The 110,688-nt window shown below is 42.7% G+C and overlaps 2 protein-coding genes across 2 annotated transcripts; one reads left to right on the top strand and one right to left on the bottom strand.

Annotated features, from left to right (window-relative positions):
• Positions 1-11,966: 11,966 nt before the first annotated feature.
• On the top strand, positions 11,967-54,589 carry sorcs3b (sortilin related VPS10 domain containing receptor 3b). Its single transcript, XM_062401685.1, has 27 exons — positions 11,967-12,720; positions 26,704-26,771; positions 30,666-30,765; positions 30,886-31,044; positions 31,215-31,288; positions 32,149-32,213; positions 33,312-33,430; positions 35,862-35,951; positions 36,174-36,353; positions 37,129-37,275; positions 38,223-38,325; positions 39,227-39,303; positions 39,408-39,499; positions 40,329-40,436; positions 40,680-40,797; positions 41,378-41,511; positions 42,100-42,213; positions 42,822-42,993; positions 44,307-44,493; positions 44,778-44,911; positions 45,257-45,380; positions 45,673-45,785; positions 46,109-46,234; positions 47,294-47,393; positions 48,311-48,416; positions 48,676-48,836; positions 53,138-54,589. Exons 1-27 carry the CDS (start codon positions 12,046-12,048, stop codon positions 53,200-53,202), a joined length of 3,711 nt encoding a protein of 1,236 aa, XP_062257669.1. The 5' UTR covers positions 11,967-12,045; the 3' UTR covers positions 53,203-54,589.
• Positions 54,590-56,138: 1,549 nt separating this feature from the next.
• LOC133966742 (VPS10 domain-containing receptor SorCS1-like) lies at positions 56,139-102,604 on the bottom strand. The gene is made up of 27 exons (XM_062401783.1): positions 101,924-102,604; positions 86,931-86,998; positions 85,334-85,433; positions 84,897-85,055; positions 83,493-83,566; positions 79,291-79,355; positions 78,643-78,761; positions 78,236-78,325; positions 77,477-77,656; positions 75,809-75,955; positions 74,581-74,683; positions 74,211-74,287; positions 73,676-73,767; positions 73,408-73,515; positions 73,043-73,160; positions 72,776-72,909; positions 71,599-71,712; positions 71,118-71,289; positions 70,699-70,882; positions 69,711-69,844; positions 69,447-69,570; positions 68,561-68,673; positions 66,200-66,334; positions 62,513-62,612; positions 61,382-61,490; positions 60,084-60,238; positions 56,139-58,147 (listed from the first exon to the last, which is right to left on the bottom strand). The coding sequence occupies exons 1-27, from the start codon at positions 102,602-102,604 to the stop codon at positions 58,089-58,091; spliced, it is 3,714 nt and encodes a 1,237-aa protein (XP_062257767.1). The 3' UTR covers positions 56,139-58,088.
• Positions 102,605-110,688: the final 8,084 nt, after the last annotated feature.

Here is a 110,688-nt window from a genome sequence, read left to right as displayed (position 1 = left end):
GTTCAAACATTACATTTTCTCGCATCATTTGTCAAGTTGTTTGCACTTTGATTTATTCAGTCAATTACAGTGGCTTGTCAGTTTTATAGATTATAGGTAATGAATTGAAGAGTAATTACTAAAGTCATTATGTTGGGAATTTGTCAAACAAAGGAAATGTTTCATCCTCGGACAAAGACTATGAGGCCGTAAACTGTGTGTTGAGTGCAAGGAGGATAAAAGGAGAGAAGGAGGGATGAGGGGAGAGAGGGGGAGAGAGGGGGAGAGACAGAGACCAAGTTGGGTCGCCCAGTGGTTCTCAAACTTGCACTTCAAGGAAGCCTTCACTGACATACCCTGGACCACTGGGCTTATTTTGAGGTAGTTAAAATGTGTATGGAATTCGGGCCCAAAATGGTTATTCATTCTGAAAGTGTATTAGTCATAGATGAAATTATGGTTAAAATAAATATACCCCTTTTCGCTGGGGCCCCCCTGGACCCCAGCAAGGAAAATATAACATATATCTTGTGTTTTTTAAATGAACATCAGCTGTTTATATGCAAGAGGAAGACGCTGACTCTTATATCTCCATTCAGGGAATTAAAGCCGTTGAAGGACGCGGCTCATGAAGCTGTCCACCCAGAGAGGGAACCTGCAGTTTCAGCCCAAATGAGGTGGTCTAATCTCGCAGAGACAAAACTAATGGTGTGTGGCTAAAAGCTAAACACTGGGGGGTTGTCTTCAAATGGTCAATACCGGTAGTTAACTGGTAAGTTTCGTGACACACAAGTTTCCAGGGTAAGTTCTGAACGACTCTGGTAATTGATGCTGGTTATAAAAATTTGTATAATTTTCTATATTTCACCAACAGGTTGAAGCCGATCAGTGAGGTTTGTCCTGTGCTTAGGAGACAGTGTTTCCATACGTTATAATTTTTTTTTACGTTTTTGCGCAGACATGCCAACGGAATAACAAACAAAATAATGTGAAACGCATACATATTCAAATATTAAAGTTGTTTCCAAAAACAGTGCAAACAGTTATGTTTCCAGGATATTGATGTGGTGTAGCATTGAGGTTTCCATTAATTGGAACTAAGGAGGCTAAACTAATCCATGTAAACAGCCCCAGAACAAAAACTGCTGGAAAAAAAGCCACCTGATAATCCCTCAAATAGCATTTGGGTATTCTATTACGCTGTACATCCATACAGGAAAAGCAATATATGATCCAAAATATTAGTGTGAACCTTTTGTGTAATGTAATGCTTGTGAATTAAAGTGTTTATGATTCAGAGTGTTACTGTGTGTATGGTTGCACATGAATAATCCCTCAGGGCGCTCTTCATCCTTCATCCATTTCTTTGTCTGCGTTTTCCGGCTGGAATTGACCCAGGCTTTATAATGAGCTGTGTGCTGAGCTCTCTGTTCTGATCTGGTCTTCTAGGTACCGTATGCATTTTTTACTGTGGGAACCGCTGCGAGAACTGTGGAGAAAAAGAATTAATACATCTTTCTCACTTTTTTTTTTATCCGCCCGGTTTTATCGTGAGATCCACAGTGGAGCCTGTAAATGTGACAGCCTGGTATTCCAACTGAATAGTAATAAAAAAAAAAGAGGCAACAGTGGCTTTTATGAGGAGGGTCTCATCGCACTGGAGTCGAAATAACCATCAGTCGACTCCAGTGCATGATTATGAAAGGCAGTGGGACTAAGCCAGATGGGATAATGATGCAGAAGCAAAATGTAGCAGCGGCTGCCAGAGAGGATGACTGCTGACATCTTTACTTTAGAATCTAGATTCATCCCAGTGACAGTCCAATAAGAGTAGTAATAGGGTGGAGTAGGGTAGCAGGTCGAGGTTTACCACCATGTCTTGATGACTCCTGCTTCATGTTCAGTTCTCCTCTTAAAAAGATGCCTGAGATCCTGGAAGTCTCTGCTTGGTACCGGGTACCGTCACCTCTGCTCACGACGTACAGGAGGCAAAAAGTTGCACACATTGACAAGCTAGCAATTTGTCTGGAGAACAGCTCCACTTTAGAATCTGTGATTATTATTTTTTCATCAGCAGGTAGACTCACGGCAGGTGGCCACTCAGGTCTTGTGAATTTTGTCATCAATAGACGCACTTTCAGATTCCTGCTGCTGAAAATTATCCACTTAATTCGTGATAAACTCAGTTCCTTTCATGAGAAGAAAAACATCCGGCAAGTTTGAGCAAGTGGCATCAACAGCATTTGGCTGAAAGTCAATAAAATTTGCATCGGGGCATCAAATCGGCCGCCCCTACCTGGTGCCCATTTTAGGCTTTGTGCGTCTATATTGTTTATTTACCATACTAGAACTGATACCGATCTAAAATAACGAAAGAATGATGAATAACAGCAACTACCATTTGAATGTCATACATTCTTTCACATATACATTTGTTTCTTAGTTACTAGCTTTGATCGCTTTAATACTACTAATACTGCTGGTTACTTGGATGTTGGCGGCTGCAGTGCATGAGGTTAAGTGGGTCAACCACTAACTAGCAGGTGTTTGATCCCAGCCGGCTCATCCAGTCTTGGGCAAGACGCTGTGCAGGCAGAGAGGGTGTTGATGTGAGAGAGAGGACGACTGAGATAAGGGAACACGGAAACTCAGCTCCTGCCAACAGGACAAACCCACAGATTGTAAACAAGTCATCAGTTCACCAGATCATCTCAACCAAACCTCTCTATTTAAAGTTGAGAATGAAAGGTGGTTGATGATGTGGATAACAATCCTCCATTGTGAAGAACATCCGCGTGAGTGTTGAGACAATTATGAAACTGGGAAAGAAATGAGAAACTCAGGGCAGCATTGAAACCTGTTGAGCTCTCATACTTTACTAATGTCACTAATTCCTCATTTCATTATAAACACTGTACTGTTAATCACTCTATTCTGTGAATCTTACCCAAGACACCAATTTATTGTCTTCTTACTGATCTTCCATTGTCCTCCTCAGGTCCGGTGAGGACATGTGAGTTTTCATCAGTGTCTCTGATTGACTTCCTCCTCCACCAGCGTCCGATCAGCAGAAGCTAGGGGTGAAGCCTCTCAGGTCTGTTCTGCTCAGGCATCAAGGTGGTGAGTGTTCAGGCACAGAGTCACAGAGGGCAGGTCGATCCTTACACGTGTTGATGGGATTTCTCTGATGACTGTTGAGCTGCTGGTGGAAAGAAAGAAAACGGTCTTTTCTCTGGGGTTTTTCTTTTCTGCAGGTATCTCTAATGAGGACCCTGGGTTACACAGTCGTCACCTGAATCATTTTCTGAGTTGTCATTCATGTAGCATTGTTTTTTAGGGTCTGCCGCTCTTTCTTGTTTCTGTCTGTGATGTGACCCTCGTGGTGTTTTGATTTTGTCTTATCTCAGTAGGATCTTATTGCCTCGTTGTAGTTCACTGATGTTTCGGTCCAGAATTGTCTCCTGGTTGTAGCGTGAGTTGTTTTGTCTTCTTCTCATATGTTACTCTTCTCTTTGCACTGGACTTTTTCTCTACTTCAAAAAAATCCTTTCTTCGCACTACATGTGTTAATCTGATCGGGAGTCCTTTCACAATCATACCCGCGATGGGACGCTGCCCTCCCATGGAGAGTCCTCTGTGGAATATGTCGCTGTGTGAATGGAAAACCACACAGCATGCGGTGACCGTCAGGTAACGTTCTTACAGACAACAAACAATCTGCAGCAAGAAGTTACTGCGTCCTCAGAGGGCTGGGAAACGTCTAAACTCTGTGTCTCCTTCCAGATGAGACACCAACCAATGGCTGAACTGGCCCGGGCTCGAATCCACAGAGGACACGTCTGATCCGGTCATGGTCTGGGTAAACCTGCCAGGTCGTATTTGTTCCAGCTCTACTTCTGTAAACCTGAGCTCTGTGTTTGTGTAGCTCCGTTTCTCCTGTTAAACCAATCAGCATCAAACCGGCATTGGATCAGTTCTGCATCAATACTGGACACGACTTATACAACATCAGCTGTTATAGAAAAACTGAGGATACTTGATGGATAATTATAATTTTATGGGACTGGCTCCTTTTTCACAATCTGAGTTTATTTTTTTAATACCTGTAGTCGACTTATTGTTCATGGCATTTCATTTTTACTAAATTTGTATTCTTTTTTAAAATTTTGCATTCACTCTCACTGAATTTGTTCCCTATACTGTTTTCAGGTTGGCCGTCTCTTGATCTCTGACCTTTGTTATAAGCACTAGAGGCAAACTTGGACCAGAATATCTGTTAAATGTGTCCATAGTAATAAAGACAGGAGCAGAGGAGGGAATCAGGTGATCTGGTTTAAACATAATAAAAAGCATGACTATTTATGTGTCTGTGTTTCTGTCTGTCTTAGCAGCATTACTCAAAAAGGACTGAACTCTTTTCCCTAAAGCTTCATGGATGGGAGGGACATGACCGAAAAAAGAAGCCCTTTAATTTTGGAGCAAATCTGCATTAATAGCAAGCATGAATTATTTTTCTCGTTCTTTATCATGGTGAGACAGTGAGACAGGGCATTGGATGTGGTGGAAATGCCCTGAGCACACTTTTCGCTCAGTGCAGCATATTTCAGGAGACGCTCCTATACATAGGTCACATCACAGTGTAGAGACAAACGACCTGTATTGTTGCTGAGGACTTGTTGAACCTCGGGGGTTTGATTGCTTGTATTTATTGAGACTTAAGACTTCCTCTGAGTGACGTCTCTGAATTTTAACGTTTTCAATGCCGCTATACATATGTCGTGCATTTCTTTGCGTTATTACCATTTGCCAGCCTTCTTTCAGGAATCCGATTCTACAACCTCATTCACACGCAGAGATCTTAACACCCAGAGGCTGCAAATCCCATTGGGAGCGAATGTTCCATAAGATTGAACAAGACAATCCAGGGTTTGCACACGACTGTTAAATGTGTGTGGTGAACGAGATGATACAATAGCTCCAGCGTGGACATTTCGTGGCGTATTTGTTCTGTTTTCACTTTCATTTGTCCTCTCTTGCATATCTTCACGAGTGTGTTTGTAAAGCGAAGGGAACTTTCAATTTGCAATCCTGCCCAGAGAGTAGAGGTGTGCGCAGATGCACGATATTCTTCATACAAGCGCTTCTGTGCATGTAACACATAGTGGCCGCGACAGATTGAAACCAAAAATCATTTCTCACATCACGCCGGGCAGTGTAGATGTTTTGATTAACAGTCGTAACCGAACTTGAGCCCCACTTTCGGAGCCATTTCCCTTCGGTTTCCCCAAAAAATAAAGAGAACCATGGCAGGATCTGGAGCTGTCTCAGACTTCAAAAGGGCTGAGATGGGAGAGGGGCGAGGAAGTGCAAGGGGAGGCACATAGACAGCGGGGATGGGGTGGGGTAGCGGGTGGGAAAATACTTGAAAGGAAGAGAGAAGGAGACAAAAAGGAGAAACGTGTGTGTGTGTGTGTGTGTGTGTGTGTGTGTGTGTGTGTGTGTGTGTGTGTGTGTGTGTGTGTGTGTGTGTGTGTGTGTGTGTGTGTGTGTGTGTGTGTGTGTGTGTGTGTGTGTGTGTGTGTGTGTGTGTGTGTGTGTGTGTGTGTGTGTGTGTGTGTGTGTGTATGTGTGTGTGTGTGTGTGTGGGCCTGTGTGTGTGTGTGTGGGCCTGTGTGGGCCTGTGTGGTGGGAGGCAAAGGGCTGTTGGGGCTAAGCAATTGCCGGCCAATGGACTCAAAAGAGTACGGGAGCAGAGGACACATCTCCTTTGGCCAAGTTCTCGAGTGCTCGTTTAAAAAATCTCGGGAAAAAGTTGCTGAGGGTTTTAAACAGTATCGACTTTACTTTGAGTCTGCAAGGGGAAGCCTGGAGGAAGCCCCGTGAAAGTCCGAGTTAAATCCATAATGGGGGAGACATTTTTCCTTTTCCTCTGACTTCTCTCTAGTCACCATAAAATATAACACGACAGCAAACTGATGCAAGCATTTCTTGTTCATCGTGTCGGAGCAGGGAAGATGGAGGGGATATGCTTTGCTTAGTTTTTGTAAATCAGTTGTTCACCTGGTATGAATCTCACCAAACATCATTCTAATACAAACAAGGGTTAAGGTGATTTTTAAACTGATCTATTGCTGCTGTTGTTTGCCTCTAGCTTAAATTAGAATAGCAGTTGTTTTCTTTGTTTCTGTGCATGCATATATTACACCCACAGTAGGGCCTGGACTTCCAGTAAACATATAGATGTCCTGAAGCTAGAAACCAGACATTGTGTCCATAAATTATATGACGGCATCTCACTGATGCTGTTCCAGTGAAAACAGAGGTCACTTTGTAGAATCCGGCCGTGTTTGCCTCAACTTTAACATAAGATTTATGTAGAAATCAAAAAAGCTGCAGCCGCACTGTACCCATTGTTCTCTGGTAGAAAAATCTTCCATTTTCACTGAAGCAACTGGGAGCAGATGAGCTACAGTTACTTTGTGTCTCCTCACTGATTCCTTCTTAATTTCACTCTTTGACATACTGTAATGCAATTATGCATAAGTGTGGTGCCACTGTCTGTGGAAGGGTTGATTATACATGAGAGTGGCTTCACAAGTTTGACTATTCCCTCTTCCTTTGTCGCTCTTCCCGAGAATAAGTTCCTTTTCTGTGGAGATGTGCACACGACTGTCTTCAGCATGGACATCTCCCATAGCTGCAGTTTTGCTAACATATGGATTCAGGTTCACACGCGATGGAATCTTCTTTTGTGCAAGTGGAACTTCCCTTCTGCATTCGTCTGCCGGCGTTTCCCTTTCAGCGACATATCTGGTATTTTCAAAGTGGGTCAAGGAATTTGCTTTTGACGACAGATGGTATTCTCTCTCAGTGGCGATAAACAAACATGTTTATTAGACATGAACAGAGCAGCTGCTTAATTGTGCTAATATATCTGTTGGTAATAATTGCCTGGGCCAGAGGGGGGGGACGGGACATATTCGAGCAAAAAGGAATCAAAAGCATTCAGATTCATGCTCGTAAACGTCGTCTCTCGGAAGTTGGTTTAATAGAGAAACATATTCGTTCATTGGATTCTCGTATTAAATCACCTCAAGGTCTGTTGCTTTTGCTGCGAGACAGGAAACCAGCCTGCGAAGGTTGTCAGTCCGTCAAGAAGTCGACAGCGACCGACCGTCACACACATTCCTGGATATGTCATTTTCAGGCATAAATATCCCCTGACTGGCTTGCTGGGGTGGAATTGAGAGAACAGGCAAACTCACAGCTGTATAGAAAGAAATGCCCAGCCATGTAAAGCAGAGAGGACATCGGTCTCCATCAAGGCACAGCACCAAACCTTGATAATGGATTGTACTCTCTGTAGTTGTGTGATGCTAACATCTGTCGTCTTACTATAATTGTTGAAATCCGGTTGTGCTGTGACATCAAGCCAGACGAGGGAAGAAATGTGCACTTTCCTTTTCAAACAAACCACGTTTACTTGGAAAGGAAAATGAAGGCTAAATTATTTCTCAAATTGTTCTTTGAAACACTCAGGGCCAGAGTTTTCCTGTTCAATGAGCAACCCCTGTCTCCCGGAAATTGTGTGCACATATTAACAATTTGCACTTTGCAAATTAGATTTTTGAGAGGAAAGAAACAGATTTGTGTGTATTTTTCTGCCCTGGGAACTTGGAAGTCGTAGAGAGAGTTCAGGGTGGATGGCATGCTGTACAAAACCAAGGACTTTGACAGGGTCGACTGGGGTCTGCATGACATGAGTTGTGTGTGTGTTTAAGTGCGTGTTTGTGTGTTTTGTTTAGGCTTTGGCATAAATAATGGTTTTGGTTAAAGGTTCAGTGTGTAGAATTTAACATCTAGTGGTGAAGTTCCACATTGCAGCAGAATAACCCTCACCCCACCCTCCCTTTCCACACATGAAGGAGAACCTGTTGTAGCCTTCAGTTGTCATAACACTCAAAAGGTGTTTAGTTTGTCCAGTTTGGACAACTTTAAAAAACATGGCGGCCTCCGTAGAGAGGACCCACAACCAATGTAAATATAAAGATTATAGATAAGTGAAATCATCATTATTATTATATATTCAATTTCTGCCAATAGTTCCTTTTACCTAAATCGTACACACTGAACCTTTAAGTTAGTTAAGGATTTCAATATGTTTTTGTAAGCATTTTACTCATAACATGTCAAGACATGGCAGGTATATTCATTTACATTGTTTTCACTTTATGTAGTGTTTAATTCAAGCAGCAGACCTTTGTTGAAGATGATGTTTAAGGAAGGAATCTGCGGACCCAGCACATGCAGTATAACAGAGTTTATAACAAGAAGTTACAGGGAAGGACCTGTTAAAGAACATTCCTTCATTAACCATCCAGTCGCAGGTCAAAGATCATTCCAAGAAGGGAGAAAACTATCAGAAACATCTGAGAATTAGGCGCCATACATGCAAACATGTCATTCTGGTTTATAGCCATGTTAAAAAGATCTATTAGCTGAATATACGACAGTAGAAAATGTCATTCAGTTGGATTCCAATTCTTACAACACTTGATTCATTGAATAACGATGTTAATTCCAGGAGACAGGATTGTAATGACAGATTATTTAATTCCAGGTATGTTGCACTTACAGTAAATGGTTTTAGATGAAGGTTAATAGCCTCGACACTGAAGCTAAACTGTAACTGTCTCTATTAATATCGAGTTTTTCTAGTCTTGATGACCACTTAACCATTCAACCCTTCACACACACACACGCACACACACACAGTGCTTCTTTGTGCAGCACACGTTTTTTTTTATCACACATGCCGAGACAGCTGGGAACAGTATCTTGCCCAAGGACACTTCGGAACGCAGGATGGAGACAGGAATAAAATCGCTGACCTTCTGGTTAAAGGACGACCTGCTCCATCTCCTGAGCCACAGCTGCCGCTCACGGATCACACCGGTTTTTATGAACAGCAGTAAAAAAAAAAACAGCTCAAACTATATCACGTATCTTTAATACGTTAGCATATATGGATGAAGGAACAGAAATTATAATTCTAGAACTGCAGCGCGACCGAGAGAATTCCTCGATCTGAATCATCCCAACTGTGTGTGTGACGGCTGTGCTGCAGTGGAGGGAGGTCAGGTAGACTGCACTGATGTCTTGACAGGTTCATCCCCGTGTTCATCGTTGTACAGGCAGAGGCTCGAGAACAAAGACATCAAAGAGGTAATATACATGCAGCGACTCACCTATATGAGGAGAGGTGCATTTGCTATGACAGGGCCAGTTTATTACAGCGGCAAACTGTCCTAAACTGCTCCTCCCACTGCGATTTTAAAATGCCTCTCTTTCATCCAGACAATGAAGGAGGTGCAAAATAAGTGTTTTGCCATCTGCAATAAAAGAAAGTTTCTCTCTTTAATGGCAGGGGCACAGCCGAGCGGGGGGAGTGCACCTTGCTGTTCATCTCCTGCATGCGAGTGTGAGCTGTCTGGGTGATGGCCATTATGGTTCCTGCTACTGCCTGTGCGTCCGCTCCGCCGGGATCACTGAAGTGTTGGAACTAACAAGCTCGGGATGCAGACAGCGGATGCACAAATGGGATTTTGTCCTGAAAGCTTCGGAGTTTTGCTCCCTGTCTTCAGAAGGAAGCAGGAGGGAGAAACGGTGCCGTTTGCCGGGGACTGTCTGAGTTGTGTGCCACCAGAATGAGCTGATTACATCTGATAATCTTGCTAATGATCTACACCGGGGAGGCGCGCACATTAAATTGAATGAGCTACACCGATTTGCACAGTTCTCAGGCTTGTCCTCTCATCTCGCTTTCTCTCTTATTCTCTTTCACTGTGGCTCAGATTGATGCGGAATCGGAGATGTCCTCCTCCCAGGAAGATATTCAATATTCCTTGTCATGGTTAAAGCACACGTAGGATACGGGGCATGGCCACACACACGAATCACACACTCAGATATTCCTCCACCTGTTATCGCAAACGCTCTCCCACACACAAGTGCACAAAAGACAGAGACACAGACATCTTCACAGAGCTCCCCCGGCCCAAGGTTAGTGCAGATTAAAAGATGTGTCGTTGATGGAGGAGGTTTCTCCTCCCTCCCCGGCCTGCCACACTGTGTTTGGGAACAACCCACTTCATTTTAGCAGCATAATGGGTAAACAGAGTGTGATCAGTCCAATTACCCCCTCATCGCGGAGGCGTTCTGGCGGGAATGGGCTGCGGAGAGAGTGAGCTGTCTGGTGTGAGGCGGAGTTGCACCGGTAGCACCTGCTGCCCGGAGCCCCTCAGTCGTATGAATCTCAATTTGTTTGTACAGCCGTGCCAGAAACCCGGTGACCAAGAAGTGAGGTCAGCGAGGAGGCTGATGGCACTTCGGGGCTATGCTTCCGATTGCTGTTTTCACTGCTCTGTCTGAGGACTTGTGAGCGTTCAGAAGGTACAATGAACTCGTGTCAATGTCAGTCCTTCCGGTGGATGGTGTTGTGCTCGGATCTTGCCGCGCAGCTCAAGGGCGGTAAATTATCCTATTCCCCAACTACACTGAGTTTTACAGCTCAGCAGATGCGTGAATTTTGCAGCGGAGGATTCAATTCACGGAACAGAAACAAACTGCGATCCTAAATATGAATTCTGAAAGTGCGCGTGAGGTGGATTCGCTTGTTTTCACACATTGTGTTCACCAAATTGAAGCACAAGACAGGGAAGTTTCCAGCTCAGCCTTTTCACGTTTACAGTTTTTCTCAACCGTCAGCACTACTTGTCATGTTCATGCAAGTGTGGAAGAGTGCATGAGCATCCTCAGGTGCTCGATTGGTTTAACCTTGACAGGCTGGAGTAATTGCTGTCTCCTTATCCCACAATATGTCTGACGTCTTTCCACACAGCATCTGGTTACACTCTTATGATGCAACCATGTGCTTGTTGTCCTTAAAGAAGATGGAGATCCGTGTTTTTATAGCTCTCCCTTGCGATATAAACCCGGCAAATGTGCCTTTTTTCAGCTCCTCATCACCAGGTATCGTAATACATGTTCAGAATAAAGTCCTTTCAACAAGATTCCGATTGACAGGCAGCTCTGTCAGCGGGAAATAAGGATTGCCATTCAGGATCCATTCGGCTTCACTAATTGAAACTAATACCTTTCAAACAGCATATTGATCTGGAGGAAGCTCCATTTTTCAAATCTGCACTGTAAAAATGCAAGAATAACAAGAAACTTGAAGGTGCTAAGATTAAAATGGAGTTGTTGTTGTTGTGTGTGTGTGTATGTGTGTGTGTCATGAGGATGACAGCAAACACATCATAGTATGACTTCAAAGCTGTTCTTGTTTCCTGGGCTGTTATGTAGCAGAAGGCCTGGGGCGCTCCGTGTTACTGGCATAATTAAAAAAAGCCTTATATCAGATGTACAGGTGGAAAATCCTGACACCTTTGCAGATCTGCACATTCAAAAAAGCACGTTAACGTGTCAGAAGTCCATCTGAGTTTCCCCAAAAATGTCCTCGAACACATGCGCACGCGCTTGCACGCAGTTGACAGGTGAATCCGGTGTTGACTGATGCAAACAAATGATGTTTTCTGTATTTTGCATCGTTTCAGAGGCAGAACAATGGAGCCACAGCGTGAACACGTCTGCAAAGCACAAATCACTTTTGCCGTCAACCGCGCCGAGTCAATCAAAGAGCTGCTCAGGAACAACTTCTATGTGTTTACAAAAGCAGACGAGGCGTTATTGAATCAATACAAATATATGTACAGACGGAAACAAGAGCGTGAAATGATTTCAGGATGATTTCAATATTTTAAAGCTGCCTCCCCACGAACAATGAGCTCTCACCTCTCCCGCAGCCACTCTCCGTCGGCGCGCTCGCCTGACGCGCAGCGCCTCCCCAACTGGTTCCTCACTTTGACAAAGTCCTGGACGCGAGCAGGTCTGCTGAGCGGCTGCGTGCGCGTAAAGATGAAGCCTTGACTGGTTTGATCTTGAGAAGTTGATCAGCTCTGTCACACGCGTCCCTCTCTCTGATAGACTCAGTTTTGGAGGAACACAATGGAGCCGTGGTCATTTTGGAGTTTTTCCCTCTTGGCTTTCGCGCTGCTCTGCCCCCTTCACCTCAACTTTGTGGCTCAAGCGGAAATAAGTTCACCCCGAGCTAACGACAGATTTGGTCGGCTGGAGGTCGTGCAGCTGGAAGCACGTGGAACCCGACAACCAGCCGAAGTCTTACGCAAAGTCGACAATTACGCAGAAGTTTTTGGAACGGAACCAGACGGTGATTTGAAACCGGGTCGTGGCAAGAAAACTAGGGATGAACCACAGAAGGGACAGAAACAGGAGGCACCGATCGGCGTCGAAACGGCACCAAACTGCGTGAATCGTCTCAAATTACCCGGTAAAAAGTCAGACAGCGTGTCCGAGGACAACCTGAGGCGAAGCACAGCGAATATGTCCCAAAGAAAGACGAAGGTGAAGAGGAGTGTGACTCCAGGAATCAGCGAGAATGTGGATATGAGTATAAGTGGAGGAGCGCAGTCGAGGGAGAGGTTTGTGGAGACGGTCCAAGGTGTCTCCAGCTCCAGAGGCGAGCACCGGCGCACCGGGGAGGACACCCGGGGGTCCAACCCCAGACAAAGTGAGCCTTACGTGGACACGTCCACTTTCGCCCTGTCGGGAGACTCTGCGCACAACCAGGCGATGGTGCACTGGTCTGGACACAACAGCAGCGTGAGTTTCAATCCAGCAGCAACACACTCCCTCTCATCATAAAGGGTTTAAGAAAACACGAAAATACTCCACACACTGGTTGTAATGCTAATGAACGTTTTCTCCATTACATGTAAATTATAAAACACATTTACATGAATCTGTCACATTTTTACGCACAGCTGTTTCAGTGCGCACGAGGGGAATTCGTCTCCCACAAATGAATAATTTCAATCTGCCTGGAGTCTTGAATTCAACAATGCATTTGCTGATTTCCTTGTATTCATGATTATGTATTTTGTTGCTGTATAAATGGAGATTATGATTACGCGCACTGCGCTCCTGTCCGCGTGCTCGCCTGCTGGATGAGCCTGTGCACCTGCAGGATTTCAAACCTCGAGCAGAAGCATTGATTTCAACAAACTGTGTTGCCACCTGAACTTTTAAATGAACAGTTAACCCCCAGGTAAATGAGGATGACACGGCGCTATGGGAAGGCGCAGGCATTTTGGCAGCAATCACAACACATTCATTATTTATGATACAATCAAGTAATGTCTGTCATCAAGGTGCAATAGCGACAATTAAAGGGGGATTTTGTCCAACCTGGTCCTGAACGTGACGCTGATGAGACACAGTTCGACCTTTTGGCAAATGAGCCATGCCTCGGTCGTTGACATTTGGCTCACATAGTTCATAGACGTCTAATAACCTGGCTGCAGACAGCTCTGCAACATGTTTATTGTTGAGAAGCTGCCAGGCTTTGCACTTTGAAACGGGCTGGTGTGAATGTGCACAAATGAAATGGACAGCAAGACTTTGCAGCAGCCACCCAGATCCCCCCCCCCCCCCCCCTCTCTCTCACATCACAGCTGCACACACCCATTTGGGTTTCCACAGTGGAGATTGTATCTCTTACTTTAGGTGTACACTGTGCCAAACCGTCTGCAAGCACCGGCATTAATCAGGCACACAGATCTTGAAAACTACACAAACTGCCTCGTACAAATGAAGGGAGTTACGGTTTTTCCCCCTCAGGTAATTCAGATCACCTTCATTTGTTTGGCAAGAGAGTGTGCGGCACTGGCAGCCACATTAATCTGGGACCACATCTGCAGATTTGTCGTGTCCCAGAAACAGTGAGAATATTCATGTGGTCCAGAATAAGGCACATATAACTCACTTGGTGGATTTTTATCATTCGACATTTTCTCTCTCTTATCTGGTGCATTTTTCTGTTTGCAACATATCCTGATGTTTGAGGCAAACACAGATGTGTCGACGTGGACAGAGACGCTCCAGTAATTCACCTGATCAAATCTGATTTGTGGGACTTATTGTGAAATATGTCGTTGGCTCGAGACGTCGTCTTCGCCAACGATGGCCTTTTGCACCGCAGAACCCTCTTCACTGGGTCGTCACTGATGGGCTTGTCACTGCAGCCAGTCAACAGCTTTGATTTATACAGCCTGACTCTCTGTCTGTGGTCCCAAAACTGCGACCGAAGCTGCAGTTTAAATTGATGGCGTTTTACGACTATATGTTAGAGCTCAGGCTATATTAGATCCAAATGACCGATAATAAATCCAATCTAAAAGGGACATTTGAAGGAAAATTACTTCATTTCTGTGCTGGAGGGAGGTTCTATCAGATATTCACTTCGAGACTTTGCCTGTGATCTGGCCGAGGTGTCAAATCCCACAGGGAGCGAAATGAGAAAGATGCAGTGGGTGATGGAGAAAGCGCCAGCGGGGGATCTCGAGAGTTCAGATATGATAAAGGATTTTCATCGCCTAAAAAAAACTCAAATCTGTCCACAAAACAGCAGCCGACTATTATTTGATTTCTGTGATTGTCTGAGACATCAAAGCCCGGAGTCATATTCCTCTGGTCTCTGACTTTAAGAGAGATAACATTGATTGGACGCAACCATGGGTATACTGCATACTGCATACTGCACGAAGAACCCTTTTAAAATTCATGGTTCTTAACTACATGTAGTATTGATTGACTGGGCATGTTCCTGCTTCTGCCTGTCCTGAATGTGAATGGGGATGGAGATTTAAAGAGTGGTGATTTATAATGGTGTGCACCATCGATATAGACACAAATAGAAGGTGAACTAATAAAAAATGCTCATAAAGACTCTTGGCTGTGGTGTGTCCTGTCTGGAAATCAGATTTGTTTCAGCCTTGTGCCACATATGGGGGTTCAAGCTGTGATAGGACTAGGTTGATGATCATTTAAAACAGCCATTGCAGCAGATCCTATACACAAAGGATGCAGAGCCGCCCCCCCCCCCCCCCCCCCCCCCCCCCCCCCCCCCCCAAGAAGGCAAAAGTCTTAGTGTGCGAGCCAGCTGGTGATCAGGGACGTATTGGCAGCCAAAAGATTTTTTAGGCTCCTTGTTGACCACTTTTGCAGGGTCCCCTCAGACAGCTGACCAAACTAGGACACGGTGTTGAAGGTACTGACAGTTAATGAGCGGCTTTATTGACAACACATCCCCCGATGCTGGATGGTGCTGTGGTGGTGACGTGGGGATTAGGGTGTGGTCTCCCTCGTTGGCCTCTGGAGGAGCAGGACATTGGTGACACCAGATTTTCCTTCTCGCCCGGGGTGTACATCTCTTTGGATTCTGGTTTCTTCTCATGGTGACAAGAAACATATCCATCTGACAGTTCTGTTATATGTTTTATTTTATGGTGGCTGCCACTCGGGCCACATTGTCCTCGTGCTTAATCGGGACCAGGCAGTTATTGTTGCACGTAATCCCATCGGTATAAATATACAATAAAAAAGAGGAAATCACACTGCCCCGGGGGACACGCGTTTAAAACCAGTTCATTAGATAGACACCCATTCCATTTAGCATGCCAGAGTTGGTTGCATAGAAACTCCTTGATCCATAAAATCAAATGGAATGGGTTCCCAATCCACAGAGGCATTTTACCAGAGTTTGTTGGGGTGTTACAGGATGATGAAAAGTGCATTAAAAAAGCCGCCACTGTTGAGGTGTTCAGATGCAACAAAGGGAAAAGTTTAGCGGATTTTGTTTTTCTTCTCCTCCCGATAACTTCCATGCACGTCTCGTCCGTATTCTCCCCAGCCACCGCAACGTATTTTTTATGCATGTATAATTTTAGGTCAGACCCTTTTAATAGAGAAGTCACATGAGGGAAAGGGTCTAATGTCTGACCTTGTAAAACCTTCTTATTCATGCACTTTAATCATCCTCCGGCCCCCTGGTTGCTGCCTGAGGGGATCGTGATCCATGCCCCGTTTGAAGAAAATCAAAGGTGCTTGAAGTTTTCAACATTTGGGATTGTTTTCCCCTTGTGTTACACTTTGCATTTATTGTAGCACCTCGACATTTGGAAATGTTTCATTCCAGAACTCCCATAAGCGCTTCTCTTGATTTGTACATTACTATTAATGCACCCTTAGTATTATTCAGTTGCTTGCGATTGAAGTTTCAGGCTTGTTTGATATGGATTTTTGAAAGTCGCAACCGGTGGAAATAAAACAACTCCAAAGATAATTCCTTTCACACCAGCCATTTTGGTCTTCTACCTCCCTGTCCCCCGGGGTGTCAGCACCATACGTCTGTTCATTAATCCCGCCTGTCTCAAGCCTTTAGGGATGCACTGTCCGCTGATGTGATTGTGAGATGCTGAGAGAAACGCCAGCAATCCTGTGTGCTATGAGTGAAAGTGTGCACGCTGGTAACTACAAGAAAAACAATCGCTCAGAAGCCTGAATGGGGGAAATTCTTTTTAAACATTTTATGGAAAAAAGAACCCAGGGAAGCATTTCCTGTTGTGTTCGTTTTTTTTCTTCCTCTCTTTTATTTCATGCTGCACAGGATTCAATTTTCACCGTCTCTCTTGTAATAATTCAGTGAATCCCAGTTTTTACTCCTCAGATGACATGCATGTGTGCCCTTTTTTTTTTCATGAATCATTTGTGCTCAGGGACCATAATGCATCACATCAACACAGGCTCCCAGCACTTCTTTGGCACTTGTAATTCCTCAGACTGTAGTTTTGCTCCACAAAGTGCATTTTAAGCAGCAAATAAAGTCCCTGCCTTCGATGTATGTTCAGGCACTGTCATTGCTTGATTCCTCTCTACCTCCCCCACACTCTCTCTCTCTCTCTCTCTCTCTCTCTCTCTCTCTCTCTCACGTTTGCGTTTTCAAATTTAATCAAACTGACAAAGGGGGTGCGGGATCATATTTGACAAGTTTGCATGTGATTAATTAGTTTAATAACTGTCGCAGTGTGGTAGACGCGTACTGTGTCTGTGATTGGGTAATGAAAACAAATTTATGCATTTTCTGATTGGGGAAAATCATACAATTGGAATTCAAATGGCGAGATGTTGTGTTTTCTTCTTTACTTTCATTATCGCCAATAACAAGCAAACTAAGTGACCCTGGCTTGGTGACATTATACCTCCAAGCAGCACGTTGCCTGAAGCGCGCCACCGCCGCAGCTGCTATCATGTTTAAAGATGACTGGGGCTTCTCCGGTGGCAGTCAGCTTAAGTAATGGCTGGACTTGGCAGTTTACAGTGACAGGAATGCATTAGTTCTTGGGGAATTTATTTTTTTTCCCCCATCCAGTGAGATTCAAAAGACCTAAAACAACACACACAAACACACACGGACACACACTCTGCGTAATCGATGGAGATGATGGAAAACGTCCAAAGCACAAAATGACACGTAGAGAAAACAGAATACCCACTGGGTGTCGTGGAGTTAATCCTTTAAAATGATTGGTTGCTATTGCTTTCAACCAAATAGAAGCAGAAAAAGGAAAACGAGTCATAGTTAAAAGTTATGACAAAATATTCATCACACTTCTTCTTTTTTTTTTGCAGAGGTAAGACCTGACGGAGGCTGCACATCATTTACATGAGTTAATGATCGTATTGAAGTGGAAGTGAACTGTCATCAATAAGATTGTCAGGAAGCTGTAAATTAATCATAACAACTTAAGCGTTGAATTTGAAATAACAGCTAATTGTGTCCCAGCCGGCGTTTCCCGCAGCGTCTCAACCGGGAGCCGGGAGATTTTAATTCCTGATTTCATGCTGTGCTTTGCTACTCCGACAGTTAAATTGTGCTGTTCACAATGTTTAAATAACCATCTTTGATTATAATCCCCTCCCTGTATGTCTTTCTCCACTGCGTATGCCTGCTCTTTTATTCGGTGGCTCAGTATTCCACACAGGTAGCGGGAATTTCATCTCATCAGACGCTGTGCTTTAGTTGCGCCGCTGTTGTCTTGCTTCAACCACAACGTGTCTCTTTCTGATATGGAGATTTAAACGTAGCCTGGAGACGCGACTGCAGCCGGGCTCTGACATTAATATGCTCTAAAAAGTGGTCTCCCGCACTTTTTCGTCAAGCGTGAACATTTCTGTGTTGTCGTGGCCAAACAAGCGAGTAAACAAAGACGACGGCGAACAAACCATCAAAGGCTGAAGGTGTCACATTATACACACGTTAAAAAGGCTTGTACCATGAATTTTTCAATGAATATGTAATCAGATAAACCCGGCAACCGAGATGATATTTTCTCTCTACAAAGCGAGGGAATGTTAATTAACGTATCTGACACACACAAAAAATGGACACTGAACACACTTGTCATTTGCTTTCATACAATATTCATCCAACAAGAAATTCTCTTGTTGGGCAATGGGCGTATACAGTATGGCAGGTTCATCCCTCCGGCAGTGGCCACAGGTCTGGTTCTGATCCGACTCTCCTTCGACTTCCCTGCTCTCCCCCCCCCCCCCCCCCCCCCCCCTTTCACGTTTAATCATGTCCTATTGAATAAAGGCCAAACATGCAGGATTGTCTTTTTTGCAAAAATTCATGAGACACTACAGGTTTAGTCTTCCTTGATAGTTAACCAAACTGTTTTTGTTGCCTTAACACACGTGAGACTACAGGATGAAAACTTCCTGCACGTGTTGCCAGATTTGCTCGGTGGTAATTAGAAGATTTCATTGTTTTCCCTGAGGTGGAAAAGACTTTGTCCCACAAGACTCATGTTATGTTCTGTAGCTGGATACAAGTGATAGTTGGTGGTCTGCTTTATTGGTAAGCATAATCAAATACTAGTACAAAAGATATTACTAATATTTCAGATGATGTTAGTCCCACTAAAACTGCTTCCAGTCATGTATTTGTGATAAAAACTGAGTGAGATTATGGCCGGTTGTTGTCCAGGTGATTCACCACGAGCAGGTGATGCCATTTGTAACAGTCGACAAACACAAAACTGAAACAAAACAAATTTCATGCAATTTCCACAGGTGCATTTATACGTCATGTCTCCTTAATGTTTAACCTCTAACCTGAATGTTACAGAGATTTTACTGCTGTTGTGAAAACATGTGACCCGAACTATCTCCTGCTGCGTCCTTCATGCGAAAGGCAAAGTCGGGGGGGGAAATGTCTCGACAATTGGGTCAGAACATTTTCATGCCTCCCAACGGCTTAAGTCTCACTGAAATGACATTCGGTTTCGCTGGCCATCGGTTATTGGTTGCTGCTTGTTGAACTTGGGGCCCTGCTAGAGGAGGAAGGGCTGATACACTGCATGTTACCTTTTAACTTTTTTGTCAGGGTGGAAACGAGATGTAACCAAAGTAAAACTCAGCTTTGCCCAACTAGACCATCTCTTATCACTTAAGTCTATCACAAGAATTTTGTATTTCCCTCTTAACATAACTGGAAAAACAAACAGGTTCCATATCAATACAATCTCTCTGGAAGAAATAGACATTTCAAAAGTGAATGCTAAACGGATCGGCCATTTTCTGCCTCTCCACATTATGAAAAATGTAAATAAGCGGCACAGGAAGAGATTTGGTTCTCAGCCCTTTTGGAAGAGAGGAGGGTCATTTTAGGTGGAGGCTTTCTCTCTTCCAAAATCTTAATTTGGACCCACTCCTGCCTTTGGCTCCACTTCAGATGTCCCCCCCTCGGGCAGAAGCCGAGCCATTACGCGCCAAAGGAGAAACAGAAGAGACTGGAAGAAATGTCTAAATCTGTGGAGAACTCCTAAGATTTTATAGAAACATTCTTCATGCTGGTTAATTTCCAATTCTCTGCCGTCATCCACGGCTTCATGAATAACATGATTACACACACACAAAAGAATAAATGTAGTCATGCCATTGTACCTTCAACCTCTGAACACTAAATATGGGTAAACAAGGGGGGGGGGGGGGGTAAACAGAATATGAAAAAACCTGTAAAAGTGAAGTGCTAATGTTGTATTTTTTGGCTCTCCACACCACTTACAATGCATCAAATACATTTTAAATTGCACGGGATGTGACTAAAACTTTGTCAAATGTGTCAAGTCATTTAAATTACATCTAAAATTGCTGTTTAATTTGTACTTGACTGTGCTTTTCGGTTTTCACTTCTTTGTTCAAGAGCAGAGTCAACATGGCGTCACAGGAGGTGCAGAGTGTATTTCTTTACCTTCTTTACCTCCAGCTTTCTTTAGAGAAAAAAAGGAAAGTGCCGTTTGTGCACCAATCGCAATCTTTCTTACCACTAATGGCAGGCAGTAGAATTTATTGTATTGTTGCAAGCAGCCGAGAGACACAACATACCCGTAAAATACCCTCACAATAGAGCTGTATTTGAAGTGAAACCCCTTTTATATTGAGCCCATTTCATTAATTTCCCCTACCATAATGGACCAAATTGATTGCTGAAACCTCTCTAGCTCAAAGCATCAGGGTTATATGGCCAGGGCTCCGGAGTCGGCGAGGAAAAGCAAACACACAGACGGCCGGCTAATGCACCGGGGACCTTTTGCTGGGGTTTACTTGATGAAAGCAGCATCCTTCTCCCCCCCCCCCCGGAGTACGTTTTCACCCACAAAAGTACAAACAATCAATTTGGGTCCTCAGACAAGATGAGGACGGAGTTAGGCCTCACTTCGACCGCACCGTTACTCTTAAAAGACGTTCGTCTCTCCCACTAAGTGCTCTACTTTGGAGACATCCTCACACAGCCACAATCAACGTGTCGTGTTCCTGCTCCTCCGCCCACTTGTGTTTTGTGCATCTTGATTTTTGGCCTCGCTCCTGTTCTAGCCTTAAAAGAAATTTATGCAAATTTCTCAACCCAATACTGTGTTTCTTTTCTCCGCAGGTGTTTGCGTCAGATAATTTCCAAATGGATGCATGAATATATTCATTCCTGAATCCTGTGAGAGACAGAGGAAGAAAAGTTAGAAGTTCCATCTCCAGCGTTGAGCGTGTTATGACACACATCGCTCTCCACGTCTACACTGCTAGATTTCCACCGAGTGTCTTTGGCTTTGCGAAGATTTCCTCGTGCTTGGCTGTGGATCTTTTCACTTCTCGCTCAAGAAATGGAATTTTAAAAGTCCACAGCCGCAGTGAATCGTTTCTGGATGAGATCTAGGACATTAATTAGCTGCTTGCCTTTAAGAAAACAGTATTTGTCAAATCACTCAGATGACTCCTCTCACGCCCTTGGCTCCTGTCTCCCTTCCCTTAATGAAGTTGAGAATGTAATGAGCGTAACAACAAATGAAACAGGTTTTATTTTTGCCTCTGCGTGCTCAGACTGGTGAGATGCAGCGTAGGGAGGTGAGCGGCGTCGTCCCAGCTCGCTCCCCTCACAGCGATATGGCAGCTTTTGGTGTCTGATAACGGCCACGATGCGCTAGGGCTCCCCCCACGGATCTGCATGGTCTTGGCTCTTCTCACTATGTCCATTTTTCTTTTCTCTCAGCCTGTTTCCTCCCTCTCCTCCTCCTCTGCTCCTCATTGGAACAGTAACGGCGAAGAGTACAGGCATGTCACGCTGTGGGATTTTTTTCCCACAGGGTAATAAATTCTCGACAACACCGGTGTCACCGATTACTTGTGACATTCTACAGGAAAAGACACGTGACAAGCTCAATATCTGCAGAGCGATTACTTTGCTCTTTAACGTTAGATTTCACTGAGGCGGACTCTTCCTCGTGTGTGTGTGTGTTTGTGTGTGGCCTTTAGATGCTGCCACCTTCTTCACAAGCAGTTTTATATGAAGCTTCATTGATATGATCAAGTTCTCTCTTATCATTGGGTTTTAATCTAAACATCAAATCCTCCCCCATGTCTTCATGTGACTGCAGAGCTGACACACTGAGTATATAACCGCAGCATCTGATTGATAGCAAGTATTAATAGTTGGTATTTAATGAGTTTTTTTTTTATTTTGGATGAATGTGGGCAGTACCACTCATCTGGAAAATCAATTAATGAGTTCACTTCTCAATAAACAGTTGAGTAAAATTTGTTGTGGGTGGATATTGTGTACCTGAACACCATGAAACTCAAAGCAGCAACCTTTGTGGAGATTTAATGTATCATATGACACAGGTATAAACATCCAGAATATATTTCAATTATGTAAAAGTTAGGCTTAATGTGGCCACTCCAAAAACTTATATCAGAAATTTGGGATTAACTGTTCTCACCTGTGTTTTCCTTATTATTTCTTGAGAATTGTAATATATTTGCTGATTCTCTCCACACGCACACACACACACACACACACACACACACACACACACACACACACACACACACACACACACACACACACACACACAAACAAACACACACACATAGCTGATATTATTTAAGGACATTTACAGATCTGTGTTGAATAATTTTCATATTCAATATATTTTACCTACTTCACTATATGTCCATCATAGCTCGATCGATGCTCATTGCCTCTTGAGGCTCATTGAGACAATCATTGATATAGATTTAGATTGGATATAATATTGACATTTCATCACTGACTTGTGCTACTTTTTTCAGATCTAACATGTGTCTATGTCACCGTCCTGCTTGTGTTTATGTGATCATAAATATGTGATGTCACCCTTTTATAGCTCATGTTCTTGGTCCCAACCAACTCTTGAGGGAAACATCTGCGTCTGAGGCTGCTAGATGCTCCTCTATCTTCACCAAGTGGTCACTAACTGTCTGCTGCTATCCGCTGCTGCCACACACTGCACAGTTACAGCTGTGGGAGTGAACCAAAACAGTGCATTTGCAGTTCAGACAACTAATCGATGAGCTGATTCATTGGTCTGTAAAAACCAGGGGAGCTTGAATATTGTATGTTCAGTGTGCAGCTGCTGTTGTGGCCCAATCACTCCTGAACCAGAGATATAATAAGTATGTATTTATGATATAATGATTTTGTCGTGCGGGACATCTTCATGACCTGACTCTCAAGTATTAGAAATAGCACCCCCAAAAAAACACACAAATATTCACACGTGCACTGTGCATGTGAACCTGCACAAAGTAAAAAGAAGAACAGCTGCTCCATAGGACGGTTTGAAACTCAGTCACTCGACGGATTCCAAACCCGCTTTGACTCTGTTTATCAAATCGGATAAGGTCTTGAAACTGACCTCCAGACAGCTGACAGGAGAGAAGAGGCACATTTCAGTAAAAGCCGGTTTATTATGAACCAAATTTTAAATAACGAAGGAATGATTTAATTAGTGTTGACACATTTCAGCCAGCCGTCCGACATTTTGAATTTGTGGTTATAGTCTCAGAGGGGGGAAACTGACGGGGGGGGGGGTTCTCTCAGGAGACGTCCCTGCGAATGTGGATGTCTTTACCCTTGCGCTGCACTGTACTGAAGCTTATGTGTATTCATGAGAATGTAAATGTGTGTCATTTGAGCAGGGAGGAGGCTAAAGGTAAATAAAATAGAGACGCATGTCAATGCCTTCTCTGAGCACCAGCCGTTAGCACAGTTATTACAAAGAGCCTTTACATCACTCACTGTTTTTCAACTTTGTGGGTCCCTTGGAAATTAATTTAGATCCCCTCGGTGAGGTTCAAAAACAGAAGCGGATCCACATGAAAGTGGCAGCAGTTCTCATATTTCTAAGGGATTGTTCCTGCCGCACATGATGCGTTTCTCCTGAGCAGAGAAGAAACAGCCATCCAGAGGTGTGATGTGCGGAGTTCTGGTCCCTTTTAGTCTGCCCAATTAGACAGAGATAATATTTGACGGGTGCTGCCTTAATGATGTTTTACCGCGGGGGCTGAATATGCAACAGGTTCCCATTTGAAGTGTGCCATTACAGAGCCCAGTAGAACTGTGCAGGATAGGCAGCAACAGTCTATCTGGGTTTATTAATAGCCATATTACTGTACAGACGCTGAGATGATTCACACCTAAATTGCTAAATGAAAAAAAAAAAATCCCTCTGTTCAGCAGCGTGGTGTTGAGATGCCTCTCATGTCACGGCCCACTGAAGCACTTGAAAAATGTCAGTATTTCACAATAAAAGATAGATAAAGAAATGAAAATGCAGAGTAAAAAGGCAATTTGTGAAGATTTCATTTGGTCTGTGTCTGTTGCAGTACATGCAAAGGCCGCACGCTTGAGCGCTCGTGGTGCACGTGCACTGTTCAGGTGTGAGCGGATCCACTAAATCACTATGACATGTCCGTAACAGCTGTGTTGCCATGGCGGCTGTTTATACAGCCGTCTGAACGGGTCCGACTCTTTCTGTGGTCAAACATCACCTGATTGGGATTTTTTATTGTTTTTTTTTAATCGTCTCTACTCTCCTTGTGAAATCATCAGAGCCACACACTAAAAAAAAAAGGAGCAATAAAGAGAGAGGGAAGTAAACCCGAGAAAAAAGGAAAGAAAAAGGGAAAAGGAACGAAAGGAGGGAAAGAAAGCGACGAGAATAGAGTGTTGGGATAAAAGGATGACTAAACCCAACTCCTCTGAGGGGGAGAGCCAATCTGGAAAATGATTGGTTGACTTTCCTGGGGCAAAGCTCTCTTTGCTCACATCAATAAAACATAAACATGAATAAATGCACTGCATTTGGCCTTCCAGGGTCCTTAATTTCATGTATGCAAGTGAGCGATGATATGCATGGAGGATTGTTTTTACCTGGGAGGCTCAAAATAATTCTGGAAGCCATTTTGTGTTTGTTTTTTAAGTATTTACATAAATGCAAGACTTCACCATAAACTCTGGGAATTGTGTGTTGTTGATGGCGCCTCATTTGTCGGGTGTTCACGGTGTCGCTGCGTCTCTGCTGTGCACGTCTCCCCATCGGCCTCGGCGCTGCTCCCTATTGACGCACAGCCTATCAATAATGGTGAAGACGTGGCTACAGTGATGTACTCTTGATGTATCCACTTAGGGACAAATCATCCAAACAGTCATCTGCCTAAATTGTCTGTTGGTCCCCGGGGGAGATTGTCACTGACCCGTTTCCACTGGGTCAGCTTTTGATAATGAGCCAACCACACAAACACATTGACAACCGTAAAGACGAAGCTCCCGGAGGCTCCCGGCGGCGAGGGGGGCTTTCTGCCGTTTGGGGCTATTTTTAAAGGTTATTTTACATCCTTGTCTAAATTTGTGAGCGTCTGATTAAATCGAATCCGTGTGCGATGATATGGCGCAAGTGATTGAAACCCATAAAAGTGAGAACATCCTATTTGTTGTTTACTCCGTTAATTTGCCGTGCGATTTGAGTCCCTTTGCTGGGGTACCAAAGCGCCTCTGGTTCGACGCCGATAAAATCAATCCCACATTCAATTTACCTCGTAGTATTTATAATGTCCCATGACACAGAGTCATTGTTGTTAGTGAAAGAGAAGTGAGGAGACGAACGATCAACAGTTTGGCAGAGTCTTTCTCTTGGATCTATTTTTTCAGAGCAGGCAATTAGGGCCGACATCACAGCCATTTAACTAAGTCTGCACTCCAAATTGATTCAGACTCCGGCGCTGGACCTCGCAGACATGGTGCATTTCGCTATGCAAATGCTTATCTCTCTGTGTGATTGGTTAATTAACCTGTAACGCAGATAGTCCCAGGCGTGCACAGTGGCCGTTTGATGGCTAAATTGTGGGTCAATTGGGTTTTTAACATTTTCAAAGCAGACTTAGAGGCATGTCTTTGTTCCTCCGAGTCTTGCGTGGCTTTTTCTCGATTTAATGACTCGTTCCGCGGGTCCCATGAGGTTAATGTGCTTAAACTCACTGTAATTGAGCTTCTGACCTATCTTTCAGGCTTTGAAAAAAAATTGTCATATTATGCCATGTTTCCGCTCCTTGATTGTTATTGTCTGCCATTCCTCCTCGCTCCTTCCATGCCCTGCCCCAAACTACCCTACCCCCACCCCCCCTTCCTTTTCTATGCAGAGTTATGAGCGTCCCCATGGGAAGTCATTTATAATGCCATTGGAGTGACAATAATGCGTTTGCACACCATTTCACTCTGCCCTCTGTGCCTTGGCAGGCTTTTATGGGCCACATTTTTTTCTTCCCCAGAAACACATTGTCCAACCATCCTCAGATAACATGCAAAAGCATTTAGCCCAACTGGAGCTGGAAGTGGATGTCTTTATAGTGAGATAACACAGCATCCTTCACCATCTGCCGTGGGAAATCAACATTTGTTGGTGCTTTTGAAAGCTTTAAACTACTATAACACTATATTCAGAAGGTAAAAGTAGCACATTTGTTTGTTTTTTTTTAAATATGGGAATGAGATGAGACAGGGTGGTGTGGTGCAGCCGCCGACTGCATTTCTTTTCATTGTTCACTGCACAATTACGTTTGGATTTTGCTGTCATGTAGGTATCATTCCACATGAGATACGGACACAACTCTTGACAGCCCACGCAGATTTTTTTTCAGATCCTGCCACCAGCAGACTGACGTCTCCTGACAACACGACGATCTCTTGTCGTCGGGATAACGTACTGTACCAGCCTGATATGTGTTAGTATAAGGGTGTAGCGGACATGTTGTACTCATTCCACGTCATTAGGTGTAGACAGGTAATGTATGCAGGGAGAGGTGCTTGTGCAAAGGCTTTTTAGTGCAGACCTCGGCATGTGATTAAATGTGTCTGTTGCTGTTGTGTTGTAGGTGATCCTGATTTTGACTAAGCTGCATGACTTCAACCTGGGGGCTGTAACCGAGAGCTCACTCTGGAGGTGAGTTTGCTTTTATACTCGTTACTATTTTTCCTTTTCTGTCTAAACGGCCTCAGCGCAAGAAAGATTTTATAAAAATGCAAAAGCGCATCTCCCCCCCCCCCAAAAAAACAATAAGAATAATATATTCATAGAGGTTGCAGTGTACTCTAAGTATGATTTATTATGTTCCTCCTTGCTGGGATATGAACAATCAAGTCAGAACTGGGAGACAGTATGAAGTATGTTTTAATAAAGCAATCTGAAGCGGTGCCGAATGAAGCATCGTCCTCGCAGGCCCATAAACGACACAGTGCAGACACCTTTATAAAGACACCCAAACTATTTTATGTCCACTCTCTTCAGTGTAACTTCCTGAAAGAGTATTTGACGGATCAAACTGGGAGACCAACCTGTGGGGTCCCCTGTTTGGATCCGCGGCTCCGTTTCCTCTGACCTAGAAACTTCCTGATGGAGTTTTTTGATTGATTGTCATCCGTAACCTTTTGTTTCAGAGGCAATTGGCATGCAATTGCTACTGTATGGCTGTAGTAATTCCATTCAGTAGGTATTGAGAGGTGAGTTAGAGTGCCCTGTCAGGTCATAAATAAGAATGGAATTCATCAAGGATTATACCATCGAGCCCAATCCAGAGGCTGATGTGCCTCTTTTTCTCACCTCTCCTGTAGCCTGCAGAGAACTCATTTCATTCTGAAATACACCCGAAACCGAGACCATAAGTCCGCCAAGCGCAGACTCTCAAATTAATATCTGTTTCACCGGAGGCGCCACCAAAGATTTACACCCGACCTGACATGTTTTGAAAATCCCATATTGTGTACACGAGGTCTTCCATCATCAAGGTGGCTGCCGAACATTGGCACCATGAGTGAATTAGAGTGCCCCTCAGGGGGTGCGCCGAGTCTCTCCGTGTGGGTATTAGAAATGCAGAAATCTGAATGTGATGAAAAGAAACGGGAGTCAATGATTTCTGTGATGGCGCAATAAATGATTTATGGCGACAGCTCCGGGCCGCTGTCGGTGGCAATGTGCGGATCAATGGGGTGACTGTGGCAGAAGCCATCGAATCATGCATCAAGTCCCTCTGTGTTCCGAGGTGGTCGCCTTCTCCTCCCGAAGAAACTTTCCGACGAAATAGCATCGTTTAGGAGGCCGCCGCCCACTACCACGGACAGACACGCCAAGTGAAGGGAGTACTTAAGCACAAATACAAATGTGTTTAGGGGTAGGTCAATGTCAACAATGGAACAATTCAGATTAATGCATAGACAACGATAGCAGACTCGGGGATATCTATCCAATTATGCAGCGAAATTACATTTGGAGGCACTCAGGTAGAGCCGAGGGCGTGGATTGGCTTTTTGCGGCGAGGAGGAATGTGAAGACTCAGAGCGACAAGCACATCTACCCTTGTCTTGGGAGATGCACGAACTTGAAAACCCAGTTCTGTGACCAACCAGCGTTTTTACATTGTGTAACAAATCTAAATGATTTTATTCAAATACATGACGTTTAATTCATATTTAATCATTAATTTCCCTCTTAATTTATCTTTCTGATAATAATTTTTACCTTTAATGATTGTCACTTAATTGTTTTGCCCGATTGCAAGAGGATAAAACTTTCCCGGTCGAAAGAACATTGAGCACAAACAGGATGAAACTAGATTTAAAAATTCCAGCATTAATTTGAAATAAAATATAAACAGGTTTTCATCAGTGCTCTGGAAAAGACCTCTTTACATTCATTCTGCAACATACAGCATCTAGTTTCAGAAAAAGGTAACAATGTTTGTCACAGTGTTAATATATAGTCAAGGACCGTGGCCGTGTCGGATGTTTCAGCCCTTTAATTACAAATTCCTGCGACTTACTTTAGCGCTGAGCATTTTCCAAAGCTTACCTGAGATATACAAATGTATTTCTCAACTCGCAGGGTTTCATTACATGTCAGTGTAGCATGAAGGGGCTTGACGTGTGCAAGGCGGCGAGCGTTTAGTTTGCATACTGTGGTTGTCACAGCGGTGTTATTGCTGAATGCTATAGTGGTTTCCAGTTGAAAATTGCCTAATGAATATGTCAACCATTTTAATGCAGAATGCCACTTGCTTGAGGCTTCTTTTGAAATCTATGTGTTTACTTGTTGGTTATAAAAGAGCATTAGATGAGTGAGATTCTGCAGAAAGAAGAATCTTCCTCTGACCCTGTGCAGTAATACATCACCACACAATGACAATATCTAAACCGTTGCAATATGTTATATGTACCCTGTGGAGTTATTTGGAAAAATACTTGTTCACTCACCAAAATTCATCATGTGCATCCTTGAAGCCCAGCAAATCTGTTGAATGCTTTTTTTTCTCCTCATAAAACATTTGCAAGGTCAATTTTGGGAAATATTGTGAAACCTGGCTTGTTTGCATCGCTGCAGACGTTCTCCTTCATTCTGTCTGTCTGGCTCATTGCTGTATTTCATCGTGGGGTCACTGTCACCAATTAATGATCAGTGGTAAAGCGTGGCCCCGCCCCATTTGAGAGACAATTTAGCTTTAACTGCTTCACCTTCACCAGCCCACATCCTTCCCTGCACCTTCATGTGGTTCACCTTGGTCTCGCTCTTCTTAGTATTTTCTTTACATCTGCACTTCAGCAGTCGGCAGTGACGTGTGTCTTGTCCCTTGTGTGCACGTGCATGTACATGCGCATCCTCAATCTAGCTGATTAGCGTCTTTCCCAATAGATTTGGAAACTTAAGCCAATTTTTGTTCTTCCCCCAAAAAAACTGCTAGTGTCGAATCTAACAATTTAAAAAAACAACCATAAATCCTCTAATTAAAAAAGAGAACTCTGTCTATGTTTTGAGATTTACTTGACTAGTTAAATGTCCCTTTTGTCTCGATAAAGGCCTACACAGATTTTACAATTTGAGTTTACTCTAGTGTCTGGATCTTCTTCAGCTCCATAGTCTAATCAATATTCTTCATATAAGGTTTTTTGAATAATAACTAGATTTAGATGCACATTGATGTCACAGCAGTGGCTTGAAACATCATAACAGTGAATGTAATTGAGGTCAGGTTGCGGTTAATTAACTTTAAACATGTTTTGCTAATGGGCGATGTTCCTAATGATTCAAACAGAAATTTGAATTTAGACTAGTCAACTATACTATAGAATGAAAATAGTAAACAATTTAATCATCCGCACGGCATCTGCGGGTAAACAATGTCTATGTTAGCATTAGCATCAGCAGCCTTCTTACCCTAATGGTGGCTGTGCATTGCTCTGAACAGGAGGTTACAAACCTTCTTCTTCTGCAGAATCCTTCCTACAACCTTCTCATTTTCTAAATCAAAAATCTCAAACTGTAGTGGTTCTACAAGATGTCGTTTGTCCAGGTGCAGGTGACCGGAGGGGGGCTGCGGCGCCAGCTAGTGGTGGGATGCTGTGTACCTTCTTAGAACTAATTGTTAGCCAGCATTGCACACTGATGAAAAATCTATAATTTGTTGAATAGACTAGTATTTCTGGTGCTGACTTGCAAGTGTAAAAAATGTGTGTACTTTGCTAATGTAATGCATTAAGACATATAGCACATTTCTTGCAGCATAGCAAAAAATAGTTGTTTACTTGAGCAAGACCAACAAAAATACATAAGCATGAAGCTAGTTTCTGCAGGTTGATTTCCCCCTTGAAAGCAGAAACGCTGCCTGAATGGGAGAAAATCAATCCGAGCACATGTGGTATAAATGCTTTGGAGGTGCAGTCACGTAAAGAATAACTGATTTGCAGTTAATGGGCTAAAACATCCCGAACCTGCTGCTGCAATAAGGGTTTGAAGCAGCTCTCTAATGGATGTTTTTCATCAAACATGGAACATTTTCTCTGTAACCAGATCCACCGATTACGGCAGCACCTACACCAAACTCAACCACAAAGTGGGTTCAAGGACAGTCCTGAGTTACCTGTACGTCTGCCCGACCAACAAACAGAAGGTCAGTTGTTTGCCATCGCTTCATGTCTCTCGTATTCCTGACATCAAATTATCATCAAATGACTCTAACTCTCTCCCTCTTCTGCTGCTCTATCCCCTGTGTGGCCCCTCTGTACCCCAGATAATGATGCTCAGCGATCCAGAGGTAGAGAGCGCCGTTCTCATCAGCTCAGACGAAGGGGCGAGCTATGAGAAGTATCCCATTAACTTCAACATCTTGAGCCTGCTCTTCCACCCGTCGCAGGAGAACTGGATGCTGGCGTACAGTCACGACAGCAAGGTGCGAATCCACAGTAAACCCTAGAGCGGTGATAAGACGACACATGATGCTGAACAATCATCTCCAGATTCAGTTTTCACTGCCGTGGCTGTGCATGGGGCTCATTAACAGTATTTCTCCTCCTGGAACTTCTAAGGGTGACTAAGATCGGGCTCATTTCTCTCTTGCAGCTGTACAGTTCAATGGACTTCGGGAGGAAGTGGCAGCTGGTTCACGACCACGTGATGCCGGGCCGATTCTACTGGTATGATTATGTAGATCCTATTTTTGAGCGGTGATTGATTGTATTTTGCATAATGATCGGGTGTGTGTGACCCTGGGCTGTCGGGAGCATCCAGTGACCTCATGTCAAAAACAGATCTGCAGCCCCCCCCACCCCTCCTCACGACAGTCAAGCACACAACCGCTCACATCCACGTCACGTACACCCGAAGGAATATTGTACTTGTTTTTCCATAGCACTGCCACGACATGCTGTTTTTTTGGTTGCCGCTGTCATTTAGTAATCTTGACTTGCTCGCGCACAAGGCGGTGAATATCGATGTGAGCCTGTTTATCCCTCTTTGTCGCGGTATGTGTCAAACCCCAGAGTGTCTCTAGCTGTGGAAGAAAGGACATCGGTTGGAGGACGTCCTCTCCACATGCATGAATAGCGAGACATTTGATAGAGGAGAAGAGCGCAGCGGGTGGAGCGCCGCCCGAAACAATGCATTACTCCTGCTCCTGAGAACCGCTCCTTCACGCACATTACATCAAATAGTTATTTTTCCAACTGTTGTTGCAACCACCTACGTTTTAATAACACATATTTGCTATGGTGGATATTTACGGTAATAGCTGATGTTTTGCTACCCCCAGCCCTTCCTCTGTTGTCTCCTCTGTTGACGCTTTGCTGGATTGAGATTGTTTGCTGCTGGTGCCGCGGCTCCTCCACTGACTCATTTACAGGAAATAAAAAAACATCTTGTGTCCATTTTACAGAATGGGGATGTCCGTTCCACAGCTGTGATACACAATCTAGCCTCTTCCATGCTTTTCGTCTCGTTCTCATTCTCCTTCTTTTTCCCCCAACAACCTCTCTTTGCTCCTCTCGCTCTTTTCCAGGGCGGTAATGGGGCTGGACAAAGAGGCGGACGTGGTCCACATCGAGACGCGCATCGCAAAAGGCCGTGAGTGCAGCGCTGCCGTCCGCCACAGTAGCAGGACCCTCAGGACCCCTCGCCTCTCATTGAGAGCGAGGTCACGGGGAAGATGAGACTCTTTCTGATCTTCAGATTGGTCCCTGCAGCCCAGTAAAGCAGAATAGGTGTCTCTTGACAAAAATGGAGAGTTTTTTGCGGGCTGATAGATGTTTCTCTTCCTTAATCCATCCCCAGTGTCTCATACAGAAACCTCAGCTTTCCTCCTCTTAACAGCATGGGATATCCTGTCATGCCAATTAAAGTGTTTTTGTGAATTGGAAAAGATGCTCATCTTCCTCCTGTTGTAGGAAGATGAGAATCTGAATAAGTGTACAAACTCATGTGGTCTCACGCGATAAGATCCTGAACGTTTTTAGTCATGTGACATGCAGCAAAAGCTTCTGTATCAGAATGTACAGGGCCAGTATTGTAGTAATATTAATTGTGCGTGTGTGTGTGTGTGGAGAGTTGTGAATATTCATCTGTGTGTAGTCAGATTTTTGTAAAAGAACGTTGAAATTTGTGTTGTGGAATCTGCAAATGTGTATTCAGAATCTAAGTGTGCGAAATCAGATGTGTAAATCTTCAACAAATCTGTAAATGTGTAATGAAGTTTGTCGTGTTGTATGTTACTGTGTTGAGATTCGTAGATTCGTATTTCACTTTTAATGGCCTTTTCAGCAATTATATCTATTTTTGTATTTAAAGATTTGTCTGAATGTGTACAAATCCCATTACACATAAACAGACTTCTTTTTACACATGTAGAAGATTACGCACACATAGATTGACTTAAAGTTACACAACTTTCCACCGCAAACACACACAAATAATATTGCTTAGCGAATTTGAATCTTAGTACATTTTGATTAAAAAGAGCAAATTGTCCTGTAGTCGTGGCCCAAGATTCTCTCTGTATTTCTCATAAACTAAGTGAAGCTCAGGGTTGTTTCAGAGCAGTGGACCACAAGTGTTTTTATCATGAACGTATTGCACAGCAGACCCCGGTATTTACAAACCGCTGTCTGAAAGTAAATGATTCTAATTTACTCCTGATTGATTTCCTTTTGCTCTTTTCTTTCACAGGCGCCCAGTACGTGAAGTGCAGAGCCCAGCGGTGCACTGAGGGCAACAGACAGTACCCCTTCCCCGGAGACGTAGACACCAACTCGCTGGTGGTGCAGGATGAATATGTTTTCACACAGGTCTGCTCGGTGATGGATTACTTTTTTCTGAATTTAAGTTAACCAGTTGCCTCCATCTTTTTCTCTCCGTGTGAACTTTGATTTTTGATGGGAGTGGGATTCGTGCTGTTTTTATTTTGGTCTCTCGTTCATTCGATTCATTCTTTTCCATCAAAACCCTCATAATGGGTTTCCCCCCCAACACACCTGTTCCCCACCGGCCCGATGTGTGTTTTGATTATGTTCTGCTTGGTTCATGTCACTCACTCGGTGCCTGAGTTTCGGCACAGACGTAACTGCGTGCCTGAAAAGCGTGTTTGCTTACTGCGAGCGTCCACACGGCGGAGATACCATGAATAGTCAGGTTTGTGTCCTTATTACCGCTCACTCTGACTTTGACCCAATTAGACAGCGGCCGTCAGGGTCATTATCAGAAATTCAATTTTCAAATGCCCTCAACCGTCATTGATTTCCATCCACAGCCGAGTACCTTTCTCTGTCTTCGTCGGGCTCGTTGGATTTGCAAAAATAGAGTTTTCTTGGAAAATAAATAACAAATCAGGCAAAGACGAATCAAACGGTAGCAGTTGAAGGTTGTGTGTTTGTAGTGAATCATTCTGCGCTCGTTCAGGGAGAATAAACGCCTCTGAAATGTTTGCTGTTCGATTTTAATTTATTTATCCAGCGATTTAATGATGTTGCAGAAGCAATACTTTAGCGATGACCCACTTTCACTCGCAGCGCACTTAATCTACAGACTTGATTGAAATGGCTGCAGAGTTAGAATGAAAATGTATGAAAGTATATATATATATATATATATATATATTTATATTTATACATACGTCACAGCGTGATTCAGAAATGGTGATTCAATAAAGAGTCCAAATTGCATTTAGCCGAGATGAGATTGACTGCGGAGGCCGACATGAGGAGGATGCTGGTGAAAATAACAGGACAGAGGGAGGGAGAGAGTCCATGTGCGGAGCTGCGGTGGCACAGATGACTTTCTGGTGACTTTCATTGCTCGGGGCAGTTGGATTTAACTTGACAAAGAGTAATGAGGTTATCGATCGGGCTACAACGAAATAAGCAGTCTTCAACACCTCCAAAGTCTCTCGGGAGAGAAAGAACAGCCAAGTGCAACATCCTCAAAAATGTGGCCTGGGAAAATGCAGCTCATTGATTTTCGATAGATTATTCCATTAGAGCTCTAATGTAGTGTGTGGGGGGACAAACACCATCCTTCTACTTGATTAGAAAATAAGCAATCAAGTAGTGTTGCCCTGAGTGTAAGTTGATGGAAAAGTGGTAGTGCATTAAGATCTTCAAGCCACACCGTAGATAAAGGCAGAACAACCGTCAGTGTCTCTCAGCCTCAGTCTAATTGAGATCATGCTAATTACTTCTGTTGTCTTAGCAGATTTACTCTGTTGAAAACATCACATTAGGCATTTTTATCAAGTCGGTCATGCGTTGGGAATTAATATACTTCCTTCAGGAAATGGTGAAGCTTCGTGTCCTCGGGTCACAGCAGAGTCACATTCGGTCGCACGTTCTCTCACATTCTCTATCACTGGACTCACACGATGTTTAGCGTTAATGCTCGATGGTGGTCGTGCACGGCGCTTGTTCACGCCATTGTCACCATAACATCAATCTCATGCCCGAGACTAGGCGCAGATTCAGGGGCAGGGCAAGAGGGCACTGGTCCCAACTGAGATCTGATTGGGATTGAAGTTTTTTGTTTGAATAAGAAAATGTTTCAAAATATATTCACTGATGTTTAGCTCTGCTCAAAGCTGTAGAGCTATCGGTGACCAAGGAATAACTCAAATGTGCACCTTACTGAATCAGGAGCTGTGGATGGCTGTTGGACATATAACTGAACCCCTCTGTGTAAATTCTGGCCCCTGCATTGCCCTCGATTTATAAATAATCCTAGACCCACAAATGCTTGGAACACAATATGGCACAATATAGCATTTGGTAACATGCCATTTAATCAATGCTCCGGAGAAGTATAGAGGAAATGAAATCCCCAACTAGAGGCACACCGGGCTCACTAGCTGCCTCGGCCTCCTCTTTTGTAATAACTTGAATCGATTTGCTAGCTAGCACCTGCGTTTGTTCAAACATTATGGGATTGGCTGGTGCCTCTGACGCCAAATGAAAAGTTGAACTCTTCTCAGCTCCTGTCGTAACACAATGCAGCAGGTCTACGCTGTTCCCCCGATCAAAAGGAATCAGCAGAATTTTTGTTTAATCCTTCGTGCACGTGTGAGTCCTGCAAATCGTTTAAATACCACCCCCCCCCCATCCTTTTTCTTTTATCTTCGTAGTCTTCTCATGTAGGATAGAAAAAAACAGGTGTTGGGTGAAGTGACATTTCAAATGTAGATGTGTGATCTGTGAAAAAATGTATCACAGCGTCTTTGACTTCATTACAAAGGTAACCAAGTCAGGAAGAGCCAGCTACTTTGTCTCCTACATGAGGGAATCCTTCAAGCGGATGAAACTACCTAAATATTGTCTTCCAAAGGTAAGACACCGAATAGCTGTCGAGTGATTATCCAGAAACGTGACGGTTGTATTTGTGTTTTGCAGAATTCACAGCACACAGCAAACGGCTCTCTATGCAAATGCGTGTCACACTGAATTAAAAAGCTCCACCGTGTCTTCTAAGTCTCTTCGTCCACGCGTCCTCTCTCTCTCTCTCTCTCCACCCCTCTGTCCCTCCGTCTCTCCACCGCACACCCTCCAGGACATGCATATCATCAGCACCGACGAGAAGCAGGTTTTCGCTGCAGTCCAGGAGTGGAATCAGAACAACACCTACAGCCTGTACATCTCCGACTCGCCCGGGGTCTACTTCACCCTTTCGTTAGAGGATCTGAGAACCAGTCGAGGACCCGCCGGTAACCTACTGGTCGACTTCTACAAGGTGTGTAGCTGGTCTATTTTAATTAGCTGTCTCCATCCAATGTCCAATACCCTTAAGTCTGTTAAGTCTATTACATCAAGCAGCTACATCGTGTTAAGGAACCTGGGCGAGAACTATACCAAGTACAGCATTTCTGTATCTAAGAAATACTGTGAAATTTGTACTTAAACTTGTAGGTCTGAGGCTCTAAGTACTAAATCGATTATAAAAACAGTTGTAGGTGGATTTTCTTCAAATAATCAAGGAATAATTTAGTCTCTAAACAAGAATGGCTCTCAGTAGAGTGTCAAGTTTTACACACTAACAGATGTCAGTCCCCTAATTATGACATGTTTCCTTGGAAATCCATGGAAATGTCCAAAAATAGCCTGTCTGGGTATGTTAAAGGAAGTGAAAAGAAAAATGGAATATACCAGCCCATGTCTCATCCGTTCACCAACTTTTGTGGGAATCCATTCAGTAGAGTTTGCGTAATCCTGATGACAAACAGACAGACAGACGGGTGAAAACATAATTACTCTCTGATACATCTGTAAAGTCTCAGAAACGATATTCAGCCACGGCAATAAACCAGAGCCGAGGCCAAACAATCGCAGCGCACGTCTGTCTGGCTCTCACAAATTAATAGATCTCGACCATGAGTTTGGAAGAAAAGCCATGGAACTGCTGGGTTCTTAATAAATTCCTTTTCAGAGGTTGCTATACATTGTATATCTCATAAAATAAAGGACATTAATTTGTGAAATGATCATCCTAATTCAGTTTGGCTCCACAGGTCGAGGGGATCAATGGCATGTATCTCACCAACAAGCTGGTGGATAATCACATCAAGACTTTCATCACCTACAACAAGGGACAGAAGTGGGCCCTGCTGCCGGCTCCTGCCAGCGATGTGGCCGGAAATAACATCCACTGCGTTCTGGTGAGCTCCAGCCTCCGGGCCTCCGAGAGCCGACGCTCCTATTCATGCGAGATGAAGCTCGTGACATATGTCGTTCGTCAAATGTTTCAAGCTCATGTGCCGTGCTTTGGATGGTCCTTCTTTTTTCTTTTTTTTTTATTCAAGGTCACTTTTGCACAGGGCCCAGGTGCAGATTGGCTTTATTGCCTCCTAACTGACAGAGGAGATGCTCGGCGGGAATATTCTGATTATCGGTATAAGGCAGCGAGTGTCATCATGTTTAGTTTTAGGGGTCCAGGCTTTCCATTAACCTCTGTGATTCCATTAACTACCTGTAGTCACTTTGGACTAATGAATGTTTGGTTACACTGAATTTCATTACGCTGACGTGTTGTCATTGGAGCAGGTTTGATGATCACCTGATCCAGTCACTGTGTTCTTTTGAAATCACGTATATTGTTCGGTTAATAGCGGGTTACAATCTTCCACCGCGTCATTCAGTTGACCATTGTGCGTTCTCCTGCTCTACCGACGCCCCCCCCCCCCCCCCCCCGGCCCAGCAGCCTCAGCTGTTTGAAAAGCCTTATTGATGTTTTTCAGTGTGCTTTAGTTCTGAGAGATGAGTGAAATGATTTGAATCAATTTTGCCAGTTTTATCTGTGCATCTTGGGGAATTTTAATTACATGCCTTGTTTGCTTTAGAACGAACCGATTCAGATGCCCTCTGCGTCCTCTCAGCCTCGTGTCTTTCTTTCTTTCCGTCTTTCTTCTCTTTTTTTTTTCTCGGCGCAAATGAGGGGAAGTGAGAATCTTTGTTTCATAAATGGTCTGAAAATACTCACACTTTTGTGTCAATGGGAAGAATGGTTAGAAAGCAGAGCCAATTATAATTGCTGCCGTTAAGATCTGTGTGACGCTGCTCGTTTCAACCTGTGTTGTATCGGAATCTGTTTTTCTCTCGTTGACAGCCATTTTGCTCGCTGCATCTTCATCTGGAGATGATGGAGAATCCCTACACGTCTGGACCCATCACCAGCAAGAAGTCTGTACCTGGGATCATTGTGGCTACAGGTGGGGTCACATGAATGAATGTCTGTCTGTATGTGACTCTGGAGAACCGTTCATCTTAGCTGGGGTTGCAAAATTCCGGGAATATTCCAAGTTTGAAACTTTCCATGGGAATTAACGGGAATAAACGTGACATTTTGTGGGTAATTTATACTAACTGCATTTACCTTGTCATATACAGACATAAATATAAACATTTTGTTTTGTTATCGGCTGATTTGAGCCCTGAGGAAACTTTGGGCACTTGACTATATGCTTCTGCATTTTTTTGTCATTCTCAACATAGGTCTTTGCACAGTATTTGCAAATGTACACAGCCTTGCCTTCTACATTGGCTGGCTTTATATGTCTCCACACATGAGATGCATGTGGAAGTGTTCTGTAGAATAAGATGAGAAAAAAGCTTGTAAAAAAAACACTAATGCAATGCCAGAGATATAAATAGTTTTAAAATTGATGGATAAATGAATAGAAAGAGGCTAGATGGACAGATGAACAATCCACAATCAGCATGTTAATATATTTTCCCCAGTTATATCATCGCAACTTACCTGACTTGTCCTGCACACTACAGCGGGCCTCAATAGCCCTTCACTCATAGTATTAGAACACCAGATGTACCTTTATTTGCTCAGGTAAATGCGTTGTAGCAAAACACAGCACACCAATCACACACTTCCCTCTTTCTGTCATCGACACTGAACCTGCAACTCCCAAACGTCACATTTAAACCGAGCCGATCAGGTGGCAGGAAGTCATAACATCGTCCTCCGCTGGAGAATGAGGACACGCTCAGAGAATAGCTCTTCTCGTTCTATCGGGTGTTTGTGCACATGGGTTTGTTGTGGAGTCTTTTCTATGTAAATACACAGTGGCTGAAAATTATTCATGTTTCTGTACTTAGGGAATATTGGAACAGAGCTGTCCTCCACCAACCTTGGGATGTTTATAACATCTGATGCAGGAAATAGCTGGAGACAGGTGAGAGCCATCTGGGTCTACGTGCGGATGATGTATTCATATTAGAAGTTTGTTGTCATAAGTGGAGCAAATGTGTATTTTTTTTTCGCCGTGCATCAATGCAGATTTTCGATGAAGAGCACAACATTTGGTTTCTGGACAACGGCGGGGCTCTGCTGGCGGTCCTGCACGCACCGACGCCGATCCAACACTTGTGGTAGGTGGAGCGACCCTTCCTCAGTCCCTGATGTCCTAATTGCTGTGAGTAGGATACGGACACTGGAGCAATAGCGGGGGAAATTACTTCGGTGTAATCTCACTTTTCTGGGGAGGGGGCGTCGATGGTGCAGTGTATGATTACCCTTTATGTTTTGAAATGCTGATGGGCCAAGTTTGCATGATTATTTTATTGCCTCTGCAGCTTCAAAACCAGAGTCAGGATTCATTTCCAACAGAGGAGAGCCTGTCACAGCTTTGTTCTCTGTGTTGGATATGTGGTTGGAGTGCTTTTATGTAAATGCAAAGTAGTGCCGGGTGGAAATATGAGACTGAGGATGCCCTTATAACTCCCTCATATTGTGGGAGCGCTGTAACACTACCTACTTTGATGTCCCCGCACACCACAGCCCTGTCAAAAGTGATTAAGCTCCAGGAAAGGTGATTTGAAACCCCCTCAAAAGTCTAATGTTACAATCTGAGTCATATCTCTTTTTTTTTTTCTGTTTTGTCACCTTCAAAACGTTTCCCGGGCCGAGTAACATTTGTTCCGGTGTTCAGCCTGTTGTCGAGATGATTCTTCACATCGAAGAGAATCCAAGGTGTTTCATTCTTCAACGGCAGCTGAAGCGAAATGACCTGTAATATTTTATCATGTTCCCTTTTACCTTGTTTTTCACAACTCAACTTGTGAGGCACGGGTGTTTGATGCTCTGTTCATCGGGAAGAAATATATTTATCCACCGCAGATAGATAAGAGCTGATAAATGGAACAGAAGCGCGGGCGTTAACAACTGTTGTTTTTTTTGTTTTTTTCATTTTGAATCCAGGATCAGTCTCGATGAAGGAAAGAAGTGGGACAGGCACAGTTTCTCTGCGGCACCTCTGTTTGTGGATGGGGTCCTGATGGAGCCGGAATCTGACAATCACATTATCACGTATGCAGACACACAAATGTACAGCGGAGGAGGAAATAAAACAAATATCAGGCTTTGGAATAAGCTTCTCCTGTGATTCTCCCCGATGACGTTTCACGAAAAGGGAATTTTATCTCATCTGTCAAGATAAATGCCAGACTTCAGATTCAGCAGCTGCTCTTTGTTTCATATCTAAAATGTGTATATCTGTATCTCGGGGACGGTCTTATCTAATATTTGCGTTTCTGTAAATCATTTTCCCAGCTTCTTCGGGCACTTCAGCCATCGGTCAGAGTGGCAGCTGATCAAGATCGACTACATGGGCCTCTTTAGCAGGAGATGCATGGGTGGGGATTATCAGAAATGGCAACTGCACAACAAGGTAACAGCAATATTTAACGTCATTGATTTAATTGTCAACACCAGGAGATGCATGTTTGTCCGCTGTCAGTGTAAACACAGTACACTTGCTTAATGCATGAGCAAGAAGTTTTACCTCCACCAAGGATGTTTTGACCCTGATGTGTTTGTTTGCTAATTTGTGAGCACAAAATAACAGATCGGATTTCCACGAAACTTAGTGGAAGGATGTAGGTCAAGGAAGATGTCATAACAAATTTGTGTGGGTCCGGATCTTTCCTTCGTTTATTTTACATTCCGAGATTTGCAGTTTTTTAACATTTTCCCCATTCTCTCTGGAAATAATGGATGGATCTTGATTTGAAAAACATGTACATTTAGAGAACTGATATCTATGAAATGAGATGTGGTGCAGATCCAAATAAAAATCTGGCTGTAGTGAATTTAAATCTGTTTTTTAAAGGGGCTGTCGGGCCTTGGCGGAGGTCTGCGCTATGCCGAGTGCCGTTCTTCTTTCTGCTTCCTCTCTCCTGTCTCTCTCTCTCTCTCGACCCTGTTTCACACATGTGAAAAACCGGAGCATGTTTTTCCCTGTCTGACAGGGGGAGCTGTGTGTGATGGGCGAGAAGCAGATCTTCATGAAGCGCAGGCCAGGCAACCGGTGCATGCTGGCCCAGGACTATTCCAGGATCTATTCCTCGGAGCCGTGCCTCTGCACAGCCTTTGATTTTGAATGGTAATGACTTCGTCTCTCGGCTTTCCCCCGACTGGGACCCAACTGTAACTCACACTTCTATCCCCAGTGGTCTTTAATTTCTTTCATTACATGTTTACAAAACAAACGCTCTCCTTTTGAACGTCTAATTCAATTGTACCGAGCTAACAGGGGCTTGTGGACATTTCTAATCAATAGCAGATGAATCAGCCTGCTGCATTTCGTACCTCTTGATATCCATCTCCCATTGCATATTATTCACTGGATAACCAATATGACTCTATTCGTCCAACCTAATTACAATCTGAACATTTTTAGACGGAAGTTAGGAACCTTCATTGCGCTGCTGTAATTTGCATAATGTCAAGTGACTTATTAGAATTCAATTAATAATGAATTACTAAATGAATTTTAAATATCTTTTATCCATCTGTGTTAAAATTCCCTTTGATCCTGCTTGTCTGACAATCATGTCTCTAGTTAAGGTCTTAAAATATGCCACAAATCCAACTGCGGAGCATTTGCCCCGCTGCAGAAGCTTGTAGGAGCTAGACTATTTGAGTAGCCGTGTTTGTCATTTCATGAAGTGTCATCTTTTTTTTTTGGCAGTGATTATGGGTGGGAGCGCCAGGCGGACGGGAAGTGCTCCCCTGCCTTTTGGTTTAATCCAAATGGTGCGGCTAAAAGCTGCAGCAGCAGCCAAAGCTTCCTTAACAGCACCGGGTAAGTGCCTCCCAATACTCAACCCATCACCGAACAATATTATTCCATTCGAGCTCGTTTGTCATGTTGTCAAGAGAACAAACAGAAAAAGGAAGGTTTGCTTCCTCATTGGTTCAGAGTGAAGCTGGAAAAGTGAGACACTCTGTCTAAACTCCACCAAATCATGCAAAACAGGTGTTGAGTATGCAGCGTGTTCACACTCGACAGAATTAAGAATACGCGGGAGAGGCAAGTGTGCACATTAAGTCTGTGCGCTGCTGAAGGACACTATTGTTCCACAAATAATAGCGGAAAGGGAAATTGTGGAGTCGCTCAGATGTGGAATAAATTCAAATAAATTTAAGATGGTGTTGAAAAAGCTCCAAGAATATCAAATAACAAAAGAAAGCTTGAAATGTTCGAGACACAGGGTCACAAGTAAAAGCAGCAGTAGAAAACCTGCCTTTAGGAGTCTTTCATGGCACTCAAGGTCACCTTACAAGGCAGAGATACAACAAATATGTATCAAAACAGATCATAACAATGAACAGTGAATATTTAAATATATGTTATGCTATGGAAATGCAACAGGACATGTAACTCTGATGTTTTGAACTCAATCCTTAAAGGTATCGGAAGGTTTTGTCCAATAACTGTAAGGAGGCGGTGAAGAACGTGTTCTCCCCCAGGAGGCAGGCGTGTCGTCCCAGGGCGCCACGAGGCCTCCGGCTCTCCACCAATCAGGGCGAGCTCAGTGCCACCGTCGGGAGCAACGTCACCTTCAACGTCTACCTCGACGACGTGAGTCAAAGTTTCATTTCCGGGTTTTAGGAAGTGGTAGCTGTAGTATGAGGGAAACCTTAACCCAACAGTATGAGTCTGAAGGCTGGTGGTGTGAAAACTGCAGCTCCTGAACTCACAGACAAAAGTCACATGTAAAAACAAAAACAGCCAATGAGAGGCAGCCTGAGTAGAAACTGATGACTTGACAAAAAACTTTTCAGCTGTTATTCTCCATGTGTGTGTTTACAGATTTGTCCACACATTTACAGATATCAATACAGTTTCAAATCTGAATACATATCTGAAGTTTTCTCTGTAAACATATAAATATCTAATAACACACACTCACGGATTCTGAATACGTGTTTGCAGATTTTTGAAAAAACAAATATTGCAAATCCGATCATGCACAGAGATTATAAATACGGATTTGAAGATTTTCCTTTATAGACATTTTGAAATCTGCTTGCACACACACACACAAACACACACACACACACACGTTCCACAGGGAGATTTGCAGATCCATGAAGACATTCACATATCTGATCAGACATTGTTGAGACATTGTTGAGACATTTCAGTTCGAATAGAATGACATTGCCATATCCCTGGATCCACATCACAAGCAAAACCTATTTTTCATATAGTTTTGTTTTTATTTGCCCAGTTTGTGAGATATCATGAAGATTTCTGCCTCCAGCTCAATGCCATGGGGATGAATAGAATTTAGTTTGAATTAAAAACAAATCAAACAATGTCCTCGTTAACTCTGGATAATCATCAGATGGCACTGTGAACACTTTCCCTACTGAAAAATAGACTAAATACACACAGTGTGTTCTGTGATGCTGAATCTGAAAAACAAGTTGTTGTTGAGCCCTTAAAGATTTTTTCATCGCTGCCAGCACTACAAATGAATGCCCCCCCCTTAACCAGATATCTGAAAGCATGAGTAAATAAAACCAAAGATATCTGCATGGCTAGATGCCCCCGAGGGTTTGCAAGAAAATGTGTTTTATTTTCTTGTTTTGGTTTAAATTAAAAAAAGGGGGTTATAGATAGATTATTTTATCATTTGGGAAGAGGGTACCAAAGGAAACCCATGATGACCTCGGCAACTCTCTTTACTTTTCCTCTTCTTTCCTGGGTTGAATTTGTCTCCTTCCATCCGATATCACCTTCAAAGTGTTTGTGACACGGCTTACACAACCTCTCAGCCCGAGCACTCTGGTAGTGGACTGTTCTTACCTCGCTTGTATGTGGCCCAACTTGAAGCATCCCGACCTAAGCCGTGGTGACAGATGCCGTGTCCTACCGTGCGTCCACAGGGAGACTCGCCGGGGACCAGCATCCAGCTCGACTTCGGGGACGGCATCAGGATCATCTACTCCAACCTGAGCCGGACCGATGACGGCATCAGGCACATTTACAGAACGACCGGGATCTACCGGGTGGCGGCGGCGGCAGAGAACAGCCAGGGATCTGACAGCAGCACCCTGTTTCTGCACATCACCAGTATGTGACACCATTACTCATTCCCAGCGGCAGTGCATGCAGCTTGAACAACGTCTCCTCTTTCATGGACAGTCACGTTCCAACACGGCTGGAATTCATTTCAGTCACGGTCGCATTACGTTTATGCATTTTTAGCGTTGGGAAAATACAGAAAGCACACACCTGGAGCCACATATACATCAGCGGTGATTGCGGTAATATTTCAGAGTTTGCTGAATCTGTGTGGGTTTATTTGTGTGCGCACGTGTGTATGCATTCACGGTCGGTTGTGTGCGTTGCCTCAGGTCCAGTGGAGCGTGTATACCTCTCCGCTCCGATTGTAGCCATCAGGGGGAAGGAGGCTAACCTTACTGCGGTGGTTTGGCCGACTCACACCAGAACATTGACCTTCTTCTGGTGGTTTGACAACAGCTCAGAGGTGAGAAGCTTCTCCTCCTACTCCTGTTGTTCCACACAATCACGCTCCTTAAGTCCTGTTTCCATTCTCCTGCTCCTCTGCACATGCCCTCGTGTCGCGGTAAATCTATCCGGCTTTAGCACAAACCATATGTGATGTAACTGCACGTGACATTCCTGTGTCTTTCTGGAAGGGCTAAGATGGCTGGTCATATTTATTTATCACGTTGATTGTGCTCACTGCAGCACCGCCTCATTATACAGTGTGTCAAGGGCAGCATGTGCATTCATTTCTACATCTGACTCAGAGGAAAAGGGTTTTTCTGTGCAACTCGCTCTGTTCTTTTTTCCCCCCTTTGCAATCCAGCCCATTATAACCTTGGAGGGAAGCATCTCACACACATTTCAGAGGGAGGGACTAAACAAGGTCACCGTCCAGGTTGCTTCTGGAAGCACCGTAATGCAGGATTCCAAAGTTATAACAGTTAAAGGTGAGTGGTAGCGATACGCGTCACATGAATATGCGATGCACTATCTCGGGTAAAGTATGATGCCTGCCGGTCCATGCTGCGAGCGCCGCCATGTTGATGTCAACACGGAACCTATTTAATGAATAAAGCGTCACGGTAAACGAACACGAAATCTTGAGGAGCAATTAACTTCAAGGGATCTGTTGCCAAATGAAAAAAGACAAAACCGCACATCAGATTAATGGAAAAACCAAACCAGACGCAGCATTCATATTCTAACGGACATGGCCGCACCTCTTCTTTTTTTCCCCAGAGTTCTTCAGGTCGCTGCTGTTGTCGTTCTCGCCGGCGCTTGACGAGCACAATCCTGACATCTCTGAGTGGAGGGAGGACATAGGCCGTGTGGTGAGGACAGCTCTGTCACAGGTACATCTCGTCCCCCCTCCCTCGGAGATCTGTACTGGAGCCACAGTGGCTTTCAGGGTCATTACTATTTCATACCTGTTTGCAGTATTGATACAGCGGACATGATGTTTTATGGGTCCATGTGAGAAATGTGTTCTTCTTATGGTTTACCTGTGACGACAGTGTGCAGACTCGTGTTAATCTCAATTGAAGCTGAAGTGGAAATGTTAGCCATGGGACAGAGTCGGGAGGCAACAGCCCAAACTTGTAACTCTGGGCTAAATCAACTTCACAAACTCTTCTGTGGAGTTAAACCTGAGACTGGTTTTGTCCCCTTGCTGCAGGTGACGGGGGTTCATGAGGATCAGCTGCTGGTGTCTCTGTACCCGGGACTTCCGACCACAGCGGAGCTCTTCATCCTGCCCGATGCACACCCCTCCAGTGAATTCAAAGGGGAGCCTCTGGAAATGGTGAGAACCGTGAAATCTGGAAATATTGAGTTTAGTTTTCATGTGAACTTTGATTTAGAAGCTGTCTCCACTTCAACTGGTCTGACACCTTCAATAACAAGATGTGATTAGATAGAAAAAAGGACTTGAAGTCTCTGGCCAAAACATGTCAAAGTAAACACGGAAATTAATTAGTTTCGGCTCAGTTTTTTTTTTTAAGATGTCAAGTTTAGAATTCAACAAACCAAAATGTGTTTAAAAGAATTGTTTCACATCCTTGAAGCACTTTCCTTTGCAGAGTTATATGAGTTAGATTTAAGATCACTGAAGACAGAAAGACACATCTTATCGGGAGGCTGTTTAAAAAAGACATGAGTTTCTTTGTATCAGAGTTTATTTATACAATGATGCACCAGAATGAAAACTTTTATATTACAGAATGCAGAAAACACTATTTATGTTTTCCACTTAAGATAGCCATGAAAAAAAATTGGTTAACTTCAGTGTCCCTGTAAATGCTAAAGGGAGTAAGAACATTGCTTCTACTGAAGCCACTTATTCATTATGTATGATCCAATAATTGTGTATAAGTAATATTATCTTACGTCAGGTTCTATTTAGTTGGTTGTATTCGTATTTCTCAATCATAATCACAAATCTTTGAAATTCTTCACTCCCCAATATCAGAATCAGCATCGTCTCCCGAAAATACATTTCTGTCAGTCTCTCTATTTATCTCAGTTGTTTATACTGAACATACAATGAAAAGTAAATATGACAGTTTAATATTCTGTTAAATAAATAAATATTTGGAAGTTAATGGTTGAATTTCTTAACTGCGAAGAGAGCCGGGCTCTTTCTCCCTGCTCCCCGTCGTTATGCTAAGTTAAGCTAATCACCTCCCGGCTCAAGCTCAGATATTAGTTTTGCGATCTTGTTAAAAAGCAATTTTGAACTAAACAATGTTGTTGACATGTTGAATGTAAAAGAGACGTGGCTGTAAATCAACAATTAATTGGTGATTAATCTCAGAGAAATCGTTTTTTCACATCTCAGAATGTTTTTGTTTGTCTTTTGCAGATATCGGATATTTTTGTCACTGCCCTGAATCAAGAGCTGATCCACTTTGAGCTGAAAACTGACGTTCGCATTATTGTCTACATGACTCAGCAAACTCTGGGTAAGATTGATTGTTATCTCGGCTCCTGATCCCTGCACAGCTGGACCAGTGTACTATTCCGATTTGAAAACCTTTGCAGCTCCATAAAAAAATCTTTCTAAAAAAAGGCCTGCGGCTTAATTTATGCCAGTTAAGTACAGTCTGTCCACACATCCATTTATTCTGTTCAAGGATATGAAAAACATAAGCCACATATCTTCTCTCGGGAGGCTTTGACAGAGAGTTCCAAAAAATGAAACAAGGCAAGGACGACAGCATTCCCTGAGTGAGATTCATATCACACTCCATGTCACAGGATTTTAATATCCTTCGCCGTCTATCACTCCTGCACCTGACGCTCTAAGATGGCAGCTCACTTCGAAGTCAGCCGATCAATGGCGTGATTGACAAAGAAGGCGTTTGGTATGCACCGTGGAAATCAAGCGGGTCATCGTGTCTTTAGCATATCGCCAAAACGTGTCGATCAACCCCGCGTGGCTTTACCCTTTCCCTCCTCCGACGGATCTGTCTTCATTTGTGTCTGCATACAAAGGTCCGGGTTGCCTTTAAAATGATCCAGAAAGGTCACAGACTTCACAAGCTTCTCTGGGAAGGAGGGAGAGATGGCCGGGGGGGGGGGGGGAATATTGCGTCTCAGCGTTTAAAAAAGCCATGACTATGCATAAGCTCACCTGCACGATGAGCCCCAGGGAGAGGCGGGCGGACCTCCTAAAGGTTCCTTTTAATACCCAGAGGGGATGACGTGCAGAGAGCCGCTCTTCAAACTGTGCGAGCAGTTGTTACATGACATGGGATAATAAACCAAATCTCCCTGAAATAAGACATAGCTTAGGGGAAGAAAAAAAATAGAAAAGGGGTTTTAACACATTTGTCTTTGTTTGTAAATGTGACTTGTGTGTGACGTGTTTGCCTTTCAGCGCCCCTTGTGGATTCAAACGCCATCCACAGTGGGTCGGCCATGCTGATGCTGCTCTCCGTGGTATTTGTCGGCGTCGCCGCGTTCTTCATCTACAAGTTCAAAAGGTCTGTGTGTTTTTTTAGTTTTTTTTTTAATACTTTATTTACAATTTTCAGATACATAACAAAGTGTTGACAAGACATAATACAAATTCACAAACAAAAACAAAACATAGGGTAAAAACACACACCAGAAATAAAAACAAGCTGCCAGACAGATTACTCAATTACATATATGGTCTTTCAGGGTTTTTCTGAGGTCTATGTGTTTTGATCGGAAAGCGAACGGTACTGAATACAACTTTATATCTCAATTTGATCTCAGGAAAATCCCTTGGATCCACGTCGAGACGGAGGACAGCCACGAGAAGGAGCCGGAGGTGATCAGCACGGTCGGTCAGAACGACAACATGTCCAAAGTGAAGCTCAGTGATTTTTCGGCTCCGAAAGAGCTCATGGCAAAAGATCTGGAGGCCAGAAGCAGAGGTACTTCACGACACACTTTTTACCTCTAATACTACAACTATTTCTATATATTATATCAAAGGATCATTATTATTGATACAGTTAGTGATGTTCTGACACCGATATCCCTTCATGATTCCAATACCTGCAAATTGTTTATTGGTTTATACCGACTACTTATCTGATAACAGTGCATTTACAAAAAATAGGAACTTGTATAACATATCTATTCATCCGTAGGCTCCTCCCCCTGTGTGGAGTGATGATTGCCATCCTTGTTGTTTCATCTATTGCTGAAGTTGTAATTAGCATCACTTGTGCCAACCCTGGAAACTGAGGACGTTTATACAGTTCATGTCGCCGTTTTACTTACACGGCTGTGAACCGCATTCTAATGTAGTGCCCAATTAAATCTAGAGCTATTTTAGAAATGTAACTATTAAACTACTGTAGCAATGCATTGTTTTCAGTGGAGTTAAAAGAAATCACAAAAAACATGTGCAAGTTTTATTGTGGAAAAGTGTCAAATTAAATAATAGTAAAAATACAAATGAATCCTAAGAGTTCCCTTTAGAATTCACAAATAGTAAAGCTATATAACAGCTAAATACTCAAGTACAGTACGTGTACTTCATGAGTACATTTACTGTTACGTTTGAAGTCAAAGTACAGAATTTGAAGAAAATACAACAGCAGCTGTGCAGCAGGCTTAACGCCAAGTGTAAATTATACACAGAGCGTTTATACCAGCGTGCTCCTCAGACACACTAATACGGGATTTAAGGGATGACTGTCACTGGAGGAGAATGATGCTGATTAAGGTTTTATTGCCCCAAAACACATCACATCAAAACAGCATCTGTTTTGAATACAATTTAACTGTACTTTGGTTTAGTCATAAAAACACAAATACGTCTCGGTCTTATTTAGAGGATGCAAAGGGCTCCTCTGTGACTGATGTTGCCGTACATTGAAATATAAATCACAGCTGCGATTCTGGAACGGCTGCAGCATGTCACTTCTTCTTTTTGGGGCAAATTGCACGGCTCGCCCACAACGGCAGCATCTGCACAGTCACCAGGCGTCACGGTGACAAGTGAACTTTCTGATCGTTATGCCTGACGTCCGCCGTGATGTCTTTCAGATGAGAAGCGCTCGGTCCCTGCAGACGCCGGGGGACATTTGACAAAAGTAGCATTGCAGTGCTCCTGACACAGATGTGTGGGCTACAGGCCTTCTTTTTTTTTTCCTGGTCACTCAGCACTTTGGCCGTTCCTCATCCCTCAGCTGTTTCCACCTTCCCGAGTCCTTGCTGAGCTGAAATAAAAATTAACTCGGTTTCGGCGGCTTTCAGAAGTGTTTATTTGCAAAAAGGGCAAGAGCAGCAAGAGGTCTTTGATTTGGAGCCTTGGTAGATTAAATGAATTTACTACCTGCTGTTTAAAGATTTCATTAATATTCTGAAGCCTGGCTTGATGCTCGTGCTGTCTGACTTTGGCTGCGATACAAAGGCTCCCTTAAAACTTCCATCCCTTTTTAGAAGTGTACAATTAAGCTAACTGCTTTCAAATGAGCTCACTAGTGCAGGTCACTGTCCACTCACAGCACAATTACCAGTAATCATTATATCTCACTAGTGAATTGGGAGTAGATTGACATGTGGATTTAAAACACACACCTGGTCAAAGCACAATATTCCTCTGAATTGCAGTTTATTTTATGAAGTGTAACATCTTCCTCAGGTCTTGCTCCAGCCTCTGGAAACATGCCCCCTACCAGAAGAAAAAAACATTAACCAGTTTTAATTTAATCAATGTCCGGGTTCAGTGGTTTAATGTGTTCTCATTTTAGTCCAAATGGCTTCACAAGCACTAAGAAGAAGGAGAAAAACCTGTTAGCCGTCGATAGTTGACACGACTCAGCTTCAGGCTGTGAAGTCAAGTCCAAATAGTTCAAATTCATGAAGGTTAAAAGGAAGATTTGGAGATTAAATACAGGGTTTGAAAGATTGAAATAAAAAATGTATGTAAGGTAGATTAAGTTTATGATCTTAATTTGTGTTTATACCAGATGGTTGTGATGATTCACACATCGGCTCATATTAGCTCTTGTTTCGTGACAAAGTCGACGTTTGCAGGTCAGAAGAAGTGGGAAATAAATAATCTGTGAAAAAGACAGTCAGGATTCTTCAGTATGATGAATTGCACCAGACAGGAGGTCGTCAGAACAGGTCTACCCAGAAATAGAAGTGTTTAAATGAAGTCCCTGAAATCAAATCTTCAGCTATTTCTATCAGTCTCTCGTTACACTACCCACAATGCTCTTGTGCTGAGAGGAAGTCAACTTTTTTTGGAATTCATCCACTGGATAAGAATTACTCCTAAGATATAAAGAGAAGACGTTGGATGTAAAAAGTGTAAGATGTAAAATAAATTGATCAAGTTACTTCTACTTACCAGCTCATAAATGACGAGTCTTACTTAGTGATACTTATTCTCCTAAAAAACTTTGTAATCAACACTTTTATTTGTGGGAGAAGCTTAGAGCAGTTGTTCTAACTATGTTTAGGTATTTTTATAGTACTAAGTATTTTAATGGCCTAATCATAATCTATCGAATGACGATGGGACGCTCGTGAAGAAGAGAATGAATCTGCGGCTCCCTTCCGGTTTTATGGATCCTAATAATGAGTTTCAGTCAAAAGAAAATCTCTAACAACCCACTGTGCATCATGATCTCATCCCCGAACAGCAGAGAGTCACAGTCAGGAGACATCTGCTGAACAGAGTGGAGCATTTAACGGCCAAATATCAAGGTATTTCCCTCAGGAACCCAAAACCGTACATAAAATATATATGACTTAAATTCATCGTCCAGAAACGCAACTGAATTAATGTTTTACTGCAGTGAAATGAAAACTGTTTCCACGAAATAATCAGTTCTTGCATTTTCAATATATCCAGCCTCGATTAACATATGAAATATATAGATTGGTATGAAATGGATAAAAAAATAAAGGCAAACTGGAGTGAGATAGAAATTCATCTGCTGGTAGATGAGGAAAACCAGAGAAAAGTTTGAAAGGTGCCAACCATGAGTCAGTGGCTCCGCGCTGTAGCATCTAAATTTACTTTGACGTTTTCGAGCAAACAGTAATAATAAGAATTTGGATGAGGAGCCTGTATGCCCTATTTCAAAGTCTATCTTACCTTTTGCCTTTTCACACTGTGATTGTGATACCAACTGCATAGATTGAAATCGTTAATTATGCTCCATATTCTCACTAATCATATTTTCTTTAACAAATCTGAACCGATCTTTACTTTGTTGTTGATAATGAGTTGTAGCCACAAACACAAAGCTACAGTTTGTGACGTCACTGTGGAGTCACCCCAATTTTTATAGATGTTACAGTGCAGTTAAAAATAAGTGGGGTTAGCAGGGGCGGATCCAGATGGGGCCCAGCTGAACTCTGATTGGCCCTTGAAGTGCCCCTGTCCTGTCAGTCATAGAAAAAGTCACATACTAATGATACTAACAATCAAATTTTACTGTGTAAGCTTTTTACAAGTACACAATTTTCAATGATGTGTGGCTTTGCTCAAAGCCTTAGAGCTGACCCCCCTGAACCAGGAATAAACATATAAAGGACTCTGTGTAAACTGTGGCCCCTTTACGTCCCACAAAAACCACAGATCCGCCTCGGGAGGTTAGTGTTCTGGTCTCGGCGAAACATTTCATAGACGACATTACACTTCATTAACAATACTGCCAAGTTAGAAGTTGACAGGATGAGCGGTTGTTGAGAAGGACAGACAAAGATCTCCTGATTTATGAGTATGCTGCAGCTCTGTACAAATCACTCCATTTAAACATTCTGACACAATCGAAAGATGAAAATGTCACCTTTTGAAAAAGCCAGTGTCTGCACAATCTGAACGACCCCTCTTGTCACAGCGGCTCCATCTTATCGGGGGCCTCCATCAGCAGCTCCCACATGCTCGGCTCGGCCATGTTCCTTTGTTGAAACAACAGGGGGCTTTTCAACCGAGAGGCCCTGGTGATGAATTTATAATTTGGTGTAAAAAACACAAGCGCACAAACCATTTGATCTTCAAGTGAAACGATAAGAGAAATCTAGATTGAGTTTTTCCGCTTGTTTGATTGATGTTTAAAAGCAGTTATTACTTCACTCCGAATTCTGTGTCACGCAGATGAAGCCGAAGTATCTCAGAGGCTGGAAACGTGTCACGTGCATGTGGAGGCGAAGGAGTCTGTCCCTGTATTCAGTGTTTTTCTAATTCTGTTTGCATGTTTTTCAGGAGGAATTGGAAGAAACATGGAGAGAATTGTAACGAGGGAGTTTCCAAACTGTACTAATGTCTAAAGTAAGGACAGATTGCTGTTGTGGCACGATCGTGCAGAGATAGTTTGCTTTTGTCTGCATTGTTTTTTGATTTATTTATCTCACGATGATAGCTGCTATCGTTCAAAGTCATGTTGTTAACGCACATGGATAGAATAAGTAAGTATGTAGTTTAAAAAAACCTGAAGAAGATAAACACGTCAAACCAGAGACCTCTAGTTCGAGGGCGGTGAATTTGCTGAAATTGGCCAATAAGAGCCACATCGCCCGGCACCAAACGTCCAATTAACATCAGGGATCCCTCGTTCTCTGCCACCGCCATGGATGTGACATTACTAATTTGAGTGTTTTATAAATATTCAGCCGATACTGACAATTTACTTGGCTCCCTGTGACATCAATGTGGTTCTTTTATTAGGATAATATGTGGGTAGGAGGCTGAGTCACTGAAATGAAATTGACAACGGGTCGGGTGGGAATATTGATGCAATGTAAATGAGAAAAGGTTTGGAGAGAAAGAATGTGAAGGATAATCAGTATTCAATCGAAATTTCATGAGGGTCTTGTCAATATTTATAATCAACTTTACTATAATGATAAAATTAGGCCTTTATATTACTACACAGGGCTTATACCGATAAAAATGTCAAAGTAAAAGTTGTCACTGAAGAGAGGACATGTTGTGTCAAATCCATATGACAGAAATATAATTAATAGGCCATTTGTGGCTCAGTCATTATCTGGATATGACACTTTTAAATCACTCAGAATAAATTCTGAATGAACATTAACATTAACTGCCTGATAACTAGAGGTCTTTGAGTTGTAAATATAATGAATATATGTAAAAAATTTTGAAATCTGATTAATGTGAATGTGAAAGAAAGCAATGTGTAGTTTGGTTTTTGATGGATGGCACATGACAGGAAGTGTCATGTGTGGACATGTGAGTCTCTGGCAACTTGTATATAGAAAGAGATGGGATGTAAATGTAAACAGTAGCTCCATTCTACTTTATTGTAAAGTCAAACCACCGAACACAGACAGACGGATGTGTCCACGACCTTCAGCTGTATGTCCTTTTTTATTTTGTATTTTTTACAGTAGCATGCCCTAATTATCTGTGATAAAAGACTTTCCATTAACTTAGGGTGACAGAGTACTGTATATATATATATATATGAATATATATACCATGGTGATTTTAAAGTTTACACATTACACACGTTATTAACACACCCTGTCTAATAGTGCAGTCGTGCAATTGCCTAAAGAGTTGTGCATGATCTATGATATTGTTCCTTTTTTGTCAATGATAACAAACATCTTGTTGTTTTGAATCATATTTCTTACTGTGAACAAATGGCCATTTTGAAATTGTTCAAAATAAATGTATTTTTATATGGAACCCTGTTTTTTTCTCATCTTTTCCATCACATGCAACCACAAGTGACACTTTGCAGACTTTCAGATTTCAATATGGTTCTGGCTTTTGTTTCCTGAGCAGAGTGATGCAGAAGCAGCTTCTTTCTTTTTTTCTCCGGGCTGTCAGTGGATGAGAAATGGCCGTGTCGCCGTGACCATAAACCTGGAAACAAATGGGCTCATGAAGCTTTGTTTTTACAACACAGCGGCGGCCTTATTGGAAACGCAGGTGCCTGGTAGCCGACAGTGTATCATCGCTGCAAACCACTTTTAATGATCCCAAAGAGGCTCTGCGGCAGGATTTAATGGACAGAAGTGTGATAACACCCATGTGAAGATTCCCATCTGACACCTCTTCCGAGCCGCGTTCTAGCCCCATCGCTCCGTCACTCAAGTCTACCGTTTACAGGCAGTTGCTATTTAATGGGAACAATTACCGCGGCTGTAGTCGAGTGATGAGATACCGGATTTTGCAAAAAGAAGAATTTCTGGCTTTAGAACTTTTAAAGTGCTGCACATAAACGTGGCAAAGTGACACTGAGGTTGGAGAACAGGATTGAGCAGTTGATTGGCTGAAACAAGTCCTCGCGCACACACACACACACACACACACAAGCGCGGGAGCGACCAGGCCCTTCCTTCTACCTGTTTTGCATTTTGTTTGCCACTTCAGCAGCTTCATATCACACACACCAATCTTCATCACTCCAGCAGCCATTGGCGCCCCGAGAGTCTTACTCCTGCTCCTGCTCTCAGTCTGAATTAACACCAAGGCCTCTCTCTAACTGCCCTGGGATGTTCGGCAGTGGCACAATCAAATTGAACGGTGACAATCACTAATGGATGATTCGCTGCAGCCCGACACTGTAATGTAGCACTCAATGAAAGGAAACATGCTCATCAATTTCACACTGTGGCTAACACAATATTGCTGTGGGTTATTGTTGTGGAACATTTTTCATTCAAGGTGTGACCCAGCCTGGGAAAATCTTCCTTGATTCTGTGTGTGTGTGTGTGTGTGTGTGTGTGTGTGTGTGTGTGTGTGTGTGTGTGTGTGTGTGTGTGTGTGTGTGTGTGTGTGTGTGTGTGTGTGTGTGTGTGTGTGTGTGTGTGTGTGTGTGTGTGTGTGTGTGTGTGTGTGTGTTCCCGGGTTGGAGATAATTAATTTGAAGCACAGTGGGAGAGTTGAGCAACGAGCCCATTAGAATCACTCCAGGCTACTCGGTGCTTTTCAGTGTCCTCCCGCTCGTCCCACAGCCATGAAAACGGCTCCACTGAAACTTTGAACCTTGATAACTTGTTAGAGACCGAGCGGAAAAAACACAAGTACCACAAAGTGAGAGCGTCGGCCTGACAAAGCTTCAGTTGAGCCGGAGTCGAACCGTTCTGCCCTTCATGAAGTCGAGTGACGGACTAAATCAAAAGTCAAACGCAACTGAAAGCCGCAGCCAACGGAATCGAACATGAGCTGTTCATGCTGTTAGGAATGAGTGAGTTCAACCAGCCACGCAGCGTCACTGCTGTGTTTCTGCTTTATTCCGCAAACCAATGTTACTTTTTTGCAAGATCAGATGAAAACCACAGTAACAAGCCACTGATTAAACACGTCACTTGTAATGAATGACTCGTCTGGCCTCTTGAGAAAAATGGAGAATACTGCAGTTCACATTTCTAACATTTCATTTTTCTGCTAGTAAAGACATAGTTTCAAGTAACTTGAAATAGACAAAAAAAAAAAAGAAAAAGCATCATGCAAATATGTTCACAGTCATATTCACAGGTCGATTAGTGGGACAACAGAAAGTATTGAGTTAAATAAATGTCGAGAGCCGAGTAGAAACTCCTCTGATGTATCGGTGGTGGGGAGACAGAGTTCATGTGATCGTGAGCACAAGTTTATTTATGCTCCGGGCTCAAATGGAGGATCGGAGAGGGGAAGAAGTATGGAGCGGCCTCTTGTCAATTTGTCTTCCTGACATATGATGCTGACAACACTTAAAAAGAAAAGTTTGATGAAGAAAAACTTCAGTACTTATCCCAAAGAGACAGTGGCTCTGTGTGTAGGCCGAGGCTTATTGACAGGAGATACGTCTCTCTCTATCTGCGCGTCCCTCGGCACCCTCTTTGTCCAGCACGTCCTCGGGGGGGGCTCCTTGTGCTTTCACTGTAAACTGAGAGGAGAAGCCATGTGGAGCCGCCCGTCTCCTCGTGGTTAAATACGAACAGGCGAGAATAAATAAAACATCGCAGCCAACCTGGGGTGGTTACACATGTGAGGGCGCCACAACCTTCACAGTGAGATCAGTTCAAAGAAACAACAACAAAAAAACACACATCAGACATTTTGGATCTGAGCCCAAGCTGCAGTCTCTGAATCTAGCAGTTAATAAACCTTGAACTAATGACTAATTAAAACTGTGGCACTTTTTTATTTAATTTCTTTTCTTGCTGCATCCCCACAGATGAGTTTGAGTCTTGTTGTTCAACGCAGAGGAAATAAACATCATATCAAACATTGTTCTCCTAGAAACCAGAATGTACAAGAAGAAAAGGCTCCCGGGCAACAAACGACTACGAAGCGCAAGTTTAAAAAGTCACGGCTTTTGTTTGTCTGTAAATCAAATCAAATGTACGGCTGGTGCCGCGACTCTAATCCATATGCATGATTTAGATTAGAAGATTTGCTCATAATCTGTTTTAAAGTGGGTTTAACGTTTTGTTGCAGTGCCACTAAAACAACTTCAGTCTCCTAAACAAGAGGGATGGCTCCGTTTCTCATCTACTCTCCACACCTATATCCACTTTCATCCTGTGTTGGTGTGTTGTTGTTCCTGACGTGTGTAACATTCGGAGCGGCAGAGAGACAGACTTGATGGAATACACAGATCTGGGACTGGAGGCCCTCCTCCTTCATCTCCTGGATATTGCAAGCTTTCATTTGATGGGAATGTGCAGATAAGATTAACTGATTGTAAAGAGCTTAATGAATCTGCCTCCCTCACTGTCTTAGCTCCGATAAGCTGCTTCCACATAGTTAAACAAAGTAAACTTCACAAACACAAGCCCAAAAGAGCGGTAATACAAAGCATAGATATTATTACACATCACTTCTGCTCCCCCCGGTTGATATTTTTTCATATTTGAGCAAACGCAGCCGTAACACAGCTGAGACCAATAACTTGTACCTCCTCCATTATGGATGTTATTATTTACATAAAAAGATCAATGTCCTTGCAAAAAATACAAGTATTTCCAGTCAAAAAGTGTCCCCCCCCCCTTTTTTTCTTTTTTTCTTCCAAGAAGCGAGTATAAATCTGTACAGTCTCCTCGGAGGGATTAGGCAGCACAGTGTGAACTGGTCCATCCATGCATGGGCAGCAAAAACACTCGAGACTATTCATTGTGACCGTGGTTTCATAGCTTGCTGGAAGTAACTGCCAAAGAAGATGTATTGCTTTTGAGTCGGTCATAGACTCTCAACATTAAAACACATGGGGCGCTTCATCAGAGAGCGTGATGTCTGTGTGAGATGGCAGGTAGCCTGGCGAGGGAGAAGAAAGGGGAGAGAAAAAAAGACAGGAGGAATTTTATGTAGCCATTTGCATGCGGGTGTATTTATTTATTTTTATTTTTTTTTGCAGGCAAACACATTTATCTTGGATGGGTCGATTGTTTAGCTGCGGGTCGGAGGTAAATCAGCTGGAACCTCGTAGATATTTCTTGATGAAAATGCTTTCACCACTCCGCTACTTTCCTGATGCACTAATTATTTTATTGGGTCAAATAATTCACCCTGACATTTCATCACTTTAGCCTCGCACTTGATTCTGCTTCACTTACCTGTGAATACTAATACCTCACTATGTCAAACCCAGGCGGGTGAATAAGTACAGCGCGCAGTAATGACTGTATCTTGGCAACTTGGACGATAACGCGAGGGGAAAACCTGCTTTAGATTTGCAAAATTTATAGAAAACTGATTTTTCCCTGTAGTGTCTGTCGAATCACAGAGTTTTATTTGTGTTCGCTGCCACAAATCCAACACAAAGGAGATAGAGGAAATGTTTGTGACGATCGGAGCATTCAAACGATTTGGAACTTCCAGTGGTTAATAGCAGTGATGCTGCACTTCCCAGTCTGGTGGATGATGAATCGCTGATTTGTTTTTTCCTTCTCATTTGTTTGTGTAAGAATCAAATATTTGTGTTCAGTTGTACCCACACACTGTTTATAAAGATTGATGACACGTCCCTGTAAGTGAAGCCAAAAGAGTCTCAATTGCCCCCTGGTGGCTGTGCTGCGGTAAAGGTCATAAATCCCTCCTCTATGTCAAATAACTAATCTCAATTGTCACACTGAGGTATGTCCAAGTGCTCCTTATTCCTGTAAGCCTTGTTTTGGTTATTTATTACATGCTTTAAAAACAGGATGAAGCTTCATGAGTGACAGCTGAGACCGACTCGTAATTGGTCGAGAGCGTGCTGACATGGCTCCATCCACCCCCCCCCCCGATTCCAACTCTGCATATTCTGGCCCTGATTGTGAAAGATGGTTGGTGTTTGTATCCGGGATATTTAGGCTTAATTTTTGTATAATGAGAGGAAGTGGAGACGTGTCGTCCGTCTGTATACACAGTCTGTGGGTGTACCTAATAATCTGGCAGCAGAGTTTATGTTGATGAACAAAAGGTGGAAAAGTACAGGAGAAAAGAAGCTTTAATTTTATTCTTGTGAACAGTTTCCACTGCTTCCTCACGGTAAGTGGTTAAGTCTTTTCAAGATGAAAAGCCGAATCAGTGCTCAGAATGAGGACGACAACATTAACACACAGACACACACACAGACACACACACACAGCATCAGTGCTTCTGCAACTTCGGAGGAAAATGTCCAAACGAAATCAACTTCAATTTAGTCGAATGGAAAATGGAATGAAAATTCAAATTGCTTTTGTGTTTTCACCCTGAATGTTTTTTGTTTTATTTTTACAATAACAACAACAAACAGTTCACATTGCGTTCTACGGATGATCAAGAGAAATGGGTAAATTGTTCCAGGGAGGACGTGCCCTTGTTGAATTTTCAAAAAAATGCAATTTTCATTTCCCCAAAAACTCTGTCGCTACACGTAATGAAATTTCACGCGACTCCACTGTGATGGTGCGGCAGCAGATATCACATAGATATCTCTTTATCTCAAAACCTAAGGGAAGTAAAACCTCCATCGCCAGACTCCACAAACATTTAATTACAATGGTTCTGAACATTTGAGGGGTTTTTTTGCGTTTATGACCAGTTGCCAAGATACTGGTCGGTTGGGATACTACAGTCTTTCTGTTAATTGTCCGTTACAGGTTTTAAAACCACAGCCTGACTGATAGAACACGAAAGACAACCTTCACTTTCCAACAATCCGAATAAAGCCTGTGTATTCCTGAGGTGTGCCTGTAGCTTTAAAAGGAGAAATAAATGAATATACCTCTGCTTTTTGAGTCCAGCTGTACGTCCACATGATCCAGTGGAGTCAGCTTGTCCCCCTCAGGGTCCGGGACGGCGATGGAGGTCACTGTGGGGATGACCTCTTGTTCTTTGTCAGGCTGCTCCGCTGTGTATGTGTTGATGCCGGGAAACTTCCTGCAGGCCGTGCAGGGGAGGAAGAAAAAAAGAAAAAAGAAAGCTGATTTTTTTATTTAAAAAAGGCAACTTAATGGGAACCTGCCATCAGGTCTGTTTCACTAATGTTTTCACTAAGCATAATGTGTCATGTGCTATTTTTAACCGCTAAAGGATGGGAGAGGATCGCCTGGAAGCTGGAAACTGGGGCATTTTGCGTTCCACTGGGCATTGCTCTCTCACTTTCATATTGTTCACCTCGGTTTTCAATCAATTTTTCATTCCCTCAGATGCAGGCCCCCACACCCACCCACCCATCCAATTCTTGCTTAAAACTAACATCTTGCATTTCTAATTTCAGATTCCCCCCCCCCCCCTGTGAATTTGCAGCCACAGCTGGTGCTGTGACATCTGAGGCAGCTTAAGAGACTCAACGTTGATTTCTTAATGTAGTAATTATAATCCAGAAAGTTAACGTTAAGTGGTCTTTTACTTTATAATGAGTACAAAAAAAAAATCCCCCCCCCAAAAAACTCGGACAGAGTGAAGCTTCCCCCCCGGTGATTGACGTGGGATTACCTTTGGCGGAGGATGCTATTTACTGTACGTCCCTCACTGTATAATATGTGTTGTCTCAGGACTTATCTCCTCAACCTTCCCTGCCATTCTGCAGAGGATGCCTCACCTTGAATGGCTGTGTTTAGCATTTCCGAAAGGTCAACCCTCACATTGTCAGATAGATGAATATTGATAACTGCGGGACTATGACACCCATTCAGCTCTCTGGGAGAATTGATTAGACTGTCATTCCCTGTAATATTCTGCAGATTGAGACAGAGGGGAATCGTCTTATTCCTCCAGCTATTATTGTGCCGCGGACGACCATAACTGAGAGATATATGGGGTCGGGATACTTCTGGAAACTTTTAGGAGTTCAGCAGCGAGGTGCTAGCTTGTAGATAATGGGGCCGACTCTATATAAGGCCATTATGCAAATGCAAACACACGCCGTGCACACACACACACACACACAAATAAAACAGCAGTTACATTATCTTATTGTTGATATTCTCCACGATGTGCTTTCACACCTATCTGGCTGTTTCCCCCAGCGGCTGTGCTCAGCGTGTGGTTACAATAGATCACATCCAGTATATACTGTACCTTTTAAACGTGTATATTACAAACACAGCCAATCCCATCAGCACGACAGAGATGAGCAGGATGACTGCAGTGCCGCTGTGGCTGCTATCGCTGCTGTCCACAAGAGGAGCTTTGAAGGAGAAAGAGTGGAAGAGAAAATGAGAGCACACTCAGGGCAAATGCTTTTTTTTCATCTTATATGGATATGAATTATATAATAATCCTATTATACAACAGAGGAGAATCATCACTGTGTCTTTGACGATGTGTGAGAGTCATGAGCAGGAGAGCTGATGTCCAATAAACACTTAACTAGTTTAACCTCTGCAGAGGAGGTCATGTTTCCAGATCAGGGGCCAGATGGAAGAATTATTTTTGATTTTCTCTACCACTCCGAGATAGGCTAGTTTTTAATTAATTGATCTAAAAATCTGGCATATTTAGAGCTCTGATATCTATGCGTGCGTGTGATTTGGTAGAGATCCAGATAAAAATCCATATCTAGTGAATTTAAATGCAGCATTTTAAGAGGACCGTTGGGCCTGGGTGGGGGTGCATACTCCTATTCTACTATTTTAGTCAGTAAAATGTCCAAAAAATTGTAAAAAACATCCATTATTTACAAGTTGACTTTAGGTATTTATTATTTTGTCAAAGACAATCTATTTGTAACGACTTAAAACAGTAAATTCTCAAATTTGAGGAGGAGGAACCTGTAAACATGTCATTTATGCTCATAAACTTCATTTTGAAATAGTTTCAGATAGATTTTCTATCCGCTGCTTTAACTAAAACTGATTTCAGCACTAAGTGAGTGTAAAATACATCTAAAATATTTAGAATTTGCAGCAATGGAACATGCAGAGAGAAGGGCCATTCTAGTTCTTTGAGGGTTAGATTAAGCTACTTTATATCACCGGGAAAATCCACTCGGTGCCATTACTCCTGCCCATGGAGTCCTGGATACATATATTAAAGTAGTTTCTTTCCTTGCAGACCTACTATTCATCTTTATCTCCCGACTGGAAGACTTGCACAATGTGTGGCCTAAAATAAGAGACAACCACTCAAAAGGCACCGCTTCCCCCCCGAAACGGCTCGGGCCACCATTAGGTATTTCAGGTATGTGTGGGGCAGGCAAGGCCGACTCACCCGGAGACAGCCGCGTGGCATACACGTTCACCTGCACCCCCGGCTTGAGTGTGAACTGGACGAGGTCCTGGTTCAGAGCACTTAGCAGAACCTGAGAAAGCTGCGAGGAGGAGGAGGAGTGACAGAGCAGAGAGGACCGTGTTAGCCGCGGCTGCACAGCAATACTCCACTGTCATCCATATTTCATCCGCGAGTCATTTCTTCCGACAGCCTAAATTATGAATCGGAATTTTTTGCCTCTTTCTAAAGAGGTGCAAATGTTGATATGACACAAGAAGGAAAACCAAACCTGCTGCATAGACACAGCAGCAGGCTATTAAACGGCGATGGAAACCTTATCAGGAGGAGAAAGGGCGGCGGGCTCACAGTGAGGAGGTGACATTTAACAAAATGAATCCTGCTTTTTCTACCTCAGGGAACTCCTCAGGTTTACCTACTTTCAATACAACGTGATTAAGCGATGTAAAAGTTCAGTGAGTCGATGCCATTGTAAATCAAAAGGATTTGCCCTCATATAATAAAAATGCACTTTTTTTATTTTCCTCCCTGAAGCTCCTCCTGTTTTTCGCACCTTGATGAAGCAGTCATTTAACACGAGAGCAAAACGCCTTCCCGGAGCCTATTTGAGTCCTTAGCAATGCCTCACTAATTCCATCTCGCTCTTTCTAAAATCTTTCCACTGGTTAAAATTAGACTGCTCTACACAGTTTGAATAATTACTTTTTGTTCTAGTGGCATATCAGGGTCAGTAAATCTATTACACATTTTAATAAGCTGCTCCACACACACACATACACAGACACAAGGACACACATTCACTCAGTGCATCCACGTTGCAAGTCATTCACAGGAGATGAGAACAGTGCACTGAAGATTTATTACCCTATTGTCTGTGAGGTTCTGCCAGGTAATCAGACAGGCTTTAGATAAATACATCTCTTTAATTCCCAATCCAGCCCGCCTGCCCCAGTTCCTCTCCCTCCCCGATGCTGCCAATTATATGATGCATCAATGTAATTAAATACCTATTAACTTAGTTCAAGTCTGACTATGAGCCAGCAGAATGATGTTTACTTGTGATACATCGAGGTCCCATCCGTTATGATGAATAGATGAGCCCTGTCTCGCTGGTGCGTTAAGAAAATGGCTCTGGTTAATTGCTTTGTTTACATATCCAGCAGCTCGATGAGGGATCAACTGTGAAGATCCAGGAATCTTATTTTTTATTCTAAGGAAAAATAATAACAGCCACGAGGCACGGTGGCTGGAGACGACCATGGCCGTGTTATTATCTGGAGGTTTATGCAAGTGTCTCAACTCCTGAGAGGTGACGTGCAGAGACAGGGAAGGATTCTGTGCTTTTACGTGGGAGGACATTGCCCTCTAGTGTCCACATGGTGCGTTGCTCTGTCAACGGTATTGGAACACAAAGCGCATGGGGACACTGGGAACATTAAGCCATTTAGCACTTAAGCGATAAAGACATAAAATCATTTCAGAGAGGTTCAGCGTCTGTGAAACAAATGAGTGCAATTAGGGGGGAAAAGAAGGGGAGGAAAACAATCCTTAAAGGAACAAGAGAAGTTCCTGCTGCAGGTTTAAACTACTGTGAAATCCAGAATAAGGGAAGAAGGTATCAGTGGCAGTTGTTTGTTTTGAGGTTTAATCTAGAATCCAGAAAGTGAGTTAGAGGTTTGAAAGCATCTTATGAGCTGATATTTTATGTACCTGCATGATATTATCAGTGCAGCCACAACATACTGCTCCTCTTCTCTGTATTTTCTCTTAATGAACCACTCCAGAGGTTGTGTTTTTTTGCATTTATTACCCCAATTAAAACAAAAAACGTACAGTCTTCATTACCGCTGACCTTCACCAAGAAGTAGCAGTGTTTTCCCTCCCCACCACGCGGCCTGTGGAGTCCATTCATTGCCCCCTGGTATGAAAACACATCCGTGGAGACTTTAAAACTCGGCCGACTTTGATAATTCATCACTGCGAGTTTCACATCCGCATTTATATTTGTCAAAGTTAACCTTATTGTTGCATGGCGCAGACTTCCTAAACCAAGCTGCACTTAAAACCGTGTTACCGTGCAGCGATAATGTTACTTTGACAAATATAAATGCAGACGCGAGGCTCATTGTGATATATTACCTCAACCAGAACCAGCCCGCAGACTCCACAAGTGGATTTTCACCCCAGACCGAAATGAGTGGAAACGTTGTGATAGAATGTATATATGATGATGAAAATTACAGTTGACGTGCAGCCTCCTTTCACTTCTTCACAAGTGATATTGTAGCTGAGATAAAGGAGGAAATGGGCCTGGGATATAAAGATTGAACAGATACTTGCACAGATCACAGTACCACCCACTGAAGTACTATACAGTAAGTCCTGTGCACAACAAAGAGGCAATGAACTTTACCTGGAAACATCTCTGGAACATATGCATCCTTCAAAAACAATCTCCCTATATCTACAGGTCAGATACGACTTTAGTAAATAAGCTAAACTGCTGCACATGAGATTGAAGACACTAAATATCCTTGTGATTACATGCCGCAATACGAAAATCCAAAAGGCAACTCCACTGCTCACGAGTTCAGTCAGACAACTCCCGTTTGAAATAGTTATTGCAGCAGCAGAAGTGAGAGTTTGGTGTCTCTGCTCCAACTTGTGATTGAATTTCGTAGAACGTGGTAAGACGAGCAAATGTCTTTGACTCCCCTGTCGGAGCCGGCAGGGGGAGGCCGGGCCGCTGCCTGAGCTGAATCCACAGGCGATACCGAAGCAGGGCAGCAGGGGCATCGACGAGCAAGGGGAGCTATGGGAAATCTCTGCAGCTCAAACAGATGGGTCGTGGAGAGCGAGGCACGTGTCACATGATTAGAGCAGCTCAGCTCAAAGTTGTCTGAACCTGAACTGGCCCGCAACCTGTCACAGGCGTCGCTCCATATAAGTGAGCGTGACTGAAGCTATAAACAGTTCTGTAATAAGAGGTTAAAATGGGGAAAAAAACAAGTGGGGGATCTGTTCTTTTTCAGAAAAAAGGAAATATTCGCAGAGCTTCTTTGCTCTATAGTTGCGATATACATTCGAAAGTCACTGCTGAACTAATAACACAGGATAATTAACTTTTAGGGCAACTAACAAGAACTCTGTCAGGCAGGAGGCTGAAGGGAAACTCTCCAACTGGTCTACAGCTATTAATAAAATAAAGGAGAAACTCCACTTTATCTAAGATAAGACTATGATGGGAATACTATGTGATATAATTAAAAAAAAGGACTTACTGTGTGTCTATACGTGTCTATAACATGTAACTAACCATATAAGTCCCTTGGAAGTAAAGTTTCTGTGCAAGTATTGTGTGTTTTTCAGATTGAACCCACTCGTTAATAAAGCTTCAAAACTCATTGCAGCCTTCAGGCGAGAGAGAGTTGTTCAAACATCATAAAATATGTTCCCATTTTAATACAACAGCAGCTCAATGTCATAACTCAGTAGCATTGTGTGACACTCTAAAGTAAAGAACATGTTCTCCAGGGACGTTCTCTCTCTCTCTCCGGAGCCTCTCAACCCACTCAGCTAACTTTTTATGCCGCTTTAATTACACACAGAACACAACATAGTGGCGAGCATCTGCCAGGGGCCATTAAAACCGATTTGATGAGACGGTACCTGATCAAGGTGCGCCCACTTTTCACCCGCGGCTCCGTCTCTTGACCTCCTCTCAGGCACGATAAACACCTCCGCCGTGGTCGGTAAACCTGGAAGCACGGTGACCAGGAGCTGATTCGCGCTGATTCCCGTGACCTTTAATAAAGAACAGAAACTCATTAAAGAGGGTTTTGATTGGAAATGTTTGGGGACGACATTCTACGATTTGGGCCTTGAGGTATGATTCTTTGTAGGGGGGTGGGGGGTGGGGGTTGTCTGTATTAATGAGTACCTACTGCAGCCTTTCTGCCTCACATATCATTTGCCTAAGTACCAGCCTCTGTCCAGATGTGACGCACGGATCAACGGAAACCTGCAAGTGCAGTTTGACAGTCTTCGGTGAAGGCCAATGCTTTTAGTGCCTTTACGCCATAAGCAGAGGTCTGCTGTCAGTTTCCAGGTGTAAACCCGGGTAATATCTGACAAGGCAGAAGGTCAAAGTGAATGTTTCATACTGAGGGCTACTCTCGGTTATATATAGAGCTCAGTGTTCTGCTCTTTTTCATAACCTGCTGCTTTCTGACATCCCTGTAGTGTCCAGGAGGGAAACGCAGATGCACTTAACCGCGGTGGGCTCACGTTACTTGAGGCTTCTTCAAAGCGACCGCTTTCGTTTTCTTGGAAAGCAAATGGCAGACGTAGTAGCATTGGTGTTATTGCACTTTGTTATTTTGACAAGTTCATCTGAAACTGTGCTGTTCATAATGATTCTTGGTGATGTGCTACAGATGGGAGACAAATGAAAGGACAAAAACAACATGATGTTTCTCAGTTAGATGTTGCTACATGTTGAGCCTCCATACAACATCTCAGTTTCTTTCTTGTCATCGATTCTCCACGGGTTGAGATCCTGAATCTGAGTTTGTGATGGCTTGATGAAGGGTTTGCCACAGCTCAGCCATGGCTCCAGGTTTCCCTTGTTGTCTCTGTGTTTCACCCTGTCTTCCACAGTGTCTCCTCCTCCCATCTGTCTGTGTATGACCCAGTTACAATGTCCAACCTCTGAGCTCTTTATGCACACTTCTCTTAAAGGTTTAGAGTGTAGGATTTAGTGACATCTAGTGGTGGAATTAATTGTTGCAGAAGAAACAGAAACAAGCACTGAAGGGGGCAACCAATCCTGACGATGACATTACAAGAAAAAAAAGTTCTCATGTAAGTATAAACACAGAGCTCAATTATGATTTATCTAATAGCCATAAGGTGTTTACTGGTCCTACTCATTCTCTATTTTTGCATAACGATGCTATTTATAAAATATATATATATAATTATGTAAGAATTAACTCTCATCCACTGTTATTCATGAGCCTGGACCTTGATGTCAGGCCGTCGCTCCCTCAAGCTGTTTGGCCGTGAAGAAAGTAAACAACATATAATAAAAACTCCCAAACCTGCCAAAGCTGTGCCATTGCTGTTTATTTGAGCCCTTGAAGCCTCTCTGGAGTCTGTGAGGGTTCAGAGTTTGAGACCTTCGGGTTTTGTGTGGGTGCAGCTTCACCCTCTTGATCATACTCCACTCTGGGCCCTGATCTACTCATTCCAGCGGTATAAGAACTCCAGCCTCCCATCGCCATGTTGTCAGGAAAACCACGGTGGCAGCTAAACTCTCGGCCGCTCGAGTGTTCATTCTGATGATTTGCGTCCTTGCTGCTAGGACCTCCGCGGCAAACGGCCTTCTCCTCTGCCATGCCGTGTCCACTAGTGACCTACAGCTTCACCTGACTCTCCACATGTGCTCCCTCAGAGATCCAACCCCTAAACGTAAGACATTTAATGAACCACCACTAAACCATATCTAGTGCGCCTGGGTCTGCCAAAATGAAAGGTGACATCCGTGTTGAAGAACTGAGGTTTTAAAAGCAACCATGAAAAGGGTTGCTTTTCATGGTTGGCATAAAAGGGTTGGTACACCACAATGTACATCCTCTCCAAAAGTCCAGCCACAACTTTTCCCCCCCAATTCTGGATACAAGAAGAAAAGATCAGAAGAAAATCTGCATTTGTTATGACTGCACTCTTCAGGGGTTTCCTTTCATTTGTCACCCAGAGCACAGAGGTGAACAACTAATTACACAGCAAGGGAGGTTAGGGGAACCGCAAGCAGTGAAGTGCAACACTTGACACAAGACCGCATGCATACAATACAAAAGCAGCATAACCAGGCAAGGAAATGTCATCGTCTCAGCACACAGGGACTCGAGCTTTCCTCTCAGGCCGGTGCGAAGCTCCTAATTGCCACGACAAGCTCCTCTGGAGTTTGGGTCAGTTCTTATTACGTCTGAGTGTTTTATAGGAGCAGCTCGCAGCTGAAGAACTGACCTGAACCATGGAGCTCTTCATCACTCGGCAGATATCCTCCCTCCACTCAGACACCCCAGGGTTCAGCTCGTCCAAATTAGAAGAGAAGGCCAAGACATGTGACTGGAAATAATCTGAAATAGATAGAAATTGAATTCAGCTAATGTACGTCTCCTTTCTGGACTCGTTAGGTGGAAATAACAACTCAATTACGTTGTAGGGGTTGAACGCAGAGTCGATCCTGTGGCTTAATGCCGAGAGCAAAACAACTTTAACAATAAATACTAATAAAGAATGAAAACATTTACATAGATTAAGAAAATATATTGAATGTTTACATGTGTGTGTGTAATTTTACAATCTATTGTCAGAATACACAATTATAATTAAGGCCAAAGTTTATATAATGTTCTTGACCGTGAAAATATCAGCTCAACAACAAATGTCTTGTTGCACTGAAAAAAGACAATTGATGCACCAACTTAAAGAAAAACACAATGAATTAAGTTTTGTCAACTTAGAGTTAGAAATTGTGTTATTAAAACTTGTTAACTTTAGCTTAAACAAAAAATGTAATTCATTATTGTGTTAACAAGTTATTCTTAAATTTTCCTTTTTTCCTGTCCTTGAGCTTTCAGCAAATCATGTGACCTTCATCTGCTAATTGGAATTTGGTCACGCTCTGATACATAAGCTTATACGACTCCTCTTACAGCATGATGCTAATAGTATAAAACAATTTCAATTACAACAACATCTCCATTATCAGCCATAGTGTGAAGGTAAACCAAGTAAGAAGTCATTTAGTGCTTCTAACACACAAAGCTAACTCCTTAGTTTCCCCTGTGTTATAGCAAGAAATTGTTTCAGTGTGGTGAGTAAAGTAAAATGAAAATATATGATTCACCGTAAACTGCTACAGTCATTTGGTCCTGATGGACTGTGTTGCCAACTGAAGCCTGAACTGTGACCGTATAACGTCCCTCTTTAGAGAAAGTTAAAGACATCGTCCCGTCCAGGGTCACAACAGGCTAGAGAGAGGGGGGTGGGGGGAGAGAGAGAGAGAGAGAGAGAGAGAGAGAGAGAGAGAGAGATGTGCTGTGACTCATGCATCTATCATTTCATTCAGGAAATTGAAGGTGTGGCTGAGAAAAAGATATTAGGGGTTTACCTCAGTTTTGTTATCTAACCACCAGTAATAGATGACTGTTCCCACGTTGCCGGGCCGTGACAGCGTGGTGAGGTTCACTGCTTTGTTCTTCAAGACCACCGAAGGAGCCGAGAGCTGCACCTGCTCGAGCTGACCTGTAGGAGAGAGAACACAGAAATCCACAACTTCTGATAAAATCTCTTGCATAAGCCGAAAAAAACGCTGCCTCCAGGATGCTGAGACTTAAAGCCGAAGACATGTTTGAGGCGAAAAGAGTTTTGGCACAACATCGACTATGTGCAACACAGCGATGATACGGAGAGATGGTTGGAGAAGTTGTTGTTTGACAAGTGCCTGTGGATAGTTTGATGCTTTTTGCTGCCATAAAAGTGTCACCATTGGATTCCATTATAATGAGGTGAATTCAAACTGACAAACGCCGCTCTTCTCTGTCAATGACGAAACAACAAACAGGCGTCTTTCATGCCCACGCAGCCTGAGTGAGTGACACTCAAAGCTCTGGATGGAGAAGTCGAATGGAGTCTCTGTTTAATGAGCCCATTTGAAGATCCAGAGGAGTCGTGATGACAGTCGTCCTGTTTCCTATCGGGTTTTTTTTTCTTTCCAAGGGCAGAAAAGTTGAAGTATTTTGACCTATTTTGAGGCTTCTGCATCTCACAGTCTACGATCAGCTGTGATGAAGGATCAAGACGAAAGCTTGTAATGTATTCGTCTTTTGATGTCAACAAAAATAGTTTGTTTCAGACATGTTCACTTTCTCATGTGGCTGAAAATACGCACTCACGTCAGTCGATTAAACGCACATATGCAGACGATGAGCAACTGTTTCATAGTAAACCCACACTCTTGGTAGAGGGGTATTTAGCAAGTGATTAAAATGATGCTGATGATAATTTTAGAGAGGAACAAAAAGCTCATCTCATATTTTCACATCAAAATAATTTAATCATACATTTTATATATTTTATAAGACTTCTTTGAGACTCACAGGAGATGTGCAGGTAGAGTGTCACCCTGTCAAAGCCCAGCGTGTTGCTCGCTGTAGCAGAGACGTGATAGATGCCGACTTTGTTGTAGATGTGCCTGATGCCGTCATCGATGGAGCTGTTAACGTAGGATATGGCCGTCCCATCTCCAAAGTCCACTGTTATACTGGTCGTGGAGCCCAGACCCTTCACAAGGAAAACAATATACTGTCACTCACACTGTGGCCCCAATTGTCTGTCAGTTTCCTGGCTGATGCGCATCAGAGGGCATTTTCCATAATGGCTTCAGGAACAAGGTCAAGTGGCAAATCATGTAACTGAATATTTATTTGATATGCTGGTGCTTCAGTCACTGGGCCACATACACAGCCTGTTCCCTGTTATACACACTACTGTTGCTTGTTTTGAGTGAAGTCAGCACCTCTTCCAAAAAGACCAAGAAGGTGACATTCTTCCCCAGGGTTGCAACCAGTGTTCCCTCACTGGTGAAGATCTGAAGGCCCCTGGGGGCCTTACTGGGACACCTCTGACGCCTGGGGCTGTACTTCAGCAGAGTTCCTTCGGTGCAGTTGTTAGACAAAGCCTTGCGATATCTTGAGTTTTTTAAAGACAAAGAGGAACGTTACACAAGTGAATAAACAGACTTCTATCATGCATACAACAATTCACATAGCAGGTGCATGAACAGGAAAGCTTTTTTTCTAGAGGATAAAAAAAATATGCGTGGCTGCTTGTCATTTTTCATCTGTTCTGAAGGTTATCAACCATGCATGGATTATGTGTGGTGCGTACTAACAACAGTGTTCCGACATAATAGCAGGTTTTCAGGAGAGCTGAGCTTAAATGTAACCAAGGGCGTTTACGGCTTCTTGTGCCTGTGTGCGTTCAAACGAGTCAGGTACCCTGTGGAGTTGAGGAAACTGTCCCCAGTGACGCAGTCCCTCACTGTCGCTGAAGGAACGAACCAGAAGGCCGGAGAGCAGCTCCCATCAAGCTGCCTCTCAAACCCATAGTCACTGTGTCAGAAACACACATAGGAAGAAACGCAACGGGGTTATCAAGATTAGTTATCATTCATTTAAAATATCCACTTTTACCTGAGTCCCACGCATTAAGTGCGTGTTTACACTGCACAGAGGTGTTCCAATGCTGGAGAAATCATAACAGCTGTCCGGAGCATTCCAGAGTTGATGTTAAGCACCAAACATCAGCGGCAGAAAAAAGCACCGCTTGTGTTTACACTGACTGTAATTACACCTTGGCAAAGTCAGAGGGAGCAGTCATATTTCTTTCACGGCGATCAGAGAAACAGTCTCAGGAGCCAGAGTTGCAAAAGTTTAACGAGTCTTTTAGTGATAAAGTGGTGTTAAGCATGTGATAGAAGAGTCAGTGCTGATTATTTAGCACCTTGAAAGACAGATAAAAGAAAGTGTGACACAGAGTGGAGCGACCAGCATGAAGTCCTGACTGGAGGCAACACTTAGTGAGGTAGTTGTTATTGTCGTTATTGTTAAGGTAAATCTAGGCAGGTGCATTTGATGTAAGCAGTGACTGATTATTATTACATTGTTAAATAACGTCATTCATATTGTGTTGATAGGATCAATTAGCGGAACTATTTTATCAAATTGTGTCGTCAAAAATCACAAAACGTTCAAAATGTTTTGTCTTATAATTTGTTCCGACTCTATACATATTTGCAATCTTTTGGTATATATATAAATATACAAACAATATGGCAATACTGAATGTGCTATATTTGTATATAAACACACACACTCACACACATACACACACATACACGCACACACACACACATTCTTGGTTCTAAAACAAGCTCAGAGTTAAAACAGCTGTTATTGTAGACGTGGTTGTGACAAGCTTCCTTCCTAAGCCCCAAAAAAATCTAAAATCTAACAGGAATCAGAATAACACGTAGTGAATTATAAAACAGTCTTCAAACAACTCGTCTTGTTGTGCCTAAGGTTTGCTTCACAGACTCTGCCTCTGGAGATTGATAAAGTGTTGTGCATTGGAGTTAATGAAGTGAAAGGAGAAGCTGCCGAGCACGGAACTCACCACTCAAAATCCGCCTCTGTGCACGGGCAGGACTCTGACATCTGGGAAATATACTGATCTCTGGCCTTGACACATCGAACGTTTGTTTTAAGTTTTTGGAGGATTCTCTTCATTCCCATGATGCACACTTCCCCCTGTAATTAATAATGCATCATAAACATTTCAAAGGTTCTTTTTCTTTCATTGTACGAATGCATTAAGGAAATTCCCTTGAGTATAATCAGCGAGTGGCTGTTCGGCAGTCAAGTAGCAGCGAGACCCTCTTACCTCACTGTGCAGCTGCCACGTCAGATAATCCTCAGATGTGCATCGGTGTTGAAAAATGGACCGGAAGTCAATTTTGACAAGCTGCCACTCGGACCGATGACTGAAGTGACCAAATATTCTACACAGACAAGAAAAACAAGAAAAAATGGTCATGTGTTTTTTGGAAGATTTGAGAAAAAAAGGTTGAGAAACTCATTTTTTCCTCATAAGAAAGCTCATGAAACCCTTACAAACCAAGATCAGACTAATTCCAGAATATTAATGTTCACTTCTAAGTCTTCATCAGAGTAATGTATAATTTACCACTGCAGTAATTAACTAAGTAAGAACCCACATGAGCTCTATGGCGCCTTCATTGTACTTACGTCATTATGAGGGTGTCCTCTCCCGGCTCCCCCAGCACCCCGTCAACGTAGAGCGGAGAGGAGGTGAAGCTATATTTGTCCCAGTTTCTACCCTCATCAAAACTCAGCCTGGGGGACAGAGCAACGGTTGAATCACAGTCAGAGTCGCCACAAATAGAGCTGCATCCAGCACGAGAAAAGCCTCAGCAGGAAGGCAAGCTCGCCTCTTGTTTTGAAGATTGAGTGCCGGTGCTAAAAAAGATTGCGGTGCCTCCTCGGAGGGCCTTACCAAATGTGTCTAATTGGCAGAGGTGTGTGTCGGATGGCCACCAGAGATCCTCCTTGATTCAGGAAAAACACACTGTACTCTTCCTGGAAAACCTGCAGACACGACCGAACCAGCCTCACATCAACTCACCGGAGAGATAGTCAAGTCTACGGCACGAGGAACATGCACACTTACACCGAGACAGCAAAGAGTGAAACCGCAACTCGTCTTTACACAAGAGTCTCAGTCGTGAGAACAGACACAAAAAACAACCAAGCCGGTGTTGCTGTCTTTGTTGAATTCCTGAGTGTTGAGCCGGTGGCAAAAATGTGTTTGCTCCTTCTGGTTTATTTGTGCTGCACATCAGAGATGCACTGGGTGTCAAACCTCGAATCTTTAATTCTTTGCAGCTGTGACTCTGGCAACATGAACTGAAAGTTGGCAACACATACTGAGGCAGATTCCTTGTTTTCCTTTTGTATTCTTCGTAAAGCTTTCATAGAAAACCCGATCAAACTCTGTAGCTTTGCAGAAATGCATGGTATTGTTGCCGTACCTCTCTCCAGGTGTTTCCAGCATCAGATGTGATGAAGATACTGACGTTAGTGTTGGTCAGCTCAGGTCCGACGACACCTGAAGTAGAAAAGGTAGAAGTTTGAATTGTCACTATTTCACACACACACACACAGAAAACAAGTATTTTCTCAGACAAGACAACAGGATTTATCCTCTGAAGTAACATGGAACAGATGTGCAGACGGATTCCATTCCTCCTTCAGAGCTGCGGTCGGCTGAGAAGGTCAGAACCAAAGAAGAGATCTGACTTGGGGGGGCGAGGATCTGGAGGAATTGAGGGATCTGGTCGAGGCGCGGCATTAACATAAGATAACAACAGCGTGGATGTGCAAATCAAATAATCTCCTCACCTGATGCTATTATGATTCCCGGAGCGGAGTCTTTGCTGACGATGTTTCCCGAGGTGTAAGGATTCTCCGACACGTGAAGGTGCAGGTGGAGCGAACAGAACGGCTGAGGAACACAAGAGCAGATTAGTTTGCCGCGGTGAGAACGTGAGAATGAAAAATCTGACAGAGACACGGTTCACATTCGATATGAGTCATAGAAACGGCCCTGAATCCATTATGAAGCTTGGAATATAGGTTTGTTATTCTGTTAAAAAGCTAAGGGGTTGCTGAGGATTATCAGGCACCATACAAAAACTTCCATTTATTATTCATTTATATAAAGGAAATTTGAAACTCGTGGGGAGACTAAATCCTTAACAGGAAGCTGACTGTAGAAAACAATTGCAGTAAACTATTGGAAGCATAGAATCAAGCTGCTTTAGGATGATTCTTCTTTGATATAGAAAAACCAAAGACTCCAGTCATTATCATTATATTTATCATCAGACCGGGCCGATGCAATGGGAGTAATAGCCTTGTATGAGTGTGTGCACAGTAGTTTACAGGCCAGTTGGGGAATCTCAGAATATCCTGTGTATACAATTTTTTATATTTCATGTAATTAAATTCACTCCCCTTATTATTTATGGTTTACTATCAATAGTTTTTCTCTCCTTTCGACACCATGTCCATTAGTTATTCCTCTGGTGACTATTGGATAATGTGAAGCTTTGTTTAATGTCATGTAACAAACCTTTAAATCCTTTAACCTTTGATATTGAAAATAACTTACATTATTTGAATGTAAACATTGTCAATCCTGTAATAATGAATGGTCACATCTGACCTCATCGACCAAGGCACTCAAATCCTCCCAGTAGTTATGATACAGGATATTATCCACCGAGCATAGTACAGTATATATTGATAAAATAGGACATGCTACTACCAATAATAGAAATAATAGATGCGTTATTAATCTTATAGTCAATATGAATCTAAAACCAGATGATAAAGTTTGTTCTATGCATAGTTTTTGTAGCAGCTGGTCTCCATGGGGTCCACTAAAGCTCCACACACTCCATTACTGCTGAGGTACATTAACCTATTTAAAGTGTCTCTTCATGAAACGTGGAGATTTGGTGTCTGACCACGCTGTGACAGGACTCGGTGCCATATCTGTTTCCGGCACATGACAGTTTTCCAAACAGAACCAAATCTCTCTCCCTCTCGTCAGTGGCCCACTTACCTGCTCACAATAGACCCTGTTTCCCTGGAGATCGGTTGTCGGAGCCTGAAGAAGGTGCCAGTCTCTCCCCTTGTTGTACGAGATATAAGTTTTCACTTGGTTCTCAACAACTTTATTTGACAGGAACACCCCTTTAATCCCGGCAACCTGCGAACATGAGAGAGGCAGAAGGGTAGGAGGAAAAAATAATACCCCCTCAAAAAAATATTCACCATAAATTATTCAAACTTAAGTTTAAGCTGAAGGCCTGGTTCTGCCAGGAAGAGAATTCGGAAAGTGAGTTGTTTTTTTTGACAGGGAGCACTATTTTGGACCATCTGTAGGACTGTGTGGAATCAAAACAACATATGGCGCCGCCCTGAGATATTTCTCCCTCTTTGTGTTTTCTGCTCACAGAGACGGAGACTGTCGGAAGAAGCTGGAGCTCACATTTCTTTTCCGTTGCAGAGCACAGAGTCTTTATGAAAGGAAAAATGGCCGTGTCATATTTTCTACGGGTCGCCCATTGCGGCTTAACACTGCAGGTCTGGGCGTTCAGTGTGTGTGTGCATCTGTGTGTGTGTGTGGAGGTCACTGAGCGGTGTGAGTAACCCCCGCTGACGACTCTCTGAGGTGTGCATGTTGGAAACAGTGTGGTGCTTTTACTGCTGGCTGTAGATGAGAATAATCCAGAGTGATGCGTTCAGGGGCAGCCGCGGCAGCCTTGCAGTGCTTCTGTCAGCCTGGATACGAGGCGTTCAGGGCACAAGTTAAAGCTGCTGTTCCGCCTGCATTGTGACTGTGGGCTCTCAGCGACACCAGGGTTTACTTGTGCGTGTTGCATTAAGAGTGAAGTTACTAAAACTTTTATGCCACAATAATGTCAAATGAGAAAGGGAATAAAAACACCAGGAAAGTATAAAGGAGAAACTCACATTGCGTAGGATAAAATGCAGTGTGTCAACATCTGCCCAGTTATATTGAGGACATTAAAGACGTCTGAATACAGGAAGTTTTCAGCAGAGTCTTTGTTTTATTGCCCAAAGAAGCTCTGCAAGCAGCATGTTGCTCTTAGATACACACTGAAACCTTTTTGCTTGCATGTTATTCTCTGTATGATTCCAGATTAGCAGTTTGGCCAATACATGATGGGATAGTCTCTGAACCCACCCTGGACAGATGAGACAGACATGTACACATGTATAGATTGAGGGATTAAGACTAAAACACAAATCTGCCAAATATTTACCTCCACCAATGATGTTATGTCTCATCTGTGATTGTTTGTGTGTTATTTAGCAGGATTAAGCTATTTTATTTTTGACTAAACTTGGTGTAAGGATGTCGTTTGGATCAGAGAGGATCTCATTAAGTTTCTGTGCAGGATCCGGATCAGGGGGCAGATCCAGGGTTTCATTTTTTATTCCTCAGAGAATAATTCATGGATCCTGATGAAAACAAATCTGGCACATTTAGGGGAATGGAATTTATGAATGAATACTGGTAAAATCGATTGTCATTCAAAGTTTTGTTGATTAACAATTGTTGATTTTGCTTGATAAACTATATTATTATAAAGGCTCAAGCCCGGCCGTGGGGTTTGAACCTGGTCCCGCTCGACATGCCTGAATAAGCTGGAAACATGCAAACAGACGACAGCATCGCCCTGACAGCACCGCCGCTGCCTACCTCATACAGGTCTATCATGATGTTTCCCTCAGGCCCTCCGCTGCTCACGACGCTCTCCAGCATCAGGGTGAAGGACAGGTCACGGGACTCGGACATGTACAGGTTGTACGAGTCGTTCTGGTGCCAGTCCTGAATCGCTGCCACCACCTGGTTATCGTCCGTGCTGATTATCTGCAGGTCCTGAAAGTACACGAGACTCGTGAGTGGACGACGCCTAACAAAGCAGCTTTTACAAGAACTGATTTAAAGGGAGTTCTCCCAAAAAAGGAGGACATGCTTCATTGAATTACCCTGAATACCTTCTCAGGCAGGGAAGGGGGGAGGTGTCCCTTTTAACAGATTTTTGACAGTGCACGGTTGGATGGTTGGATGGATAGATTGGACGAAACAACACTTTGGGCACAAAATTTCCACTCGAACCAGCAAGCCGCCCGCTGTGCCTTATAAATATCTGCTGTTGCAGACGGGAGGGCAAATGATTAAAAACCGAGATCTCTTAAATAGACAAGAGATCTGAAGATATAATTATGCAAAGCCGAATCCATTTTCAGACAGATGTTAATGCGGTGCAAGCTATTTAACGGTTCTGTCAGCAAACATTGCGACTGCGTGGGAGCAACACTTAAAATCGCTGGAAAGATCAACCCACAATAAGTCTTCAAGACAACACCAAACAGCCACAAGGGACGAGTACAAGCTGCTTGTTGCTCTGCATGTGCTCATCTGACCAGAAGCACAGTGGTGCTGCAGCATCCTCACCTTTGGCCGAGTGTACTTAGGAAGCTTCATCGGGTAGAAGGAATTCCTCTTGTAGGACACGTAATGGACCGACTGGCCTCCTATCGGCACCTGGAACAGAGCGATTTGCATTGGAGGTGAATATTCCTAAGCTTGACTGTGTACACTGATTGCCACCAGCATGCATCAAACAATTTAAACCACTATTAAAACTCGGGGCTTGTGGTAATTAGGATATTGTGCATTAAAGCAAAGTGAAGCTTTAGTATAATACACAACAACGCAATTTCGGTTTCACGCCATCGTTTCCCCGGTATAATGGTGTCTTTTAGTTAATGAAACGACCGTGCATTAGGACGCGAGCGAAAGCGGCGGTGCAGCTTTTAATTGTCTTTTAATGAAGCCAAACCTTGCAATAAAAAACCCACCTGGATGAAAACGTACTCGTCCTGAACCACCAGGGAATCGGGGACGATGAATCCAGGGAAAGGCTTGCCCTTGTTTCCGTCAGAGCAATTCTGAAGTTTGCAAGTTATGTACTGTGACCCTGCGGATAAGCAAGAATACGAGTGCTAAAAATACAACAAAAGGGAAAAACACAAACCACCTTATGGTATTACATGACCCACAGAGGCACAACTTTGGAGGCCGATCTCTATCCTCACTCGGAGAGAGACCGGGGCGAGCTGCCCCAGTGTGTTAGCGTCAGCCGAATGAGGCAGCCTCCCCAGGGACAGGGCATTAACACACAGGGCCTTATGGAAGTGCCCGCCCCCCCCTGCTCTCTCTCTCTCTCTCTCTCTGCGCCGTGGCCAAGAAGAGAGCCAAGTCATGGCCCGGCTCTTGAAAAATGAATTAGTTCAATCGTTTGAAGAGTCTCCACTCAGCCGGGTCAGAGGAGGGAGGTGGTTTGAGTCGGGACAACAAATGAAGCCGGAGCCTCGGAGCTGATTTTTAATTACAGCAAATGTTAGAGGAAGAAAAGCATGCCATTTTAAGCGATGTCTCATTTTAACAAGAGATGACCATGGGATTTTAACAGGTTCTTTTCCTTCTGACATTATATTAATACTCACGTCCGTCAGAGACACTGATCTCCAGGTGAATCATTCCTTGTTCTTTATCTAAACCCAGTCGGGACCTGTAACATCAGGAAACAAATCATCTGTGAAACATCAGATTTCTACTTCAACACAAGGCTCTAGTGATAATCAAATCACTAACATTCTTCACCTACATTCAGATCAGTGACTCCCCAACTCTTTACCTTGTGACCCCGCAGAAATGAGGGAATCCTGTTTGTTTGCTTGAGGCCTGTTCCAAACATGAGCTCTACTCGTGAAGTTTGAATCTTTCATCCAAACATTCACTTTTCTCTCCTTCTACTTTTTGCCCTGGTAAATGTTAGTTTTTTCTCCCATTATGAATCATTGTGTTATTCTTTGAAGACTTCTACAAACCGTTCCAACTCAAGCTAGGTTGACCTCAGGTGATGCAGGTTCAGAATCAGTGTTTATATATATATATAAGATATACAAATGCATAAATATTTTTTTAACTCCTTGACTTCTTGATTTGTAATTTTAACTTTCTATTTCTACACTATTATCACAAACATAAAGCTCAACAAGGCACGGAGGCAAAAATCTCATCTATCCCTTGTGATGCTGTTTGAATAATTATAATCCAAACTAAATAAAACTGAACAAAATCTGCTCCCAGCTGAAAGTAACCTCCTCTGTTTTCGACAGCCCGATATCACTGGTGTGATTAAAATTTTTTAATCTGCAGCTGAACACTGTGAGCTGTGATCTCTACTGTTCTCTGTGGAGCAGCAGCACAACAACCTTGTGCCCTACCAGAGGTTTGACCCGCGCTGCTCTTTCTGGCCAAGCTGCACTTTGCCATTCACTCTGAACAGAGATTCTTCATGATCGCTGTTAAATGCGGAGCGACAGGACTGACCACTTGTTATATTAACCGCGGCTGTCGTGACACAAGACGTGTTTCTCCCCAGTTTCCGTCCCGCGTCCGAACCGTAATATGAAAGGGCCCCGTCCTGCTTCCCTCAGCACTCTGTAATTGCCTCAAAGCTCCATCTCTTTTAATGGACTTTCTGTCAAACACTTCATCCAATTCTATCAGTGAGCAGCAGCCCCCTTGCTCTTAAATAAACCCCCTGCAATGTTACAGTGACCCCCCCCCCCCCTCCATAACTAACACGTAGCTGTGCTTGTGCCGAGCGAGGACGGGGGGGTGCACGATCTGTTTGTAAATCACGTTTGTCAGATTTTCTTGAGATGAGATGAGCAATAAATGTAATTCTTTCATAGTGGATCTCTCAGAGTGAATCTATTTTTTTTTTCTTCTGCCGCACCTGTTCTGGTTGACTTATTTCCTGGAGGACAAAAGAGAAGTTTAACATATTTAAAACATCAGCAAAAATTCTTTGATTGATCGCCTTCGATGAACTCTTCCATTCCAGGGATGCCAAAGAAATCTCATCCTGTCCTTACCGTGCATATTGATGCAAATGATGAACAGTGTTCAGAAGTATATATTGATATTAAAGATACTCTAGATGTTCAGAATGTACAGTTTGCCTCACTGGGGAACAGCAGCTCGAACTGAAGATCTTTCAAGAAAAAATCTAGTGTTATTGTGTCTCTGTGAGAAGTGTTCCTCGATAAGAGAAGGCTGTTAATGCCCGGGCACAGAGCTAAATCACAGCCAAGTTAAGTGAAAAGAGAGGCAAGAGGTCTGTGTGTGCACAGTGCAGCTCGGGTTGCTTCCCATTAGCTACAGAAACTGGGGTTTGTTGTGTGATTTCTGTGAGATTAAGCATGAAATACATGTGGCTCTTTATTGCTCATTACACTGTGATTTATGGGCTATAATCTTGTGCATTTCTGATGAGTTCCGCTCGGCGGTGATTATAAAAAACCTTGAGTTTTTATTGTGGCAGGTTTTATTTGCAGAGCGTGGGACAGCAGTTCTTTATTGTCATTGTTCTGCAGAATAAAAATATTCCAATTTATGCTCTTGTCTGACAAACTGTATTTTTGACGCCTTATGAGTCAACGTGCGCTGGAAAAACTTGCACGTGCATCACGACACAGTAAATTATTTATCTCACAACATAAGCATAGACATAATTAAAGACTCACTAATATTTGTTGCTGCCGGTTTATTTCCTGCACACTTTTTAAATCCAGATCTGTTGTTTTTTTCAGTACAAATCAGGGGAAATTAATTAGGCATCACTGGAGCGTGATCACTCCTCAACCTCGACCAGAAATTGGTGTTGAACATCCACGTTCCTCCGAGGATAAAATAAATCTGCTTCATTAAACAACAGATCGTTGTTGTACTTGTGTTGTGTCGAGCATCATTTCACTCGTCGCCTCTTCACTCGAGTGATTTTTTATTCCAACTAACATTATTAACATTTTATTTCCCCGGACACTTTAAAACCACCTATATATCTGCACTGTAGGTCACTCCAACCTCCACGATTAAAATCCACGGGTCAGTTTTATTATTTATTCTATTGATAAGAGTGTGAAAAGGATTTTGCAGCCAGAAACTATAAAAAACATTATAAATTAAGGATTTATCCTGGGCCGTAATCCCAAATGCTAATAAAGCTAAAATGCTCAGAGACACCCAGGCGCCCTGTGCTACATCATCAGTCCTGATTCTGAGCATAATGCACAGCAGATATGATGCAGACTAATTGAAAAACTGATGGATAATGTTTGAATATGATTTGATTTGAGATACAATCTGGTGTCCAAACAAAAGCATCTCAACAAAGGTCCATGAGCAGGACTGCTCTCAGTGAATTCCAGTATAAATCTGAATGTGAAACTTAAAGCATTATTGTAATTAAAGGAGATGTAAAATGTAGGACTCTATCTGTGGGTCTGTCTTTTGATTTTTCTTTCAAACATCTTGTACCTGAGAAGGAAGTGAAGTGTTGATTATCGCGTTTTTCAGAGAGCTTCAATTATCTCCTTCTCTCGGTGTTGTCAGTGATGATTTCTTTGTCAGGTGGTCAATAGAACCCATCAGGCTCCCATCAGGCCACTGACAGGCACATTATAAACGTTGTGACATCTTCAGAAACGCCAAGTTGAAAGGTGATTATAATCGGAAGTGTGATGATAACCAGCGCTTCCATCGTCCATTGTGGTTAATGGACACGAGCAGTGTTTGAACCCTGACTGTGACCTCTTACGTCGATCTCACCACCTTTAAAGACGGCTGCGCAAAGCGAGAGCGGCTGCATGAGATGTCAACCTGACTCAGGATCAGACTTACCTCTACTCTTGAAGGAGTGTGAATATAACTAGTGATTTATTGCTAGGACCTCTGCCTCCGCATAAACTGGCCTGGATGAAATTCAGTGATAAAAGCGATTCCATTAAATGTGTAATTTCTCATTTACTCAAATTTTACTTTTACTATAACGAGTGGTGGAAAGCCGCTGAGGACATTCACAAGTATCTTATTAAAGAACAGATTTGAGGCAGGCAGTCGGTGCTTTTCACTTTTCAAATCAAGATTTTAATTACTTTTCATAAACGTCTGATGTTTACCTGATGATTGACACCTCATGTCTTTTGATTGTGAGCATTTCCCCCTTGATCCTCTCAGATTATTTCATTTAAATAACTATAAATACCAAATTGAGTTTCAGGCCGTTGATTTTTCCTCGTTAATCTGCTCATGATCCCTCAGATTTATCTCGAGAGCCTCAGAGGGACTCGACCATTCAGAGTTCCACAGGATAAAGCTATTAAAAACCAGCCCCACCGCAGCTTCACCAGGAAAATTATCTGTATGTATTGATGCATTAATATGAACCATTGAATAATGTCAGCTTTGATAAAGTCAAAGAGGGAAAGCACCTTAGATTGTGAAACTTTTTTGATACATTTCTGCTGATAGTACTTTTATAAACTTGACCTTTAGTTGTAATTACATATTTTTACATTGGTATATTGGTACTTTTATCTAAGTTTGAGTCCAAATATTTCTTAGAGTTGTGACTGTAATAAAAATTGTAGTTTTACATACTACAAAAACGTTTCGTGCCGCACACGCACAATCTAAGAATACTTTGAATATGCACAATGAAGGTATTTTGTATAATAATTGTAAAAAAACGTCTTCTGACTACAGTCCATTATTCATATATCTACAGCATATCAAAAATATTCCTGCATTTTACTCCCTGAAAGAAAAACATGCTACAAATGCTCGTGGATCTCACCAGTAGAATCTGTTGGGGACGACGCCGTCGTGCACGAGCTGCCACTTCCTGCCAAACTCAACAGAGACGTAGAGCTGAGAAAACGAGAGGAATGCATTAACCAAATGAGATTCAGTACTAGGAATAATTCTCAGAGTCAAATCATCCAACCAGAACTATTTCCAGATTTATGTGCAGCTCTCATTATCAAGGAGCTGTCAAGGTTGTGTGGCATCAATGTGTTAATGTTCTTCTGAATACTACACTGCGGAGCACATTGTGAAACTGCATCAGCTCCTATAAATAATACAAAGATGCTCTGAAGCCATGTTTCTGGAATAAAAAAATCCAAATTAAAAATAGCAAAGATCAGGGTCCTGGTATGAAACATTCACAAGGCCTGTCATCTTGATGTAATGATGGAGGAGCAGGCTTCTTAAGCTCGGAGCTTTGCGAGGATAAACAACATCGTTTTCACTCATCTAAGAGCTCGGTCTTTCAAAGAGACACGGCCGACAATCGATACATGTAAAATGAAACCAAGCAGAGATCCATTTCATTCTCGCAGTGATACAAGTGTGGAGTGGAGCGTGTGTGTGTGTGTGGGGGGGGGGGGGGGCACTCCCTGATGGAATTTGGCTTTACAAAGACATCCAGAGAGACCAGAAGGTAAACTTCTCTCCGGCGTCTTTATTTTTGACCCATTGATTGGCTCTCGACAAAAAGCTTTCATCCTCCTCCCTGCACCATTTATTTCACTTCTCAGACCTTGACTGTTTTTCTCCGGGAAAGTCAAGTCTTCCAATAGCGTGGCTGGGGAGGCCGAGTGATGTGTGTTGTGTTGACTGAGCCAGACAGCGGGGTTCTCACACAGAGTAATGAAGGGTGTGTGTGTGTTTGTGCCTGTGTGTGTGTGTGTGTGTGTGTGTGTGTGGGAGCCTTTGTGTTGTTTGGGTGTGTCTCACTTGTTGACATTGCTTGTGCTCTCTAGGACACACTCACAGTTTGGCTCCACAGCTCATGACATGTTTATGGGAGCAGGTGATCAGCTGCCTTGAATGTGGGCATCTGCAGCCCTGGTGTAAGTGGCAGATGTCTCCGGCTCGTGATGGCCATGTCCTGAGATGAGAGCCAGCCACCATCATCAGCATGAAAGCTTTTGTCCGCGGTAGGAACCCATGTTTTATATCATTTCATAGGGATATTGTTTGTGTTGTGGCTTGTGATGAATAATCCAGCAGAGCATCAATCTGGCAGCGCCCTCAGTACCCAGCGGGCAGAGGCATCACCACCAGCAGGTAAACCATATGCAACAACCTTTATTTCCACCCAGAGATTCTTTTTCTATCTGTCACATATTCAGTTTTTTTATTCCAGGCTTTTCCACGGCCACCTGACAGCCACGCACACACACACACACTCTACCTTTTGGTCGTGGCTGTAAGCCAGAATCCAGTCCTCCTGCTCGGGGTGAAAAAGCAGGCTGAGGATATCAAAGGCTAAGCTGTGTTTCTGATAGGACGCCCCCTCGTCAAGGCTAATGAGCAGGCTGCTCTCCACCTCCGGGTCAGTCAGCAACATGATCTGAGACGAGACGAGAAATGAGACGGGGGAATCAGCGAGCCACCTTGACAGCATCCAGTCCACCGGGCTTAAGTGTGCTTATGCAATGCACAAGCTCGGGCGAGAGAGGAAGAGAGAGAGAGAGAGAGAGAGAGAGAGAGAGAGAGAGAGAGACCCATGGTGCAGATTCCTGCGGGGCTGCAGCTACCTATTGAAACCAGTGTCTCTGCAACACAGTGAGAGTAATTGACAGATTTGTTTCAAACAGGACTTTTCATGACATGAATGCAGAAACGTACCTTCCTCTTGTTGTTGGGACTCACGTACAAGTAGCTCAGGATCGTTTTCAGCCCGACTTTCTCATTAAGTTTCTCATACGTGGTCCCGTAATCAGTTGACCTAAAAATTCAATCATGGGATAAAGTAAATAGGTTGTGCTGGAGAGTAAAGGAGAATGGAGTAACACCGACTAGTTGAGATGCTGATGGTATCATTAGGCATATCAGGCAAGCAGAAAATTGCTGCAGCAGACATCATGAGGCAATCAGCCACAGGGGGAGAGAACTTTCAATCATCAGAATAAACAAGAATTTGTTTGTGGTATGCACGGAGAGTGAGTGAGCTAGTATTATTATTAATATTATTGATACTTGGGGATAATTTCTTTGCGATGTTAACTTAAAAACAATTTAATTCATATGACATTTACTGTCAAAGAAATAGGGATCAGTTCTATTTGCCTGGTGACATTTAGGAGCGAGCAAATATGCACTGTTTTATACTGTTTTATACTGCACTGTCTAAAATACATTCACAGTTTCCTGGATGTTTTTACAGGATCTTTGGTCTTTAATGTGTTAAAAGCAATTAAATATTCTGCCATTTCATATACTCTGGTATATCGAAGACATTGGTTTTTACTTCCTCCTTGTTTGGAGATGCAAAGAACCAAATGCTGGATGTGTGAAAAATAGTGACTATAACTGATAAAATAGCCCATTTTAAACTCTCAAATATTTATATTTACATAGCACTGTATCTCTAGAGTACATAAATGACCATAAAGCATTGTTATCCTTACATATAAGGACATATGTTGAGATTTACATATTATACACTTGGTTTTGTGTTTATTAAATGCGCCCATTTAAAGCGTATACAACAATCCTTCAATAACACATAAGTCATGCTGAGTTTTGTTCAAGTTTGAGGTTTGACTGTTGTAGAGTCTATCTATGACGATTGACCAGGCCAAAATAAAAGGAACAACTTTTCAACATTGAACAAAATCTGAACGTTTTAAAGTTCACAAATGGAAGATTTATTGCAAGACTGTTGTATTTGGCCGGCCTGTGGTTCAGGAGGCAGAGCGGGTCGTCCATTAACTAGAAGGTCGTGGATTGATCGGCCTTCTGGTTCGATCCCCTGCTCCTCCTGTTTGATGCAAGGTACTCCACCCTGAGTTTGCCCCAGACGACTGTGTCATCAATGTGTGAATGGCGTGCGATAGAAAAAGTGCAGTGAAAAGGGCTTTAAGTGGGCAACATGACTAGAAAAGCACTATAGGCCTTTTACAAATCATTAACAATAATTTGAATAAATAGGTGTTCCAAATAAACCATAAGATTTTGCTCTTAATTGACCAAATTGTCCTTTAATGAAAAAGAAATGCTCAGAATATTATCCTATATAACAATAATAATAATAACAACAATATGAAGAAGCTGTTACCATACAAAGACATAAAATGGGAAATTTCTTACATGAATACAAAATCAGAGAGTAATAAGGAAATATCAACAAGGTGATGAAACAATGTTCAGTGTGCGTTTTGAGAAATGAAGATGGATCAGAGGCATCAATGTTCCCAGATTAAAACCAGACCGGAGATCTTACCTCCACAAAGAACTCTCTGTGACTCTGCCGGTGTTGAAGTCATAGTATTTCGTCAACATGAGGATCACCTACAGAAAACAGATACATCAGACAGATTACTGGCTTTGAAGGAGTGCGTCATCGGAGGTTAAAAATCAAGAAAACAGCAGCAATGAAGTGTCAGAAACAAAAAGGAGCCGAGCTGTCGACTCCCTGATAGACACGAGTTCATTAAAACCCAAAACTAAACTCTGCCGCGAGTCAAACCCGCTGCCCACGTTTGTCGTAAAGCTAAACCTTGTGCATATTCTACAGGATACGCCACTAACGTATGTAGGCTGTAATGATATTTAAGACTCCGTCGACGACCGGCAAACGCTTCCACTGGTGAGCTACGAGTAAATTAATAAATAAGTCAACACAATAACTCACTCCATGCGGGCACAGAAATATAGAGCTCGTAAATATCGCGGACACCTTCTTTGAAGAGATCGTAAAGAGTGTCGTGGTCCTGTGTGGTTTACAATGCACAGGCTTTTTACTTAATATACACGACACGCTGTAGATTTCCAGATGTCTTATAAATTACTCCAGATATTAATGAACGGCTGGATGTTGTCATTTCTCTTTCCATCTGGTTATTTTGGAGATCAAATATCAGACTCTAAATCAGAGTCATATATTTATGCATCCTGTTGAATCGCATATCCTGTTGTCCATGTGCGGCAATGAAATAAGAAGAGGGGCAAGTGTTACGATAACTTAAGTCCAAAAGAAGGATTTTTTCCACCAACAGTCGTCTTTCATATGAATTTGTAATACACAAAAACAGTTGTTTCACTTCGTGCCCTGCCCCCTTCACACGGATGAATCTTTAAAGCTGTGCGCCGCCTGCACTCTGCAATTGTAAAACCTGCAGATCATACGGCTCCCTGGGGAAACTCGCCCGGGCATTGTGTTCAGCTGTTCGTATACACATCTTCTAATTATCAAGTCGTATGAGAGTCCGGGGTAACATTCTGCGTTAACAAGTGAGAACTTCATCTCACAAACAAGAGATGATAACTTGTTCTTTTGGAAACCTCGCTCGCAGGCTTTCAAAAACAGAAAATCATGGTCCAGGCTTTTTCGCTCAAATCAAACAGGTCAGTCCTCCTCGCATCTGCCAGATAAAAGTCTGCCCGCCCGCCATCCAAAATAATTGCTTCAGTGACACTGAACTGTGACACACACACACACACACACACACACACACACATGTTGGCACCTTCAGGTCATTTGTGTACAAACCAACTCCCTCATTTGGCTGGAAAACAATTACAAGGTGGTTTTGAAAGTTGAATTTTTAAACTGATTTACCTCACTGGTACACAACATAGAACACAGGAACACTCTGATTCATTAAAACAACACACCAGTCCTCAGGCACCTCACACTGAATACAGGAAACTCACTATCTGAGTCTTTTAATTCCAATGAGCAGTCACCACAGCCAATGAAGATAATGAAAAATCCTTGTATTTGTTGAAGGTACGTCCAGAAACTCCCGATGATTAGAAAGGGACCGATATGGATTATGTTAGTGGCTGATGCAGAAAAATCAATATGAAGGAATAAAAAGTGTCCAATATATCACTGGATATATTTAATATATATACTAATATGTACTACCACTGTTAAACCATAAACTTTATTATAAATGTTATATATAGATTTTATATCGGCAAACATAAATACCAATATGCAGCATTAGGGAAATGCTCCTATTGGCTGACTTGTTTCTGCTAACTGTATATTGGTCAGGCTCCAGTTATGATAGGAGCTTGTTATTACATACAGCGTGTTATAGGGTTGTAAATTATGATTTCCTTTAGCCTGTAAAATAATGAACGGTGGGAAATGCCCATCACATTTCCTCAAAGGTTGACACATCGCTAACCGTCCTATTTTGTTTGGCTCTACGTCCAAAACTCAAATATTATCCTTTAACGATGCACAGAGAAGTAGGAAAATCCTCCAAAATGAAAAGCTTGGAGCAGGTAGTGTTTTCTATCTTTTCTTAAAAAATCTTTTAAAGGAAAAACATTTAATTAAAACAGCTGCTGAGTAATGATCTGTGTATCTATGAATTAGTCAAGTTGAGTAAACATCCATTTTCCCAAAGAGATCTTACAATTTGTGTTTAATAAAACACATCTTTACCTCCATGATCCATCCGTACACATATAATATTTTATCTTGTACCACATTGTGAAACCACAAGTCTTCAAATAACCTATTGCTGTCAAAAAAAATAAAAAATGCAATAAATATAAACTTTACAGTTGTGGTTTATTTCCTAATTATTCGCCCTCTTTTAAAAAAATAAGCTGACTGAGAGAACTTGGACTGTGCTCCCACTTTGTGCTGAATGTATGAAACCTTTTTAGGTGAGGCCCAGTTCACAGATAATCCACAGAGCTTGTTATAACCATGGTGCCGTATCTGTCCAGACTGGGTTGCGGAGATTTATGGTCTTCCAATAAAATGGCCTTTATACCTTCCAAAAGTCGTACCCTCACGGACACTGTCATACACAATAAAACAACCCGGAGCAGTATGAAAATTAGCACTAATTATACCCCCCCCCCCCCCCCCCCTTCAGTATGGCAATTAACGTTATGCATTTACTTGGTAAGGATCCAGGATTATAGTCAGATGTGATTTGCATCCGCCTTATTGCCGGCTGGAAAAAAGAGTCTGTGAGGGATGTTGAAAGTGAAGGTGAAGCTCTGCGGTAAACGCGTCAATACAGGCGATGCATTATTCACTTTGTAGATATTTCTGTGCCGAACAGGTGTTTGAAGTTCAGCGTGTAACACAAGCCATTAAACTGCGATTTGAAACCACAGGCCCAGGGCTCCTCTTTTCACCGCCCACAGGATAATAGCATAACTTAAGTAATAATGCCATATATCTTTTAGTATACAATCTCCCTTTGAATTTCAACGAGGGCTCCACTTTCTGATGCCAGCTACCGTGTAGCGCAGGGCCCATTAGACCGCGGCAGCACCAACTTATCTCCAAACTGGATTACTTGACATCCAAGAGCAAGCAAATTGATTTTTTAACCTGTAATCCTTTGTAAATCTTAAACCTTGGAGGTAAATGGACTGGGATGAGTTTGATCATTATGTATGTGAGAATGGGGGCTTAATGGTGACTTAGAGCGGCTTAAGGTGAAGAGATTACTGGTGTAAAACGACAGTGCTGGATGAAGAGGAGGATCGAGTGAGGAAGACGTATCAACGAAGCAGAGAAGGGGGGGGGGTTCGGCTCATGAGGGATGAACAAATGGAAGGAGCGACAGACTATGCATTACAATTCACCCCCACCCATGATCCAGCCTTATCAGCTGTTGGAATTAAGTTGCCTCATCAATAATACTGTCATCACATTGAGCCACAGCAATTAAACACATGGACGATTCCATGAAAGCAATTGTTACAGAGGCGACTGACTGGAATATTAATAATAAAGACCAATATGACGCATTTACAAACAAAAAAACAACAACAACAAAGCAACATGAAACACACATTTAAAGGTTCTGTTCAACCAAATCATTGAGATAACATATGATCTCAAGTCTACAACGAAGTATAGAATTTTTTTTTAATGAGAAACCATTCATGTTACACAAATATGAAGAGAACCCAAGTTTCACGCTGTCTGGATCCAAAATCTTGAGCCAAATCTCATTATGATATTGTTGTGTTCTATTTCCTTGAATCACGCAGCATCTAGATCCTGGAGGCTGACTGCAGTATAGGCCATAATCCCTGCCTCCTCCATGATCCTGGAGGGGACAGGGACCAAACAGAAAATTCAAAAGTACACATCAAATATTTTGTTCTCAAAGTGGCCCTTTCACTTGAAGTGGTTCTGTATCACATTGATCTCTGCTCAAGTGTTCATTTTACAGATACATTTAAAGCTACATTTTAATTAGTTAAATGATGCTATAAAAACAGGGGGAAATGTCATGATTGACAGCTGAGACTGACTCACGATTGGTCAATCATATGTATTGGTGGGACCTCGCTACCGTGGCTACATCCCGAGCTACTGCACAGACTGGCTCCAAATGAACAAGATGGCAGATCACGGCCCTGACACACACAGCGTGAACAGTTTTATTCAAGCTGCACTTAAAAGTGAAAAAAGATGTTCATATTGTTAAACTAACCACTAACATCTGTGCATAATCCAGAGTATGGTTGAAGAAATGTGATCTTTTTTGAATTGCTCTGTTGAACTAACCCTTTAAAAAATCCACAGAGAAACAGAGCTGGAAATTTATTCTCAGCTTGTTTTCCTTAAATCTACATTTCCTAATTTTTCACTGCTAATTATTGGAAGAAGTGCACGGAGCTATAAACAACACTGACACATTATCACTTCATACAGTAAATATATGATATGGCGAGTGTTTAAGCAAACCACTGGTAATTTACACATCCTGCGGACGTGGAGCAACATTATCATTCATTCGGAGTCGGCTCGCTAGGTCTCAACACTCCCCTCCCCTTTTGGCTCCACTAACCCCTGAGGGAAATATCTGCTGAACGCTCCATCGTGTTCTCCAGATAGTCACTACCTGTGTCCGTCTGCTGTCTGGTGCTGGGCAGGTAACACACACCGAGGAGCTTCTTTCACACACACACACACACACAAAACTGCTGGCATCTGCTGCATCTACAGCGGTGAGGCTGAAGCAAAGCATTAGTTATGGGCCGTAAAACCAATACGATGAGCTGGAACTTCAAAACTCTTTGTCGAGCTGAGGGGGTCTGCGGAATTTGGTGATAATTCACCGTGCGTTAATTTCTATGAGAGACAGCTTTCACACACAAGCAGTTCTGTGACATGTGAAAAATTTTCATAGCAGGCTTAATTGTCAAGATTTTAGGCTCGGGGGGGAGGGGGGGGTGGGGGCGACTGCACAGCCAGGTCACATATGGGGCCCCCCCTTGAGCCCCAAATCGTGACGCAACTTCAATCATGACGCAGGGGTCTTTGCTTGTTTCAGACACACACAGATGTCACTTTCCCATCCATTTAAATAGTTCATGCCCTTGCACCCCACTGGGCTCCCACAGGCGTGCTGGTCTTAATGTGGTCGGGCTCACTGTTGGTGCATTGCTATCTTGAGAAAGCGGAAAGCAATTGCACTTTTGACCACACACACATACACACACACACACACACACACACACACACACACACACAGACACACACACATGGTCTGCTCGTGCACAAATAGGAAAAAGTTTCCTCGGCCAAGAAGTGTTCTCCCTTACTACTTGGCAAATCTGAGATTATAATAATAATAAGTAGCAAAATAGGGAAAGCATATCCGGTTTTAAGAGGGAATGGGCGATGATTGATTTATTGCATGTTAGACGCAAAACACACCCAGAGCCACTAAAGAGACTTACTACAACTGGTTTGAAGCAGGCACCTGGAACAGCAGCAAATTTTTCACCTATTGAGAAGTGGTTTGGCGACGCCTCGGGTACACTGGTACCACGCTGTGTAGAACATGCAATTATTGTTAAAATAAACCCCAGAGTGCGATGTTGAGATTCATATGAGTGGCAAGTGGTGGCAGACAAACTAATTGGGGAGGAGAAGGGTGAGAACACCTGCCACAGAGGTGTTAACAGTGTGGCAGCTTTTCAGGGTACAACGAAAACAACTCAGAAATCAAACTCAAAGACCTCGAGGGCTGCTTTGAATCCTCCCCTGATAAAACCACCACGTTAACCAGCCGCATTTTTACACTTTGAATAAAAGAAGAATTATTTACATTGCATCGTCCATGGCCCAGCAGCTCGCTCCACTGGAACAAAGGGCTGCGGGACGGCACAGAGTCGCATGCGCTCCAATACCTCAGTGAGACAAATAACGCACAGAGGCTTTTGTCTGCCACATCAATTTATATCACTTCATTAACAAAGGCAGCGTTTCCTAGTAGACCAGATGTTGTGCTGAAGCTCGGCTGTTTGAAGTCAGAGCTGTTGGCTCTCCGATGTATAGCAGGTCACTGCAGTCATAAATTATAAAGCGACTTCACAATATCACACAAATATAAAGTATTAGTGAACTGATGAAGCCTGGTATGTAACTATGAGGAGGAGTGAACTCGCACTGATTTAATGCTCTGAAGTTTTTGGGGAACGTGAATAAAACATTATCCCTGTCATCGTTCTAAGTTTGAAAGAAAATTCTTGAAGAAACAAAGCTTGAAATGATAGATGCAGCATTCTTTTACCTTGACACATTATATCGATCTTCGAGCATCAAACCAGGAAACTAAATGGACGGCAAACACATTCTCCATGTTCCGGCTGCAGCTCTTGAGCAGAAACAGCAAGTGTCTGACTTTATCGGACTCCTCATGTTGAGACAATGACCCTGTGTGAAAGCAGCAGCCCGGTCGGTGAGTCAAGTGAAACGGATTCCTCCGTATTCGGGCCTGTGCTCCCACGTCGTTTGTTTCTTCACCACAAATGAAAGCGCGGGCTAGTTCAGCAGCTAGGAGCTACGGCGGCCCGCTGGGCTTGAAAGCTTCGGCAGTGCGCGAGTAGGGGGTATGATCAATGCATGAAAGATTAGACAGCAAGTGGGGAGGTTTTAGAAACCAACCACAAAACTTACCACTGTGGACGGATCTGTTTTTGACTTCCAAAGCCTTTTAACTCTTCAGCTCTCTGTCGGAAAACATTGGAAGCGACGAGCGAGATAGGGAAAGATTGGTCGAGTGTTGACGAACTTAAAGCTCCCAGGACACTTCCTGTGACATAAATAAAGGGAAACAGCTGATATGATAAATATTCCGGGGGAAGAATTTCTCTCATCCATATGTCTTATTAATCTCACCAGCCGTGTTTGAAACCTCCTCTTTTGCCAAAATGCATCACTATAAATCCAAAGAGGAAACTTCAGTGAGTGAATCAAAGTTATGGTTTTGTATGGGAGGCTCCTTCTCGCAGCAGCCAGATGGTGTAACTCATGTGAACAAGTAATGTAGGGTGGCCACTGTAAAATGAGAGTGTTCTGAAACACTAAATGAGGCGGCGGCCGAGCGACGGCCAAAAGAGAGTTTCTGTGTCAGAGATGGACTGCTGAGCACACACTCTGTTGCATTCACACACCAAGAAGAAGAGAACTCAAAAATATATTTGAAAGTCTATGATCATTTTACTGTTAGATGTCATGAGATTCTTTTGATTATCAAACTTTGGATTTTCTAAAAGCTTTTCCAGCATAAAACACCACACATCTCATTCCAGTGATCACAAAGAACTGCAAACACACAGACGCGTCAACTACAAAAAAGAAAAGGAAAGATCTTATTATACATTGTTCCGGCCAAATGAAATTTCTCCTGTATGAAAACTTTCTCTTAGTTTTATGGAATTTCTGCTCTATTAGACAGCGCTTGGTGCAGAGGAAAGGAAACACAGGAGGGTAACACACACACACACACACACACACACACACACACACACACACACACACACACACACACATACACACACACACATATACACACAAAAAAATACACCGCGGGATTTCAAGTCATTCAAGGAGAACTTCACCACAGGAAGGCTTGGTGGCTTGGCAGAGCTAAACTCAGCCTGCCTGTAGTTTCTGCACAGAGCCTCACGCTGAGCTCTAAAAACCCTCCGCCCCTGTGTATCCATGCAATGTAAGCAATGCCACATTCACAAATGTGTCCGGGAAATAAATTCTTTGTCTTTAACTCGCCTAAGGTTGGATTTGCGGCGGAAGAAATCCCATCATCACGTATTTCATGAATTTATTTATGCTTCTTTAGCAGCGTGTGTGAGCTTCACTCCTTGAAACATTAGCAGTACCCCCCCCACCCCACCCCTCCTCCACCGCTTGTCCATCACAGCGACCCAGGAGAGAGGGGAGCGGGAGCTTCAAGCCGGCAGCAGCAGCCGCAGGGTTGTCTGAGCGTGTCAGCGCAGCAATATGCAGGGAACTACACGAATCAGTCGCCAAAACACTGGTGTTTGTGATGATACGCTGAGGAGGCAGAATCAAAATGGGGGAGGTATGGAAAGATGTAATAATAAAAAAGGCTGGAAGAGCTACTGTGAATTAAACTATTGATCCGTCCCAAACCCAGGAGAAGGTAGAACATGGAGAGCCAGGACCGAACAGGTTTAATAACTTCCAACAAGAACCTTACAGTCAACTAAATTGGATATTACTGCCGTATAGGGCAAGAGGCAATTTCTAGTGTAATGGTCCCAATTTTCTTTTGGCTACAGGCTGGGACAATAGGACATTTATATTGGGATTAATGTAGTCAGTATCAATTTGCATAATAACAGAACACTTTGTATTAAACCAGATAAATGTTTTTAATTAGTTACTCTGGGTGTATCCTGTAGGTTTCAGTTGTGTCACCACAAAAGACACTTTAAGAATATGTCTACTAATAACGAGAGTGTGTTAAATAACACATGTTAGAGACAAACCAAAGATAGTCAATAAAAATAAAAAGTAATATTTAAATTCATGTAAAAGTAGCTTTGAACTCGGCTCAGGTGTATTCGGATGGTATGTTTTTTTGTTTTTGATGCATTCATTGATGATTATTGATGAATTGAATTTGTTGTGAACCACTGCAGCACCAGGCCTCACTTTAATCATCTTTTTAGTAAGATGCATTAACACTGTTCTTTCGGTAAGGTCAGTTATACTCAGAATAATATGAATTTTACATTATTAAGAGGTAAATTATTTATTTAATGACAAATAAATAACACAGGCTGTGGCTGTTGTTTCCTCACGCTGTGATTAAGAACTTCTTGTTCAGCGGTGTCTCTGGCAAAACAAATAACAAAACAGGAACCAGCAAGTTACACAGGGAGAGAAGACACAACTTTCAAGATCTTCAAACACGGCAAGTTATTTTTGGAGAATATTTTCGAGCCTTACTTTAACTGTAACTGTTTTTGTATACCCTAATTATGAATAATTTCCCCGGGCTACTTTTATTTCCTAAAGTGTATTTGATATTGTTGAAAGCCGTTATCTTTGCACGTCACTCACAATTCTTAATTATCTTACCTCAAAGTAACAAGTCTCCCATCTTACCGTGACGGAATCGCTGTAGCTAAGTTTAAAAGCTAACTTTACACTGACATCCATTAAGCCACACGGAACAATGACTTAGCATTGGCAGAATCAAAAAAATTCTAGGACATGACATCTTGAAACGGGCTACATTTATCTTTTCCTCCATTCCTGAAATAACCTCCATGCTGTTTGATCTTTAACTGATCATCTACTTCTGTTCCCCCTTCGACAAGTGACACTTGCATTAGAAGAACCTAAATGTCCTTGGAAGTGCTATCTTTAATGGAGGATTTCTCGAGCATATCTACTAAAACCTATGGGAGCCATTCTCTTTTCACAGGACAGTTTAGATGAATAATTGAATAAAACTGAATTATTGCAGTGGTGTAGGGGGAGATGGATGCTTTGAATGGACAGACGATGCACCGACAGCTTGTACATCTCACAGTACTTACTCTTTGCATTTTAATGCAACATGCACTACTGCGATGGTTGTCGGCACCTTTTCATCACAGGTATCACTGGACAGTTCTTTCCCTTGAGGGACAACACTATATAAAAATATTAAAAATGTATGGAATTTTTCAATGCATCCTCCCCTTGCAAGTGCGTTGGTAATGCAAAAAATGTGAACCCTCTATACAGTCGATGTTTGGTTTGTCCATTCTGGGCTACTATAGATACATGGCGGTGTAAAATGTCAGACTCTGTGGAGTAGGACCTGCTCCAGGTTAAGGGCTCATGCTAAGCTCATAGAAAAACTTTATAGAGGAGAGAAGACACAAATAAACACATATTAAGGTATCTAGAAATTAAAAAACTTCACCTGTAGAGAATTGCCTTCACTTGCTGTTCAGTCAGGGAGAAGCAACCAAGATTTGGAGGAGAATACTGAGAGCATACCTGGCGCATCTCCAGCTTGCAGAGGCAGATGAGACAATCTACTCCGTCTCAGTTAGCTACATGCCAAGCTATCAAGCACCAGGTCTGTGAAGAGGAGGAGGCCCTCCGCTGGAAGATGGAGGAGCTGAAACTACTACAAAACAAGGACTTGAGCGCCCATGAGCAGAAAAATAAATATTCATTGGCTGAAAGATCGAGGATTGAGCAGCTGCTCCTTGAAGTTGCTCAAGGCAGGAAAATATGTTTTTCCAATAGTAGAAGCTCTTAACCAGAGATGGAGAAAGTCAACTAAGTTTCCAAACACAGGGTCTTGAGAAGCTTTGAGGTGACCCTTCAACGGGGAAGACCTCCAACCTAAACCAATGGTTATTTATTCCAACCCTTTAAAACGGCTCATAGGAAGTTGTGGAAATTATTTAAAAGGGAAATAAACACAAGCCCTGTGTTTTGTTGACCCATCCACCTGATATCCAAAGCAGAATGATAGTCAAATGAAAAATAGAGGGGATGTAACACAAGGTCAGTGGCGCAAAATTGGGAACAAATTGTCAGATATTCATACTGAACAGCCTCAGTTTTCTGAGTCAGACACAACACTACTTCAAACTCCAGGCTTCTGAACACCATCATTTCTGTAAAATATATACTTCCTTCGAAATCTCCTAAACAGTGTGCTGCTTATATATGTTGTTTATTCTATGGGCATTTATGGATGAATCAACATTATACACGGGGCTTTTAAAACAGCTGGATCAACTTGAAACAAAACAAGACAGATGTGTTCAAGGTCAAGAGGGCTGCAGCCTCTCCCAGCATGCACCTGGGCAGGACCGTCTGACAGTCTCGCAGCGCTAACGCAGAATGACAAACACATTCACACCCACTGGCAATCCTGACTTCTTCACCTGCATGTCTTTGGACTGTGAGAGGAATCTAGAGCACCTGAATGAAACCCCTTCGAGAACATGGAAGTCATCTCTTCAAAAGACAAAGTTCAAGTTAATTAAAACAAGTCATTCATTAAAATTGATTTAAATGAAACCCGTGTCGTTGAATACCATAATAATGTCATAGAATTAACATTTTTCTATTAATTTGAAATGTATTTACGTCACTGTAGAGACGAGTGGACACTCATTTAATAGAAGTGAAGTTAACTTCCAACTATCTCTCTGTTGATGATGCTGTTGTCTGGTTTCAGACAACAAACTTTGGCAAAGCAGAAAGGCAGATAATAATTGTTTAGCATGAGTTAACACAATAAACAAGATAAATTAAAATGTAATACATTGAGAAAAAATGTAGACGTTATCATCTTTAACTAATTTTGCCATCGTTGTTGTTTAAATCCAAAATGCTTCTTATTACAACTTGGTTTGAGCTGTGATCATGCTCTTATCTCTTATCGTAACGTAGCGAGTTTTGTCCATTTTACATTAGTAAAAATAGCTTAAAAGAGGAATTCTAAAAAGGAAATGATATATTGCTTTGTTGAAAATTCTTTCATTGCTGTGAAATCTTTGAAGCATGTCTGCTTAGTGCTGCATTTAAATTGTTCACATCCAGTGAGAGCTCACTAGATAATAACCCCATGAACGAGAGTGGAAGCAGCACATGGTCTGAGTGCTCTCTTGCATTTCCCCTTTGTTTTTGTGTTGATTGAAACGCTGACTAGTTTTCAAACTTTGATAATTAGACAAATGACAAATAAATTAATAAAGAAGTATAAAAATCCACCAACTGGATTTCAGCTGCAAGCTAGAGATTAAATTAAATCTGAAACTGGACTAAATATTTAGACAAGCCAATGTCAGCCTTAATGAGTGTGTTTCAAAGGCTGTGTGTATAATAAACCTGCAGGTGTGATACTTTAAAGCAACTGTCGGGCTTCAGAAACTGCAGCAAACACATTGCAGGGAGGCTGCACGCACTTTTGATTGCATTTGTGTCAAAGTCAACGCGTGAGGATGACCGTCTGAAGTGTTAAGCCGGAGCAGCACTTTCCCCCACAAACTGAGTCACAGTAACAACCCAGGGGAGATGTGACGTATACGTGAACAATGCAAGAATTCACCAGCCCTCAAACCTTTTCTTCTCTCTTCAGAGCTGTAGACCAATTAATCTACTTTACAAAAATATCTCAGGCTGTGTGACAGGGCCGCCTACTGAGGGCTGGTTGTGTTCAACCTTTAGAGTCTGCCTGCACCTACACTGTGACAGAGGGTGTGGCATGGCGCAGAAGTGGGAACAAACGCGACATGTGTGGGCGGGATGAGACGCTGCCATCATTCTGGTAGAAATGAACTTGAATCTAAGACAAATATCTGAACCTCAGGTTTACAATGCTGACGGTTACTGATTAGAAACACAACTTGTATTAGTGCTGTATGACTCACCGATCCTTACACACATACCACGGGATACTACCAATCTTACAGTTTATGACAGGAGTCCTACGATTCTGAAATAAAGCCAGAAACCATGATACAACCCTAAAATTATATTATTATGATTCCATCTAAAGTCAAGGCAAATTGTGTACTTTATATCATACATTAACCAGTTCTATTGTCCTGCAACTTCATGTGTCACATGGCGACTTTGATCCAATCATGTTGAAGTAAACACATATGAAAAGTTTAATTTACCACAGATGGATGATAACTCTGATTGCGGAGAGCCCCTAAATAATTGACTGCATAAAGAGATGGATGACATGTCAGCTCCCCAAAAGTGAAACCAAATCATTTTGATCGCCCCCTGGTAGCTGGCTGCAGTATAGCTCATAAACCTGTACAACAGAAACATGTGCATTGTAGATCAATTTAACCCAAAGAGGATGAGTCCTTTTAGGTCATTCTATTCACACTGGTGTATGTCCAGTATTTATTTTTGTCCAGTGGAACATGATGATTGACAGCTGAGAGTGACTCACAATTGGTCAAGAACATGAATCAGTGGGATGCTGATGACACAGCTCTGCACTCCACAATCACTACTGCGCACACTCTGGTTCCAAATGAAGTCAAAGGTGAAAGATGGCGGCACCGCCATTGTTGTACAGTGTGAAGAAGTAGAACTTTGTGGGAACATTTTGCTCGGTCACTTTATAGCTGAATGAATAGAAGATGGATACCCTTTCACGAGTGAGTATATGCAGAATATTACGCTAAAGCTTAGCATAATGAAACGGGGGGGGGAACCGGTAAGAAAGCCAATAAACAGTCCCAGCATTCAACTGCGTCATAACCCCACGACTTATCTTTGTGCACAGATTGAATACAGAACATGTGACAGTGAAATGGTCTGATTTCAATTCACTTATACACCCAAACAAAAAGCAAAACAATCAGCAGATGAATCAATAATGGAAGTAACGGTTTGTTGCAGCCCTAAAAGACGAAATACTACTGCTCGGCCACAAGGACAAAAAGATTCGCTGTGCAAGCAGATCTGTGGCTCCTGAGATCAAGCTCAAGACGACCAGCGCTGCCAGGGAGCAAATTTCAACCAGCAGCCAAAATAATTCATGCTTACATCTCAAGTAGGACACACAACGACACGTTTCATTGGTCTCAGTGAAATGTCTGTTTGGGGACTACAAAAAATATAAATTCTGCTGCTTGACTCCTGACCACCACAATAAAAACAAAGGAGCGTGTAAGTGTGGTTTTCAGTTCAAAGTCGACATAGTTCCAAGTATCTTTTCGGATTGATTTTAAAGTCCCATTGCTTGTACATAGAGCACTTAATGGATGAGCCTGCATGGCAGACTCCCTGTTGTTTTAAGTGCCTTCACGTTCACTCACATCCTCCAGTGTGGGTTGTTGTGAGTTCAAAACCAAAGACATGGGACGTTTTCATTTTTGATGTCCTCCAACTGTGGACCGCCAATCCCCTGGATACAAGGCGGACGAGCTGGGTTAGGCTTTTTTATGCAACAGCTTTAAGAAAAGATATTTCGGTTGGATTTAACCTCGTCAGTGGGAAGTTATTCTCCCTCTGTGCATACACAGTATTCAGTATTTTATTATATTTTTATTTTTCCACCTGCTGGATGATCCCGTACATATAACGTCTGCTTAACTTTCACATCTGAGATCTTAGTGCGTCACTGAGCTGCAGCCTATACCAAACCTTTATAGCGTCATTCATATTTGGAGCAAAGTCGTAAAGCTCCGGCAGGGAAATCAGTGGCTTTTATTGATCTAATTTATTAACTGATGTATGCCTATAGCCAAGTGCCAATGCACAATGTGCCTTTCAGTGAGTGCATATGAGCAAGTGATGCGAGTGGAAGAGAGAGTGACGGAGGAATGAGAAGACAGAACTCCCTTTAAACTCTATGCACAGAACTTTACATTTATATCACTTGGACTTATTCCCTTTAAACTAATGGCAGCCTGCCACATCAGTGAATTTAGCAAAGATGGTGTGTGTGTGGGGGGGGGGGAGTATTGTGGAGACTTACATATCTTAATAATCTTTATGGGGACCAAGAAGAAGTCCTCAAAATAAGTTTTGGTTAACATGTTTGTGTGTGTGTGTGTGTGTGTGTGTGTGTGTGTGTGTTTGTGTGTTTGTGAGTTAGTGTTTCGTGGGGACTTACATCTGTCTGTTTACAGTCTTACAGGGTTTTGTGTGTGTGTGTGTGTGTGGGGGGGGGGTTATTCACATTCACGACTCAAGCTTATGTGAGCGTAACATTGTGGGAACCTACATGTGTCTTTACGGTCCTCAAGGGGACAAATCAATTCCCCATTACAAATCATTAAATCATAAAGGGCTTTGGGTAAAGTGTGTGTGTAAGTGTGTGTGTTTCACAGTCAAAACCCTAAGCTTAAATTTCCCTAAAAACAACCGCCCAAAGACATGTGAGCGAACCCTATAACCACACTGCGTCAAACCAGCTTCGTGCGTAAAACCTGGCGCACATCTCAAAAACTTACGCTGCTGTTTTGTCCGGACCAGTGCACCATCGCCTGGTTGTGAGCCGTGTCCCCGCTCAGTGCAAAGGTGGAACTTGTCAGCTGGAACTCCTCCTGGTCCGAAAACGAACCCTCGTCCTCGCCCTGGGGTCTGAAGCCGGACCAGGTCTCTGCTGCGCTCCTTCGCGTCCGTCTCCAACCGGCCACATCCTCCTCCACCGTCGCATCAACCTGCTCCTCATCCTCTCCAGTCACGCTTTGCGCATCACCGGTGTTCTTTTCGGTCGGGTTATCAGGAAAGGGAACAATAAACACTTCCGCGGGGGAAAGTTTTTGTTGCACGCACGACGCGTCCGTCTGGGTGCAACTTGTTTTATTTCCCCAGGACTGTGCCTCTACTTTGGAACTTTCTCCGCTCGTGGTTAATCCCGCAACGTTGTGCTTTTCATCCCCGGCGGCGGTGGCTCTGGCGCCAGGGGACCGCGCGTAAATTCCAGCGACTTCCTCCGCCGGTGCCTCGCCAAAATGTTCCAAATCCAGCGCCGAGAGTTCCCGGGGAAACGCAGCGACGAGCGGCAGCTGACACGAGGGAATGCACCTCACCTCCGCTTTTGTTCCGCCCAGGATGGAAGTTAGGGTGAAGAGCCATATCCACTCGTAGAAAAGGATGAAAAGCCAGTGACCGAGGCGCGTCTCCATCATACGTTATTTCCCGTTGTTTAAGAACACACCATTCTCACTCCGGAGCGCGTGTCCGTCATCACCTGGCAAAGTAGAGTCCGTGAATGCGCTGTTGGGAGGAAGAGGAGGAGGTGCAGCAGCGCGCGGACAAGTGCTCCAAAGTACTGATGCGAACGATGCATCAGAGGAGGAGCTGGAGGCTGAATCCTGCAAGAGAGGGGAGAGAGGGATGCATATCTCAACCTGGAGAGGGGGGGGGGGGGGGGGGGGCACTAGCAACTGTTAATCAACACTTGCAGCTGTTAATTTAAGTTAAGTTATTCTCCTCTACAGGCTCATTCTCCCCTTCTGGTCTTTCTTCTGTTTTAAATCTATCACTATCTGACCATCATCGTCACACTGCAGCTGCCAACTTTTTTTTTTATCATGGCAATCCAGAATCTTCTAGAGCTCGATTCATTTTTATCCTCTCAGGGCAATTTCAGTTTTTTAATTTCCCATTATTTTACCTCCAGCTGTTTTTGTTTTATTCGATTCATTTGTTTTAATTTTCTCTAAATTAAAAATACTGTATTCATTCCTAAGGCTTTGACGCTGGCTCTTGCTTTTGCTAACTTTTCATTTTATTTGCGTTTTCTGAATGTATTGTGTACTCAGCTGTATTGTAGATGAGGTCTCTACCTCTACTGAGTCAAAAGAAAGGTTGAAGAAATTAACGAATAAAAAATATGGGTAAATATGCGTTGGATTAAAACAGTCTAACAAAGGCTTTCAGATGTTAGCGGCCCTGACAAGAGAAACCCAGACACATTATTGGGTCAGCCTCTGCTTGTCTTTGTGAGGAAATGCTCCTGGCGGGGGCTTTAGAGAAGGTACAATGAGCCTTTGCATTTCCCATTACTGCCGGCCTTGGTAATCAATTAACAGGATGTCCTGCGTTCACTGTCAATTATGCCATGCAGGTAATGACTTTGTTGTGGACCCGCCTGCAAAATGGCATGGAAATTGTTTTACTTTGGCCGCGCCGTATGCTGGACAATCCATTTAACACAGGTTAATGGATAAAATGGCGTACTGCTCCAATTTTTGCTCCTGTTTTTTGTGCCCTTTCTCTCAGGTTAATGCAGAGTTGTCTGGTAAAACATAATGAAAGCTGAGATTCACACCAGAGAAAGCAAGTAGTAATTCATCAACATCCTATGGGGTTTCCCGTTTTATATAGGCACTGAGGGGTATGCAGATGCATGGCAATAATCGAGAAGTCATTACTGCCATGCATTGCAGACACCCTTGAATGTGTTGTTATATTTCTCTATACTTTGGGCTTCGCTCCAGTCTGTTAATGCTAAACCATTAGGAGGACTAGAGCCTGTCCAAACCCTGTGATTAGATTCTGTTTCTGGGCAACATTTCGTCAATAGGATGAGGATGCTGTTGACTGGTGACTGATGCTGAAGAGACTGCTTATATTGAGCTGTGTCCTCCCCATCGCTCCAAGCTGCGACGTGATCCTGTTCCACATACGGGTCAACTGCACAGACTCGTCTTTCATTGGCAGCCATTAGTGATGCAGTGAGCAAGAGCTGTCTCAATCTGTTTCAGTTAGCCCCCACCAGACAAGGGGAAACCAGTCTATAATGCAGATTGATGGCTGACTGAGAATTTCAATCATGGAGAACAATGGGTAAAAAGCTGGAGTCCTGACTGTAATGCAGACCTAAAGCTCTGTCCAACTGTTACAATGCAGAGGACCTAGGAAGTGGAGCATGTGTGTGGCACCTATTCAACTTTTTGCATGTATATTTTACTCGCTGCTGTCAGGGATGCATCTGCACCGACACTGTGGAATGATTATAATGGATTTTTGTCTGAACTGTCGGCTGAGTTTAGACATGGATGGTTGTGCACAAGCGGCTCGGGCTGTGTGGAGCTGGTTCGGTAATTTAGCTTTTTATCTCTTTGATAGAAACATATTTTACCACAGATGGATGCAACAATTACTTTCATAACCAATACATCTTCTGATTATTTTCTTGCCAACTAATTGTTTAAATGTCACATTCCCAGGGACGAAGGTGAAATTGTCAAAATTGTTGCTTTTTCAAGAAAAACTGCAGAAATATTGAATTCATGAAAATATGAATGAAAGAAAAGGAACATGAAGGATTGGACTTGCTCGAAAAATGACCTCACCTAGTGGCAGATACATTTTCATTCCATTGACTGATCAAATAGTCGATTGAAACTCATTTAAACTCCAGTTGAGATATTGTAGATTTCTCATTGAAGCCAATGTGTGAAAAGGTTCGGGTCGGGGGGGTTCGAGTAGAAAGACAGCTCTTGGTCAAACTTCCCTCATCATCAAACTGAATATCAGCCTGTCCACTACTACAGCGTGTAAGGTTCAAGCTTCCCTCTACATTATTTCAACTGGCGAATACTCAAACAGCCTCAGCCGTGTTCTCTCTCCGTGCTGTCTCTGCAGTTCATGCTTCTCTCAGCTTCACCCCTCCACCGCCAGGGTCAGGGCCTCACCTCAGGCTCCCATACATCTGCTCAATCAATGGGTTCAACATCAAAGTCTTATTTCTTCCACCAAGGATGTTATTTCCTCGTTTTGGTGGAGGGAAGGGCCTACGATACCGGTCAGGCAAGAACGCATTACATGTTCCTGCAGATGGAAATTTAATTAAATTTTAGATTTAATAAACTCTGCAGCGTTTTCCCGTTGATTAATTCAATCTATGGTGGTAGCGGGGGGGGGGGGGGGGGGGGGCACATGTGCGCATACATGCGTCTCTCTCTCTCATGCGCAACGGATTGGAGTTGACACAGACTGAAGAGTGAACAAGTTCTGACGTGCGAGGGGAGACCTGTATCTGATGACAACTGCATCTAGAACCCTGAGGTCTGACTGTCTGCGGGGATGGTTACAACTTTTTGGACAATAACGTGAGAGAGCATCCGGCTAACAGCACTGCAATGAAGCTAGGGAGCCAAACACCGTGGTAGAAATCTCTGATGTTATTGCGATGCATTTCTTTAACATTATGAATTTGTGGTGGGACAAATCCAAATATTGCGAGCTGCCACAGTTTATTATAATTAATGGAAAACACTGCTTTGTCATGATGAGAGAGGGCATTAGCCTTGGAGAGGCATGCACTCTCAGTAGTCTTCTAGAATTTGAGCATTTGGGCTTATTTGTGTTTCTCCTTTCTGAAATTTATTTTCAAAAAGTATGAAAAATGCTGAGAGTTTCGAATTAAAATAAAAAATAGGTACGCTATTGCCGTATGAAATTCAGCAGACTTTGGTAGGAGTTAAGTGTGTGTGTGTGTGTGTGTGTGTGTGTGTGTGTGTATGTGAGTGTGTTTGTGTGTTTCATTTTGATCTGTGCCAGATTTTTAGCACGGATATCTTACAGCACATTTGTGTGTGCAACATGGCCGCTGAGTGGAATTATTGTCTTTCGACAGACAAGATTGCTGCTTTCCCGCCTGTCACACAGACTGAATACAAACTGTGCCGTGCTCCCTGAGCTCAAACTCCTATGATGGGACCTTGTGAGCAGCAGTGTGACAAGCACACAAAGGAGCGAGACAACAGAGATCCATGTTGGTGGATATTTTGCTGCTTTTAATTAAATCGAACTCAGTGGTAGAAGAAAGGAGGACAGTGCAGCTCTTATCCCAGCCCCTATTTTTTTTAGACCTTTTTTTCCACATCGATGTTTGGTTCAATTTCACAACCACCCTGATTGCTGCGGTCCTCATAACATTTTAAAAAGGACCAAAAGACACTGCAGACATTAGTCATGCATAGCACATTGTATAACACTTCAGCTCCTCCTGAAAAAGCTAACATCTGCCTTCAGTGCAGCTTGGCGTCGAGTATAAGCAGCAATATCTGTGTGTGACAAAAGCTGCAGAAATGGTATCTACTTTTATTCCAGCGTGCAAAAATAACTCGTACCTATCCTTCCTCTTAAAAAAGAAATGAAACAGAAAATGTGAAACTAATGTGGAGGTTTTTTGCAATTTGGCCTTTCGCAGACGTGTTACATAAATAGTCGTGCTGAGGAAGCAGTAGCTCAATTTAATGATGGACACCTGAGACATCCACTTCAATTAGTGCTGAACACACCTCTGGGGCACCTGGAGGGGAAATCTCCTTCTCAAATGAGGATTTCAATGACGTTATCCAGAGATATGGCTGAGATGTAATGCAGGTTAAATTCCCTGACCCCAGTGAAATGTTGTATAGTGTGTCCGCGTGATGTCACAAATCCTTCAGCTACCTTGCACATATGTGATACAGTCTGATGTGTTATCAGGGAAATAAGAAAATGCTACTCTGACATTTGTAGAAAATATACATATTCATCTTAATATATAGAAAAATATAGCCCATGAAAACGTTCTACTTCATTTATTTAGTTATACAGTATCTTCAATTCACACTATCATATAAGGTTTGATTGAAAAACATAATTAATTCAGCACAGAAAAGTGATAAGTGAGGTCAGATTCCCCATTGAAGGACTTCTCCGCCCTTATGTAAATCTCCATTCTCCCTAATGCTTTACTTAACATTCAGTGCCGCTCAGAACATCAACAGCAGCTTCATATGAACACAAAGTTACATTAATCCACATTTATTCACACAACGCGAGGAAATGTTAAGAGGTTAATGTTTTGAACAAGCGGGCAAACGCCCTGATTTGAAATTGTTGCATCGCTTAAACTAAACTGGAAATTGTGTCATAGGTGTGAGCACATAATTGAAGGAAATTAAACTGTGGCACGAGCACCATGCAGGTCAGAGTTTGTTTTTCTAACCATGCTTAATAATTTGAATCTTGTTTTTTCGAGGAGCTGTTTTCATAAACCGGTTTGTGTTGTTTGATTGGAAATTAATTTGAAATGGTTTTTATGGGGAGCTTTATATTACACTTAGAAACAACTAATGAGACCACAGCAGCTTAGAATAAGCATTTCATTCTTATGATATAGTTATACTTCCTGATCTTATTTACTGTTGCACTGGTTTTAACTACTTGTGTATTTATACCACAATAAAGGTTTATACAAAGACAACCATTTATGGTTAGGATATAGAGCAAATGCAGGCCCACACATAATACTTAGGAACAAATACAGCAGATTGTTTCTATTTATCTATCTATCTATCTATCTATCTATCTATCTATCTATCTATCTATCTATCTATCTATCTATCTATCTATCTATCTATAGATATATCTATCTATCTATCAATTTTTCTATCTATCTATCTATCTATCTATCTATCTATCTATCTATCTATCTATCTATCTATCTATCTATCTATCTATCTATCTATCTATCTATCTATCCATCTATTTATCTATCCATCTATCTATCTATCTATCTATCTATCTATCTATCTATCTTTCTATCTATCTATCTATCTATCTATCTATCTATCTATCTATCTATCTTTCTATCTATCTATCTATCTATCTATCTATCTATCTATCTATCTATCTATCTATCTATCTATCTTTCTATCTATCTATCTATCTATCTATCTATCCATAGCACCCACTACAGCAGCTGAGAAGTTGATTCTTGCCGTTCTTGTTGACAAATCCTCAGAGGCAGATGACATGGGTTTAAATACGCGTTAAATATTTGTTGATGCGTTTGATGTTGATCTGCTTTTGCCAACTGGAGTAGCAGCATCTACAGGTGCCAACACCAGGCAGCAGCTGCTGCATTTGTAGAGAACGTCACTCCATCGTGTGCACTGCATGGTTTGTATACACTTCACTGCTGATTGGGCGACACCTCTGACACGTCCACAAAACAGGATGTCAAACCCTAGTGAAGTGTTGGGAGATTGAATGTGTTCCCGGGAACAAGCCATGCATCTGTTTCTCCTGTTTCCAATCTTTTGGCTAAACTAACCACCTGCTGACAGTATCAGACACAAGAGTGGTATCTATCAGCTTGTGTAACTCTAGCAAGATCAGCTTCTCCCCCCGCCCCCCCCCCCCCAATGACAAATCCTTCCTCTAAACTGGGTTTACACACCCTTTGGCAGCCTCATGCTCCTCTCGTGTCTCTCCCCGCCGAGCAGTTGTCGTCCAGTCCCTTGTTTCTCTGACTTAATTAGTCATGGAGGGACACATGTGAGAAAAAAAGGTCATTTTTGTTGTTTAGCATACAGATAGAAACTTTAGGACACAGATCACTAGCTTCATGTGCTGGCCAGGATCCACTAATGAGGTCAGCACAGCCTCTCCTTACTGGTCTAAAGGCCACGGCAAACTTAAAAACACTGAACTTTGCACAATAACAAGGGAGCCGGCAGGGGGGGGAACTCCCACACAGTGCATCAGTAATTCACAAAGTGAAGTATTTCATCCTGCCGAAGACCCCTCTCATTTTCAGGAATGTCATTTTTGAGCTCTATGAAGGAGCTGGAGAGAGAGACATCCTCCCAGACATCAATTATTAACCAGAGCTTATATCACAACCTCACAGATCAAAACAGCAAGCTTGTGAGATACTAGAGGGCATCTCATATATTTAGCGCTGCCAGAAAAACACAAACCTAAGACAGAAAGGTTAGGTGTTTGAAATCTGACGCGAGCTCACAAGGCTTTGTAATTTCCCTGACAGGTACATGATATGGCAGAGGAACACTGTAGGGTATGTGAATCCATCTTTGTACTTCTCCATCAGACGCAGAGGATTTTTTGCACCGCCACAGAATAGGGTTCCTGTGAAAATGAATATTTTATGATATTGCTACCAGGCTATAATTGGTAGCGTATGAGTAGATTTGCATTCCAAACTGCTTCTTGTGCAAAAAAAAAAAAAATCATCATTACCCACCTTAGATGAGTCATAATGCACAAAACAGTCCCAAAACATGGGGCATGGTGTTTCCTGTTGTCCCCCCTGTGGTTCTTAACCACAAGGCAGGAAAAAATATTTACCCTGGGTTAAAAGCCCACAGTTCCCTGAGTCATTACAGCCACTTTATGCACTGCGATAATTTCAGAGTAGTAGCTGTGATTCATTCTGCTGCATGCTACCAGTGATGGTAGAAAAGACCCCCCCCCCCCCTCAGCCCCCCATGTGGGTGTTTCTAATAACGATGTTGTTGCCATAGCACTGTTTGTACTTTTCCCGCTGATGTAAAACAAATAATTATCTATTTTTAGATTTTTCTAGTAGATACCCTGAACTGGGTGAACCTTTTATCGCATTGGTAGTTTGGGCATCTCGTAGTTAAGGTGTTGGCCTTGTCCTGTTCTGAACTGTTGCAAAAACAAAGGCATTAGGGCTGAAATGAATAATGTAGGGTCATTTCTCAGTGAAAAGTCTGGACACTTGCCTCCAGGGGGGCTGCGTCACTCTCCAAACGTCTGTAACCTATATTTGTTTGAGCGGGTTTTAACAGCCCATCGGGGAGCACTGCTTTCCAATACAACAAACGTTAGAACCGATGATTCATCTCAGTTCTTGTGCTGCGATGCGTAAATGTGAAACGGAATCCACACGACCAACCTCTGAAGTTATATGTTTATTTGTTAGAGGCACAGATAAAGACAAAAGAATCCAAAAGATACGGATGTTTGGGAGCCGATGCCTAAACCGATATTGGAGAAAAAAATGTCAATGATTCTTAAGGTGCCAAATTTGTATAATATAAAATTAATATAAAAATCATTATAACATCTAAAAAATTCTAATAATAACAAACTAGAATTTGTTCTTGACAAACTATGACAAACTATGACCAACAAGCAGCCAAAGCATTTTTCTCAATTTTTCATTCTGTAAATTTAAAGTTTTTTACCTGCACATTTCGGCAGACATAAAGCTTTGTACCGATATGTCCATTAAAAGCTCTCATAGGCTTGCTTGTATTGTCCAAGCACTAAATGGGTCGGGCCCTTATAGAAGGTTTTTTATAAAAGAATCCTATCTGTGTCTTTAGAAAGTTTCCCTCTGCATTCCACAGCCTGTTCCAAAGGACCTGTGACTCGGCTGTGTGACACCAGCACACTGGAACCACCTCAGGTGCTCGATGCTGATTTGCATTTTGTA

This window comes from Platichthys flesus, chromosome 12 (genome assembly GCF_949316205.1).
Source record: "Platichthys flesus chromosome 12, fPlaFle2.1, whole genome shotgun sequence".
Classification (NCBI taxonomy): domain Eukaryota; kingdom Metazoa; phylum Chordata; class Actinopteri; order Pleuronectiformes; family Pleuronectidae; genus Platichthys; species Platichthys flesus.
This window is presented reverse-complemented; position numbering and strand designations above follow the sequence as displayed.

Excerpts from the sequence above, each read along its gene's own strand:
- LOC133966742 (XM_062401783.1), bottom strand. The coding sequence starts at position 102,604 with ATGATGGAGACGCGCCTCGGTCACTGGCTTTTCATCCTTTTCTACGAG. Across the intron at positions 79,356-83,492 it reads GTCCCCAACAGATTCTACTG|GTCCCGACTGGGTTTAGATA; the intron begins GTGAGATCCACG and ends CTGATGTTACAG. Across the intron at positions 78,762-79,290 it reads GATCAGTGTCTCTGACGGAC|GGTCACAGTACATAACTTGC; the intron begins GTGAGTATTAAT and ends GCTTATCCGCAG.
- sorcs3b (XM_062401685.1), top strand. The coding sequence starts at position 12,046 with ATGGAGCCGTGGTCATTTTGGAGTTTTTCCCTCTTGGCTTTCGCGCTG. Across the intron at positions 46,235-47,293 it reads AAGGGGAGCCTCTGGAAATG|ATATCGGATATTTTTGTCAC; the intron begins GTGAGAACCGTG and ends TGTCTTTTGCAG. Across the intron at positions 48,837-53,137 it reads TCTGGAGGCCAGAAGCAGAG|GAGGAATTGGAAGAAACATG; the intron begins GTACTTCACGAC and ends CATGTTTTTCAG.